The sequence below is a fragment of the Amblyomma maculatum genome, chromosome 7 (genome assembly GCF_055883805.1).
Source record: "Amblyomma maculatum isolate TAMU_Amacu chromosome 7, ASM5588380v1, whole genome shotgun sequence".
NCBI classification, from domain to species: Eukaryota; Metazoa; Arthropoda; class Arachnida; order Ixodida; family Ixodidae; genus Amblyomma; species Amblyomma maculatum.
In genome coordinates this window covers 118,074,548-118,192,435 of record NC_139350.1, presented here as the reverse complement: position 1 = coordinate 118,192,435, position 117,888 = coordinate 118,074,548, and the positions used below count along the sequence as shown (strand labels likewise).

Below are 117,888 nucleotides of genomic sequence, written 5' to 3'. Positions count from 1 at the left end.
CTGCAAGCTGCCACTTTTAGTTGTAGAAGGTGGCTTGGCGCGCTCGTGACAGCGACAAAACGACTGTGGAATATCTCAAAGAAAAATATAAAACCTTCTTCTCGGACGACGTTCCAGGATACAACATTCTTGTCTACCTGGGCTTGCTAAGCAATGGTATAAGCAGTTCTTCAAAACAAGGTCATTACCTTTTGCCCTGGCATTTCAGTGGAGGTGAAAATTGACAGATTGCAAGAATAGGGCACCCTTCAGCCAACATAATTTCTTCTCGCAAAGGATCTGAAGGCAAGTTGTTGGGACCCTTAAACAACCTTTTGTTGGCTCCCTGAAGTTATGTATTTTCTTAAACTAGCTTTTCGATTGCTTGAACTTGAATCATGTTGGTAATTTTGAGTGAGTATAGTAACGAGTATTTTGAAAGTATTAAGTGCGATGGTGTTTTAGAAGGCCGTATCTGCGAAATTCACGGCCTCATTCTTCTTTAGGGCTAAAACATGCTTTCAAATTGCGTAAAACTAAATTTACAAAGCGTAAATTTGGGTCTAAATTTAATTGCAGCATTAAGATAAAATGATAAAATAAAAATAAAACATAAAATCAAAATTACCTGAGAAATAATTATGACCTGACAATATTTGCTCCCCCCCCCAACCCAAAAAAAGTTCCAAAGTCCCTGCAACTGCCCCAGAAAGGTGGAGGTCCAGGGTTCCATCCCCGGATCAGGACGAATGTTTCTTTAACTACGAAGTTTCTGATAAAGATGTATAGCTTTCCTTTGTAGCTGTATGGCTGCACTTGGGTCAATGAGTAATTATTCCCTTATTATAAATCTACCCCACCTTGGGGGTTTCCCCTATAATATACAACCAAGTACCAACTCTGCAAAAGCAGGATCCTTTGTGGGCACAAGTGACATGAAGAATGGATGCAAAACGAAAGTAAAGTGAGGTGGACACAAACAAATAGAGAGGACAATCCTTTTCCACACCTTTCCCTACTGGAGTGTACAGCCATTAGTGGCAACCAGGAATCAGCTGTGGTACTGCCTACCTGTGCACAAGTCCCAGTGTGCAGTCCTGTCCTTCACACACCAATTAGTGTTTTTCATGTCGCCCATCTGCACTCAATCTCAGCCCTTTGTAACAGAAACAATGAGGAGGAGTTGCTTACTACAGACAGTTTCAACCCTGAACCATTTGGACCAGATTTCATTCTCAAGCTGTTCCCTTGTTGCTACTTCTGTTGTCATTAGGTATTTTGTATTTGCCCGCCTACTTGGGCTATGAATACTGCCCTGTAGTAATAATTGATAAAATAAATAAATTAGGAGTCATTTCCCAGATCGTGCTTGGGTGTAAATTTGCAACCTGAGGATGTGACCCAATGTGGAGTGAAAAGCACCAACCTGTACTTCTCCCTTCCATCCTTTAGGGGAGCCTCCCCTGCAGGCGCTGCTTTGAGGAGTGGTTCAGGAACTGGTGCTTCTTCAGGGACCACTTTGGGGACCAGCTCAGGCACTGCAGCAGGCTCTGAACAGCAGTGAACACAGCAACGTTAGTTCCAGCACAGAATTTATTTACTATCATTCAATAACTTAAAGTGCCAGCAGACATTTAGGTTCAGGATGGGGAGGAGCACTGCATACCCAAACAAAAAAGGCGATACAGATGGTATAAGCAATTAACAGGCATGTAACTAATCTCTCCGTCACTTTCATGTGCAGCCCAAGGAAGGCTGCACATGAAAGCCCATTTGATGTAAATGGCAAGTGAGTGGCTTCAAACACACGGCGAAGTGTCACCCTAATCAATTCAGAGCAGTCACCAGGAGCACTTTCTAATATTATTTGGAAATTAAAGAGCTCAAGCATAGCTTTAAATATGAGTTGACCGAAGTAGTTGCAAAGGCTGCCTCTATAGATATACATTGCATTAGAATATTACCACAAATATCATTTCAGGGTCCCTTTAGGGAAACTGAAGTTGGCCTGTAATGAAATAACATTTTAACAACACAGACACCATTCTCGCCACCAATGCTGCTTTTTGCAATCTGGAAGAGGGGAAGAAATCAAATGCAGGGGCTGCCATCACCTGATGTTTTCACAAGCAAAGAGTTGCGCATCCACACCATTGTTTGGGAGATGAGTTTGGAAGCTAGTCCCCTTCAAAACTGTGATTACGAATACTTTTCAGTGGAGCCATTGTATGTTTGAGTTGAGCGGGAGGGGGGGGGGGGTTTAGCATGAAAACACTACTTCCCGCAGTCTAACTAGCTCAACGATACGGTGTGTGGTCAAATTACCCCAATATATTTACTTATTTCTGATACCCTCAAGGCCCGTATCGGGCGTTACAGAGGGGAGTGGTATACAAAGCAAACAATTGATGAAGAAGAGAAAAAGCACTCAAAAATATATAAGGGTACAAATCGAAAAATAATAAACAGTGCAAAATGAATCAATTGGGAACACCATAATATGCAGTAAGAGCATTTTTGAACAGTTATATATCAGTTATAAATAGTAGCGCCACAGGAAGGTGGTTCTAATCATTCATTGAACGTGAGAGGGATGAACTGTGAAAAGCGTTTGTTCGATATGTTGAGGATCCAATTTTATGACGATGGTCCACACGAGGTGATATGTAGGAGGGATGCTGAAGAAAATGACAGTGAAGTGTATTATGGTAGTATATTTTATGCAGCAGACATAGCCGGAGTATCTGACCTCTCAGTAAGAGAGCAAGGAGGTGTAAGGTTTTTGTCATGTTAGTCGTGCTGACGGTACGATGGTAATTACTGAGTATGTGACGAACAGATTGACTTTGAATGGCTTCGACTGAGGTTGTAAAAAATCAAGGCCGGGATCCCATTCAGAGGCTGCATATTCAAGATTTGGACGGAGAAATGTTTTGTAAAGCTGAAGCTTAAGGGATGAAGGAATGTTTGGAAAATTACGTTTCAGATAGCCTAGTGAGAGACTAGCATTGTTAGTTATGTAGTTGATGTGCAGTTCCCATGATGGGTTAAAAGAGATAAAGATACCTAAATATTTGTAGGCTGTTACCTGATCCAGTAGGGAATTCTGTACATGATAAAATGAAACCTGAGATTTAGTATGTGACACATGCATTCCCTTACATTTTTCAGAGTTAAGATTCATTACACAGTCTTGACACCAGCAGTTATTACATTAAGGTCGAATTGAAGTATTTCTTTATCTTCAGAACTGGTTATTTAACGATAACTTACAAAGTCGTCTGCAAAAAGGCTAATGCGTGATTGAACTCTGTTTGGTAAGTCATTTATATAGATTAGAAAAAGTACAGGAGCGGGAACGGAGCCTTGTGGCACACAAGAATAAACTGGGATACGATTTGAGTAACTTTCAATAACCATTACATATTGGTAGCAATTAGTAAGAAAACTTTTCAACCATGCAATGACTATATGATCTAGGTTTAGTTTAATTTGTAATGCAGTAGACTGAGATACCTTGTCAAAAGCATTAAAGAAATCTAGAAAAATACTGTCAACATTACCACATCGGTCGAGGACACTGTGAAGGAAATGGGTGAATTATGACAGCTGCCTTTGACACGAGTAGTGCTTTACCGGCACCTCAACAAAATTACCCACAAGGACAATTACCCCCTTGCGTGTATAGACGACGCTCTTGATTGCCTCCAAGGTGCCGAGTACTTTTTGTCTCTTGATTTATACTCCGGTTACTGGCAAGTGCCAATGGCCACCTGTGACAGAGAGAAGACCGCATTTGCGACGTCGTATGGCCTCTATGAATTTAATGTGATGCCCTTCGGTCTGTGCAATGCGCCCACCAGATTCGAGAGGATGATGGATAACATCTTGCAGGAGTTCAAGTGGCATGTCTGCCTCTGCTACTTGGACAACATTGTTGTCTTTTCCACCAACTTTGCCACGCATCTAGAGCACTTGCGGCAAGTTTTGGTTTGCTTTACTGATGCTAGCCTACAAATGAATCTCAAGAAGTGTCACTTCGGTGCCCAACAGTTGACAATATTGAGGCACATTGTCTCTAAAGAAGGTGTTCGCCCTGATCCGGCCAAGCTGCACGCAGTGACGGAGTTTCCTAAATCGGTCTCACTCAAGCAACTTCGAAGCTTCATAGGTCTGTGCCCGTATTTTCGGCGCTCTGTACGAAATTTTGCTTTTACTATTGCACCCCTGACAAAGCTATTGGGGGAAACAGTGACTTAACTGCTTCATCGGCCGAGTGCGACGAAGTGTTCACCGCATTGCGTCATTTTTTGATTTCGTCATCCTCTAACTCGTCTTCGTGATATCAACTCGTAGTTCACTACACACCTTTCATTTGTTTTCTGCACAGTAAAACTCGATGAACACTCGATTGTAAAATCTAATGTGCGCGCTCAACCAATCAGTGAAGCAGTGCCCAAGCGAGAAGGAAACTTCATATCCATTAACGAACTTCGCCATCATGTGTCACTCACATCGGTGCCAAAACACTGGTTAGTGAAACGGATTAAAATATTAGGCGCTACGATTTCGCCGTTATGATTGGGCTTTGTGGCATCGGGAAGGTGTAAAAACCTAGAAGGCCGGCTGAAATTAGGCGTCTGGCGAACATCACAGCTCCCCTTTAGTGAAATGAGGCGACAGTTATTAACAACATGCTTGTCACCTTTTTTATGTATGGGAACCATCTTTTTATCTCAGTACCAAATTTTTTTTAATCTCAATTTTTTTAGCCATATTGCTGCTGACACGATAAGCATCAGCATAACCAAAGAGAGTTGCATTTGAACCAAATTCTACAGAGATCAAAGACAAAGTTTTTTTCGGTGTAAATATAAAAATATGTGCAATCAATGTAATAATACACTGTCAGCAATGCAGTGCTTAAATGGAAAGAAAACTGGATTTCAGGTTCCAAAGTTTTTCAGTGCAATGAAAAGCTTCTTGTATAAGTGGTAGTAGATTCGATAGCTGCTTTGTTAAAAACACCATATAAAAATTTTTGACCATTTTTCAATCAATGCATACAAGTGTTTTTATTTAGGCCAATGCAGAAAACCATAGGCAGTGACCATGATGACAATTGGGAGTCAACAATTGTGGTGCTCTGAAACTAATATAAATCCCACCTGCCACACAGTAATTACATTTTTAGTGTGGAGTAGCATCCATTTCAGTTTCTGCACTAAAGGCTGTTATGGCACAGGAACATATGCACTGTAGATGAAAGGTTTAGTTGGCCATGGTAAGCATTCATCCAAGAAATAAAAAACACTATGGAGCCATCTACAGTTGAATCCCGCCACAACGAATACCGCCACAACGAATAATTTTTTATTCCCCGCGAGTATCCTATAAGAATTAATGGCCTAAATTTCTCTGCACAACGAACCATTTTTGCAGAGCGTTTCCGCTTCAACGAAATATTCGCGTTCAAAATCGAAACCGAAACTAGTTTTATTGACGAGAAGTCCAAGTCAAATCCAAAGCCACATTAAGCATGAAATCACGTGATTGCAGTTCCGCCATTTTGGCTTTGTGTCGTGGTCGCGTTGTTCACTCGCTGCCTTTCTCTTCGACAACGACGAGTTTTCATCCGCAGGACACGATGGCAACGCAAGTGAAAAAACGCAAAACTCTTTCCCTTGAGCAAAAAGCTCAAATAATCGCCCAAGCAGAAAGCGGAAGGAAGAAAGCGGCAATTGCTGAAGACTTCGGAATTCCTGCAAGTTCGCTGTCAACGATTCTAGGCAATAAGGACAGCGTGAGAATGGCACTTGCTTCAGGCACATCCTCGAAGCACAAAAAGGTGACGCGGCCCCTCCATGAAGAGTTGGACAAAGCAGTGCATGCGTGGTTTGTGGAAGCACGAGCCAGCAACGTCCCCCTGTCCGGAAGCATCGTCCAGCAGAAAGCCTTGAACTATGCATGCCTACTTGGCATTGATGATTTTAAAGCCAGCATTGGCTGGCTAAACCGTTTCAAGGCCCGCCATAACATCGTTGGAAAAGTGTTGTGCGGCGAGTCAATGTCAGCAGACGTGGACGGAGCAGCTGCTTGGAAGGCGAGTAACATGGCCGGAATTTTAAGCAACTTCGCGCCTGCAGACATTTACAACGCCGACGAGACCGGGCTATTCTACGAGATGTTGCCGGCTAGGACGCTCGACTTCAAGGGGCAGCGCTGTCACGGCGGCAAACACAGCAAAAAACGCATCACAGTGCTGCTTTGCACAAACATGGATGGCTCGGACAAGCGTCCGCCGTTAGTCATAGGCAAAAGTGCCAAGCCGCGCTGTTTTAAGGGAACTCGTAGCCTACCTGTGCAGTACAAGGCGAACAACAAGTCATGGATGACCCGCGCTATTTTCACCGAGTGGATGATGGCATTCGACCGCGACATGAAGCGGCAGGGCCGTAAAGTTTGCTTGCTTTTGGACAATTGTTCAGCGCATCACTCCGACGAAGTCAAGCTCACTAACACGGAGCTGAGGTTTTTCCCTCCCAATTGCACGTCTGTCTTACAGCCTCTCGAACAGGGCGTGATTCTTAGCCTGAAGCGCGCTTACTGCGGGAGGTTAATTCAGCGGCTGCTTTTTAACACTGAAACCGGCCGAGACACGAAGGTGGACTTGTACGTGGCACTGCAGATTATGTCTGCTGCCTGGAGCACACTGGGGCGCTCAGTAATTGTGAACTGTTTCAGGCACGCGGGATTTGCCGAAGGTCGACCCGTACACTCTGCTGGCCTAACACCAGGCGTTACAGACGACGACGAAGAGGCGTCACCGGCTCCGGGGATCGCGGCCGCCTGGAAAACGCTGGGAGAAATAGGAACCGTGCCGCCTAATCTCGAGCTCGACGAATACATCGGCGCTGACGCTTGTGTTGTTGTTCACGAAGATGTGAGTGATGAGCAGATCATAAAAGCTGCCCGGAATGATAAGGACTCTTCCGATGAAGAAGACGACGACGTACAGGAAGCGCCGGCTGCGGCAACCGCCGTACAGGTGATGGACGCTTTTGATGTCATCAGGAATTTCGTTGCTGTCCGAGACGACGATGTTGCAATGGGTTTGCTGACCGAGTGCGAAAATCGCGTGACGGCGTTGCTCGCCGTGAAGCGTAAGCAAACCAAGCTTACAGATTTTTGGCATTAAATGCCTTTGCTGCTGCTTGGGCAATTCTTTCTGCGTTTCACATCAAATTTTTGCGATAACGAAGTTCCGCGAGAACGAATTTTTTTTCGTGCACCGTGAATTTCGTTATAGCGGGATTCAACTAGTGACAAACACTAATAGCACATCATAGGCGATGCCATACGAGGGGTGGTTTTTACTGATAGGTGCACTGGAGAGAGCGTCAAATAAAATAAAAAACTGAAAGTACTCCTGAAAGAATGAACAGCACTGAGCACTAGAGAACAGCAATTATAATTTACCAATATGTGGCCACGTGGGCTACTATAGTGATAATGACAGCCTTTCACTGCAAGAGATCATTTCAGTTGCGTTTTTGCGACTTTCAGAGCCTAATTAAGATAAATAAGTTTTGTTTCTTAGATACCATAGCGCTCGATCTGTACTACATAAGACAAGATATATTCATTTCCATCATAGCATTATGACATATTTTAGCCAGTGTTTTGTCCCTTTAAAGCAACACCTGAATGGTGTAATGTGATAAGGAACATGCATCACTTGCCATTCTCTATATTTTGCCAACATATTTTTCTAACAAATGCTACAGCATATTGGTAAAGAAAGACACAAGGACAACTAGACCGGTGAGGTGAACGTTCTCAGCCAACTGCGCTTCATGGCTCTCCTTCCGGATGCATGTCTCACATGCGTAAAACTTCCTTCTAGGATATAAATTTATGACTCTGGACATCGAACTTAAGGGGGGAGGCTACCTTTGAATACCAACTTTGTTGTTTCTTGAGATAATTGAATGAAATTTTCAGGGTAGACTCATGGCACAGCCATTTGAATAACTGCAAAGTTTCATGGAGCTGCGCACATTGGTACTCAAATTAGAGAAGTATATCAGAATGGTTCACATGGGTTCCTTGTTCCATGCCTGGTGAACTTGCAAAATGTGTTGGCACTATGAAATTCATTATGAAGGTTTCTGAATAAGTATCACAGGGCAAGACAGAGCCCTTTTTTTTAATTTCCCTGCGGAAAACTTTTAGCAGTGCATTGAAGTTAGTTCCACTAATTGGACTTGCATTAGCCTAATTTTGATTGTTTATTATAAATTCCAGACTCAATAATTTGAAAAAATGAGCTTGTCTTGCCCTCGGAAATTTATTCAGGCACACAATAAAAAAAACCAGGTGGGAATCCGATTAGCGGTTCCAGAAATATTGCGGGAATAAGCAACCATACCATTGTTAGGAGAATAAAATGAGGCTTGCGCTCATGCACGAGAGGTGGCGGCACCAGCGACGCACACAGTAACGGCCGCGTCGGTTAGATGGCGCGAGAAGCGGCGGGCGGGGAGAGCATGCAGAAAGGGGGCTTAACCAGAACCACCTGGCTTAACTACATCTCCTCCTTCCTCTTATCCCTGGGGACAATGCCTCCAGGGTCGGCGAAGCCCCCTTAAAAAGAGGACCAATCGTCCCGTCCAGGCAGAGCTGAGCAGCTTTCTCTCAGGAAGAAGTCGAGGCACGACCCGCCAGACTATCCGAACGAGAGCCGGCCCCGCCCAGCTAGTCGTAGTCGTACGCGTCGCCGCCGCCACCGCATGCGATGAGCGCGTAGTCGATGTCCATGACTTTGACGATTTTGACTTTGTGACTTCTCTGTCGGACGAACCGCGGGAGACTTGTCGAGGCACGACCCGCCAGGCACTGCTCCCCGGTCTGAAAGACCGAGTCAAACACAACACGGACGAACGCGAAATCTAAGTCGTAACAAGTGGTGGAGGTGCTAAATTCCCCGCTATGGACAAACAAGAAAAAATAGGGAAGTCAACCACTCGCCGAGACCGCCGAAACGCAGTTGCGGAAAAATTAGGATTCGAATACAGGACACGATTCGAAGGGGAAGAAAAGAAACGCAACCTGAACGAGCGTTTCAACGATATATTCGCTCTTTGTGAGGAGGCTATCGCGGCCGCAAGGAAATAAGCCGCTGATGCACACAGCGGAAAGAGTTTTGAGGAACCGCGTCATTCCCACCAGCGACCGAACAGCAATGAGCGAGCAACAAAACATGCCGTCAATGAGGGCGTTCGCGTCGCCTCCCGTGTTTAAAGGGACAGCCGATGAAGACCTGGAGGATTGGCTCCATATATATGAGAGGTACGGCAGATCCCTCGTGTGGACGGACGAACAAAAAGCGGACAACTTGGTGTTTGCTCTCGCGGACGTCGCCCGGGCCTGGTACGTGACAGCACTCCGGGAAAAAACGCCGGAAACATGTCTAGACTGGCAAAGGGCACTACGTGCCACCTTTGCAGGTGCGCACGTACAAGAGTGGGCGTACATTCGCCTACAGGAACGCAAGCAGCAGCTAGGGGAGACCCCACAGCAGTACGTGGCTGGGGTGCTACAGCTATGTGGACGGGCCAACGCGGCAATGACAGATGCCGAGAAGCTTCGGTACTTACTGCGGGGCTTGCGACCCGAAATGATGGAACGCGTGGCCATTTCTAACCCCAGCTCCACGCAGGAGTTCCTAGAACACCTGCAGCGCCTGACACACGTAGGGGCCATGGCACGCCACGCTCTTATGACCATGCCGACACACCCGCTGCCAGGTATCCCAACCGGGCACCCGGTAATGTCCTTCAGCCAAGACCTGACAACATCCCTTCATGCTGCAGGCACCCCACCACAGGTTCTCTACGCACCTGGCCGCCATGAAAACCCTCAAAACAAGGGCACAGATGCTGTGTTAGAGGCCATGCAAGAGACCCTGCGCGCCTTAACTGCAGCTGTGGATCGCCTCGGACAACGTGACCGCCGACCGTTCCCGCCACGTGGCTCAAGAACACAGGGAGGACAAGTAGTTTGCTTCCGGTGCAACCGAGCCGGGCACATCATGCGCCAATGCCCAGAGAACCAGGTACCTCCAGCCCCGCACCAGTCGGGAAACCGGTAGAGCCGGGTCATGCAGTCCGACCCGGTGGAAAGCATAAGGACTCGGTTTTCGCAACATTCCACCATACACAACTCATCACGGTCCCTGCCACGGTGGAAGACCTGGACGTCCAGATAATTATAGACACCGGAGCCGTTGTGAATGTAATTTCGGCAGCCCTAGCTACTCGACTGAGGAAGCCTGTTCGACCATCTGGCACTTTCGTGCGTGCAGTAAATGGAGAGATAGTGCAATCATGCGGAGAGATAGACTTGGAAGTTATGATCGGAGCGGACGTTAGGACCTAGTGTTGCCCGGACCCTGACGGTCGTTAACGACGAGATAGATTACGTCCGCATTGCCAACCCAGACACTACCTCTCTCACAGTACCAAAGGGTACAACTATCGGACGAGCTACCACCATCAGCAAGACAGCTCTAAGCATTTCTCTGCCCAGTGATCAAGAAGGTACGTGTCAAAATATTCGGCTAGGCGACGAACTACCATCTGAAGCCAGGCAGAAGTTCCAGGACTTGGTACACGAATATAGCCACATCTTTTCTACAAAACAGGGTCCCATCGGGCGCACGAACATCGCGGAACATGAGATCAACACCGACACAGCCCGCCCAATCCACCAGAATCCCCACCGATACTCTGCATACGAGCGTAAAGTTATTGATGATCAGGTCGCCGAGATGCTGGAAAAGGGAGTTATTCGGGCTTCATCGAGTGCATGGTCGTCACCGGTAGTGATGGTACGCAAGCGCGATGGATCATGGCGGTTTTGCGTTGACTTCCGCAAAGTTAACACCGTTACGAAGAAAGATGTACACCCGCTGCCTCGCATGGACGACATTATGGACAAGCTACAGGGAGCGAAATTCTTCTCCACACTCGACCTAGCATCCGGTTACTGGCAGGTTCCAATTAAGGAACAGGACAAAGAGAAGACTGCGTTTGCTACAGGAACCGGACTCTACGAGTTCAATGTGGTACCATTCGGTTTGTGCAACGCCCCCGCTACATTCCAGCGCACGATAAATAAGGTTCTGTCACACCAGCTATGGAAGATCTGCCTGGCATATCTAGACGACATTGTGGTATTCTCCAGAACATTAGAAGGACATTTGCAAGACCTGCGTGAAATTTTCCAATGCTTAGACGAAGCAGGGCTCCGGCTTCAACCAAGCAAATGCAACATAGCTTTCAACAGCATCCGGTATCTTGGCCACATCATCAACGGACATACCATTCGTCCGGACCCGGATAACATTCGCGCCATCTCTGAAACGAAAGCTCCTACAAACCGAAAACAAGTTCGAAGTTTCCTGGGCATGTGCGGTTACTACCGGAGGTTCGTCAAAAATTTTGCACGTCTTGCACGACCGCTGAACGAACTCACCAAGATGGACACAAAGTTCACATGGACTCATGAGTGTCAGGAATCTTTCGACACATTGAAGGCCCGACTAACCAACGACCCAGTCCTCCGACTATTCGATCCCGCACTACCCATCGAGCTCCATACTGACGCCTGCGGCTACGGGATCGGCGCGGTGCTGGTGCAGAAAGACCACAGGGAAGAGTTCGTTATCGGATATGCTAGTCGTCACTTAAACAAAGCAGAGGCGAACTACAGCACGACAGAACAAGAATGCTTGGCTGTTGTATATGCCACAAAGCAGTTCCGACCGCACATATTCGGGTCCCCGGTTACAGTTGTCACGGATCAAGCTAGCCTCACATGGCTAATGTCAGTAAAGAACCCAAATGGACGCCTCATCCGATGGAGCCTGATGCTGCAAGAGTTCAACCTCACGTTAAGACACCGACCAGGAACAAAGAACGCTGACGCATTGTCTAGATTGCCTTATGATCCCGCTCCTGAGGACGAAGAGGAGTTTCCGCTTTTCATGGTGTCTCAAGAGGACATTGGGAAGCTCCAGCTTCAAGACCCGTCCCTACGGCCAATCATCAAGTACCTCCGCGAGCCAGATCAACCTGTGGGGAAGAGGGTGAAGAAAATCGCAAGACCTTTTTCCCTCGTGAACGACACACTATATCGAAGGGCCAAAGGGTTTACTGAGGAAAGACTGGCACTTGCTGTGCCAAGAAGCCTACGACGAGAAATCCTAGCCGCGTGCCACGATGACGTCACGGCTGGTCACCTAGGGGTAAAACGGACACTGAAGAAAATCCGCCAGCGATATTTTTGGCCAAAAATGTTCACCGAGATTGTACACTACGTCCAATCCTGCGCTGACTGTCAAACAAGAAACACGACCAATATGAAACCAGCGGGCGAACTACAACCCCTTCGCCCGACTATGTACCCGTTTCAGCAGGTTGGAATGGATTTTGTGGGCCCGCTAACAGAATCCCGAGACGGCAACAAATACATAGTCGTTATGATAGACTATTATACGAAGTGGGTAGAAGCAGTGGCCACACCTGAGGCAACGGCAGCTTATGCAGCAAAGGGCTTCATGGACTCGGTGGTCTTAAGGCATGGCGCACCAGAACGTGTCATCACCGATCGGGGCCGCCACTTTACTGCTGAAATGATGGAAGAACTCTTCCGGCTGACGAGTACTAACCACGCCCGCACCACAGCGTACCATCCCCAAACCAACGGCCTTTGCGAGAGATTCAACCGAACAATGGCAGTTATGATCAGCAAGTACGTCTCTGCCAATCATCGAGATTGGGACCAGTTTCTACAGTACGTCATCTTTGCGTACAACTCTTCAGTACACGAAACGACTGGATACTCCCCGTTCTTCCTTCTCCACGGCAGAGAACCAACCTTGCCCATTGACGCTGCACTAGGGCTCCCGCAAGAGACCACAAGCAACTTGGGCGATATCGCGGCGCGCTGGGAAGAGGCCAGAGAACTTGTGCGGAACCGTGAGCTTAAGAGCAAGAAAAACAGCAAGGAACGTTTCGACGCAGGACGACGAACCCAGAGCTTCGCCCCAGGTGATCTAGTTCACATTCGAATGCCAACCTCAAGACGTGGGCGGACAACGAAGTTTCTTCACCCTTATAACGGGCCATTTCGAATAGTGAGACAGACCGCAGAGAATGACTGGGAGGTAGAGTCGAAACGAGGTAAACGGGACATCGTAAACGTGGAACGGCTTAAACCGTACGTTACTCGAAATTTCAATGAGGATGAAGTTTCGCAAGCAAGCAGCAGCAGCAGCACTACGCTCAATGATGAGCCCACGGCCAAACCCGTACAAAAGACAGCGCCAGTAACGAAGATGGAGGCACCGATACGGGCAAGGCCAGCGGATGGGGCTAATAAGCGCCTACAGCAGGAAGGCAATATGAGTGATAGTGACAGTGATTGTGATCGTGAAAAACACGGCCATGGACCGGCGGCGAAAGGAACAGTGACAGCAGAATCAGCGGATGGTACCAATCAACTACAGCAAAGAAACAGTGCTAGTGATTGTGATGGTGATAGTGGTGGTGCTCGTAAAAAACACAAACTCGGACCGGCGACGGAAAGAGAAGTGCAAACGCGGGTAGCAAACAGTGCACACGATAACGATTGTGACAGCTGTGAAAGTGAAAGTGGCGACGACGAATTCTTCGACGCAGAAGATTTTCCACTACCCGCCAGGACTCCACCGACAACAACCTCGACTAACGCGTGGGACTCCAGACCTCGCAGGCTGCTTGTGAAGCCTCAAAAGGACGACTTTATCTACTACTAATACAGTGCTCAAAAAATAGATGGACACAATGTGTGATATGGTGATATTGTGATGTGACTTTATCCCAGACTGAGCGTGAACACTTTTGGTGTGCATTTTTCTTTTGCATTCTTTGTGATGGAGTGTGAGCGAGGACGCTCAGCTTTTTTGATGAGATTGCGATGTTAGGAGAATAAAATGAGGCTTGCGCTCATGCACGAGAGGTGGCGGCACCAGCGACGCACACAGTAACGGCCGCGTCGGTTAGATGGCGCGAGAAGCGGCGGGCGGGGAGAGCATGCAGAAAGGGGGCTTAACCAGAACCACCTGGCTTAACTACATCTCCTCCTTCCTCTTATCCCTGGGGACAATGCCTCCAGGGTCGGCGAAGCCCCCTTAAAAAGAGGACCAATCGTCCCGTCCAGGCAGAGCTGAGCAGCTTTCTCTCAGGAAGAAGTCGAGGCACGACCCGCCAGACTATCCGAACGAGAGCCGGCCCCGCCCAGCTAGTCGTAGTCGTACGCGTCGCCGCCGCCACCGCATGCGATGAGCGCGTAGTCGATGTCCATGACTTTGACGATTTTGACTTTGTGACTTCTCTGTCGGACGAACCGCGGGAGACTTGTCGAGGCACGACCCGCCAGGCACTGCTCCCCGGTCCGAAAGACCGAGTCAAACACAACACGGACGAACGCGAAATCTAAGTCGTAACACCATGAAAAAAATTCATTCTGAGAAAATGGCCCTTGAAGTTTAAAACAGCATTTTCAAGTCTAAAGTTTGTTTTTCACTGCAGCACGTTGTGCCTCCACCTCCCCGATTCCCTCGGAAAGTGCATTTTCATGCGAACAGCGGACGACGCTGACGACGCGTTATCGCTTGCGATGACAGACGCGATACGGGAGGCCGAGATCGCCGAGGTTGATAAGGTCGGTACAGCAGGCACGCTTCAAACGCCAGCTCCTTACGTTGACGCGAAAGATACGCAGTTGGAAGTGGCAGCGCAGTCGGTCTAGCGGTCTAGTAGTGATGTAGCAGAAGCAGCACTAATAGAAGCGTCTCTGCGCCCGTTGACAACGCTTTTCGCTAACTTCGCGATTCGGACGGCATTCACAGAACGACGACGTATGCAGTGTTTTGAACTTCTTAGCGCGCGTCGTGGCCGACCGTGCAATAATCCACAAAGTGCACATAACCGTTCAAAACACGCCACCAGAATTCGCAACGAGCGATGATCACGGCGATCTCAAAATGGTGAAACGTGGAGCGATTCAGCGAGCGTACAAAGAACGCCAGCTCAGTAGAAAGCCGGAGCAGACGACGCGCCGGGGAGGGGCTACCGCGTCAGCGCGCGCAGCAGCCAATAGCAGTCGCGCGATCCCCCGCGTTCTCACGGAGCGCGCGCTTTGTCCAATCACAGCCCGAATTCGAGACGCGGGAAGCTCAACAATCCCTGTGAGGCCCCCAATCACAAGCGAGCCACGCTTCTGCTACGCCGCGGACGCCACCGGCGAAGGCAATATGGAAAAGGGCAAGCATTCACAAACAAGACAAGACCAAGATGGCGGCGCTCGGTTCAGCGGCAGAGAAATGGCGCGCGCGCGAAGTTTGGGTACTTTTGCCGTTCGCTCGCGACTCTGGGGCTGCCGCGCCCAGTTGTATATTTAATTTAAAGCAGTTCCACGATGAATTAGGCGTTTATAATTATAGGAAAGGTAGTTTATTACATATACAGCCGAGATATGTACTTTTTGAAAAGCCGACTTTTTCGCGATTTTTCGACTTTCAAAGCCCGCGTCCCCCCTTAAGCAGCCTCCCTATGGGTCCTGATTAATCATGTCTATAAAATCCCATTGTTATAGTCGCTGCTCTTCCACTGTGACTGCCACAAATGCTATCGGTGGATGTACTTTCCTCATTAACTGAGCCTGCCTACTTTTCAGATCAATGGGCCCATCTTGTGGTTCTTGTCTGCACACACATCAAAGGAGCCAGCAGTCCACAAAGGAAAACTCAATGGAGCATCATTTAGCTTTATTGCTACCTTTTAAGTGGCTCAGTTCATGAAAGAGACAGATTAGTAGCGCAATCACTCTTTTACAAATTGATCACAAGCGGAAGCAAAGGAAACATCACTAGTGAGACCCGAACATACAACCTCTGCACATCACATAAAGTGCTATATCAACTGGCCTATCCCTTCAAACCTCGATATAACAAACTCCTAATTGCAGCTGAAAATTTTGTTAAATTGAGAATTTTATTATGTTTGTGAAACACTGCTACTAGATGAGGAACTTGTAAATTACTAATTCAGGAAGTAAGCAAGAAACTCTAGCAATAATAGCCCTAGCAAAGCCACCGGATGTCCTTTTTTTTAAGTCAGGAGCATAATGAATAATAGCAAATGGACATGAACACATTATTTTTCTCCGTGTGCATGCAGCAGAGAGTGACCGCAGTGCGTAGTACTCAAAGCTGCTGTCAGATGTTGCCACTTGTATAATCACATTTAACATTTTCAAGCGGAGACTAAAGTCTCTAGATCGGCTGATCTACGGAACGCTGTACTATGTTCGCATTGCCCACGTCGGCACGGCTACCTTGTGCACGGCAATCTTTTGTTCAGGCATCACGTACGCATACCATTTTTACTGGCATAATGAACCCACTTTTTATTTTGGTCGCTGAGAAAACGAAGAAAACTTTAGTCGTCCCTCTGTTTCACATCGTTGCAGGTCACAATACATTTCTTGGCAGCACAAAAAGATGCTGCCAAGTGATAATATCATTGTGTTTATCTTTTGACATTAGCTCTAATATAGTAACAGGGGTGGGGGCGGCGGGGCGCGAACTGGGCACAGTGCCAGCAGCCTTGTCAGGAGTGCCAGATTGTCCGGTTACATAAACCTGTTTCCAGCCCGTTCGCTTTATTACCACACAGCTGGGGCAGGTGCCATCCACTGCCTCAAAATCATTGGAATGAGTGATGTCAGTAAATTCCTTTCAGTCACCTGTGCTGTGCTCAATGAAACCTCTAAAAATGCGAACGAAATGTATGAACTATGCGGACAAGTTTGTCTGGCTATGGAGCCAAGGCTATGGGGGCGGAGCTTTTGTCATGGTGTTACTACACCATGTAGTTCTGGCATATCTGGCCTCGGATACGGTTTCGGTTTCAGTTCCTTTGTTGCTTCCAACGACGTAGAAATGTCTTTCTTTAGACTACTCAAGTTCTAAGTGAACGTATATTCGCAGTTGATAAATATCACGCGCTGCGTAAGTTGCCGAAACAAGCGTATTAGGAAAGCGCGCTGAAACCAACGGGCAGACACAGCAGCAGCAGCAGACGCACGCCTTGGGAGATGCGCGGCAGATGGCGCGGCAATCCTGTTTACACGGTGTCATGTACTGATTTTCAAATGCACTACACTACAGTTGTACTAGCCTATCCTGTAGAACAGTATCAGCATTTCCGTAATACAGTAGCTCGCATTAATTCAAACTCGAAGGGACCCCAGGATTTTGTTTTAATTATAAGGAAGTTTGAATTATGAGTTCTCATATATGTGACTTTAGAAAACCGAAATATTGCGACACAGTCAATTTTTGAAAGATTATATATTCCGGTAGTGTGTCTTATAAACTACCCTTTCTGTAATTATCAATGCCCTACCTGTCGTAGAAATACCGGAAATTAATCATATAACAATCGGTGGCACCCGGGGGGCAGCGAGCCAGAGCAGAAAATTCCCAAACTTCGCACGCGCACCATTCCTTTCCCACAGAACTGAGCGCCGCCGTCTTGGTCGTGTTTTGTTTGTGAATTTTTGCGCTTTCATTTTCCCACTCTTGGCGGTGGTGACGGCGGCGCGGAGGCTTGGCTTGCTTCCGATTGGGAGCCTCGCAGCGGCTTTTGAGTTAACCACGCTCAAATTCAAGGCTGCGATTGGGCAAAGCGAGCGCGCTGTGAGAACGCAGCGGATCGGGCGACTGCTATTGGCTGCTGAGCCCGCTGACAACGTTACTAGATTACCTGCAGTTTTGCAAACTCCGCTGGGGCTCCCTGGCGAAACGCGGCCTCCTTCCATTCCTGCTTGCGAGGTGGTACTTTTTGCACTGTTAGACTGGTCGCACGAGCCTGCACTGCCTGCGCTCCGCAGTTAACACCAATTTACGCAGACGATTTTGCTTCAGGGGCAATATTTTCTAGACTGCAGAAGCATTACTTTTTGTTGTGCAGCAAAGCAGCATCGAAAACGCAAGAACTATCGCAAGAGAGCGAGATGTGGTTGAGATGCCTGAATATCTCCACGGGAGCTTTATTCATGCAGCTTTGAAGACAAATCAGGCCCACATTCCTTGATAGGGCATTGTTTTTAATGCATTTTTGCCCATAATTACTGTCAGCAGCGAGTCAGCAACAGCAGTCGTTAAACCCCACAAACCAACCAACCAACCAATTGCATATATCGCTGGAATCCTAAAGTCAAGAACGATTGGTTTAGTTGTTAGATTCTTCAATTGCTATAATATTTTTTTAACAGCAAAATACAGATTCAGTTCTAGAAAACTCGCATTTTTTCAATGTAAAAGGTCGATGGATGATGGGAATAGGAAATGTACATTTTACTGAAAACAATTAACTGAATCGATAGAAAAAAAAAATGCCATTTCATTCGCAGCAATATTTAAAGAGCTAGAATTACAACAGGCGTGCTTTTTTGTTTGCCGCAGCCACCTTTCCTTCGCTCGATAGCTGGTGGTTCACATTTCGGGGGAAAATGTGCATTAATGCTACAATAACAACAGTATCTTCAGGTGAATAACGTGTTCAGCGCAAAAAAAAAAGAATGAAAGAATGCTGTACTTTTCTAACACTTTAAACACCTCCCCCCCCCCCCCTTAATTTTTTTTTTTTTAAATTCAAAGGAGAACGAAGAGGGTGGGACAAAACGAGAGAAAAACATGCGCACAGAGAGCGCAGGCTTCCAACTGAATATATTTCGTGAAAGCACGGTACTATAAGGATAGAAGAAGGCACAAGCAGGAAATTTAGGAATGTGCCCGAGGCTTAAGGATAACAACAGGACGCACGTGTATAAGAATTCCTAAGAGTTCTGATGTATCCATCTAAGAATTCAATCTCTTTTCTTTATAGTGACGCCACCCCCCCCCCCCCCTCAAATGGCGAGGTAGAATGCCTCAGCAACTTCTCTTCCTGTTTTTGTTTTTGCCTTCAATATGAAATTTATGTTTGTTTTCAAGATAAAGTAAGCAGCCTTTGCTGTCGCAGCTCTTGCAGCAAAGATGGAGATCGCTGCCTGTGCGCATGCGTGAATCGCGCTGTGTTCAGACCTCACTCATTAAAATAGCGCCCACCATCGAGATTTTCCTTTGGACGACTGCACGACCGGGGAGTCTCGTAAATAACATCCGAGGCTTATTTGGTGACCTAGCTTGTTCTGATGGAGCGTTCTTCCTGCATGAACTGAAACCTCTTTTTGAATTAGCCAGAAGAAGACAGACGTATGTACCATCTTTGCCAAATGTAACCAGGCCGGGTGTTCCGCTTCTCAGCAGAGCAGTCGGGAATTTGTTCCAGTTAGGAAGCTGTAAATCTGAGCAAAGCAAAGGCGATCTCCTGTCCTCATTTCTTAACAAGTTGTGACCTTCCGGTAATCCGTGTTGGCTTTAGAATGCAAGCGAGAAGCAAAACATGCAGCCTGGTTACTTTTGGCAAAGAGGCGGTACCTTCCCGTTTCAGCGCCCTGCACACTTGCTCAGTTTCGAATTTTCTAAAACTATGAGTCCACTAGCCCAATTTCATGTCTTAGTCCCAGAAAATGTTAGTGCAGTCGAACCTCGTTATAACGAAGTAGAACGGAGCGCGAACATTTGTTCGTTATATCCGTTATTTGTTATAAATGCGCGCCCAAATTCCTGTAAATACGTTTGCTAATAAAATGAAACAAAACGTCCACTAATATGAACAACAAGAAGTGTGAAAATACAATATTTTTTATCTGAAAGCTAGCATAAGCATAAAATCTCGCTTTTCCTTGCCTGTTGAAGAGCAGAAATGAATACTAAGGTGTGTTGCCTCCGCACACAATTTCCACGACGGTGGTGCTAGTTTTTGTCTCCACCGCTAGATGACGTGGCACGCGAGCACGCGGCCGATTTAAACGCACTTCGGTGGCATTGTTCGACTTCGGCCATGGCCGTTCATGACCTCCGAGACTATCACGCGCGGGGGTGTGATCGCAGAGGCCATAAGCTATTGGTGGTAGTTTCTTTTTCTTTTTGCCGCCGCTGCTATATGACGCGGCACGGGAAAGCGTGGGCGATTTAAACACACTTCTCCAGCGGACGGTTTGATTGGTTGAAAAATTGCGTTTCTTGAAGTTTTTCTCGCTCCTTTACACGTTTTTTGCCGTTATAATGCAAAAAAACTGCTTCGTTATAACCGATATAGTGTCAAATTGTGAAATTTTTCTTTTGTTATACCGAGAGAACTCCCATAGAAATAAACCACAGACTGACCAAACTTTGATTTTAGTTTGTTTTATCCGATAATCTGGAAAAGGCATGCTTTAACAATAACTCCACATCAGCCTCGTAATAATTGTTAAAAGTATTCTTTTTTTCCAAGAACGGTAACTGACTGGAATCACCTTAGTGACAATGAAGTTTTGCAAAAACCACTAGCATCATTTGCTTCCCACGTTAGGTAATAGTGTTTTGTTAGGACGCTGTTTTGTTACATGTTCTCCTTCAGGCTGCCACTGTACGTTGGTACTATGCCATTGTTCTGTGTCTGATATTTTATTTCCCCACCATGGCTAAACTCCCAAAATATGGGATTGCAGTATCTTTAAAAAAGTAAAATAAAAATAAATATCAGTACCTCTCATCTGCTCCCTGGTATAACTGGCGCTCCTCCAGTCTCTCAACATTACAACCATTATTTTATAATACTCCTGCATGCTGCTCCGCGCTTGTGAGAGGTGTATTGTGCACCCCCCCCCCTCCCCCTCGCACTGGCCAGTTATAGGCTCTGCCCCTTTTTTACTGCTCCTATAAGCAACTTTCAGGCATCTGCGTCGTGCTCGATGAAACCTCTAAAACTGTAAAGGAAATACCCGAACTAAGTGTAAAACCACAATCACAAACCTCTGACATGCCTGGCCTACACCCATTTCTCATTGTGGATTTGGGTAGAGACATCATTAACTCTTGTTTTCTCCCTAGTATAACTGGCTCTCTTCCAGTTTCTCAACATTACCACCATCATTTTATCTTGCCCAGCTAGTTGCAGTGCCCTAACTCAGTTTCAAGCCTGCTTGTTAGCCTCCATATTTCTACTCCAGAAGTACTTGCAAAATACAACTTATTACATACTTCCCTTCCCAATGCAAAATTACCCCTGTTCCTTCTCACTGCTAAGACAAACAACCAGAGCTGAGCAATACAAGCAAGAAAAGGAGAAGCTGTCCCTTGGGCTTCCACCCACCTGGTTCCTTTGCAGCTGAAGCTCGCTGATAGACTGTCGGCTCCAGCAGTGTCTGGATCCGTCACCATGGCCGCAGAAGCCGCTCCAAAAAAAGTCCTGGGAAGAATCCACCAAAGTGCATGTAGCAACCCATGAAAAAGCAAGCCCCCAGCTTGCCACGGCATTTGAACTGATTTCACTGCTGGCAAAAGTACCTCTCCTCTCAATGGTGCACATTGTCTATTCTGGATGCTGAAGAGAAAACAGGAAGTGCCATGGCGCTAGTGCAAGTAGACACAGGGAGAATAAAAAAAAGACTGTCAACATGAAAGTGCACGCTTGTGTCGGTAGCCTGCTTTAATTCTACTTCCTTGCCCCCTTCCTTCAATGCCATGGCTCTTCATGGAAAACCACCTTCCTCAGCTTGTCATGATTACTGGTTCAGCTGTACAACTTGCACACCACCACTTCCCCACTGTCAAAGCTATATCTTTTTTCAATGTCTAGGAAGGAAGTTTGTGTGCTGCACTAGCCATATGCAGAACTTCCAAGCCACAACATACTTTTCCATGATCAAGCGTTCACTCCGTTGCCTACTGGGCTTAATTTCCAAGCATACCACTGATCACGAGGCGTCTCCTACTGGTGGTAACCTTCCCATGCTCCCCTTCCCTTTCAAATTTGCCTTGTCCTCAACCAATCTGCTTCCTGCCCTCATTACCAAAACATCTCACGCTAAAAATGCCAGAGCAGAAGCCTATAAATGTCCCTTTGTGCATCACTGCGCATAAGCACATACTTTTGCTTTCATTCGCACAAAATCAGTCTGCGAGCTTATTTACATGCACCCCAAATAGCAGTCCACAACAACACACTCCTTGTCCCCCTGCCTGTACTTGAAAAAGCCACCTTGGTTAGTTTAGCAGACATGAAGTAAGAAATGAAGGGCTCACTATCGTAAAGATGCAAAAGAAATGGGCCAGCCATCACTAAAACTATTTTTTGAGCGGCAGCGTTGAGTAGTTTGCACAGTTACTCATAGAGTGATTTTATTTTAATAATGTTCCACAACAGGCAAAAAAAGCATAACTACATGATATTGATCGAATCCAAACCCACAACCTCCACCCATCCTGGTACAGTGCTGTAGCGAAAGAGACCGTTCAATACAAGGTCTCCATCAAACCAACAACAGCATGGATGTCAGGACCGAACCATGCACTTGTTCAAAAACACAACCAATTGAGGCAGAGCTACAACAGTGGCTAGCCTACACTAAGTGCCTGAAAGTCAGCTGAAAGCTTCTGTAACCAGCTTTAAAGACCTAAAGACATAGTCCTTCGCACTAAATAAGCTGGCAAAAAGACCTATAGGCATATCAAAAGTGTGGACAAAATTTTGACTGCATCAACCTCAAAATTTCCATCAAATTCAACTGAAATACCAGCCAGCAATAACTGGAACCAATTGGAAACAGCTGGAACAAACCGTGAACGTAACTAGTTTCATAAGATTCCAGCTTGAAAAATTCCAAATGGAACAATACGCGTGGAGTGGCCAAAATAGGTTTTGGAGCAGAATATCTCCATACTATAGCACTTATTAAGCAGAAATATAATCAATTCGTAGCAACAATGCCAGCTTTTCGGAAACTTGAGAGCTATGCAGTCAAACCTTCATCAAAGCCATGCAATCTCACACCACCTTCCTCACAATGCATTTTAGCAGAAGTGATGACCACTAACAAACAGCCCCGTTGTGTTTTGAGGATACTTCACTGCACCATAAATGCAAGCAAAGGGAATATGTGTGGGTACTAGAAATTATGACCCCATCCCTAAATAAACAGAAAAGACTACTCTCAAATTTCAAGCAAGCCGCACCGGCACGCCCCCCCCACACACATACACGCTATGCCCTGTTGAAGTTGTTGGTAAAGTGAGGCGGGCACTATTCCCCCGGAACTGCACCAGAATTTGAAATGGTCATGGGAAAATTTTGCCGCCAGAAGGCATCCACCAGAATCTTGGGTGATAAGAGTGGAGGGGGAGGGGGGTGTTTCAAGTGCGGTTTCTGTGAACAATGCAGAATTTCGGGCCCTTGCACAAGTGGGAGCACTTGCTCAGAACTTTGCAGCATTCGAAATGTCGATGAAACATCAAGATTAGCCGATGATGAGAGCCCCTGATTGCATTGCAGCCGCGGAATGGCGCGAAGTTAAGCAAAAACTATGCCACAAAGCTGTTTTCTGGAAGTGGGTACTGCAACTGTCATCGTGCCTGCCATAACATGCACAAGTGCCTGTGCACCAGTTCCACTAAACTGATGTTTGGGAGAACTATATCGGTGAACGCTGGCTGCACAGGTCATACTTTGATGATGGAACCCCAACCCCCACCCCGCCCCGCCGGGGTGGCGCAGTAGTTAAGGTGCTCGACTACTGTGCCCAAGGACGCGGGATCGAATCCCGGCCTCGGCGGCCGCTTTTCGATGGAGGCGAAAAGCTAGGCGCCCATGTGCTGTGCGATGTCAGCGCACATTAAAGAACCCCAGGTGGTCGAAATTTCCGGAGTCCTCCACTACGGCGTCTCTCATAGCCTGAGTCGCTTTGGGACGTTAAACCCCAAAACCAAACCAAAGCCAACCCCCACCCTCCCATCGTCCTTCATTCGAAAAAACTCATCCGGGCACACCTATGTCGGGAATCACAAATGTCTTGTGCCAGACTTAATGGGGTGAATCACACTTCTACTCCAAATTAGCGAGGGTCAAATTTACTGGAAGTAGTAGGTGAATATGTCAACTTAAGACAGGTAATAACCGCAGATCCAGACCATGAAAAGGAAACAACAAGGAGAATAAGACTGGGCTGGAGCGCATTTGGCAAGCACTCCCAGATTATGACTATAGCAGCTTACCGGTATCGCTCAAGAGGGATGTATACAACAGTTGCATTTTACCTGTGCTTACGTATGAGGCTGGAACGTGGAGGCTAACAAAGAGGGTACTACTTAAGTTGAGGACAACGGAGAGGGCTATGGAAAGAAAAATGGTAGGGGTAACATTAAAAGATAGGAAACATGAAGAGTGGGTCAGACAAATAACTTAAGTCACTGACATTCTAGTGGAAATCAAGAAGAAATGAGCATGGGCACGACATGTAGCGCGAAAAAAGGGTAACCGCTGGTCGCTTAGGGCAACAAACTGGATTCCAAGGGAAGAAAAGCATAGCAGGGGGTGGCAGAAAGTTAGGTGGGCAGATGAGGTTAAAATGTTCGCAGGGGTCAGGTGGATGCAGCTAGCACAGGACTGGGTTAATTGGAGGAATATAGGAGAGGCCTTCGCCTTGCAGTGGGTATAGTCAAGCTGAAGATGATGATGATGAAATTTACAAGATTTTACAAACCTTGCGTAGGATTCAAGCAACACCCACGAAACGACTACAGCAGCACACGCGTACATGCTTAGTTCACCCCAAAGTGCTACCAAGACATGTTCCGCAGGTGCTGCATCTCTCATGATACAATGATCGCAAATTATCCACTTCCTTTTCCATTCATCGCCACTCATTGATTGCACAGTGGCCCGATGCTATATTGTGCTACACAGCACCACATGTCGCCTGCTGCTGCCGCCATGTTGGCTCTCGATGCCATCAAAGCACTGCTTTCTTGTCTAACTACCACTACTGCACATGTTGATTCCACAAAAAATGAGCCAGTTAATGAATGTGACAGTTATTTGTGAAATGCAGCACCCAGTGAATGCCATCGTGAAGCCGTAATGAACTGGCCAATAGTTCAGACACAAAAAATCACGTAGTTTCTGAATATTCCCATATTTGGAACACGCACAATAAGTAGGGTGTGCATGTAATCACTATCGCAAACCATTCCAAATGTTGTGACACTTCTGGAAGCAGTGACATACCAGGCTGAAAACGAAAAAAAGAATATTGTGACATGCTTGCTTGGCCTTGTTGGCGCAAGCTGGCCCAATTTTGGTCAACTTAATGCTTTTCGCGCAGGATGGCGCAGAAAATTCCAGTTGTACCAAAACGGCTCCATTTGCGCACCTGTTCCACTCCTGATAAACAAACTTAGAGCAAATGAGTAGGACCCCTTTAAAGTAAATTCATTGGGGCTGGTAAAAATATTTACTATACCAGGGTCTTTACTATATCACTTGTTGGTGATAACATGGTACTGAAGATGTCGTTTGGTAACCAAGTGGTTACTTACAAAACACGACTTGTTGCTTAATGAAAAAAACACTCTCAAATACCTTCCATCTCTCTTTTATCGTCTCTTGTTCCCATTTTTTCAAGAATGTTATTTTTTTTTTTACACCTTGTGGAAGTACTTGTTAAGCATGGGGGCAATGTGGCTGTGAATACAACTGAGTTTAGTTTCATGTGAAAACCAAAGCATTGCATAAACACAGCGTATCTTCTGCTGTTTCTGCCTGTAAGAAGTATATGAGAAATGCATGCGGCAGTCAGGTGCTGCAAATTCCCACATGATGCGCCTCCAGTTCTTGCCACAGCTGCTTCGTGCTGTACAGTGCTTAGTATGTTTGGTTGTTTCTTCCCTTCCCCAATTCTCACTGCACTTTTACACTCCTTTACTTTTTGAACTAATCACGCCACCTTCTTTCCATGCTTGTAGATAGCTTTATTTTTTTCCTATGCGCTGCATGCTTTCCCTCACGGCTGCAAGACCTACATAAGGTTGGCTTCTCCTGAGTGCTACTAAGTCTACTGATAAACCTGTTTAAAAGAACACTCAGTGTTTCGTTTCGTTTTTCAAACAAAAAACTGCCTCGTGATTCTAGGTAGTGCCCGTGCGGCGATGTCATTTCGTTGGAAGTCATCGCCACGGCTAGACGCACTTTACTACAATATATTTTAATCAAATATGTCTTTATTATAAAGGGGTGAAAATATACAGGCGGTTATGGAAGGTGAACTGGGACTTCAGGTTCACTTTACTATATCCGAGTTCACTATAGTGAGGTTCTACTGTATAATCATACAAAGAGAGACAACAGCCACTGACACCAAGGAAAGCATGGGGAATTTTCTTTTTTCGCGTTAAATAATGTCAAATAATGATGTAATTAAAAAGATAACTGATTAGAATGTAATCGAAAGAAAAACGATCACATGTCGCAAGATGAGATCCAAACCTAGGCCCTCTATTTTTCGTGTCCGCTGACTAAGCTATGGCCGTTCATCCTCGTAATTTCTTGGCATTAACTTTGCTTGTAACTGAACCTTGAAAGTGTTCACCAGAACCACCCTCACCCACAGCAGCAGACGCAGTATATCCTTCACCACTGCCAGTGTCATGTGGAATGTGATCCAAAAGGAGGGTGAGAGCTGTCATAAGAGATTTATGCTGCCTATCCCTTCAAGGCTACCAGATTACAGGTCACCGTTAAGCTAATCAGGAAACAAGCGTCAGGAAAATTAGGGGCTACTGATGAGATACATACAAAGGCAACATTGACTGACACCAAGGAACAATAGAACAATAACCTTTTTAAGCTATGTACACAAAATTTGTGATGAGTGTTTCTCTGGCAATGAATCATTTCTTGAGACTGGCACAAGCATTTAATGTGGAAGGCTGTTCACTTGTGTCACTTCAAAAAGATGCACTATGGTGTCCTTTTCTTCATGTTCACATCCCGTCTACAGTAAAAGATGGTTCCCCGCATTAATCCTCATCAGAACAACTACGCCTCTTCAGGGCAAAGGCCACCCCATAGCACTCCAATTGACGCAGTTCTGTGCCAGACACAGCCGCACTGTCCCCTCAATCTTCCGAATGTCGTACGCCCACTCAGCCTGACCACCCTGACCCTGAAATCCACACTGTGATTAGAGAGAAAGAGACACCTGTTTTCTGTTCCACCTTATTCTTTGTAATGATGCGTAAGACAATGCTATTTACAGGTCACCACATGCTATTTTGGCCTAGTCGTATTTTGGCAGTTGTGGCCTAGTGGTTAGGACGTCTGTCTCGGCGGCAGGAGGTGGTTGGTTTGAAACCCACCGCCGGACACCCACCGGCAAAAATGGGTACAAGCAGACCTACAGCCTTGCACCCAGCTTCCTCAGGAGGTGAGCTTGGAAGAAGCTCCGCTAACCCCGCTGCGCCCTCCAGGGCACAATCAGTTTCGAACACGTCAGCCTGCAAAGGTGGATTTGAAGGAAAGGAAAGCGTAGCAGGGAGCGGCAGAAAGTTAGGTGGGCGGATGAGGTTAAGAAGTTCGCAGGGGTCAAGTGGATGCAGTTAGCACAGCACTGGATTAATTGGAGAAATATGGGAGAGGCCTTCGCCCTGCAGTGGGTATAGTCCAGCTGATGATGATGATGATGTGCTATTTGGCTACAACAGTTAAATTTTATAAAGCTTTTTTTTTTCAACAGGTAAGCAATGGTTGTGACATTAAAGTCAGGCATGTGTCACTTGAATGATGAAAAAAACTACAAGTGCTCCTTTGTCGGCCAACCTGTCCTGAAAACAAATATCACGAGTGAAGAAGCAGTGTTTACTCATTCCTAACCTAACCTAAACTTTACTCTGACGTCACAGCTATCGCATGGCTGTTGAAACCAAAACAGTTGAGCAAAGAAAGTCAAGTATAAATTATTTGGGTGCCTGTAGGCAAAAACCACATGGTGATACAGGTAACAAAAGGTGGAAGATTATTTTTGGAGCAGCTGCGAAGCAATAAAACGATTTTTAAAGCATTCTCATTAACCGTTGAAGAATGTTTCTAGAGTCAAACTCCTTAAATAATTGCCGTTTTGTATTCTTGACATACAAAATGCCCAATTTTATTCCTTTTCATGCAACGTTCAATGCCTTTCCAACTATGCATGCATCTCTGACAAAATAAGACAAACGACAAAGCATTAAAGATGTTTAAAGCAACAACAAAAGCAGTCAAACAACTCATGTAGTTTTTGCACCCAGAGAAGTTTCCTAACAGCTCGAAGTAGTTCGCAAGCACTGCTTTAACTGGGTTTGCAGATTCAGTTTGCTCAATATTTTTCCCCTTTCCAAAAAAAAAAAAAAAATGTCCTGGCCAACACCTTTTACATCAGCAAGATATAGACTCTGTTCTTTTTTTACCACTCCTATAGAGCCACATTCAGTCATCTGTGTTCTGCTGATGAAACCTCTAAAACTGCGAAGGAAATGCCCAAACTAAGTGAAAAACCACAACATAAAACCTCGGAGATGTCCGCCGTATGCCCATTTCTCATTCTTGATTTGGGTTATTTATCTATTTGGAAATACTGCAGTCTTGGAAGACCAAGCAGGTGGAAATATACAGAAACAATGCAGGTCAGTTTAAAAAAAAAAAAACATACTTGAAACGGGCGCTTGATTTAACAGAACAAAAAATAAAAGGAATCACACAGCAGCAAATCCAGACCAGTAAATGAATGCCTTACAAGAGCACAAAATATAACATTACACAACAATAGGACATGTAAATAAGGGCAAAAACAGAAAAGTAAAAACATCACAACTGTAATGCGTTTGTTACACCACACTCAAAACTTTCCAAAGAAAAAACAGCTGCATGCAGATTGTTCCACTCTATTATTGTTCGTGAAAAAAAGGAGTATTTAAACAAATTGGTGCGCACAGTATAAGGGAGCAAATTATGGGCATATCTGTTTCTTGATGAGCGCGATAAAAATGGCTGAATATAATTTTGTGAGTTGATGTTCAGATACTTTTTGTAAATTGCAAATAAAAATTTGTTGCGCAATTTTCTGCCTAGATTCCAGTGTTGGGATGTTATTATCTGATAGAACCTTTGATATAGAATCAGTAGCTCTATATTTATTAAATATGAAGCGAACTGCACGCTTTGGACCATTTTCAGCTTTTGTTTGCCTTTTATGTAGAAGGGATTCTAAACCACTGAAGCATACTCGAGTTTCGGCAAGATTAATGCTTTGTAGGCTTGAAGTTTTAGGTGGGAAGGTACCTGTTTTAGCTTGTGTCTTAAAAAGCCGAGTTTACGTGTAGCAGATGCGCAAATGTTTGTTATATGCTTAGGCCATGAAAGAGTGTTAGTAATTGTAATTCCCAGGTATTTGTATTCATCTACTTCCTTTAAAGGGTGACTATTGATAACTTAAGAAAATACATGGGGATGCTTTTTATTTGCGACGCGGAGCAGTACTGTTTTTTGGGAGTTCAGTGTCATGCCCGATACCACACACCATTCACTGATATTCGTTAGGCTGTCGAGTAAATTTCTTTGGCCTTGTTCACATGTTATTTGTTTATAGAGAAGGCAATCATCTGTAAAGAGGCGGATGTTAATATCGGGGTGAACGTGAGTAATTATGTCGTTAAAGTAGATTAGGAAAAGGATAGGCCCTAAAACGCTTCCCTGTGGAACTCCCGATGAAACAGGTAAAGTATTGGAACAATGCCCTCTGATGTCGACAAACTGGATACGATTTGAGAGGTACGCATTGATGCAATTTATTATGAAGGAAGAAATACCATACCTGCTAACCTGAAGATTTCAAAATTCGTAAAACCTCCGCGACCGGGGGAAAGGGGGGGGGGGGGGGGGGGGCTGTTTTTTTTTTGTTTTTTTTTTACTTTCCAAGAATTTATCTTTAGTGACACCCTTGCTCACTCACCCACAAGCAAAATCCGTGTCCCGTAGAGTAATGAGCGAAAACTCCATTGTGTCACAATTTATTTTTGCAACGCTTTTGCAGTTGCTGACTTCGCCTGCTTCAAAAACTTCTCTGTGTAGGCTTGCTCAAAGCAGGTGCCACTCCGGTGTCCTTTCACCATCAGCAGAGTTTCTAGAGTTTTCTCGGAAACAGATGAGCGAAACTCCTCGAGTTTTGTTGACAGAGCTGAATATTCTCTCACATTCAGCGTTACTGTGGGGAATGGAGAGTATGCCCAGCATAGCCATTGAGATTCTGCGGAATCTGGACGATCCGTCGACATCTCGAATGCTTCCCAATTGCGACCACAGCATGTCGCACCTTGGCTCATTCAGTATGTCTGCTGGAATCTGGTAAGCTTGTATGTTGGCAAACTCCACTTCAGGTGCATCAATTGTTTCTTCTCTTGTTTCCCCACTCTGCTGGGGCAGAATAGCAGGAAACGCCACAATCACACCGAGGTCGCTGTCACTGCGAACAAAACTTGTAAGGCTCGGCTGGCTGTCCGCGGCTAACACATAACCTTGGTGCTTTTTCGAAGCGCTGTGGATCTTTATGTTGGACTTGCCACCATGTGAAATGGTAACATCACAGGCGCACGTGGTGCAAAATCCGAACTTCTCTCCTTTCTTAGACGGCACAAAGCATGAAAATTCTGCCACGTATGACTTCAAAAATACTTGGAAGTACTGTTGCAGCTTCGAGCCCGCCATTGCACTGCGAAACCGCGACTACTAAAACTTCTGAGTCGGACGCGGCCGCAGATTATGCAAAAACAGAGGCCAGCACCAAAGTTGTCCAAACACCTGAACAAAGGAACAGCCACTAGCCTGGCGGAGGCGGTATCGAGTTTTGGATATGGATTCGTGTTCCCCCGAGTAGACGATAGAAGTCACTACAATGTTTACAGCTGCTGATGATGATATCACAAATATGTGTTGCCCTCTCGTGGCCACCAAAGGTACCATAATAGTGTTAACATGGCCTCCGAGATTACCCTTCTGCGCGTGTGGTGTTATCTCGGAGGCCATGATGTTAATAGATGTCCGCACTTCTTTTTTTTTCCGAAAATAAAACATTTTCCGTAAAATTTCCCGCAAGATTCATAAAATCGTAAGACTGGTCAAAATTCGTACATTTTATGGAAAATTCGGAAGAGTTGGCAGGTATGGAATACCGAAATGTTTAAGTTTAGTCAAAAGTTTGCTATGAGGAACCCGATCAAAAGCCTTGCTAAAGTCAAGAGAAATGAGATCGACCTGGCCAGCTGAGTCAAGAACTTTAGCAACGTCATGGACTGTTGTTACTAGTTGGGTACACATAGATAATTCTTTACGAAATCCATGTTGGAATGGAGACAGCAAATGGTTACTTTCTAGAAAATTTGTAAGAAAATGAGACACGATATGCTCTAATAATTTACAGCACGTAGAGATTAAGGATATAGGACGGTAGTTTTCCATTATGAGACGATCACATTTCTTCTGAACCGCTATAACGCGAGCATTACGCCAGTCATCCGGTAAAATAGCGGTGAGTAACGAGAGGCTAAAATGGATACTAATACAGTCAAACCCGGATATATCGAACTCGAAGCGGATCGCGAAATAGTTTGATATATCGATAATTCGATATACAAAAATCGCCTTGTGACGGCACTTACGATGCCAAAAAATGATACCGTATTTGTCGCGTAATCAATCCACTCGCATAATGAACCCACCCTGCACTTTTGCACGGAGAATTTAAAAAAGAAAAAAAGAGTTAAGGCCAGCTCGCTCACATGCAAGCGATTGAGCGACCTCAGCGACGAGCGGCAGCAGCAGAGCAAAAAATTTCAAACTTGTTGGAACTGCGTCCCTCTCGCTGCTCGAGCCACAGCGGCAGCTCTAAACAAGGTTTCTGTGTTGCCGCGGCAGAAATCGCGAGCGTTTTCGCTTGCATGTCGATGGCGCGCGTCACTCCGTTTCGGTCGTCTCATCCACAGCTCATTTCTTGGCAGCGTGCCAAGATGCTGCGCAGCGATAACGTCGGGGCGCGTTCATCTTTTGATAGCTCCTGCCGTGGCGGGGAGCAAACTTGGCAGAGTGCCAGTGATGGCTTGATTGCACGTACAAGTCTGGTTCGATTTATCAAGCCGCGCTTGGGGCGGGCGTCATGATCGCAGCAGCTGACCGCGTGCTTTCGTTGATTCATACATGCAAGGATAAACGACTCACGAAAAAAAAAAAAAATTGCCGCTTTTTAACGTCCGAACAGCACAACGATAAGAAAGGATGACTCGGAAAAAAAAAAAAAAAAAGAACAGAGCTGCCGCTTTTTAACGTCCGCAGGCACCATAGCCACCTCAGCCGCCGCGCGCAGAGGGTTCGCAACACACGCTGGAGAAAGCGGCGTCGACGCCTGTCTGAAACGGGCTGAGCTGGCTTGGCACATGCGTAGCGCGTGCTGAAGGAGAGCGATAGCTTGGCAAAAGGATGGGCACACCCACGCATATGGCTTGCAAACGGAAAATGATAACTGCAGATGCGCGCGCCTTTGGGGAATGGGCGCGGCGCTGCCCAGACCAGCCGTCGCCGAACTGTCCCCTCTCATTCCTTCCGCACGTGGCTTGAAAACGGCACGCGGCAAACGGCCAAGGGTGATGCGATCGTCTTTGGGGAAGGCACACTTTCCAGTGCGTGGTGCGGAGTTCGATATACCGAACGACCGGTGAAATTAAGTCCAATATATGATATGGCTTTCCTATACTTTTACATGAGATTTTCAAGGGGATATTCCGTGAGTTCGATATAACCAAAATTCGATATAGCCGGGTTCGATATAACCGGGTTCGACTGTATATGCGACACTGGTTCAGCACAGCAACAAAGGAAGGAATTGGGAATATTATCTGGACCTTCAGCTGACTTTTCTTTCAGGTTGAGTATGAGTGACAAGACCCCTTCAAACGTAATAAAGTCTGGGTCAGAGGCAATAACATGTTAGCTGTCTCATCTCTGGGAGAGAATACAGAGTGTAAATAATTGTTCATAATATCAGCAACTTTGCTTGGTTCCGTAATGAGTTCAAAATTTTTTAATATTCGACCAATTCCCACACTTTCAGTGCCAAGGTAGCGCCAGAACCTGTCTGGATTAGTCTTCATAAAATTTGGCAGCGTCGTAGAGAAGTACTTTTTCCGAGAGGATATGAACTCAGTCGAGAGCTGAGCTTGAAGTACGCAAATTAATTCAGAGTTTCTAGATTTGCGCTTTTTTGCGCACTTCAACCTGTGCTTTAAGTGAATAATACTTCGGTTATTCCAAGGATTTTTTCGCTTGGGTTTAATTTTTCGGTCTGGGATGAATTCATTCATACAATATTTAACTGTGTACTTTTAAACAATAGCCATAATGACACTGCATCATTACATGGAAGATTGTCAGCCAGTTTCCAAAGCTCGTCAAGTATAGACTGATCATCAGCATGGGAAAAGTACCGTATACACGCGTGTAATGGCCGCACTTTTTTTTCCGAGATTGGGGTGAAAATCAGGGTGCGCCGATTACACGAGAAAAAAAGACAGCGAAAAAAATTATTTGCCGTGGTACCTGCCTTTATTATTGTCAAAAAACTCCTCGTCCTCCTCCGCTAAACTCGTCGAGATTTCAGGCTTCATGAAGCGCGAAATCCACCCATTGCTGGCTTTAAACACGGTAGCCACAATCCCCTTGCTGCGTGCAATGTCTAGCGCTTTCATGCGCAACATCTCAGTCGAAACAGCAAAACCGTTGCGCCGCGTCTCCGTCACGTACTCGAGAAGTGAGTCTTCAACTTCCGGAAATATGCTCTGCTTCTCTCGGAAAGTGCGCCTCTGAACATTTGTTTTCCTGAGGGCATCTTCTTGGGAGCACCATCGCCGTAGACATTTTTCGTCAACGCCAAACTTTCGTCCAGCCGCTCTTTTTCCTTCTTCTTTCGCGTAGTGAATCACTTTCAGCTTAAAGTGAGCGATATAACTAACATATTTTCCCATCGAGGAAAAAGAAAATCTTCAGCTCACGAGCGCAGAACAAATCAGGGCAGCGATGCATTCCGATTGCGAGATCGCACGTGATATGCTTCGGGCGATCGAGGAAATGGCTGTAAAACGGAGGAGTGAACAGACTTGGATTGGATTGGATTGAATTTGCTGGCCTCACCCTTTGTAACGGGCGGGCATCGCTGCGGCTAGGAGCGCCCCCTTTGTAACGGAGGTGGTGGCTGCTGCCCCCATGCTCGACTTTTTTTTTCCTCAAATATTTTCTTAATTCTTAATTCTTATTGGCAATTCTACTTCTAACCTTACGCTTCATTTTGGCTTTCACTTGATTTTTGGGCCCCACCTGGCGGCAGTAACCACAAAACGTTCCGTATTTCTTGCACCGCACAGTAGACGGCACTGCCCAACTTCCTGAAACTCACAGTGCGGCTTTTACTCGGGAAATTTTTCGAAAGTTTTTTTTCCCAATTTTCTTTCTAAAGTTCGGGGTGCGGTCATTACACGCATGTATACGGTATTTGACAATTACATCCTGCGGCTTTTCTTTCTGCACGGACTTGACAAGTAAACATGACAACAATACAAGCTTGTGATCACACACACCATTTCCCGTGCTTACAGTGTATTGGGAAAGATCATTGCTTAAAAATATTAGATCTAAAATTGAACCACTATTTTCATTCACACGGGTGTTATCAAGTACTACCTGCCGTAGGTCGCATGTAATCATAGTTTCAATTAGAGGGTTGTCAAGTAAGTGGGAGGAGGAATCAACATTTATTGTGCCCGAAATTGTCAAGTAAGTGAAGCTCAGGTTTATTCATCCAGTTTATAAATGAGAGATTAAAGTCACCAGCCATAATTATCTTTCGGTGTTTAAGTTTGGACATATAATCGTACAAGGATACAAGAAACTGGGGAGAGGCAAAAGGTGATCGATAAACTGCACGCACCACAATGGAATGGCCCCAACAGTCGACCTTCAAAAACAAGCTTTCGTGGTCATGAATTTGCCGAAGGAGACTTGCAGCAAATGCGCTCTTCAGAGTTATAGCCACTCCACCCCCTTGCGAGGGACAATCCGGACAAAAAATTTGATAAGAGGGTGGTAATAAGCACTCATCGCTAACATTGTCATGTAGCCAAGTCTTAGTTATGATCGTTATGTGCGGGTCGTACTTTACAAGAAGCAGTTCAAGTTCCGCAGATTTATTCACTAGGCTCCTGGAATTAAAATTTAAGACCCTCAATTCTTTAGGAAAAGAGCATTCGCACTGTCAGCCAGAAGTCTGTGGATCACGAGCATGTCTGATAACGCATTTATCTAGTGAATCGTCCCAGGCAAAAATGTTGCTGTCTATCTTCAATTTGTCATTACAAAGAAAACACGTTTCTTGGAGTCCGCTCTTTCAGAGCTAGCACTCTGCCACAGTAGCTTTCTTTTACGCAGCGTGTTTTGACTAATCATTTTGGATGAAAATGTTCGTGCCTTTCAGGTACTTTGCATTGCGCAGTACGGACTCCTTTTCTAAAAAATCCTGAAAGCAAACAATGACTGGTTTCCTGGGGTTCTGTCAAGATGGTGTATCCTGGCAACAGAGTGGCATGACTGATTCAGTTTTGTTTCAAATATGTCCTCGATGACGGCATTGCACAAGGTTTCATCGTTTTCTTCGTCTTCTTCTAGACCAAAAATAACAAGATTGAATCAGCAACTGCGGTTTTCTAGATCGGTTAATTTTCCGGTCTGTTGTTGTATTACGTGCTCTAAAGTACGAACTTTATCCTGAAGAGTAGCAATCTGCGCTGTTTGGTCGCTGATTTCCTGGAGCAGCTTATCGACTTTATCTGAACGATCTTCAAGTGCTTCGATCTTGTTTTCTGCTGATATGACACGATTACGGATGTCAGTAAGTTCGTTCAAAATAAGGGTTTGGCCGTTTTTTAGATCAGCGAGCATATCCTTGACACTGGGACCTGGGTTTGTTTCTACGTCCCCGCAGATGAGCAGCTTACGCACACAAAAACAATCAAAAGCAATCACTAGCAAAGTCTGTGGGCACGGCACAACCAACAACGTGAGGTCATCGCTACGAAAGTCGTAAGCACAACTAACCTGTGAAATAAGCAGGAAGCGTTTTTTGAGCGGCATGATTCCTGAAGCTTCGCCGTGCCCACTGACGAAGAAACATTGAGGACAGTCTTTTAAAGGCAAGCCAGGTGACGTCACAGATGTCGATAATTCGGCATGAGCTCCTAGTGGCGAGCACTGTTCCATCGATGACAGGCGAGTCGCCATTTTGATGTCCGGTTCAATGCCTTGCAGATGGTGCACTGGACAGCTGCTTGTGATGCACGGTATGACGGCATTGGCCAACAAGAATATCTGTGAAATAAGCAGGAAGCGTTTTGTGAGCGGCATGATTCCTGAAGCTTCGCCATGCCCACTCAGTCTGTGGATTACGAGGATATTAATAACACAATCACACATCACACACAAGCAAAATCCATTGAAATTTGTATACACTGTTAATGATATCCATCGCTTTGATGCGAATGCTTATAAATATCTAAGGCTATGGGTTACCAGTGACCTCAACTGGACTAAACACATTTACTGTGTAACTGCAAATGCAAACTTTAAACTGCTCTTTCTGAGACGTGCTCTAAAGCTTGAGTTCAAAAGAAAATCTCCGTTCGATGTACAATCCGCGCATATAACAATGCCCTCTCCTATTCATCTAAGCTACAGTTGAATCCCGCTATAACGAAATTCACGGTGCACGAAAAAAAATTCGTTCTCGCGGAACTTCGTTATCGCAAAAATTTGACGTGAAACGCAGAAAGAATTGCCCAAGCAGCAGCAAAGGCGTTTAATGCCAAAAATCTGTAAGCTTGGTTTGCTTACGCTTCACGGCGAGCAACGCCGTCACGTGATTTTCGCACTCGGTCAGCAAACCCATTGCAACATCGTCGTCTCGGACAGCACCGAAATTCCTGACGACATCAAAAGCGTCCATCACCTGTACGGCGGTTGCCGCAGCCGGCGCTTCCTGTACGTCGTCGTCTTCTTCATCGGAAGAGTCCTTATCATTCCGGGCAGCTTTTATGATCTGCTTATCACTCACATCTTCGTGAACAACACAAGCGTCAGCGCCGATGTATTCGTCGAGCTCGAGATTAGGCGGCACGGTTCCTATTTATCCCAGCGTTTTCCAGGCGGCCGCGATCCCCGGAGCCGGTGACGCCTCTTCGTCGTCGTCTGTAACGCCTGGTGTTAGGCCAGCAGAGTGTACGGGTCGACCTTCGGCAAATCCGGCGTGCTTGAAACAGTTCACAATTACTGAGCGCCCCAGTGTGCTCCAGGCAGCAGACATAATCTGCAGTGCCACGTACAAGTCCACCTTCGTGTCTCGGCCGGTTTCAGTGTTAAAAAGCAGCCGCTGAATTAACCTCCCGCGGTAAGCGCGCTTCAGGCTAAGAATCACGCCCTGATCGAGAGGCTGTAAGACAGACGTGCAATTGGGAGGGAAAAACCTCAGCTCCGTGTTAGTGAGCTTGACTTCGTCGGAGTGATGCGCTGAACAATTGTCCAAAAGCAAGCAAACTTTACGGCCCTGCCGCTTCATGTCGCGGTCGAATGCCATCATCCACTCGGTGAAAATAGCGCGGGTCATCCATGACTTGTTGTTCGCCTTGTACTGCACAGGTAGGCTACGAGTTCCCTTAAAACAGCGCGGCTTGGCACTTTTGCCTATGACTAACGGCGGACGCTTGTCCGAGCCATCCATGTTTGTGCAAAGCAGCACTGTGATGCGTTTTTTGCTGTGTTTGCCGCCGTGACAGCGCTGCCCCTTGAAGTCGAGCGTCCTAGCCGGCAACATCTCGTAGAATAGCCCGGTCTCGTCGGCGTTGTAAATGTCTGCAGGCGCGAAGTTGCTTAAAATTCTGGCCATGTTACTCGCCTTCCAAGCAGCTGCTCCGTCCACGTCTGCTGACATTGACTCGCCGCACAACACTTTTCCAACGATGTTATGGCGGGCCTTGAAACGGTTTAGCCAGCCAATGCTGGCTTTAAAATCATCAATGCCAAGTAGGCATGCATAGTTCAAGGCTTTCTGCTGGACGATGCTTCCGGACAGGGGGACGTTGCTGGCTCGTGCTTCCACAAACCACGCATGCACTGCTTTGTCCAACTCTTCATGGAGGGGCCGCGTCACCTTTTTGTGCTTCGAGGATGTGCCTGAAGCAAGTGCCATTCTCACGCTGTCCTTATTGCCTAGAATCGTTGACAGCGAACTTGCAGGAATTCCGAAGTCTTCAGCAATTGCCGCTTTCTTCCTTCCGCTTTCTGCTTGGGCGATTATTTGAGCTTTTTGCTCAAGGGAAAGAGTTTTGCGTTTTTTCACTTGCGTTGCCATCGTGTCCTGCGGATGAAAACTCGTCGTTGTCGAAGAGAAAGGCAGCGAGTGAACAACGCTATAGTGTTCTAGAATTGAGAAGTGTGCCGTCTGCCGCCGGCGAGCTGGTCGTTTCAGCGATGACAGGAGAGAGGGCGCTGTGTGCAGGAGGAGCGCAGTGAGCGCGGAGCAGACAGCTGGGTGAACCGCCTTCGTCACCGCTAGTTCAATCGGACTCCGAAGGCGCGTAGCAATAAATTGTGTCGCTTTAGCTCCCACACGCTTGTCTAAATGTATTAAAACGGTTATGTTCATGAACAAAACAACTAGTTCCCTATAAAATAAGCGGCCGTCGTCAGGGAACGGCAATACAAATACAGGCAATGTAAGATACAGATTGCCGACGAACTGACAAGCAACGGCAAGATATATTTCCTGAACGTATTGGGTGCTTTATTTCTCGAACACTAGCGGGAGGTTCAATGACGAATGTCTATCGTATTTCTATGATCATGTAAATTTTTAATATTGGATACACGGTTTATGCGGGCTAGACTGAAGTCTTCCATCGACGTTCGCACGTACTGAAAACGCAGTGAATGGCGTTTTAGGTTAAGCTAGCGTACGTTTTGCGCCACATGTAAATAGAGGTATGCGAAGATTGTTTTAAGACAGAAATTATGCCAGCGGTTACTGATGACTTTATTTATATGTGGGCGAATACATATGAACGGCAGTCCTACTCAAAACGAAATGAATGAATGAGAGCACATAGCAATGAACGAAACCACATAATGGACGACGTGAAAAAAAAAAAAATCGCGACTTAGTGCAAGAATATGGTACAAACGTATAAAACTGTACAGAACTATATGAGAATATTAATGAACTGTACTAGGCCGTGAATAAATTAAGCTGCTAAATTTGAAAACACACAAGAGAAAGGCAGAATGATTAAAGTCCTCAAACACGATTACTTGCACCTCCTCAGCTTTGGGTACTTTACCTGCTCTGCTTTAGAGGTCTGCTCTTCGTTTAGCCAGTTTAGCGACTTGGCATAAAAACGCAATCGCATGACGACGTAGAACTTCACTATGTTAAGTGTCATTTCTTTGTCATGAGTAGGGCAACCAAACTTGGAAACCTCTGCGCTTTGCAAAAACAAAGCAAATTCACGTATGCTATTTGCGTTAATCTTTCTTGAACTAAAAAAAAAAAAAAAGACGTGAAAGACTCTTCCAGCGTGTGCACGAGCTTTGCAAGCTCCGAGGACGGATAAAGAAGACCTCCGTGGTCGAAGTTTGAGATAAATTGATTTTCTTCTTTTTGTGCCGCGCACGATTTGCTTGAAATGAGATAAGAGGAGCAAGTACTGCATTTTGACTTGTTCATGAACTTTCTAGCGACATATCCTGCAATATAAGCTATGAGACGGCTAGAACTGTGCCTAGTGACGTATCTGTGGTCATCTGAAGGAAGGGAATTCAAATTAGCTTCGACGTCCTCGAGCCTTCCCTCGTCAACCAAACGGTCAAGCTCATCAATAGGATTTGAAAGAAGCTGGGTAAGTTTCTCACTTGTACGGCTAATTCCAAGTAAGGCATTTACAATTTCAGCATTACAATTTCCTGTCTTTGGGGGCTTCGCTAAGTTGTAAAATGCCAGGGCATTGACTGTCACTAAAAATTGAGCCGGCGTGGGATGATCGTTGCAGCCATTAAATTGCCTCACGATGCCGAAGAGGCTTTCTGGTTTGTCTTGGCTTAGTCTCGATGTGATAATGTATGTAAAACCGCATTTTGCAAATAAGTAGTCAACGAGGTCGACTGTGGACTGCAAAGGTACCCGAAGGCCTTCCGCGGTGCTGTTGCTTAGGAAACCATGCTTTGAGTGTATTTCGAGAAAGGAAGGGTTCGAATAGGGAAGGCAGCAGAATGAGCGCGCAATAAGCAAGAAGAAAGAACGAAAGGAAGGAAAAGAGCATTCAGTAAAAAAAAAAAAGGGGGGGGGGGGGGGGGGCTAAAGTCATACGAGACGGACGGAACTGTTACTGTGCTCTCTGCAAACATGTGTTTTCCTGCTTGACCAATCATCGCTCTTCGCTCAACAACGCGCCATAGTACAACAGCCAGAGAAGCAACGCGATGCAACAAAATTCACGCAGGAAACGAGCCGCAGAAGCAGACGCCTCAAGCGTTTCCTCTGCGGCGCGCGCGCTTGTGATGCGCTCCTACGGCTGACAGCGCCACCTACGCTTTTCATCTCTTCGGCGACCACGTCGCTCCCATTGCCGCGCGCCGAAGACGGCACACTTCCCAATTCTAGAACACTATAACAACGCGACCACGACACAAAGCCAAAATGGCGGAACTGCAATCACGTGATTTCATGCTTAATGTGGCTTTGGATTTGACTTGGACTTCTCGCCAATAAAACTAGTTTCGGTTTCGATTTTGAACGCGAAAATTTCGTTGAAGCGGAAACGCTCTGCAAAAATGGTTCGTTGTGCAGAGAAATTTAGGCCATTAATTCTTATAGGATACTCGCGGGGAATAAAAAATTATTCGTTGTCGCGGAAATTTCATTGTGGCGGTATTCGTTGTGGCGGGATTCAACTGTAATTCAAAACTGGTAAAACATTCAATTGCCAACTTGTGTCTAACTAATGCGTCGAAAAAATCCTGCCCACACACCATGGAAAGCAGCTCCATTCATCAGACTGACAGGTTGAAAAAAGCCAGCTATCCAGAACATTTTGTCATCTCAGTTGCTGAAGGAATCTACAAAGCAAACTGAAAACAAGCAGCAAGGAAGGAATGCCTAATGCAGCGGAGAAAATACAGCAACAAAATCTGGTTGCAATACTCTACCTGCGCAGCATATCGTATAATTTGAAACGAATAGGCAAAAAAGTAAAGGTCAAAGTAGTCTTTACAGTTCCAGAAAAGTTATCGAAGTTTTGTAGTATCACTCAAACTTGTGGTGTGCAGCGACCCGCATGCAGCATAAAGCACCAGACTTCATTTGTTCCCTGCAGCACAAGTGTAGGAAAGTTGAAACCTGGGTCGGATGGTACATTTTCTTTAAGAATAATAAACCAGCTAAAGGACGAGGACAAAGAAAGACGAGGCATACACAGTAGCTGGCATGTGTGCCTCGTCTTTCTTCGTCCTTGTCCTTTGGCTGGTTTATTATTCTTAAAGCACAAGTGCAGTGTATGAGATCCTGTTGAGCTGTGGGAAATGCTACATTGGACAAACGAGTAGATGCCTTAATGAACGGCTTCGAGAACATAAGAATTGTTGCTTTGCACTGCAGCAGGTGCACAAGTTGCATGCTCTGGCTTCACAAAACAAAGATTATTGGTAGAAACAACAATGAGATTACAAGATATTATGGAGGCAGAGCCATCAAACAGAAAAAAAGACATGTGCAGTGCACCTTCAGTAATGCTCACTGAAAGAAAACTTGATATCCTGCAAGCAGCATAGGTTTACTCAAAATGCTTAGTATGTAATTTCTTTTCTTGTATGCCGGTTTTTGGTTTTATATTGGGCGGTTTTTAAAGCTAACAACCCATGACTTAATCATGCTCATTCATGCTTTACATTTTGATAATGGAAGCCCATATACAGCTTAACCTGCGTTTTTCATTTGTCATTTTCATCGATTGTTTAGCCGTGAGGCATGTGCTTGCTCATGGTGTATGCTTAATCTGTGTTATGGGTTTTTGCGATTGCTTTTTTCTAGCTACTTGTTTTTTCGGTTTTGTCAATGCTTTGTTAGGAGAGAAAACTGGTACATGCACATATGACATTTTGACTTCAACTGAGTCGCATGATACGAAAATGTGTATAAATTCCTCCGCCCCTGTTTTCCAATAAACCTCAGTTGAAAGTCAGCACTGTGTTCGTCTGCCTCGCCCTGTCCATGTCTGTCTATACTACTAGTACATCTCAAAAAGGGGTGGTCAACAGGTTGCAATGTTCGTGACAGCATATATTTTTAATTACATATTTCACGCCCGAACCATCGCTCGAAAACAAAGGATGCCAGAACAATCATGCTTTTCCTATCTGAAACCATCATTGAAAAAAATTTTTTGGTGTTGTTTGTTCTGAAGAAAAATGGCATTATTTTGTGTCCATTTATGCATTACCTTATTTTGCTCTTGTTTTTTCACATTTTTTGCTTTTGCTTTATTTTTTTTATGTTGCTACCTTGCATATACTGCTGGGCCCACTGTCTGCTATGATGCCACTCCTCCTGGTATCAAATATGGTATGCAGTTTATTAAGCTTGTGGGGCCCCGCAGCCCCTTTTAGCATTTCAAACCACGCGCGCTTTTTTCTGTTTGTGTTGGTGTCCGTCCGGGCAGCGCGAGTACGCATGAGCGAGCTGCCCGGAGCGGGGACGGCGTGTTATCGGCGCGAGACAGAGGGTAGATAAGCGCGTCGGAAGCATGGCTCAGGGCTTTTTCGCCGGGCGGCCGGCCAGAGAAGGGCGGCGTGGCAGCGTCCCAAGCCGGCGGGATGTACACGGACGACGGAGCGGAGTCCTGCGAGGCGAAGACGGAAGCGGCGCCTACAAGAAAGCCTTAGGAGTGTTAGCGTGAGTGCTGCCACGCGAGTAGCAATGCTTTTGTACCCTCATAAACGCTTTGGCCCTATTACTCGCCCTATCCGCGCCGCAGTGTGTTTTGTGTTGTCGCGGTGAAGCCCTGACCCATGTTCCGTTTTATTTTACATAGTCCATTGTCGCGCACTTCGATGGCATGTTTCCAGCGCAGTTTTGACCAATGCTGTTTCTTTTCTATTTTATACTTTTCTGTTGATCCGGAATAAACCGGTGTTTTTAAGAAAGACTTGGTTTTTCACTCGTCGGGCGAGACCATCGCTCGCGGACCCGTATTCTAGAAGGCGGAGCCTTCATTTGGCGCCCAACGTGATTTCTGCTCGAGCTGTGGCTTGCCCCGCGAGTGTACCAATTTGATGTTCATGCAGTTTCGTGCATAGCGATGTCGGATTTACCGGGTGCAAGCGCCCAGTTAACAGAGACAGTTCGGCCTCCCACACAGGCGGGTTCCGTGCATGAGCAATCAGAAGACAGGAAAAGCGAACCGTCAGACATTTATAGCGGAATTCTTGGCCTCCTGTTCGAGCTACTTGAATCAAAGGCACATTTCAGAGAAATGGTAGGAAGCGAGGCAGTTTCGTTAACGCCCACTCCCTCGTATCGCGATAATCAGCTGCGGCTGAATTTGGCCGTGCCAATGTTTGAAGGATACGCCGACAAGAAATCTGTTTGCGATTTTCTTTATGAAATGGACGATTATCAGGTGGCAATGGCAATTTTGGACAGCGCTCTGGTCATGTGTGTGCTTCCCGTAGCTTTGGTAGGTTCCGCAGCAACCTGGAGGCATAGACAGCGGCCGTTCACAACAAAGCAGGATTTTATAGACCGTTTTCGAGAAGAGTTTTTGCCGCCTGACTATGACATTGGTATGAAAGACGAGCTTTGCACCAGGACACAAAGCGAAAACGAGGGTTTGCTAGAGTTTTTGCGCAGTTTTCAAGAGCTGCATGAGCGGGCAGATCCTGCAGTTCCGGAACCAGAGAAGGTGGCTCATGCTATACATCGGTGCCATCCAAGGTACCAACCATATCTCCGGCGTCGCCAGTTCGTGGACTTCGATGACATGGCTAGAGAAGCATCCTGCATCGAGGCATCTTTTCTGGCGGAGCTCCAGTACAAACCATCTCCCCCTGCAGAGACTTGCCTTGAGCCGTCCTGTGCGTGGCCTGGATCATAGGCAGCACGCAGCCTGGAGACGCCAGGCTGCCGTATGGGGGCTGGCGACTTGCACGGAGTCACAAGCCCTGCTGCGTCTACTCAGGTGACGAGCCGATTTCATGGGGTGACAGGTCAGACGGCGCCCCGTGTCTTCTTGCCATACGCAGGCGCTGGGACCCCTTGTGTGGCAGCAGTTGGGACACCCCACGTCGGAGCGCGCAAATCCCGGACATCACCTGCAGCGGCTGCCGGCTACCATTCACCTACGGGTGCAGCGTGGGTGTCGCCACCGGAAGCAGCGTGGATGTCACCTATGGGTGCAGCGTGGGTGTCGCCACCGGGCGCAGCATGGACGTCACCTATGGGTGCAGCGTGGGTGTCGCCACCGGACGCAGCGTGGACGTCACCTACGGGTGCAGCATGGGTGTCACCACCGGGTGCAACGTTGACGTCACCTACGGGTGCAACGTGGGATTCACCTTCGGGTGCAACGGTGTCACCATCAGGTGAGAAGTGGGTGTCGCCCCCGGGCACAACTTGTCCTACGACTCGCAGATTAAGACAACGCAGGGGAGGCTGTTTTGGTCATCACATCATCCAGCGGTCAGGCCGCACAGACGTGGCCAACCACCGGGAGAGCTGATCCAGTCTCTACCTTTCCGACCTGAACGGACCCAGGGGCCTTCGACCCAGGTGCCATCATCATCACCTGCTACTTTTCAACGGGTAATGGATATTGTGCTCGGAGACGCTAAATTTAACTACACTATGGCCTACATGGATGACGTAGTAGTGTTCTCAGAAAGCTTAGAAGAGCACCTCCTTCATCTAACGAATGTCCTTCAACGAATGCAGAATGCGGGCATCACCATTAACCCCGGCAAGGTTCAGTTGGTGACAAGCACTATCAACCTTCTTGGTTTCATTGTGGAACAGGGCACAGTTCACCCGGATGAAGAGAAGCTTCAGGCCATTCTGCAGCTCCCACCACCAACCAACATAAAGAGCCTCCAGCGTTTCTTGGGCATGGTGGGATTCTACCGCCACTTCATCCCGAACTGCGCTGACCTGGCGCGACCCCTCCATCAGCTGCTCCAGAAGGGTGCCCGCTGGTCATGGACAGAAGCCGAGCAGGAATCATTCCGTTCACTGTCCGCAGCCATCGCGGATACTGCACGCCTGCATCTTCCAGACCTTAACCGGCCATTCACAGTACAAACGGATGCAAGTGAGTACGGAATTGGTGCGGTATTGCTTCAAGAACATCAAGGAAAGCTTTGCCCATTGGCATTTGCTAGTCATACACTGACAGGACCAGAAAGGAACTATAGTGTGACAGAGAAAGAGTGTCTCGCGATTGTGTTTGCACTAAAGAAATTTGACATGTATTTGGATGGCGCAGAATTCACTATTCAGACCGACCACCAGGCCCTATCGTGGCTTTCAAGGTTGCAAAATCCAGCTGGCCGTCTAGCCCGCTGGTCACTCGCTCTCCAAAAGTATAATTACAGGGTAGAATACAGAAGAGGCACTTTCAACAAAGTGGCCGATGCCCTGTCACGAGTTCCAGTTCCTGGTGAGAAAGAGCGAACACCCACGGTCCATGCTGTGACAGCTCCTGCCGACACCTGGGGCACACTGGTGTCCCGTCAACAGCTCCTTGACGTTCAGCTCTCAGACGACCAGTGCAACCAGATACGCCAATGCTGAACAGCGCCAACCCTGCAGGGAGTCGGGCGCTTACCGGAAGCTACGACAGCTACGTGGAAGCAGAAGATAGCTTGATCCTGCGGTATATACCTGCTGCGGACACCGAGAGTGGTGAGTCCGCATTTCGTGTGGTCGTTCCTAAGGGCCTACGTAAGCATTTTCTAGAGTACTTCCACAATACACGCCTCGCAGGTCACAGCGATGGCAAGAAAACATATGAAAAATTGTGTCGCATTGCAACATGGCCCCGCATGAGAAGGGATGTCTTGACATTTGTCCAAACTTTTCATACCTGCCAGACCGCGAAGCCAAGGGGAGGGAAACCACCGGGCCTCATGCAACCTGTAGAGAGCAGATACCTATGGGAAATTGTAGCTTGCGACATAATGGGTCCCTATCCCAGATCAGTGAAAGGGAATCGCTACTTGTTAGTAATCACTGATCATTTCTCGAAATGGGTAGAATTGTATACCCTGAGTAGGCTAGACTAGAAAATAATTTGGGATAAGCTACTAGAAACATTCACTCGCTTTGGTTTCCCAGCTCAGCTTATCACTGATAATGCCACATATTTCACCGGTAGGATATTCACTGCCACTTGCAAAGTTCTTGGTGTGCAGCACAAAAAGACTACGCCCTACCATCCTCAAGCAAACATTACAGAGCGAGTGAATCGAAATCTCAAGACTATGATGGTGGCATTCATGGAGAGGCACAAGGACTGGGACGCTCGTATCCAGGAGATGGCCTTCGCCACAAGAACCACGGTAAACCGGTCAACAGGTTTTACGCCAGCGGCCATTCTCCTTGGTCGTGAGCTCAGGTTCCCTATTGAGCATGCTCTGAATGGCTCTGATTTACCGGGTCTTAGCCATTATAAATTTGCGCATGATCTTTCCAGCCACTTGGCCGAGACTCTGAAGGAGGCAAGGGAAAACTTGGACCTTGCCCGCCTGGAACACTGTAACCAGTACAGCAAGGGAAGGCGACCTTTGGAGTTCACAGTCGGCGACAAAGTCCTTCGCCGCACGTACCCACTAAGTGATGCAGCAAAAGGGTTTGCTGCTTCTCTCGCTCCACGATGGACTGGCCCTTACACGATAACAAAGCGCGCGTCTCGGCTTTCTTACTTTATTCGCCATGTGCAGGGTGGTCGGGAAGCCGGACCAGTCAACGTGGCCGATCTCCGAGCTTACCATGGCCGTCCACTAGCCACATAGAACCACTTGACCTACCAGGCACTACGGGTACCCACGCTCGGCGGATACCTCCAAGCATGCGCCCCGCCAGCAGCAGTACCAGTTCCGTCCTTATCCCGCGTTATTTTCGGTTTACACCTCGGGAGGTGTCCAGTCTTGAGAGGGGGGAAGTGTGGGGCCCCACAGCCCCTTTTAGCGTTTCAAACCGCGCGCGCTTTTTTCTGTTTGTGTTGGTGTCCGCCCGGGCAGCGCGAGTACGCATGAGCGAGCTGCCCGGAGCGGGGACGGCGTGTTATCGGCGCGAGACAGAGGGTAGATAAGCGCGTCGGAAGCATGGCTCGGGGCTTTTTCGCCGGGCGGCCGGCCAGAGAAGGGCGGCGTGGCAGCGTCCCAAGCCGGCGGGATGTACACGGACGACGGAGCGGAGTCCTGCGAGGCGAAGACGGAAGCGGCGCCTACAAGAAAGCCTTAGGAGTGTTAGCGTGAGTGCTGCCACGCGAGTAGCAATGCTTTTGTACCCTCATCAAAGCTTTGGCCCTATTACTCGCCCTATCCGCGCCGCAGTGTGTTTTGTGTTGTCGCGGTGAAGCCCTGATCCATGTTCCGTTTTATTTTGCATAGTCCATTGTCGCGCACTTCGACGGCATGTTTCCAGCGCAGTTTTGACCAATGCTGTTTCTTTTCTATTTTATACTTTTCTGTTGATCCGGAATAAACTGGTGTTTTTAAGAAAGACTTCATTTTTCGCTCGTCAGGCGAGACCATCGCTCGCGGACCCGTACTCTAGAAAGCGGAGCCTACAAGCTAAACGACAGACAACAGTCAGCACAAGGACCGACCTCTATCGTGACAGGTCATTTCAGTCAAGAGAAACTACCATACACAGTCTATTATCCAGCTAAATATATCCACCCTCAAATCACCGATTCAACCTGGCCTGTATTTACCTGCCTTCCATACACAGCAATCCATCCGTCACACTTTTCTTTTCTAATCGACCCCCAAGAGAACAGAATGTGTACTAAGCAATTTTCAACTTCTCAGCAATATAATAATAAAACACTAGCCAGATATTTTCCCTAAAGTTATTTAATAAAACCATCTCGTTTTTCAATTCTCTATCGTGTATGTTCCTACTTTTTCATACACTGCATCTGCTTCTTCTTTGTGTAAATTTTTTGTGCATTTTGAGAACCCTAAGAACCATCTTAGTTGAAAACCTTTTTTGCTGCACTGATGACATGACCTTCTATTTAGCATTGCACAGCATTCCAATGTCTTTGTGCTTCTTCACTCTGTGTGCAACCCCTGCTTAATATTGACAGCCATATTCTACAAATTCAAGTTGTACTGCAAAGGTAAGCAAATCCACGGATCCTTCCTTTGAAAAAACTAACTAAAGCAAAAGCAACCCTCAGCACCTAGGAACCACACGTACAAATCATATTCCACACAAACAACAAGCCAAATCCTGCTGTTACACAGGTAAAAGCGAATTACGCATGTCAGAGCCTCCTTTTGTCTCCTTGAGGCTCACGGCTTCGCCATTTTCTGGCACGGTTTAATAAGTTCTTTCTCCATCACTGCTTAATGATCCACTGCTTAGGGTATGAAGAGATTGATGCAAGGTCTGAACTCAACTCAGGAGGTGACGATAACGAAGAGATCATTAGCTCGATCACTGACAAAGAAAAGATGCGCCTCTGCTACACCTGTTATATTGTGTGCTGTATCTATTCTGTTCTAGTTCCTGTTTCATCCTACATAGGCCTCTGCTGGATTGTGCTGTACTTGTGTTAGTGTTCACTTGCATTTAGTCTTCATTGGCCACATGAGCTGAGGCGGATAAATAGCCGACCCTCATTCAATAAAGGGCTTCCCAGCATGGATGACTGACGTGTGAGCCTCGTCCCCCCTTCTTAAGGCGGGGGTCCCACTCCGGCAGCGCGAATGTGCCATTTTAGGCAATGTTTGCGTGAGCATTCTGCGCGTTGTTCTTTTTCGAACATCACACTGTAGGCATCATTCGAAAGCCTAATATACGCTCTGTCAAATGATGTGCGCTGCTTTAGTGCGCCAACGTTATCAACTGCATGAGAGGTGGTATTGCAGAAGACAAATTCGCTAGCGTCGTTGATATACCCTACTTCGGATTAATTTGCTGAAGAAACTGCTGCACTTAGAACAGTTTCCTTAGGCCTACACATAGAATGGGTATTTATATTAGGAAACATTGTGCGTAATTAGTTTTAATTTAATCAGAATTTGATCGACAGCCTTTTCAACATGGTAAAGTTTGGCTATTTTGGGCACGAATATCTGCGCTTTATCAACGTGCACAGCAGTAAAATTTTTATCACTTCGGGCGCACATTATAATAGTTGAGTGTACGAAGTTTCATCGAAATTTATTCGCTAGTTTGCTTTTAATTACCTTTCCAATTTGAAGATTTCCGTAATACTGCCTCACATCGCAAAGCTTGACCAGAAAAACCGCTCATTCTACAGCCTAGGAATCATGCATGGCGAAACTAGAATAGTCGTTATTTGTGAAAAATGATCGCAAATTGCGCTTTATACAATTAGCACGATTATACTGAGCCTTCAAATATAATCAATTTTTCGTACACGACATTCAATCGAGAAGGCCGTCATACTCAACGTGAGCCTTGTTTGAGTTGGCTTTTTTTTAATATTGTATTACTGTAAAATAAAGTTAAAATAAGAAGCACTAACCATGGTGATAATTAGTATTTGCACCTGCATTCGGTCATTAAAGGTTTTTTACTGCTAGCGCCATCTATGTAAAAGTAGCAAAAGTGTGAGTTCATTCAATTGCCAGGAGAGGCGCACGTGACTACACTCCTTCAAAGTATTGAAGCTAGTCAAGAAACCTAGACGTCAGCTTCTCTGCAGTGAAAACCCCTTCACCATGGCGGCCAAACCTGTTTTGGGGGCAGAAATCAGGTGCAGTGCAGGAGACGTCTATTGTGGTAATAATGGCCACGTACATTTCCTGCACCCCTCTTCTTCTTGTCGCAATTATGGGATTAAGAACCCCTCTGTTTGTGAGTGCCATTCATAAAACCTCCCCTGCCCCTACCTCCTCCAGGCTCTCAATAGTGAAGGAATTCTGCTCAACACGTTTGCGCATGACATCAGGCTGGACATAGAAGTATTCTGCGCTGCACCCAACTTCTGCCCTCAAAACAGGTTTGGCTGCCATGGTGAAGGGGTTTTGCTCTGCTGACTTCTAGGTTTCAGCAACCCACCTATACTACTTTTGTGCTGTGAAGTGTTTTGCTTGTTGCTATTTGCATTGCTGTTTGTGAGGTGAGTGTCACACTTTTCAAAAATTCATTGCCTGTCGAAACAACTTCTTTCTGCAGCAGATCCGGTTTCAAACATCCCATAGAGGAAGAATTTCGACAACTCTTTCACCTGATGCAGAGGCTACAATTCATGATATAGAGGAAAGCAGAGAGTGTCAGTGGAGTGAAAGGAATGAATGGATACCTGGAGGCACCACTCGATTGAGAACGTGGTGCGAGACACCGCTGGTTCTTAGCACAAGGAGACGCATCTACTCAAAGTGGAAACACAAACAGTTCATTAGGGAAGGACCGCGGAGTGAAAGCTCTTTTAGGTGACAAGACATGACACGCACACTACGTGCGTGCACATGTTTTGCGCGCATACACTGTGGTTTATGCGGGGGCTATTCGCTCGCACGAAGAACCTGCACATGGTCACCGCATCACCCTTTGCACCCCTGCATTGTGTGCGAACAGTGGACGCTCGCCTGCAGTGCTAAGCCGCTAACCTTCACGCCCAATCGCTGAGGGGCTTTGCGCTATTTTGTGCTTTTCTGAATATGCTTCTGGCCCTGTACTTTTTTCCTCACGCATTCGTATTTCGCCAGGCGCTTCAGGCTCGGATAGCAAGTGACACGGCTAGCAAAATCCAAACAGAATGAGCAGAATCTTCTGGTAAATTTACATGTATCGGGCTTGCTTTTCGGCTGGCGACAAAAGTGCAAACTTATCAAAATTAAGACATGCCTTGACAGATTGCAGGTTGCTTGGACGAGGTTCTTCATCCGTGCGCGCAGTTGGTCCAGTGGTATTTCTCGCAAAATTGCTACGGATATCGCCCCGTTATGCTGCATGGTGTGCTGGCAAAATGCTCGCACGTGACATCACGATACGCCAGCTGGCGTACCACGCGTATGATCCACCGTTTAGATGCTATGTGCGTCATGCGACTCTCAAATATTGGTCGAAAAAGGAATAGGACAGTAGACCAAAAGAAATAGTTTCGGCCGGCGGTATCGAGTGGTTGTCTTCTTCACATCTCCGTTGGTGCGTGCTCTGTTCCCTAGAGCTTTCAGTGGCACACGTGTGCTTAGGTGCAGCTGTCCTCTCGGAAAGCACCGTTTTGAATGTAGCTTCGCAGCCGCTACAAGAAATACAACTGCAAAAGGACGACGTCGCATACGGAGTACAGATGAAAAAAAAAAAAAAAGAAACGAAGGAATTCGACGCTGCTGAACCGAATGTCGAGCGTTAGCTGAAATGAGAATGTACACTGTTTTGGTTCAGTGCTTTTCATGCTTATAAACATTACAAATATGTGCTCATAGATAATCAAAAACCAGACGTCATCACCGATAATCATCGTAATGAAACGATAATGAAACGTAACAGCCGTTGTACGTCTGTCTAATTGTATTTGGTCACTTACGAAGCGTGTATGGACATCTTCGCAAAGGTGGGACAGTTGACCGCACTACGCTGCGTGGAAAGAGAGAAGATGCAACTGCAGACAGCGTAACATAAACAAAGTGACACCGAGAGGGCAGCTGGGCGCATTTCACTGTGACAAGAGAAAAGTGCTTGCCTACATGTAAACCGAATTACCGGATTCCTTCGGCGCACACACAGTGGCATTAGTGGGGCCAAGTAGGGCTAATGCGCGTGCGCAGCCGGCACTCTCTACTTCTCTGTGCGTCTACGCTATGCTCAAAATAGTAAGCCTCGAAGCCGTGGATTCATGTTTCAAGGCTAGGGGTCTGTTTTAATAATAATAGTAATAATATTAATAATAATAATATTAATAATAATAATATTAATAATAATAATAATAATAATAATAATAATAATAATAATAATAATAATAATAATAATAATAATAATAACAACAACAACAACAACAACAACAACAACAACATTATTATTATTATTATTATTATTATTATTATTATTATTATTATTATTATTATTATTATTATTATTATTATTATTATTATGCAATGCACAGTAAACGCTGTCGCGGACATTTAGTGCATGTGGTGGGTTGACGGAATGAAGCGCGTGTCTGTATCGGGCGGTCGTGCAGAAGAGAGTACTGTTATCCACCGCGGCGCACGCACATCGCCACTGTTTTTAGACTGCCGCAATGAAAAAAATCGAACGTATTTATTAGCACAATGACAGCCTCCCTTTACGAGCGCACATGGTCATCCCCGATTAGTCATCGCGGTGAAATTCCAAGCTTTTTGGGTGTTTCTTGCACCTCATTTCGGTTTTGTACCGAAAAAAAAAAAAGCAAATAAACGTCGCGTTTGGTTTTGACATAGGACATCGTTTTCTTCACACCTTCGAACACGTCAGTTAGTTTTAGTAAAGTAAGTGAAGGAGGCTCAGAATTTTTGCCTCCGAATGGCTGAATGTCGATTGACACCACAGAAATGAAATATGCGACGATGTGTGGAGCGGAAATCACATGACAGTCTGGTTTGGCGCGCAGTTTTGATGCCGAGGTCACCAGCGGCATTTTTCTTTTTTTACTGAAAGCATTTCCGATAACAAACATGCAAAGCAGTAAAAGAAAATAAAACCAAAGACTAACGCTAGTTGTAATCCTTACTGCTTAGCATCATGGAGCCACGTGGTCTTACTCAAAAAGATTCAGAAATATAAGCATAGCAGCACAGCTAGCAGTGAGAAAGCAATTCCAAGCAAACACGCAGAAGACACGCGGCAATATCTACCAAGGCAGCCGTTGTTGCTTCCCTCAGGAGATAGGAGCCTAAATTCTTGCACGAAGGCACATTCACGAACTGGGCTGAACCTGTTCAATCCGTTTCGAAATGATTTTTGATAACAATACCACGTCAATTCGATGTAAACAGCTGTATGTCGAGACCTTGCGGTGAAACCCACAGTTGACCGCATCGAGTTATGGCTACAGCTTCGTTCCCACATGTAGCGAACATCACCCATTTTTGCTGTGCACAGATAACAAATGGCGACCACGCCTTGCAGACTACTTTTTTTTTTTTTTTTAGTGATAGGAAGGCAAATTTCCACTCCTTTGCAATGATAAAATCGAAAATAAATGGGAGGGAATGGAAACATAATGTTCAAAAAACAAAATGACTTGAAACAGCTCCGCCGCAGAAGAAACTGCATAAATATTCGCAGCATCTGCCATTTTCTTGGTTTAGAGAAACTGCTTCAAGTGTCTATCAACTTGCATCTTGAGCGTTCACGAGCATACTTCAGCCGACTGATTGGAAAGTCATTCTAAGGAGTTCTTGTGTGGACAAAAAAAGCAGGAGGATGAGGGTTAGGTGCAACAAGTGACCCTGAACCAGCTCTGTCATTGTTCAACTCTAATCCTGCTGAAACGCTGCATGGCATAGTGAAACAACAAAACATTGGGGTGAGGTCAACGAATTGCCACCATGGTTGATCTCATGATAGAGGAAGAGAGAAGGACAGGAACTGGTCATTTTGGGCAAGGGCTAAAAATATACAGGCCGAGGGACAGGCAAACCGCTTTGTCCCATGTCTCTCGACCATCCCTGCATCTTTTTTAAGCTTTGTCAAAATGAGCAAACTCCACCAACTAGCCCAAGAAACAGCATTGCAGAGAGACAGTGTGCCTAAAGCTCATAGCCGCTTTTTGTAAGCCTACAAGAGCTAGTAAATTCAGACTAGATTGACCAAAATTGACCAAAATAATCTGGGCATGCACTGGGAAAATGTTTTGTCTAACATGAAAATGAATACATTCCGATGCCTGTGCTGCTTAGCATTCGTCAAGTTTTTTCTCTCAGTGTGGCGATTGAAGAAAGTATAAAGGCATACCACTTCCCCAAAGTACATCCAAAATTGCGTCATGTTGGGGGTAGAAGTGGCGTGGGGTGAAGGGAACTACTGGAATACATAAGCCCCGACTCCAAACACACATGCGTCATGCACTGCCGCGCTAACGTCGTCGCACGCGTCAGCCACAGCCGGTCTGCGCATGCGCGCAGCGCCTGCGTGCATCGCGAGCTGTAATGCTGTGATCTGTCCCTGCCAGATATCTGGCGCGTGCTACACGCGTCGAAAACTAGCGAGGGGTTGGGACCGCGCGGCTGTCCCCTACTCCGTTCTTCTCGTCCTGAAGTCCACTTAGCTCCCCCTGCTTCTTTTCTTCACAGAATAGTTTTCTTGGTTTTCAAATTTTCTCAGTCCGCGCGAGAGGGTGAGCGAGCCAGCACCACGAACATGCAGGTGCATTCCCCTTTTGCGACGCCTGCCGTGACGGCGGCGTTGACGTCGCGGCACATGGAAAGTGCTTTGGAGTACCCGCTTTATTTATGGCAGTTACGAGGGTTTACCTACAGAAGGAATGTGAGGATTGACAGCCGTGTTTGTCAGTTCTTCGATTTTCCGTACTGTTTCCTCGGGCTGTTTTTCTTTTTTCCATCAATGATGAAACAAACCCTTCACACATTCGTGGGGACAATGTTTGCAAACGGTGTAGGTTCGCCAGTACTTGTCTAAATGGGGAGATCCCCCCCCCCCCCCCCCTTCTTCATTGGAACCGCAGATGAATCAACAAGGGTATCTTATTGTACGATCCCCAGACATGTCAAAAGAATTCCGGGGCTGGCAAATTTCAAATTATGAAAACATTGTCAAGAAACACATGTGCTAGTTGCAAAGCGGCGCATATTTAGATAACTGCTCGTGATGTCGCAATTTTCTGGTCGTCTTATTGCTCAGAATATGTTTATTTATTTATTTTATTTACATTACCCCTCAGGGAGGCATTACATATATTTTGAATATATTTCTGAAATATGTTGCACTCACGCTCTCGAGTGCTGCTAGTATGGCAGTCCGCTTTCTCAACGCACCTTATAGCTAAAAATGTCGCAACAAGAGTGCAGACTGACTTGAAACTAGAGCTCGCGGTAGTTATTGTAGCTGGAGTACCATTACCAATGTACGCTTACTACCAGCGCTGGTGCATTCGCCTTCAGCCCACCTGCTCATGTTGCTGTATATAGCACAAGGAGCTCAATCTAAAACATCAATCTATTCGTTGTGTCGTCTTCTGACCTTGTGCTCCCGTCCACGTTCCGCACTGTCACCTCAAGATGCATAAGCAACACGCCCAAGCTGCAATTCTAAATAAAAACAAAAATGGGGGAGGGGGAGGGGCGGTTAGCTTACCGTAAACACTATATAGCCTCGTGTGTTTCAATGGAAATGCCTCCACCCCCCCCCCCACCCCCACCAGGGAAAAAAGAAAGCGGTCAGCGCGTTATGAAAAGGAAAGTACGCACACCCACATATATCAGCGCGCGCGTTTTTTTTTTCTACTTTTATTACAACAGAAAAATTACCGACGATTACGTTACTTCCTAATGCGAAATTTGAGCGTATCTCATTGGCTGTTCCAGCTTTTCGATAGATTGAGGCAAAGATTTCGAGCAAGACATGTATGTACAGTTACAGACAACTTTTTTATTTTATTTTTCACACGTATTTCTTCAAGAAACACTCCACTAACAGTTCTTGACTGTCATGAAGGAAGCTTTGTGGATCAGGAGTTCGCGTAAGGCAGCGTATGGACCTGTAGGAGCGTTGCGCAGCGAAGAGATAGCAGCGACTGACTGATGCCGCTGACGCCGCTAGCGAGTCAAGTCAACATGGCTCTGCGTTTCGGCTTAGGATGTATGTATCGCGATCACCGGAAAACACCGTCGCCACCACAAAGGAAAAAGGTAGGGGGAGGGGGGGGGGGACACGCAGCGGCGAATGGTGGCAGGAGCGTGCGCTGCCCTGGCTGCGGAGCTGGTTACGAGGGACAACGCAGACGGCGACGCGAAACGAAGGAACGGGCGCCAATGAGCTGGGCTCTAAAAAAAAAAGAAAAAAAAGAAAGCTGTTCAGCACGCCAAATGGCCACATCAGGGCAGCGCGAGGAAGTACATGTCCGGACAAATTCTAGGGGCAGTAAGTAACCGAAGGGCGTCTTGCATTATTCTTTTGTTGCACATACAACGACAGAAACGAATCCTTTGACTCCAAAGAATGCCTCAGTGGCAGCCAGTTATGCATTTTACCGTGGTTAGCGCGAGTGATTGCCGTTCTATGCTTGTTATGAAAGCAGGTGATGCTGGTAGTGAATAAATAAATAAGTAAATAAATATATAGAAAGTACACCGGATTCGCAATGCAGCAAAGACGTACATCTAACCAATGAAGAGTACAGAGGAGATTCAAAGGGGAAGGGTCGAGAAGGAGCGGTCTAACGAGCTTGCGAAACTAACCCGCTTCTACTGGCGACGTTGCCTCATAACTGTCTGCTACCCTCCCCTCTCCAGTTCATTTCCCCCCAAAATTTAGCCTGAATGCATTGCGGCAGCTGCATGGTGCTTACCTTTTTGGTAGGTATTTCATACCTATTTCGCAATGCCGACTCTCCTCTCTAAGGTAAAATGAAATTGGCCATCGCCCTTTTCTCAGCTCATTAGGTTACCAACGTCAGTTTCTATGGTTAGAAAAGCCCGAACTAAAAAAAAGAAAAAAGAAAATGATTACTGTTGATTGAAACCGACTTTATTGCAATTTTATTATGTGCAATAACGTTTGATAAAAGTAGTTCGGCACCAGAGAGCTCGCAAGAATATCCTACTATAAATGCCATAACTTCAAAAGTGATAACAGCTCAAAAGATGGGTATCAAAGGAGAGACAATACAGGTGTCGATTTCAGCCAGAGTTCATGACGAAACCACCAAAGATGTATACTTCGTCTCACAAAATGTTTTTAGTACTGTGAAAGGCCGGGGCGCCATGGACCAAGAGCACTTGGACACTTGCGCGCGAGCGAGGCAAACGCGTTTCCCTTTTTTTTTTTTTGTACTTTGTAACTAATGTACAAAGCTCACCCTGTAATTTCTTGTTATAGTTCCCCTCTGCACTTCCCCTCGCTTTCCTCTCCCCATCATTTTGCTTTCCTGCCGGCTGCAGCTTGGGCGCTTCAGATTTTAGGTAGCAGTTGAAGGGGCGAGCAGCACTCTTTTCCTTCCTTTTGTTTGAATAACCACTATCCACACCACCTATAATAGGGAATTGTGCTCCCATGTCGCCCTTGCCGATTCGAGGGGTGCGTCGGAGCACAATTACCTATTACAGTGCGCATTTGAATGGGCCAGGGAGCCCCTGCCTTTAGCAGTGGTGCAAATCTCTTGTGAGTCAAAGTATAGTATACAAGGGCCACATAAATATCTTCCATCATATCGCACCTTTCCATTTTTGGTATACACTTGAGCTATCCTGAACATATATCGACGATGTATCATCAACTCGCTCAAGCTTCCACTCTATCCAGAACAGTGAACAACAAAACGAGGTGGTACTTTTCATTTACGTGCACATTCGGTCATGGCCGAATCGAGCGGCGGCGGTCCGCGTCGCTGCTCAAGTTCAGCCGTGGTAAGGCAAGCTAGCACCCCGCAGTCCTGCTATCCGCAGTAGTCAAGCTAAGAACAGATGAACGCTTCCCCCTGCGCACGACGGGGAGAAGAATGGGGCTTTGAAAACCCACCCTCCAACAAAAGAAAGCTTCTCTACAAAGCAACGGCTGGGTCCCTTGGCCAACTGGGGGCAAGGCCGATAGGCACTTTCTCAGCCCTGAATCAGTGGCGTAGCCTGGTGGCAGAATTTGAACTAATTCCAAGATGGCCACCGTGGGACCCCCGCCTTAATGGCCACCTCAGCCAATGCAACATTGGCGTATGAGTACAAGACAGGCCTAGAGGAATAGGGGCCTCCCCAGTTGCACAAGTTATCCGATGGCCTCCATCACTGAATAAAGTAATCCCCCTGAAAGAAGGAAATTATGCTGCAATTGGTTATGAAGGAAGTTATCAGAATGATTACTTTAACCTTTACCTTACATGACTGAAACCTGAGGCATATCAGGTGCCTAAGTATATCCAACAAAACTTTTCTTTCCTGACCATCATGACAAAGACTGTCCCTGTGTTCTACTTACAACATTATTTCACACAATTGTGAAATGAGAGTTTAAGTGGTAAACAAAAAGAGTGTAAGTTATTTCAATAATGACGGTGTTTGTGGCAACTAAACTGAAGGATTGTTTGTGCACATGCATTGACTTCCTTACTGTCAATTCTGTTAAGATAGGAAATTTGAGAAAAAAGCCTGGCACAGCATAAACTTCCCCAATTAACAGACAAGGCTTAACAGAAAATTGAAGAAAAATTTTCTCTACCAAACCACTGAATATTATACATTTCAATTTCACCCAGAGGAGGCACTAAGCGATAAGTTTTGTTTTATTTTATGTTTGGGTCAGGTATCTGCAGTTAAGATTTATCAGTTAGAATTAATGCCGGATCAGAGACTCACCTGACAATTTTAAACCTTGCCATTCTAAAGGCAATGCAGTAGGTTTGGTATTCAAATGAGGGTGTATGCTAGAATTATCATCAGCAGAAGGCTGCATTTCAAAATGTAAGGTTTATTTTATATGAGTGGGAGAAAAATATATTGCACTTCTTTTTCACATTTAAAGCAGGGGAAAGAGAGGGGGGGGGGGGGGCGTTATGCATTATGGGGGTGTACACTATGTGAAGAAATACCGTACATCACACTAACGCGAGTACTGGTTATCAGAGAATTCCACAATATAAAAAAAGAGAAGAGAAAAAATAACAAGCAAACACACAAAACAAACAGTGACTAAGTCAATCTACAACCTTTGAAATCTTTCAAAACAGTCCCTGTTGAAAGGATTAGCAGTAGTTTCACCATGCAACCTGGTAATGAAGATATTTGTTTCTGCCAGCAATATGATAGCATCCCTAGGTCACTCCTGGATGCAAACGCATGCACTAATGTGCTCATGGCCGAGGCCTAATAGAGAAAGTGACGAAAGAGTGTCCCCTTGCAAATGTGAAGCAGAGGCGAGAGTGGCCAGTGGCACCAATCATAAGTGCTCTGCCAGTAGAGTGTGGAGAGACAAAAAGGGCAAAGCATTCTGGCATAAGTACAGGAAAAGGATGGCATAAAGGCAAGGGTAAATTCTGTGGATTTTTAAACATTTCACAGTGGCTACACATAATGAGCGGTTTAAAATTGGGTTGTTGCTTTTCCTTGTTTTCATTTTTTTCCCCTTCAAATTATGTCTCGTATATGTACAGTAAAAGCTCGTTAATTCGAACTTCGTGGGACTGGAAAAACGTTCAAATTATCCGATGTTCAAATTATTGAATGGCCTAGAAAAAACTGACAAGAACCATTTGTTATGATAAATTTAGCCATTTACTTGCATAACAACCCTCTCGCATAATGAATGCGTTTGTTAGAACGTCCCTCCATTTCGTGCGTCACCATCACATTCCACCACGCATTTCTTGGCAGTGTGTCAAGATGCTACGCAGCGATAACATCATGGTGTGTTTACCTTTTTATGCTAGCTCTAGTGGGGGAAAAACGTGGGGGGGGAGAAATTTGGCAGAGTGCCAGCACTCGTCCCGTTGTGATGGCCTCGTTTTCACTTTATCATGCAGTGTTTGGGGCGGGTGCCATCCACTGTCACACAATCATTCGGACGCGTAATAGTTTAAATGTCTTTTGAAGCGAATGATGCTAAAAGACAGCATCACGATGACAGCGTGCTTTCACTGATAACTGATGGATGGAAGGATGGACGACTGTCGCAAAAAAACATTTCTACGTAGTGATTTGGTTTTTTTATTTGGAAACCCATAGCACTCGTCCATCATAGCCCTTCATGAATGTTGGCTGGGACCATGTGGACAGAATTACTTATCCTTATTTCCGAATTAACGGGGATAGAAGTAACGAGTCTGAAGTTGCAAAATTCGGAGGGTGTGCGGATGAGAAGAGCAGGCAGCTGCCGCCGCATCCCCCAACCCCTACCCCCTAGTTAGAGCTCTGGCACTGCCAGCCGCCACGTCAGTAATGGCACCATTTAGGATTTAACCAGTCTTCCACGGTTTTACCTTGTTTCACCTTCTGTCCCCGTTATGGACATGCACAGCCTCTAACTATGCCTCCCCATCGCAGAGGCATTTCTTTGGCCATGTGCTGGGCACCAGGCAGCCCAGACAGGGTAGTGCATAGCTCAAATTATCAGCAGTGGAACTGACTCCCATTTAAATTAACGGGCTTTTTTGTGTACAGACCTCTATTGAGCACGGCCGGTCCATGTAGTGTAAATCAAAATATTCAGAAATTTGATTTATCAAGGTTCGAATTATTGAGCTCTCACTATGTGCACAACTCGCTACTGAGGTCTTTACATATGTAATCAGCTATGAAATATTGCCATTTAATAGTCCAGTGTCTTGCTTTTTCTGCCTCCTGTGCTGTTATTACTAGATGGAATATGGTAGAGGAAGAAATTAACCAAAAAATGGGACCCCAAAAGAGCATTACAGCATCAAGGTTGCTGGAAGGCACAGAGGCAGTGATAGGAGAGTAAGCGCAACAACGATGGAAGGCTCAGGGAGCAACACAGTGAATGGCAGGGGTAGTCAAAGAAGCCTCCCGCACTGCTCCACCCCTGGTGTCATGTGCGAGGTGGAACGGCCTGGAATCTAGCAACTCTGTGCAAACATACCTGGTTGAGTGCAGACCATCAACCTTGGCAATGGGCAAGAAGGGCTCTTCCACAATGGCCGGAGGGGTTGTCTCTCCCTCGAACTTCAGTGCCAGAAGCCTGTTTAGCTGCAGAAGTCCAAACCTTCTCCCATCTATGAGGAGAAGGGAGATGCCACTCAGCTGGTGATGGAGGAAATGCAGCAGCACTCCATACCCCCAGAAAGTTGGGCAGCATATTCAAGGAATCTCCTCCATGACTCCATGAAAGAATGGGCCAATGACATCCATGTTAGGTGGCTCTCCACATAATGTGGCAGTCAGAGCTGATGACTATGCTAATGAGTGTAAAAAGATAATAGTCATAAATTCTGAGATTAGTGAGGTCTCGAATTAGTCTAAATTTTGAAGAGGAAATGGAAAGATTAGTAAGAAAAAGTCCATCAACCAATTAGCAGTGAGAGGGAAGATAGAATTCAGGATCTTGCTGCAGAATAATATTCAGCTCTAACTGAGGATGACGACCTTAGCCTAGCAGTGATGAACAATACCTACAGAGATATCATTACTGGAAACATCAAAGTATCAAAGCCAACAGACAGGACAGAACTGGCAGAGCTATCAAAGCTAATAAACAAGTGAAAAGTGCCCAACATAAGAAGTATAACATGGGAAAATTTGAGCATACCCTTCGAACGGTGGCAGGCTTTAAGCAGTGAAGAGGCAATAATGCATAGACAAAAATCATAAGCATACGCTGATGGACAAGACGGGTAATGTCGTCACTAATATGGACAAGGACAAAGTAGTCAAAATGGCCGAGGAATTCTATGCTGACCTATACAGTAGCCAAAGTAGTCAGGACCATTATGAGATTGGCAGCAGTGAAGAGGATTCAGACATTCTGCCAGTAAAAGAGGACAAGGTTAAGAAAGCTTTAGAAGCTACGAGAAGAGTAGGGGGAAAGCAGCTGGGGAAGTTCAGGTAACTACAGATTTGTTGAAGAATGGAGGGGATATCAAGCTAAAAAAACTGGCCACCCATATACGAAATTCTTGATGACATTGAAAGTACTGGAATCATGGAAGAACGCTAACATTACCTTAATTCGCAAGAAAGGGGATGCAGAGGACTTGAAGAATGACAGATCAATTAGCTTACTATCCATTACGTACAAGGTATTTACTAAAGTAATAGTAGCTACAGTAGAACCCCTTTACAGTAAAGTCACTGGGACCAGAAAAAATCTTTACTATATCAGGGTCTTTACTATATCAGTTGTTGGCGATGATGTGGTCCTGAAGACGCTGTCTGGTAGTTGAATCAGCACTTGCTGAGCACGTCTTGTTGCTAAATGAACAAAACTGAAATACCTTCCATTTCTTCGTGCAATTTTTTTCAGCTATAAAATTTTTTTACATTTTGTTGAAGTACCTCTTAAGCATGAGGACAACATGGCTATGAATACAATCAAATTTGGTTTCATGTGAAAACTAAAGCCTTGCTGAACATGGTGTCACTTTTTGCTGTTTCTGTCTTTTAAAAGGCAATAAATGATAAATGCGCGTTCCAGTCAAGTGCGCACACGCTGCACCCCCAATTCTCACCGCCGCTGCCTCATGCTTCGTGCTGCACAGTGCTCTGAATGCTTGCCCATTTCTTCCCCTTCCATATTTCTTGCTGCACTTTTACTCTCCTTTACGTTCTGAATGGACCGCACCACCTCCTTTCCACGTTTGTAGACAGCTTTACTTTTTATTTCCTATGCGTTGTGTGCTTTCCCTCACTGCCTTGATTTCTCCGTAAAGTGGGCTTCTCCTGAATGCGGCTAAGCCTGGTGGTAAAGCCACTTAAACAGACACTCGGTGTTATTTTTGTTTAGAAATACAAAAAATTGTTTTCCTCGCGCTTCTAGGTAGCGCACAGACGGCGATGTCATATTGTGGGAGTCGTCGCCGCGCCCAGGTGCACTTTACTATAACAGATTTTTACCAAAAATATCTTTACTATAATGGGGGAAAATATACAGGCGTCTACGGAAGATGAACTGGGACTTCAGGTTAACTTTACTATATATCAGAGTTTACTATAGCGGGCTTCCTTAGGGCAATGTTAGGCCACAATCAGCCAAAGGATCAAGCAGGCTTTCAAAAAGGGTACTCTACAACAGATCATATCCCTACTGTCAATCAGGTGATAGAAGAATGCTCGAAACATGGCATTCATTGATCAGGAAAAAAAAAGCATTTTACTCAGTAGAAACCTCAGCAGTCATACAGGCACTGTGAAACCAGGGTGTAGATGAGCCGTATGTGAAAATACTGGAAGATAGTTCAGCATAAAGAATGTGGCAAAATTCCCATAAGGAACAGCATTAGGCAATGAGACACGATCTCCCCGGTACTATTCACACAGCTTGCTTAGAGGAAGTATTCACAATGGGAGCAGTTAGGGATAAGCCTTGATGGAGAATACCTCAGTAATCTGCAGTTTGCTGATGACATTGCCTCCTAAGAAACTCAGAGAATGAATGATGAAGAATGATTGATGACCTAGACAGGAAAAGCAGAAAGGTAGGCCTTACAATTAATATACAGAAGACTAAGGTAATGTTCAACACCCTCGGGAAGGAACAGTAATTCACAACAGGTAGCAAAGCGCTGAAAGTGGTAGGCAAATATGCTTATTTAGGAGAGGTAGCGACCACAAATCCAGACCATGAAAGACAAATAACTAGGATAAGATTAAGACTGGGCATGTTTGGCAAGCACTCGCAGATTATGACTAGCAGCTTACCGGTATCACTCAAGAGGAAAGTATATAAGTTGCATCTTACCTGTACTCACCTATGGGACTGAAATGTGGAGGCTAACGAAGAGGGCACCGCAGTGAGCTATGGAACTGAAAATGGTATGTGTAATGTTAAGAGACAGGAAGCATGCACAACGGCTCAGAGAAATAACTCGAGTTAATGACATTCTAGTGGAAATCAAGAAGAAATAAGCATAGGCTGGGCAAGCAGTGCAAAGAGAGGATAACCAATGGTCATTAAGGGTAACAAATTGGAAGAGAAGGAAAGTGTAGCAGGGGACAGCAGGAAGTCAGGTGGTTGGATGAAATTAGGAAGTTTGCAGGGGTCAATTGGATGCAGCTACCACAGGACCGGGGTAATTGGAGTAATTGGCCTGCGCCTGCAGTGGGCATAATCCAACTGATGATGATGATTAAAGTGCATGCACCACAGACAGGAGCCATTCACACTGTCAAATCATAGACTTAAAGGCAGAGTTCAAGGTTTCGTCAGAATTGTTTTTAATAAACATCTTCTTGGGAATAAATATTACCCTACCTGCTCTATACTTTTTCAGTTGATATTTCAGTTGTTGTGGAATAATAATCAAACATTACCATTCACCCATAGTACAAGGATGTTCAATGTCATGAGATAATTTCATTCAAAGCACCTCTAGCATCCTTTAATGAATCTACTTAAATGATCCTCATCTGCAAGTTTTTATTCCTTTTACACTGTTTGTAAGAATTCCTTCACTTCCCTATTACATTTACGTTATGATTATTTCATCTAGCAAATAAACATGTACAAATTTTATAAATCAGTTTACTAGCACATTTAAATTGCTCATACATAGCCATCCATCCAGCCTATTGGACCCAGATTTTTACCAGTGACAACTTTTCCTTTCTTCATCTTGAGGATGCCTTCACTCACAGAGCATGCTTTGTTCTCTTTACATTATACACTTTGTTACGTTGCTTATTATACGCTTGTACTGATAATGAATACGTTTGACAGCTCTGCTGGCCCCACCTTATCTGTGGAGTCTGACTTTCATGGTAGAATACTTCTTTAAACGGTTTCTCTTTCCCGAGATAATTTGCCGGTTTCCTATGGGCCTGGTGTGCTGCAGCTTTGGCCGTACATGTGGTGCTGCCTGGGAGGCGCCGCCTAAAAAGGCTGCTGTCTGGATCCGCGGCCGTGGGTAGAGCCGATGCTGTTTTCAGGTTTCTTCCTGGTTCTCCGTAAGACTAAAGAAATAAATGCTGACTGAAACAAGAGCCTCTACCTACTGTTGTCTTTGTGGTCATTTCCAACCTCATATTGCACCCACTGCTTTTCGTTTCGGCTGCACATTTCCCATTTTTTTTATCCAGGACTGCACGCTAAGTTTCTTTCAAGCATGCACGACCGATCGCTTGTTTGTATAGAGTGTTCGGCAAACACAAAACAAAAAAAAAAGAAAATCGGGGTATTTTTTTTTTTTTCTTAAATTCTGAACCCAGCTGGAGCTCTAAGAGTTGTACTATGCATGCATGCATGCTTGAAACCAGCGCTCGGCAGGTCTTTGCACACGGCCTACGTTGTAGAGAGCGCGAAGCCTTCCTGCCCAATGGGAGTTGTTTTTTTTTAGTTTGGTTTGGATTGTGGGGTTTAACGTCCCAAAGCGACTCAAGCTATGAGAGACGCCGTAGTGGAGGACTCCGGAAATTTCGACCACCTGGGGTTCTTTACCATGCACTGACATCGCACAGCACACGGGCGCCTTGCTTTTCGCCTCCATCGAAAAGCGGCCGCCGAGGCCAGGATTCGATCCCGCGTCCTTGGGAACAGTCTCTTCCGTGGGAACAGAATCTTCCAGCGCCGTAACCACTGCGCCACCCCAGCGGGGCATTTTTTTTCTTTTTTCTTTTAGTGAATTCCTAATGATAGTGTCTAGCTTTTCTTGGGTCTCGCTTCTGGGAAAACTAGCCTGACATGGAAGCCCGACACCGAGAGTGAAGCCCATTGCAGGAGTGGGTGCTTTCTGATTTGTCACACGTTCATGCCTCCCCGCAGAGAAAACGTCCTTTAAAACTAACAACTCGATTCACTACAGTATTTATGAGTGCCATAATCGTTATAAAAAATACCGCTGAGAAGCAACAAAAAATCGAGTTTTTTGGTTTCCTTGGAAATCATATGAGAGTGACATGACTCATTGTTAACAATGGCACTCAGCCTTGCAGATGCAACTGGCATCCCTGATACTGCGTGGGTTTGCCAAAACTACATACAACAAAATCAAATTACATGGATGGATGGATGGACGGAATATAGGAGCGTCCCCTTTGAAACGGGGTGGTAGCAGTAGCTATCATGCTCATTTTCTCCCTATATCTTAATTATTGATTTAAATTGGTTAACTAAACCATCATTCTATTTATTAAATTTTTGTTCCTACATTACTAACATTATGTCACTTCTCTGCTTTTAAGCCACCAATCTTCCAGTCGTTTTTTGCTAGTTTCCACCGCCGGTTTATTCACCCGGCCACTGTTATCTCTAAACCCCAGAGCTTCAGGAACAGTGATTGCGCCTGCACCAACTTCCAGATGGATACCATTACATTCGAGTATAATATGGGCAATTGTTTCACTGGAGTTTCCCCATACAGCACATGCGTCATCTCCATTGTTAAATTTCTTTTTGTAGCTGCGTGTTCTAAGGCACCCTGATCTAGCTTCAAAAAGTAGGGCACTGCCTCTTGAGTTATCAAAGAAATCTTCCTTCCTGATCTGCATTTTCCACTTTCGGTATAATTCCACACTCTGTTTCTTTTCCATCGAATTTATCCAATTTTTACCTTCTGTGTTTTTCACCTGTTGCTTAATGCTCTTTATTTCTCCGTCCTTGTTACTAGCATACTTACTAGTTAGTTTCATAGTTCTTTTCCTCCATTGTGAGTCAACGCTTTTTAGGTACAGGTATTTAAATACTTTAGCTGCCCATCTGTTACTGTCCAATTTCCTCAGGCGTTCCTCATATAATATTTTACTCTGAGCTTCCCGCACTTCGAAAGATGCCCAGCCCATATCTCCCTGTACCGCCTCATTTGTGGTTTTGCCGTGGGCACCTAGAGCTAATCGTCCAATGGCTCTCTGATTTATTTCTAATGTAGACTGTACCTCTGATTTTAGGCACAAAACCGCATTTCCGAAAGTCCGGGCACCATAATTCCTTTCCAAATACCCCTCAAAACCACATACCTGTTGTATCCCCACAATTCCTTATGCTTCATTATCCCGGCATTCCTTCACCCTTTGGCCTTAAGTGATTACTCATGCTTTCCAATGTATGCCAATCCTTCGTTTACCCATACCCCCAGAAATTTGTATTCTGCTACTCTAGGTATTTCATGGCCTTGTATTTTAAGACCCTGATCAGTTGAGCTATTGAAAATCATCAGACCCGACTTAACTGCGCTAAAACTGAAGCTTGGAGCGTCCCTTTCGTCTCCGCAATACTTAACTAGAGTTTGCAGTTCTTCCAGGCTCTCAGCTAGCAGCACAATATCATCTGCATACATCAAACCGGGGAGGTGCTGCTCTGCCGCCTTTCCACCTAATCTATATGACAGGTTAAAACCTAGGTTACTGTCTTATATCCTCCGTTCCAGGTATATCATATAAAGCATGAACAGCAGCGGTGATAGAGGACAGCCTTGTCTTAATCCTTCGCATACTTTGACATCTTCCGTACTTCTTATCCCTCCCCACGTAATTTCTACTTTGTTATCTCGGTATATTTCCTGTAGGAATTCTATTATCTCCTAACCGATACCTTCTTCTTTTAATATGTTCCACAGGAGTTCCCTGCTTATGTTTTCGTACACCCCGTTTATGTCCAGAAAGGCCAACGTAATTTCTACTTTGTTATCTCGGTATATTTCCTGTAGGAACTCTATTATCTCATAACCGATACCTTCTTCTTTTAATATGTTCCACAGGAGCTCCCTGCTTACGTTGTCGTACGCACCGTTTATGTCCAGAAAGGCCGAATACAAAGGTCTATTTTCCACTCTAGATATTTCGATGCATTGGGTAAGCACAAACAGACTATCATCTGAGCGCCTACCATTTCTAAAGCCGTTTTGAAGTTCTCCGAGTATCTTGTTACTTTCTACCCATGCTTGCACCTTTAATTTCACCGCCTGCATGGCTAACCTGTAAATAACAGATGTTATGGTTATCGGCCTGTAGGATTTTATGTGCATCCTTTCTCCTTTCCCTTTATAAATCAAATTCATTTCACTCTGCCGCCAGCTGTCCGGAATTTGCTTATTCGTTATGACTGTTTCCAGAGCTTTTAACAACGTTTCCTTACTTTTTGGACCAAGTTCATTAATCAGCTTGATCGGAATTCCATCTATTCCTGTAGATGTGTTTTTAGGAATATTTTTTTCTGCCTTTTTCCAGTTTAGATTGGTCAGTTCTAAGCTGCTTTGTATTCTGCTACCTTAAATGACTCGGCTATAACTGATGTAATGTAGTTCACTGCGTTTTGTCCCTTTAAACAATTTCCCTCGTTATCTTGAATCTGATCCTGCTTTCTTTGATTCTTCTTCACTAGCCAGCTTCCCTAGCCACCACATATGTGGTGAAGCGATGCCAAAAGGGCCAAATAAAACTCACCTCCAAGCTGACATTGTAGAAGGCCCTTTTCATTTGGACAGTGCACTTTCCGAAGATATCTAAGGGGCCCTCTGCACTGTAAAGTTCCTCGCGCACTCCATGCACGTGGTTGTATTCGTACAGTTTCTGACCGTACACCAAGCAGTTATTCTTAAAATAAGTCTCAACATTCTCGATCACCTGAAATCCACCGAACAGTACGGGCTGTGGAGCTCAGCCATGCGTGTTTTTCCGCACACTGCACTGTCACAAGCCACCACTCGTTTCGACACACCGAGTAGAAAATAAAAACTACAGCAGCACTGCCAAGCGTCGAAAGAGCATGCGTGGCTCGACGCCTTAGGGCGCATCTCCAGAAGCAACTTGTGCTCACCCCATCCTGCGGAACAGCTGTTTTTTTTCTTTAAGAGCCTTTCCATTGACCGACGGCACCCGGCTATACTCAGCTCTCTCTTCTGGGGGGTCTAGCATGCTGTCTACACATACATTGCCACCGAGGGGAAAAGTCAGTGCTGCGCATTGCACACTGGCTTAGTTTTTGTTTTGTTTATCTCCTTACTTTCAAAGTGCCATATTGCTCGGGTTCCCAATTCCTATTTCAAAGAAAAGAACACTGAGGAGCCGCCAGCAGAAGCACTCGCATGCAGACAATGCACTGCGCTCATAGCGCCGGCGGACTTCTGCCAGACGGCATGGACGGGTAGCGGCTTTCTTTGTGTTGATTTTGGTTTGTTTTTCAACACACACACATGGTACATGTGTCTTCGTACACGTGTTGCACGAGACACAAAATGACCGAAAAAGTTTTGTTCCAACACGTTTGCTGCCGAGAAGCGTAGACTTCACTCCGCCGCCTCTCTCCAACGAGCAGACATAACCATTATGAGTGAGTCAGCGGGAGGTGACACCACTTGTTCTGGAGCAGTGGTGCCTTCATACCAGCGCACTAGGCCCATACCCCTACTCTACCTCTGACTTTTACTATGCAATCTGCAATCATACTGGGAAAAGCTTATTCGTTACTAGTACACCATCATCATCCTCAGTTCCTGGGTTAAAGTAGATTGCCTCCTCAAACTAGGTAGGTCCTGAATTCAGCATCTTTCCCGTTTGCCCTTAATAATCTAACATGATCTCGGTCACGTTTCCTCCATTCCATATTCAGATCTAGGCCAATTCTAGACCTAACAATCTTACAGTCATTACACCTTGCCATTCTTTTCAGCTCTACATTCTGCATGACTCCGAGAGAGGCACACATGAGATCTACAGTAAAACCTTGTTCCTCCATATTGTTTTATGCCGTTGTGGTCCACAGCACATTACTGTGCCAAGATGGTGCGCAGCGATAACATAATGGTGTTTTTATCATTTGACATTAGCTGCTGTGGAGGGGGGGGGCAAGCTTGGCAGAGTGCCAGCACCTTTTTTTACCTCTTTTCAGTACATTTTCAATATATTCACTTCATCTCATAGCAATTACAGCATGCATCGTCTTACGACCGCCAGAAAATCATTGAAACGCCTGATAGCAGCAAATGCCCTTTTGAGCGAATGAAGCTGAAATGCTGGCATCATGATCGTGGCTGATTGCGTGCTTTCACGACTGTGCATGGAAGGATGAGGGGGAGAGGGTACACCCAGCATAATTTTGCAATTAAATGCTTTGCCTAAGCCAGATTTTTTTGCAGTGTTCGATTAATTTGGAAAAATTCAAGCATTCTTCTTGGTCACAATAATTTTGAATTAACGAGATTTTACTGTACTTTGCATGTAATACCGGTTCAGACAAACTTTGGCAGCAACTACAAACAATGCTGAACCCGTGCAACGGCCCACATGGGCCTCCTCACGACGCTGTCAGGGGTGCAACAGCTGAAATAAGATCTGTAGCAAATTTTGAGCAGCAAAATCTTAGTTTTGAAGCAGCTCACAGAAAAAAGACTGCACTGTGCAGCATGAATTCAAATTTTGGAGCTGTTAAACACTTACCTTCATAAAAAAAAATAGGAGCTGTGAATATCGGACTGTTTGCGCATGATCCAAAAGAAATCTAGCAAGTGCCATTCATCACCGGCGCTTGGCATACTTTCTTTAAGAATCCAGCATGCACCTCTTTTTGTAAATAAGCGTTTTGTACCGCAAGACCCGGTATCTCACTAGAAAAGAAAGAATGTGAGCTTTAAAACAGAGGAGGTAAATTTTTCAAACATTGGGGACCAAAAAAATATATATAGAAACAGCTAGAGAATATGTATACCAATGTTTTTTTTCATCTAGCACGGTTTGAGAATCTCGATCAGGGGACCTTGTTCGCAAGACTCTTAACCCTTTCGCTGTCGGGCATTTCTGGCCGTGACGCACCCCCAGTGTCGGCTTGGTTTCAGGGAATGAGCATATCAGGAAACGAGCATAGCGATTTATTTTTGATTATGATTGCTATACAAATAACATAGTCAACGAAATATGCACATTTCAGTACCCTGCAGGCATTGTTAACATCATCCTCATGAGCCTGATTATAAACTAGATAAATGAGGATAATATAAAAAACCGCTGGACACTTCTTGAGAGTCCAATTCCGAGCTCAGCTCATATTTATACTGAAACGAGCCATCGCTCCAGTCCGCAGTCTAACATCCCATGACTGCTATCAGCCTGTGCCCAAAAGCGAGCGCAGTACCAATTAAAAAAAAATAAATATTGATTCAAAAGCAAACACAGAAAAAAATAGAAAAATAAAAAAAAATAGTGACCAAAAGGCGAAAGGGCAAATGCCGAAAGCAGATAACAAAGCAAGTCATAAGCAAAGTAACGAGCGAGCGCGTCTTCGGTCGGTGATATATGCTATACAAGTAAACGTAAAGCTTTCCAGGGGCTAGCAATGACTGTGGTTGTGACTCTATATTTTCATTAAAGGAAGGTGGGGATAACTTAGGATATTAGGTTATATATTTCGTGCACAGAGCAGACTTTATAGCATTTCGATGTTCTAGCAGCCATAAGCGTTAATTTCGGCAATCTTGGGCTGCACTGTGGTGTTCTCGAATTCAAAATCTAAGGCTGCTGCGTGTTTCCCCACCTGTTGCTGCCCAAAAATAAAAACATTCACATGTACCATCTCAACTTATGTTATCACCAACAGAAGCCATACCTGATGCGTCTCCTACACTACCTGACGACGGGAAAGTGAGCAAGTCGACGAGACAGCATAAACACAGCCTTGCTACACGTGAATGGCCCAACAAAATACATCATCATCATCAGCCTGACTATACTCACTGCAGGGCGAAGGCCTCTCCCATATTTCTCCACTTAACCCGGTTCTGTGCTAGCTGCATCCACTTGACCCCTGCGAACTTCTTAACCTCATCCGCCCACCTAACTTTCTGCCGCCCCCTGATACGCTTTCCTTCCCTTGGAATCCAGTTTGTTACCCTAAGCGACCATCGGTTATCCTCTCTTCGCACTACATGCCCTGCCCATGTTCATTTCTTCTTCTTAATTTCCACTAGAATGTCAGTAACTTGAGTTATTTCTCTGACCCACTCTGCACGCTTCCTATCTCTTAATGTTACCCGTAACATTCTTAATGTTACCCCTACCTAACACAATACAAAAAACTTCTAAAAGCCAAATTAAAAATTAGAGATACATCCATTAAAGCATGCGGCACTTAAAACAAAACAAAGTATTGCTCCAAAATGAAAAGTACTACCACAGCCCTTTTCGCAGCGCGACGCAGTAGCAGTGGTATAGAAGTGGTGCCTCGTTACAAATGGCCCCTTTGCATTAATGGGATGCTTCACCGCACAAACTGTAATCCATGCAGTGAAGCATCCTCAAACTGGAAAGGTTCAGCGTAGCCAAAGAGTGGAGGAAGCGTGTCAATGTTAGAAAGGAAAGTACAAATAGGCATTAAAATGGCATGACATCATCTCAGAATGAAAATATACGGCCAGTTACGTGCATTGGAGTGTCTGAAATGTCGCGACTGGCCATATCACGGCTGCAGAACGTTGTCCCTGAGTATGGCAAACTTTTGCGGCTAGTCGGCGAATTTTGGTACAGCGTGGCGCAAATTTAACATATTTTGCACACACAGAAATATGCTGCTGTATCAAAATGGCGCAATTGGTGCAGCTGTTGCACCCCTGCACTGTGAAGGAAAAATATACGTAAAACTTAGGGGATGCATTGGTATACTTAAGAGCTGATGCAGCAGCATTGTCATTATTGCTCAGTAACGATCTTAATTATCTTAAGGGCCACCCAAGATAGACAGGTCAAGGCAGAGAGTTCTGACAAAATGTGATTCACTGGAGAAGGTAATGGCAAACCCCTACAGTATTTCCTGCCAAGAAAACCCTATTGCTAATAAGGTAGTTCCAAAGCAAAAGAAATGCAAGAAAGCAAACTGGTTATCTGAAGAGGCTTTGCAAACAGCTGAGGAAAGGAGGATGGCAAAAGTTATGGGGGAAAGAGAAATATACAAGGTTCTCAATGCAGATTTTTAGAAAATAGCAAGGAGAGATAAGAATGCCTTCCTGAACATACAGTGCCAAGCAGTTGAGGACAACAGCCAATAAAGGAACACAAGAGCTCTGTATAAGACAATCAAAGATATCAAAGGAAGCTTCTGTGCTAAGCTGGGCGTGATAAAGGACAAACGAGGGAGGGACCTCCCTGAAGCCTCAGATATAAAGAAGAGGTGGCAGGAATACACAGAAGAACTGTACAAGAAGGACCCGGATGTGCAAACCCAACATAAGATGGTTGTGATTACTGATCTAGAGCCGGGCATCCTGAAGAGTGAAGTTGAATGGGCCTTAGCCAGAGTGCATCATGAGGAAGGCCGGTCTGCACGAGTCTTCGGCTGGAGTGAAGATTGCTGGAAAACGTATCAACAACCTTAGGTATGCAAATGATACCACTTTAATGGCAGAAAGTGAAGTGGAACTCAAGAGACTTCTGATGCGCGTACAAGAAGAGAGTGAGAAGTTTGGGCCTAAACTGAACATTAAAAAGACAAAGATCATGGCGTCTTGCCCTATCAAGTCCTGGAGCATCAAGGGACAAGTAGTGGAAGCTGTGACAGATTTTCTCTTCTTGGGCTCCAAGATTACCCCGGAAGGAGACTGCAGCCATGAAATTAGGAGACGCCTGATTCTGGGAAAGAGAGCCATGGCTAGACTTGACCGCCTAGTAAAAAGCAGAGACATTAGACTGCCAACCAAGATCCGTACAACTCGTGCTATGGTCTTTCCAGTTGTGATGTATGGATGCGAGAGTTGGATTGTGAAGAAAGCTGACTGCCGAAGAATTGATGCTTTTGAATTGTGGTGCTGGCGGAGACTCTTGAGTTCCTTGGACTGCCAGAAGATCAAATCAGTCGATATTGTCGACCATAAACCCTGACTGCTCATTGGAGGGTCAAATTCTAAAGTTAAAGCTCAACTATTTTGGTCATCTGATGAGAAGAGAGGAGTCGCTGGAGAAAGGTTTATGTTGAGAAAGGTTGAGGGTCACCGGAGAAGGGGTAGGCAGCGAACGCGGTGGTTAGATGGCATCCTCGAGGTGCTGCAGATGAAGTTATGTGATGTTAGAAAGATGTGAGAGACCGGAAAGCGTGGCGTGATATGGTCCATAGGGTCACGAAGAGTCGGACACGACTGAACTGAACTGAACTATCTTAATTAGTTGCTAGTTAGTATTAATCTGTAGTAAGTGCTATTTTGTAGTACTAAGCAGTGACGTAATGCTTCCAGTGCAAAACTTAGCAGAAGATAGAAGGTTCTGCACAGGGGCAGTTCAAGGATGCAGGGGCCATTGCACATCTCCGGGAGACAGATGCATGCACAAGCCAACGTGCAAAAGGTACATTACCTGCAATGGTATTATGAAAGTGCCAACAGTGTGGACACATCTACATTGGCACAAAATGGACACATTCTGTTCCTCCAAACAAATGGCAAGAGTTGCTACGACCACCTTGCCTTAAGTGGTCTTCACTCGAGAGACTGACACAAACCTCCCTCCCATTTTAAATCATCTGAACGTGATGTACACCAAGTTCACACCTAGACACATAGCAAAAATTATCAATTCTTTGAAGCTCACAACATCTGCAGGCATTGATGGCTTCAACAAAGATAGTTCTGAAAAACACTACACATAACTAGCTTTATTCTAATGCACATATTTCAGCAGTCTATCATCTGGCACAGTCCCTCAAGAGTGGAAAGTGGGCGAGATCGTTCCAGTTTCTAGGAAAGGCTCAAGTAACAATTTTCACCACATTTCTCTCAAAGCATATGCTCAAAATTCATAGAACACATTATTTACTCTCATGTCGTCAACTTCCTAATATTAATCAAATTTTTCCACCCAATCAGCATAGTTTTCAGAAAGGCTTTTCATATGAAACCCAGCTTAAACTGTTTCTAAACAACATTCGTTCTAACTTAGACGTAAACATTCCCATTGATGCACCCTTCTTAGGTTTCGGAAAAGCTTTAGTTATTGAGAGCCTCCTAGTGTCTTTTACGATCAAATACAGATACCAAATACTATTTTCAAAAACATGAATATCAATGGTGCTTACAGAACACATTTCAAGTTGTTCTAAGCAGTGCCTGCAGATTTACTTCAAATCTTGACTGACACAGAAAACCTTGATAATTCGAGCTCACATAATTCAAAATCCTAAATAATTTAAAGAATTTCGGTGGTCCCGTAACTTATATAGTAAATGTAACCATAAAATTCAACGAGGGGCTTGCATCAGCCCTCTTAATTTGAAGCTTTTTGGTTCTTTGCTGGAATATTTGATCCCAATTTCCCTTCAAACCAATTGGAGCGACACACTCTAGGAGCCGCAAAGCAGTTCCGCAACGCAATGCTTGATACTTCGTAGCATACCTTCTCTGTATAAGAACAAATAAATAACAGCAAAAAATTTCTGAGCACTGCTGAATCTGCAGGGGAGGAATGCGAATACATTGACACTTCCTCGACGCTCGTTAACCCTCTTTGCATCTCTTCACCCCTCTTTGCCTCCTTTTGCCTCTTTTTTTTTTCTGCTTACCTACCTTTATTCTATTTTGCACTCTTTGTGCGGCGTCTGTTTTGAGTTACGTTCTCCGCGAGGTTACACCCCAGCATGTCCACACAGCACACAAGCGCCGCGTCATCAATAGCCGGAGGCAAGAGAGCGACTGGGGCACTGCCGGGCGTCGATGACATCCCGTGTACTAGGCTGCGCCATGACGTCACCGCCAGCGGTTTTCGTGGCAACCGCATCGCTGTGACGTCACTATATATGCATAGCCGTTTTGCGCATTTATTGCTGTTTTTGGCTCTTTTACACTCTAAATATAATTTTTATTTAATTGACATTTATTTGGCTCATTTAAGTCAGAGACACATCCATTTCCGGTTGGCGTAGCATCACATCCCTTGGATGCCGACATTAGTCGTATGGCTATTTCAACGTCTCAATGATTTTACTTTTACATTTTCGGCTCTAATTAACTAATCATCCTAATGACATTCTTTTTCTTTAGCACCCACTCACCATCCTCTTTTAATTACAACCACTCGTTTGATCGGACCAAACTCTTTCGAGAATGCCACAAGGCTACGTTTTTTGCACACGACCTTGCCGACGTAGCCTAGTACAGTCAAATCTCGATATAGTGAATCCCGTGGAACAGCAAAAAATTTTGTTATTTTGAAATATCGTTGTAATAAAATATCTGTGATTATAAGCCAGTGGTCAAACCTACGTATACAAATGACGTACCTTGGCAGTGGGCACATGTGTAGACAACCAAAACCTCAAATGAAAATGTTGCATTAACTCCACAGCTGATTTATTTGAAGAAATCGTTTTCTTCTGCCGCGTGCAGCAAACACGACCGTACACTACATTACACCACTACAGCACATACACCTTTCACTTTGCGGAACACCTCGTCGCATGCATGATTGCACCGAGCGATGAAAGTAGACTTTGTCCATGTGCAAAAATTAAGCAATAAAAACATAAGAGTTTGTTATGACCTCATCTTCAATGCTCCCTGAAGTTTGAAAATCTTGTCTCAGTCTTTCAAAATTGATTGCGGCAGTCGATGGGGCAATGCTACCTGTCTGTAGAGGCCGAATCACTTTTTCCCTGCGCCGATTTATTGTAGTAAAAGCGGCTGCGTTCATATCTTCTTGTCACTTCGCTGGCTGATACCATCACTCTCGCACAAACTTTGCAATAAGTTATTCCGTGGCATAAAAAAAAAATAATCTTCAGCACGCTCGAACGCACAAACTACCAGCCCGCGTACGACACACAAGAAAACAACGCAGGCGACTAGGCCTGCTGGCTACTGCGTAATAAGACATAGCTTCGTGGTGGCGCTAGGAGCTGGTACTAGATAGTCACTGCAAAAGTTCAGAGTACCGCATTCGTTTTCCGCGCGCCGCCGGCTTGCCTACTGGCTGATGCACGTCACGTGACCTCGCGTCGCCATATCCCTTCCAAGCGCACGTGGAATACATGTCTTGTGCTGGAGTTCCTCTTTTTTTTCGATTGTTTCTTGCAGTGTACACGTGAGATTATGTTGTGCTTTTGCGTGCAGCAACAGGCCTGAGTTAGAGAAGGTGTGTTCGCCGTGCCTGAACGAAAAAAATGATCTGCAATGGTGATCAGTGTGGCTTCACAGAACCGACCGGCAAAAATTCATGCAAGGAACATCCGCTTGTGCTAGATACGCTGGTTGATTGGTTTCAAATTATTTTCGTTTAGCCGCGAAAGAAGCGTAGGAAATACTCAATGTGAACATGGTGCGCCTGATCACAACATGTGTTAACCTTCCAACGCAGTATATGAGTTTACCTTCCAGCACAAGAATATTCAGCATCTGCTTTACTTGTGGAATTCTGCAAAAGCTACCCTCACAGTAGGGTAAATATCTAGCCAGCTGGCCGCAGGTACATCGATATTCAGTTGTGCGATATCACACATTATACTCGTGCATGCATGCGTATGGGCACGTGTTCGTGTGCGGATCGATGACCGCGCGCACCTCTTCCTTTTTTACTTTTATTGCTAATGTAAACGTACATAAAGCTTTATGTACAGATTTATTAGTTTATTTCTAGTGGCACGATAAAGAAACCAAGGTGGTAGAAATTTGCGGAGCTCTCCACAACGGTGTTTCATACTATGATTCGCTTCGGAATGTTAACCCTCATAAGCTAAGCCAACCAACCATATTTGTTGTGTGTTCGCAGCTGGCGACTTCTGGACATTGTGTGTCAACCATCAATGTACGATGTTGATGTCATTTCAATTTTTGATGGCAGTTAATGAGCGAGCTTCTAGCAAATTGGAGGCATAAGGCGTACGGCAATTAAACATCAAGCGATACCATAAAACAAGGAAAAGTACAATATTCACAACCGCGTGGTGATAGCAATGATATAGTAAGCCATGTTTTTTTTCACGCTGAAAATGGCCGAGACCAGTGCTTTAGTTATCTTTCGCCTAATGATAGCGAGCCGAAAAAAAAAAAATTAAGTTCGTGCAAAAAAATATGCTTCAACAAAGCCTGCTTGGCCTTCTTGGCGCAGCGATGGCGATAATAAATTGTATTTTAGTTTGTTTACGCTGTCTCGGAGAACCTGCTGTTTCACTTTATGTTGCTTATACAAAGCGATTTATTGTTTCAGAGCGTGATAACGATCTGCACATCGCTCCATGTTTTACCATGTCCGGCCCTGCGGCGCCGACGGACGGCCTACTCCACGACTTAACAATGTCCACGACTTAACAGGAACGTGTGTTAAGTCTTAACGACTTAACACACGTTCCTGCGACCTTCGCTGACAGGCTATTTCCCACTCGGTCATTTTATAACGTTGTAACACCACAGCACTACGCGTAAAAAACAAGTCGATTCAAAAGGCAAGGGATTTGCAATAGCAGGCGACCTGCAGTTTTCGCCGATCCAACCACGCACTTATTTTTCCCCCTCGATTGCTGACTACGGTATTAGTTAGTGACCGCACAATCAGTGTTCGCACTGTTCTGAAAAACGTGCCAGAGCCTTCCCGTTTTCCTGAGCTTAAAAACACGTTCCAAGCCTACAAATGCAGTCAATCGCCGTTCAGACTGCGGCCAGGCCCGGCGCTCTGGAAGGGAAATGGCGCCCGCGGGCACTTTTGCGGTATTCTGAAAATTTTTCAGTGACTCTAGTACTAGATGTGCTGAAGATGATAGCTACAGCCCACGGACCACACACAGAAACGGCGGTTTCTGTTTCCCGCGAAATAGCAAGCTACGGCGCTGTTAATTTTAGCTGAATTCGTAATACTGATGTTCCAAAATTATAGAAGAAATAAAATATGTTTGTTATTTTGAAATATATGCTATATTGAAATTCATAATTCTGAAATATTTTTAAATTGAAAACAGCAAATCTGCCAGAGATTATTAAAAAATTTGTTAATGTGGTGTTCGTAGTAACGTGATTTCACTGTAATGCTTTCACATTCAAAGACTTGTTGCAGACAGCCAGGTGCACACATCCCTGCATTTTGACCAACCGTCCAGTCATCATCATCATCAGCCTGGCTATACCCACTGCAGGGCGAAGGCCTCTCCCATATTTCTCCAATTAATCCGGTTCTGTGCCAGCTGCATCCACTTGACCCCTGCAAACTTCTTAACCTTATCCGTCCACCTAATTTTCTGCCACCCCCTGCTACAGTTTCCTTCCCTTGGAATCCAGTTTGTTACCCTAAGCGACCATCGGTTATCCTCTCTTCGCACTACATGTCCTGCCCATGCCCATTTCTTCTTCTCAATTTCCCCTAGAATGTCGGTAACTTGAGTTATTTCTCTGACCCACTCTGCATGCTTCTTATCTCTTAATGTTACCCCTACCAGTTTTCGTTCTATAGCTCTCCGAGTTGTCCTCAACTTAAGTAGAACCCTCTTGGTTAGCCTCCACGTTTCAGCCCCATAGGTGAGTACAGGTAAGATGCAATTGTTGTATACTTTCCTCTTGAGCGATACCAGTAAGCTGCTAGTCATAATCTGCAAGTGCTTGCCAAATGCGCTCCATCCCAATCTTATTTTTCTTGTTATTTCCTTTTCATGGTCCGGACCTGCGGTTACTACCTGTCCTAAGTAGACATATTCGCCTACTACTTCCAGTGCTTCTCTACCTAATGTAAACTGCTGTTCCTTCCCGAGGCTCCTTATACCCCAGTCAAGCGTGCAAGTTAAAGTGCACTTCCGCGGAGCGCACTTCACAGCTTGAAAGAGACTTTACGCTACGCAGTGCTAAACGGGAAAGCGAAGTGCACTCGCATAAGCACTCGTTGGTACGAAACTAGCAACTGAAAAACATGTTTTAAAAAAGAAATTGGAACCTCCAAGCGCGAAGTTCAAGGAACTGCTTTTTAAAGTAGTAAAACATTTAAGAAATGCTTAAACACCGGGCCATTATTCATAGACCCCTTATCAACGAACACGATGAGCAATAACAACCGCCCCCTAACTGAAAATGGCGTAGCCGCAGTGGCGCACTACTCATAATGTGGAAGTTGCGTACGCGGTTACATCACGTTTTTGTTATTTGATATTTTGCCCGTCGCTATTATAAAACATTTCATCAAATGAAAATATGTACAAAACACATACAATCAACTTGTATACATATCTTATTACATAATACATTTGTGACGAAGAAATTTCTGCCGGCGAGGCTACGAGCTCAGCCCTCGAAGTCTGTTTTGCGAACGCACTCCGACCTGAGTGCACACTTTGGCAAGTGCACTTACAGTGGACTCCTCTTAAACGAAACTTCAAGGGGATTCAGAAAGTGTTCCATTTATCAGAAGTTTCATTTAAGCAAAGTACACATATTTCATGATGCAAAACTTTATTCAAATTGTTCTAAGCCTTACTTTTGTGGGTGCAAAGAAAAAAATGAATCAATCTTAGTTTGCTTAAATTCTTCAATTGCTTTTTAACCAAGTGTGCATACTCGACAAGCTTGACAGAAATTCAACACACCCCTCATGTTCAAAGTAGTGTTGCAGAAGTGCAACAGCATCTTTAGCTGCACTGTCTGGCACTGCACTTAGCTCAGGGTCCTCACACTCGTCACTGGAGGAGGAGGACTGGTCGTCGGCTTGCACCTCGGCAATCATTTCTTGAAGACTTTCCTCACGACAGGTGCGCACGTGGGCCTCCACAGCCTCATAGCCCTGTCGCGAAAAAGAAGCAGAGGGCACTACCTGCCTGAATATAGTGTCAGCTTCTACAGCTTCTGTATCGGTAGCACTAGCCTCTTCATGAGGTAAAGGTTCATGAGCTTTGAAGCCTGCATGGTGGAAGCACCTCTGCACTGTTGTCGCCTGCACTTGTTCCCAGGCACGGACCAAGATATGTATCGCCGACAGCAAGTCAATGCTGTAGTCCTTGCCACTGTCGGCACAAAGCAGCATGCGGTGGAGCAGCTGGCGGCAGTAATGCACTTTGATATTCTGTATCACCCCCGATCCATAGGTTGTACCAATGCAGTTGCATTGGCAGGCAGAAACTCGAGGCTGATCGACTTCAGTCCTTCCACTTGGCTATGGGCAGGGCAATTATCAACAATGATAACAACTTTCCTGCCCTGCTTAGTAAACCTTGCATCTTCCTCTTGCAGCCAGTTCTCAAAAATTGCTATTGTCATCCACGCTTTACTATTGGCAGTGTACGTCACAGGAAGACTTCGTGTTCCTTTGAAGCAACGTGGGTGCTTTGCCTTCCCGACTACCAGCAGTTTCAGTTTTTCGTCCCCTGCCATGTTCGCGCCCACGAGCACCGTAATGCGCTCCTTACTGCGCTTCCCACCAGTGCAGGCTTCGCCTTTGTAGGCCAGTGTCTTAGATGGAAGTGCTTTATAGAAAAGGCCCATCTCATCAATGTTGAACACATCTCGTGGCTCATAGCTGCTTAAAATATCCTGCAGTGGCCCCTGTTGCCAGTCGGCGCACAAGTCTTTGTCCACGGAAGCACTTTCACCGGAGATTGTCTTAAAGACTAGGCCATGCCGCTTTTTAAAACAGCTGAGCCATCCATCGCTGGCGCTGAAGTTGTCGGCTCCTAGTTGCAGGGCTATCTCACGCGCCTTTTGCTCCAGAATGGGACCGCTTATCGGAAAATTAGCGCTCCGCGCACGCTTAAACCATAAAAAGAGAACCTTTTCTAATTCTTCATGCGGCGTTGTCCTCATCCGCATTCGGCTTGAAGCAAAAGTCCCAGTCTTCACAGCTCCTTGTATAGCGGCCTTGTTCTTCAATATCCGCGACAGCGTTGACTTCGGGATGTCGAACTTCTTCGCAACTTCTGTTTTCGACAGGCCGTTTCGCTCAAGCTCCTGAAGAACTTGTAATTTCTTCTCAAGCGAGAGCGCTTTGTGTGGTCATTTCTGAACGTTCTCCATCACGACCAAGCATCGACCTCGCGTAGGCCTAACGCAGAGCACCGGGACGACACACGACACGACGATCCAGCACGGCGGCAACAACGATGGCTACTGGATTGGCTTGCCTCAGCTGTAGTTCTGGCTGTGAAGTATTTGTTCATGGTTGTGAGATTACCGTTGCCATGTGCGAGAACATCGCTGGTCAGATTCCGAATGTTCAACTTTTGTGCCGTTTAACCGAGGGTAACAAATAAGCGGTGTTTCAATTAACCGAATAATTTTACTGTGTTGGCACAGGAATCCAACCAAATAATGCTACTTAATTCCGTTTATCCGAAATTTTCATTTAACCGAGTTTCATTTATTGGGCGTCCACTGTATGTTACGCTGTTTAGCAGCGGTAGAGTGGGCTTTTCGTAAGTGACACTCGCCGTAAGTGCACTTTATTTTGCGCGCTTGACAGGGGTATTAGTCTTCTGCATACTGATTTTCAAGCCTACCTTTTTGCTTTTCCTGTCTAGGCCATCAATCATAATTTGCAGTTCATCCCCCCGAGTTGCTTAGCAAAGCAATGTCATCAGCAAATCGCAGATTACTGAGTGTATTCTCCATCTACCCTTATCCCTAACTGCTCCCATTTAATGCCTTTTAATACACTCTCTAGGCAAGCTGTAAATAGCATTAGGGAGATCATGTCTCCTTGCCCAAAACCTTTCTTAATTGGAATTTTATCAATTTCTTTATGCAGAGGAAGCCCACCTTACCCTAGAAGTAGTGAAAAATAATTTCAGAGGCATCATTACTGATTGCAGTGCTAGAAGTTGGTGGTGGAATTGTTAGATAGGAATTGTTAGAAAAATGTAAAATAAGCTGACATCCTAAAATCGATTCGGACCTTAAGCGCGGATGCAGGCACAAGGATCCAAAAGAACAAGTGTTTTTGGAGGAGGCAATTTCCTTTGAATCATTTTGGCCTGCTCTTTTGAAAAAGTTGAAAAATTCTTGCCAACTTAAGTGATAATAGAGGCCTGAAAGGGTTATAAAAAGCTACTAGAAAACGACGTCTGCAGAAACGAACTGTCAGCACTGCCCTATGGTCGTGGATTTGCGCACCTGCAGGCAATGTTTCCAGAAGTGTGACATGCTGCTAAGTGAAGCAGTGGTGATGGTTGTATTTGGTTGAGGCTAGAATAAAATCTCAGCTGAGAATCAGCAGTGACAATGTCAACTTTTTTCTACCTGGTTTTCTCACACTTCTTTTACAACAAAATCTGCTTGCAGTAAGCATTGGCCAGAGCCCTCCCACCTGTTGAGAGCGGGGAAGGAGCCTCGTAGCTCATCCAGCTTTGGTGTCCATTGGGAGCCACCTCCTCTCCATAAGTGTCCACAGGCAGTGCGAGGTGTGATCGGTTAGCTTCGGCTGAAACCAGGGAAGAAGTGAGACAACACAGCAGTGAGAATAACTAAGAGTATCCGCATGGTGGCACTTGCCAGTAGAAAAAACTTTTTCACGTGTTTCACTCAACACAACACACCTTTCTTAGCCCTGCTCATCAGCAGGAACTTGACACCTTTGACAGCTCAAGAAAATAGCTGAACAGAGACCAAGCTTTTATTTCTTTCATCAACAAAAAAAGGAAAGCTGTGATGAAAGGTTGTAAGACCGGATGGCACTACAAGCTATGTAGTACAGTTTATGGGTTTATGATGATGCTGGACCCAGAAACGAAAATTTTAGAGATATTAGTGTGAAACTAAAACAAATTAAATTCATTTAAGGACATCAAACCATACATTAAATAATCTTAAAATATGCCATCTTTATATCGCTACTAGAAGTTCAGGCATGAAAAAAGCATAAAGAGAAGAATTCATTACTTGGCATTTTTGGGAAAGAAGTGCAAGAAGCAATCGGGAAAAAGGTGCCCTAGTGGAAGGCTTCAGAATAGTTTCAACCAGCTGGGTATCTTTAACCCTTTCACTGCTGGGTTTTTTTCTCGTCGCTGCACTCCCCGTGCCGGGTTTTTTTTTTTTTCATGTTAGTTTCGTGAAAATTTTGTGTTAGTAAAGCACTGCGATGCTCTGCAGGACATGCAAACACTTTTATTCAAAATAACCTTATAGATAATGCACAGAATACAAAAAATGACACTACATTAACAAAACAATTATTTCCTAATTAGGATGTCAAGGTGTTTAGAAAACTTTTTTGATGTGGTACTCTTCAAAACAAGGCCCCACACAGGCACCGCTATCATCAGAGTCCGAATTCATAAGCAATTCCTGAATTTCTTCGTCTGTCAAACCGCGGACGCACGCGGAACGCTGCCTCGCCATGGCTGCTCTGCCGAGGCCAAGACCAAGAGACGCATCTAAACAAATGCGCCCCATCTGTTGCTTAAAATTTACACGTTTTATGAATTTATGTGTCTTCTCCATAGATGGCGGGACATGCTTGCATCATTGTTTTTTTTACACGAGTATAATCGGGAGCGGCAGGGAGCGAGTTAAAAGTCAAAACGAGTATACTCGGGAGAAGCAGGGAGTGTGCATGTGTGGATACACGAGGAGTGGCAGTGAAAGGGTTAATGTGAACTCAAATCTCAAAGCACAAAGGCACTTGTCTCTTTTGCCTCCACCGAAGAGCAGCCAATACGGCCGGGACTGAAGCCGGGTCAGCTAACTCAGTTGTCGAAAGCCTAACTCCAGAGCCAATGTGTTGGGTAGCCCCAGGAAAAGGCAGTCATAGTTAGAAACCAGGCACATTACCTATAAGGGCTGCTGCCTTCTTGCTGTAGATGACTCAGAGTCCCGGCAGGAGCCTACACAAGAGCTGCAGCGACTTGCACTCCATCAGTCCAGCGGTAGCTGACACTGTAGCTCCTTACTGAGGGACACCCAATAGCTCCCAGCTGAGAAATGACCTCAGCAGGCCACCGTCAAGTGTTACATACACCCACTCTGGTAAGGAAAAGAAAAAACAATGTTGCAACCACACAGCAGTACAGGCCCTCTGTTTTGTGAACCAACACTGAAAGTAATTACTTTATGTTTGCGACTCAAAACTTCGCAAACTGAGTTTGCAATATACTGATGCACCTTGTTAGATTCCATGGCAATACTGACTACAGTACTGCACGTGTCGGGAAAAGCCCAGGCCGGGCCGGGCCTGAAAATTGCTGATTTGCCGGGCCGGGCTTGAGCTTGAAGTTGCGGGCTTGGGCTGGGTACAGGCTTGAAGTAGCAGGCCCAGGCTGGGCTGGGCGCCCGCTGTGTATGGCTACTTTCGGAAATGAAGAAATCACGGCGCTAAAATCATTGAAGTGGTTTATGAAGAAACCCCTAATATAGTACATTTCTTACTGCCGAATGAGAGAAAGCTCAGTTGTAGACTGAGTTTAATAAGCTGCACTCAGTGGTTTGTTGAAGTAACTTTTGGTGCGTACGCGTCTCGGCATTTAACAACACAAGCGAAAAAGTTAAGAAGAAAATGCGCAAAACCCTGAAGCGTTATCTATTATAGTGCAGATCTTATGGAGCACTGCAACACATGACACACAGCTCATTAACATGAGCACCACTTACAAGTACACAACACCACTAGCTTGGAATTTTTCAGCTATCAGTGAGCACACTCCGTCGGATCTAGCAGAAGGAACTCTTGTATCATTTCTGCTTCGTGTTACCGCCAAATACTAGACATTTGTAGCCAAGAGCCACTACAGAAGGACCTTTAATCGACTGCTCGGCAGGCAGCCATTTTCACCACAGCCCTCAAAACCCCTCCCCCCAGAAAAAAAATATATCTCTACGCTATGTGAAACTCCATTGAATAAGAGCGTATTGTATTACAAATCTTAGGGTATTCAAACACATACAGTATTTACACGATTGTCAACTCGAATGTAAGTCAAACCCACCCCACAAAATCACATGTCCCGAAAACAGTGCCAGAACACGGACAGAAAGAGACACACACATTTTTTTTCTACTTGTCCATGTTCTAGCGCTGTTTTAACATAATGTTCAGCCAACTCGTCCAACAAGCCACTTTGAAAAAAATACTGCCTGGCTGTACTACTTGTCGCCACTTCAAATCCTGTATTTCGGTGATATACGCTGAGAGCTTGGCCTCCAGCTCTGGATAGCCTACCAATTGTATGCCTCCTAAGCCTCTTCACTTGGCATTGAAAATTTTGTCTCACTGCCACCGCCATTCCCATAGAACCCATTTAGGACTTTCAAACTTGGGGCCCACAACCCAGTTCTTTCCTCGGCATAAATAATAGTCTCCTCCTTGAACGCTGCGCGGAACAAGCAGCGAATGTTTTTCGACTGAAAAGCTCATAACGAAGCATGTGGCCGACCGTAAAGTCAAAAGTGCGAACACATCAACCACACATGAACTAAACGAACGATCGGTGTTTGCTCTTCCATCAACCATTAATACTCCCTGAAAATGCCGCCAATGTCACGTGACCCGACACAACTGACGCGCAAAAAGGGGAGCGTCGCCGCAATTTGAAAATGGCTCTTCCGTAAACAATCGACACTCCCGCAGGTGCAGTTCGTGCTGCGCAGTAAAATTTAGAAAAGAAAAATTCTTACCGAGAAGCATGCACATTAACTTAATTTTGCACTTGAAGCCGTAGAGCAAATAACTTCGCCATATCCTCCCTCATATAGTTTTTATCTTGTTGGTTTTATTAAGGGTGCCATGCTTTGGTTTCGATTTTAAGTCGACCCCCCTCCCCTTTCTGATTTTCCAATTCTAAAAAAAGGGGGTCGGCTTACAATCGTGTAAATACGGTAATGATGCACAATAAACAGGCGGGATTTTTTTTCCGTCCCCATAACAATGTGGAGAGTGGCCATGAGTTCTTCCAACTGAATATTGTTGCGCAGGAATCTGTAGATTATTTCCTTTTCTTAGCATATACGATACTACTGGTAAGTTTATTACAACCTCGCTTCGGACATAGTGGTTAGCACATGTGGAAGATGCATACAGAAGGTAGTTAGACAGTTCCTCGTGCGATAGCCGCTACATCCAACTCTAGCAACCAAGAAGCCAAAACAAGAGCCTTGATAGTGCAGTCTCCTGCTCTTTCAATAAAAAAGGAATATTTCATGGAGTCTTTCGAAAATCTTTTTTCTTCCATGCGCTTAAAATTTTTGTTCTGCATTATTCACAATGTCAATTCTGTTATGTACCGTTGGATGGCAATCAAGACCAGGTCATTTACAATGGAATAAAAAAGTTTTTTTTTTTTTTTGCTTAACTGTACATTTTTAAGAAATCTGCGCAGGCTGACTGCCGGGCCTAGGATGGGCCGAGTCTATGTAGCGCAGGCCCAGTTCGGGCCTGCTTCATGTCAGCACGGGCCCAGACCGGGCTCGGGCTGGGCTCAGGCTTCAAACGATGGGCTAGGGCCGGGCACGAGCCGCAAAATCAGGCCCGTGCAATGCTCTAGTACTGACTTTAAGAATGCTTAATAAGCCAAAGTAACCATTCAAGCTGATCACACAAGTAGGCACAAGGCAAAGTGGTTTCTACGTCTTGTTTCGTGAAAAAAATTGTAGCAAGTTTTATGTTTAATCTAAACACATTTGAGTAACATTAGAGCACCTTTCTTTTTCACCATTTATCAAAGTGCAAAATCAATACCTTCAAATGGAAGGAATGTGTAGCAGATCAAGCAAGGCGCTCATCTTACAATAACCTACTGTGCTTATTCTGGTCTAGGCTAAAAGATTTTTTTTTTTAGGATTACAAGATATAAACGCTTATGCTCAATTCCAAGCTGGTCTTGTTGGTTCATAGTTGTTAAAAGGATTTTTGCAGCTCTACCCGACGACACAGAAAGAAGCGTGAGGATGTTGGTGATATGTTTTATTCTACTCCACATAACGAATCGCTCATTCAATCATTTCTGCACTGATAAAAATGGTACCATGAATTTCCAGACTGCTGCTATAATATCAGTAAATAATTTCATAATGCTTTTAGAATTTTTTCTTTGCTCTACTTCTGTTCTTTGGTGACAAATTTTGCATACAAGAGAAGGACATATGCATTGGATCAGGCGTTGCTCCAACCTTGTGCTATATGTTTCTGACAGAGATAGATTGGGTTTTATTCGAGGTTTTAAATTGAAAAAAAAAAAGTTCTTATATGCAGATGATTTATTGGTCATTTTATAAAAGCAGCCTTCTTCGACCTGCCCAGATCCTTCCACAGAACTCTGAACTCTTTTTAAACAGCACAGCAAATCCCTAAAATTTAAGCATGAAATTCCCAATGACACCTATTAACAGTTTTTAGACGCAGATGTCACTGTCATGGAAGACCAGGCACGCTTGGTGTACAGCCCCCACGCCACGAAGAACTCTCGCCATTCAATTGTATGCATTCTAAAACAGTAAAACAAGCCATAGCATTGCTTTGCCTACAGTTCAACTTCACTCGGCAAATTGCGTTGCCATTTGGCAAGAGCTAGACAGACATCACGAAACAGAAATGTGCTGAGTTTCCCACTTCTTTACTGTCTGCTACTTCTGAAAATTGGTTAAAGCATGAACAAAAGTACAGAGGAATGATTCTGCACAAAAGATAAAACATTTAGTAGTCCTATATGTGCAATGTGTTGCCCATCACCTGAAGATAGCCATGAAGTACAAGGTCCCGTCGTATCCATGCAAGCGTTGCAGCTTATGTCGAAAAAAGCAGAGTAGACCGTATGTATATGTACAAAGGGTTGGTCTAATACTGCAGGGGCTTTCAAACTGGGTTCCGTGGGCTGCTTTCCAGGGGTTTCTAAGCCCCTATACAAGACACCTCCCCCCCCCCCCCCACTTCCCCTCCCGTTCTTCACTAGTCCCACTTCTTGCGACGCTGCGGACCACGCACAGAACTTGGGTCATAGAAACACATCATCAGATCATTCCTCGGCTTCGCACCATCTGCGTCGATAAAAGCACAGACCTTCAAGTCTGTGAAGGCATTTTGATGCCATTGGCGACGTCAGCGCCAAATGTGGCCGCCGGTGACCTTGTATGCACTGAAAAGCCAATATCTGCCAAAGTAGAAAAATACACTTACACAGCGCTGTAGCTGTATAGCCAGAGCAGGAAGCAGCAGATAACGAATTAACGCCGGGCAAGCCCTCACGAGCTTCTGCGTGGAGCCCAGCAGGTCGAGCCGGCGTGAAAGGGATGGAAAGTGACTGTAGTTTTCTGCATTTTAGTTTTAAATGTAGAGGTGTGACAGGAAGTGAGAGGTGGGCCTTTAATAAAAAAGCAGATTATGAAAAGCAAGAAAAATAATGCTCATAAAAGTTTACTAAACAAAATATTGCATCTTACCTGTACTCACTTATGGCGCTGAAACGTGGAGGCTAACCAAGAGAGTTCTACTTAAGTTGAGGACAACCCAGAGGGCTATGGAACGAAAAATGGTAGGGGTAACATTAAGAGACAGGAAGCGTGCAGAGTGGGTCAGAGAAATAACTCAAGTTACCGACATTCTAGTGGAAATTAAGAAGAAATGGACATGGGCAGGACATGTAGTGCGAAGAGAGGATAACCGATGATCGCTTAGGGTAACAAACTGGATTCCAAGGGAAGGAAAGCGTAGCAGGGGGCGGCAGAAAGTTAGGTGGACGGATGAGATTAAGAAGTTCGCAGGGGTCAAGTGGGTGCAGCTAGCACAGAACCGGGTTAAGTGGAGAAATATGGGAGAGGCCTTCGCCCTGCAGTGGGTATAGTCAGACTGATGATGATGATGATGATGAAACAAAATATTACAAGGGTGCACTAAATCTGATTATGTGCAGAAATGCAAGCAGCATTGAGAGTTTCTGAATTTCACTGCTTAGTTGGCATTTCTGCTGGTGAAATTTGGATGAAGTCAAATTTTGGGGATTAAAAAACCAAAATTTGGGTATGGCCCACCCAAATTTGGAAGTCATAATTGAATTGGCCATAGCCAAATTAGGTTAGGCACCAATTTTGGCCAAATTTGTATAAGTCTAACGTTGGGTGTGCAGGCAGAAATTTTCGGGTGGCTCCCGTAAGTTTGGAGGTCACTGGCTGAATTGGCCATGCTCGAATTAGGTTAGACATCGGTTTTGGTCAAATTCTGACGAGGTCAAATTTTGCGGTGGACCCTCCCAATTTGGAGGTCATCACTGAACTGGCCGTACTCGATTTTGGTTAGACATGAAAATTTTGGCCCAGTTCTGACAAGTGATGGTTGTTGGGGTTCCTTGAGGTGAAAAAGTTCAAGAACCCCCCGCATCCCTCTCACTTTGATGGAAGGTATACTTCGGCCACACAAGCCTATGTATTATGAAATGCTTCGGGAGCATAACAAATCGTTAACTGCAAACGGCTCGAACCTTTTTTTACGTTGAAGAAAATGCGGCGATGGGAGTTGTCCAGCCCTCTTGTACGGCCCAGCCATCTTGAAGAAATGCTAAGATGTGTTTGCCCGGCAGCTTACTGAATCTTAATTGAAAAGCTGGGTCCGGTTGCGTGAGTCCGGATACACTCATGTGATATCGTTCTGGTTGGCATAACTTTACTACCGCTGCGTTACAACGGATCACTGTTCCCACAAAAGATGATTTGGAATAGAGCGTTGCTTACCTTAACGGATATGCGTAGTACAACCAGCACACGTAAGAAGTATTGCTGCATCAAGGGCCCATCTTCCAGGCTGTCGGGCACTGTAAAATCACCAAGGCCTTCTTAATTCAACCCCTTCAATGCTGACACAAAGCAACGATGGACCGAGTGCATTTTGCAAGGAGCAGCCAGTGCGCAAACACAATACCGAGAGTCGGAGCAGCGCCTGGCTGGAGCGATCCTTTGCATTAGATACGATCCGTTGAAACTTGACAGCAACACATGCACACGAAACAGAACACGTTTCATGAAGATACTGCATGAACGAAATGCACTGCAAAAGCAGCTGGCGGATATAAAAATTACCGCTTCCAACCAATGGATTCGATTGAAGCAGTCACACACAATGCACACCACCACCAGCGTTACAGCCATAAAGTTAAGCCAATGCCCCCATGCCATAGAGAAAGGGATTCTAATACCTCCTGAAGAACATGCCTGAACATGCAGCGCTCAAAGATGACCCTCAGTTTCAGTTGTAAGACTACACAACAGATGGTGTCCAATATGAACGAGCCGAAAAGCATGCTGGGTAATTCCGACTTCCGGGTCTTTCTGCGAGGAAGGCGTCTGCCGCACTGTGCTTGAAACTCGGCACCAACAAGCTTTAATTCGACTCTTCACAAAGTTTATAAGCGCGAATAAAGTCGTAGAAAAGGTCATAGCGATCTGCACACATGTTATGACCCTATTTAATATTTCCTATTTGAAAAAAAAAACGGGTGAAAAATAATTGCAAGTGCAATCATTACAGCGTGCATCATCTCTTTGCGCTGAAGTTTAACATGCATCGTTTATTCAGCCAAAGTTCGTTTTTCATTGATATTATCATGCAGTCTCTAAATATAATTCTAAAATATAGTACAGTAAGCATTCTTTAGAGGTATTTCGCACTAACAGAAGCCAGATAATTAGATTACCGGCAGTCACTGTTTAGTGTGTAGGAGCGGACTGTCGTGCAAGTTGTAGCTGCGACTGCTAAGATCTGAAAGCATGCAAATACCAGGAGGACATTGTGCACTTTTTTTGCAGCCTTTATAAAGCTTTATTGGTATATGCCGCAATGTCCGAGAGAGTCAGAGCAGCTAGGGTTTCTTGTCTTACGGTGTACTGCAGCTGCCTGTAAGCACGGCCAGAACAACGCGTTATATAGTTGCTCAACTAAAATTGTGACATGCGATTCTTACAGTGTGTTGTGCTATTCCTTCAGAAAATCTAGATTTACTTACCAGTGCTTTGAAACATTAGAAGTGTGCACAACCTTCGCTATTTTAAGCTACATATGCTCTTCACAGCTCAACTGATTTTGTTTACATATGTGCCATTTCTTTTTTTTTCTGGAAACTGTAGGAGGTAGAATGCCAAAGAACTGTATCATGGTTAACATCATACTGTCGATCAATGAAAACATTAGGAGGATCACAAAATAAAAAAATCTCTCTCAAGCATTTGGTTTTTACTTGATTTGTATTATGAAAATGCAACTGCATGATGTACGAGTTGCATTTTTAGCACTGCTGTTGCATGTATCATACCCCAGCATGTATGAAACCTCTACTAATGCTTGTTGAGGGCCTGGGTAGGCTAGTAACGTAGCTATTCCGGCAGTCAGAGAGACATATCCAATTGCCGAGGCTGCAGTGCATGCAAGAAAACCCCACTCATAAGCAAAATTAACCAAGCACAGTGTGTGGGACATTTTACGCCATTCACATACAACTGTGGAAGCTCTCCATATTCGAAATTCCCATGCTTAATTCCTCAATACTGATTGCTGCATTATGTCGGTCAAAAATGGGAAGTACCAAAACAAAAGCTTTGTTTTGAAACCTCCAGAAACTTCAGGATGGGAAACAATTATTTGTTCCAATCAAAGCTGGGCAGAGCCTGTAACTATTTTGCTGTTGAGTACTTTGTGCTTGGGGTCTGGTTAGACAGGAAATCTAGATTTTGTATACTTTCAGATGTTTCCAGTAGACACATAGGCTGTTAATGCATACATACTGAAATATGGGAATGTACAACTTTTGCACTATATGCAATGTGTTCAAGGTAAAGGGGTCAAGCACGAAAAGCCAGGCATAAAGTCAACTTGTCTTGTGGTTCTTCACAATGAAGACATCAGTTGAAAGCAAGGTATCAACACTTAGCACAGCTTTGCTACGGGAACCAAGAGAAGCAGTCAGGCACAAGAAAATAGCCAAAGGTAAAAGTGACTAGTCTTATATAGCCATGAAAGAGCAAACATTCTTGGAAATGGGAAACCGTTCTCATAATGTAATTACACCTCATATTACTTTCTTCAGCAGGACTTTTGCAGCACATTTTTTACAGCATGTGATTAATGACCTCCAAGCAAGGCTAGGAGAGAAGAATAGTAAACTGTGACAAAATGCCTAGTACAGGCTGTAGAAATGAGCTTCAATAGACCAGTGGGTGAGTAATAGCAAGCTGTAAGAAAATGCACTGACAGGGCACAAAAATCAACTGCCTCGACAAGATTCATACTTCTTACCCTTACACATAAAAGCTGCTATAGCTAGGCCAGCCTCTGCCTACCTTGCAGAATTTTGCACTTCATGAGATAGCCAATGGCCATCAGCACCTTGTTTTTCATCTGAAGGCCACGCAGAGAAAGAAAATAACGCATAAACCTCATGTATGCAGCACCTTGCATTGCATCATTGCATCACAAGTAGCTTATGTAGATGCATTCATTTAATTTTCGAATGAACACGTTTTAGCATCACCTAGGCCATTATAAAACTGCTTTGTTGAACAGCGAAATTTGGTTTTACACCATTTATCTCAGCTGTCAGCTTTTCCACGTGGCATATATACAATGAAAGATGAAAAATAGCTGTTCTGAAGTGAATATTTCATGACTCTGACCCAGAGTATAGAAAAATGCTGCTAATTTGTATCCTTGCAACAGCCTTTCCCTATCCCTCTTTCTACACAAGACAAAAATAAACACCACAGCCCCATGTATAGTAGGTCTGCACAAGCAAGCTTTCAAAATGCTTGTATTTCTCCGCAATTTTTGCGTGCTCACGCTGATTGCTTCGCTGGTGAAAGTATATTTCGTTATCTGGGGTTAAATCAGAACATAACTGCTTGCACAACAATGTATACACAACAAAGGTATAAAACTACTAACGGTGACACGCTGGCCTAGCCAAGCAACGAGACCGACGGCTGATTGGTAAGCAGTGGCCGTAGTATCTAGAAACTTGCATTTAGCAGAAATGGCCGGGGAGAAAATTGTTCAGTACTTACAATGTTATATCACGCTGTACTGACGGAGGCCAAAGAACACAATTTGCGAACCTTTTGAAGACGTGGAACGACCGCTCGCTGCTGGCGAAAACAGCTGTAGCACATATCCAAAGTCGCTCGAGCGAGAACTTGGTGCTCCTGAATGAGAGCAAACAACCTACTTCACAAAATGTCCTAGCTTTCACAACGCTATCCAACACTTTCCATTGACAAAACACTCGTGTTCCGCGTGCAACATACCGTCGATGGTCAGTCAGCGGATCGCAACGGCCAACTGTTTTCGCCGTTCACAACTCGACGGCACTCGGAACATCTTGTATCGCGTTCTAGTTGAGTTGCCGTAGTTGGAAGCCGAGCACAACACCAAATTCCCAGCAAATTGACCGCCAATATGAAGAGAATAAAGGTCGAAACCGCCCGCCTGCAAGCAATGTCAGATGCTCAAAGTTTGTTTTTAATGACGGAAAACGTGTTTAGGCCATCAGTTTCGGTTTCGGAACATGTCGTTGGCGCCTTTTGCCTGCGGCCGGATGAGAATAGTAGGGGCAGTTTACGAAGGGGACACGTTATAGAAGTCTAATATTGTAGGAAGTCCTTTAAAAGGTTAGAAATTCCTAAAAATAGGTACTAAACTGCGTGCGTGGTGCATGGATGTGCTGTAATCTTGTCAAATACTAAAAATCGGTTAATACGGAGAAGCAGTTAAAAGAAAAATAATCCATGGCATAATACAAAATTCGAAAAATATATATGCTATAATCCGGGATTACCTGAGCTCTCAAGTTCAGCTAGGTGACCCGCAACAAATGAAGGGCTGCACGGCGCGCAATCGATGTCTGGGACGCCGCGACAGGTGGGCTGACTGCATTGAGAGCATACGGTCGGCCCGCAGGGTGCACATCATGTTCTTATAAGTTCGTGAAACTGCCCAGACGGCCACTGACGTCCGACGGACAACCGAACTCGGCCTCAACTCGGCGGCCGATTTCGGACGTCCGCCGGAATTCCGGCGTACGTACGAAAGCGGATGGTCGAATCCGTTCGCCCAGCGGACAGCCGCCGTACGTCCGCCACTGGATTTGCTTTTATACAGCTATGATATAGTTTGCAGTCGTCGTGCTCATCTGAACTGCGTATAAATCAGTAATGCCGTCGAGTCCATTATATGATGCCAGAGCGAATCGATGCGATAGAAAGCGGTTCCATTAAACAGCTTTTTTTTTTATTTTCCGCATGTTTCATCGTTGAATTCTTCCATCAAAAATTTTTGATGAAAAGTTAAATGACCATTAAACATTTTTCTATCATGATGCTTCAGTGAAATTTTAATCAGTGGCTGAATAGACGCAGCAAGCAGCAAGCTCAAAAAGAACGAAACCGAACCTATCCTCAAAAAAATCTGAAATGAGCCAATCCAATCCACCTGACAAGTTGAAGTTTAGTCATGGAAGATGGCTTCACGTTTCCGTGTTCTGCATTTTCTGCGCAGTTACAAATACCTACGGCTGTAATGCACTGCTAGCATTGTTTTTGCTGTGGCTTGGTGCGGCTGGCACACTTTGTTCACCCGCCGATTCCAAAGTAAGTATTTCACCGAACTTTTGTTTCTTTAGTGGAACTTTTCGATGCACCGATGGTGCTGAGCTTTTGGATAAGGAAACAGCTCTGTACAGCAGCCGAACGGTCGAGTGTTTTAGGCGAGACTGACAGGATGGCTCCGCGCCGACTAACTAAATTGCAGCCTCAAGTCTGAGGGCCATCTTTCTCGGCATTACTGGACGCTGCGCCAGTAAGCCGCGCAACTTCTCTGTCTCTGATAAAGGAGTGCCTGCCCGAGCTTTAAAGGAGTTAATTTGTTAACCATGCGCAACGTGCTGAGTTGTAAAAACTATACGAGAAAACTTTTGCACTCCGCGAGCCTATCGTGCGACATGCCTACACTTGTGAAAACGTCGCGCGTTTTTTTTTTTTTTTTTTTATGGACAGCCGCTCATCTTTCTCTCGAGCTTTACGGCAACTACAGTTTCTCTCTCTTAGGTTTAGTAGGTTTAGTAAGAAGGTTTAGTACTCTTCTTCAGCTTTGACAAACCAGGACAGCACCTTGCGCATGTTGGTTATGCATGTGGGACCGAACCGCGCAGAACAACCGGACAAGGAAATGAGAGAAAAAAAAAAAGTCAGCACTTGTCTTTTTCTTGACCCGTTGTTCTGCGCGGTTCTGGCAGGAATTTGACATACCGCCGCCGCGACACAGTTGGGCTGTGAGCTCTGGTGCCTGCAACGCCTTCTTTTATGCAAAACAGGCATACTGGGAGGCCATGCAAGCCGCGGGCTCAAAAGAAAAAAAAAAAAAAAAACAAAAAAAAAACCAAACGAGTTGAGTAAAAGTGAGATGAAAACAAAATTGTTGTTGCTTTGTCCTTACAGATATTCAAAGGCTCCTCACAACTTCATTGCATTATTGACAGCAAGATAATGCCAAAGCTACACTAGAGCCATGCAGCACCTTATAGTACATGATACTGAGCTTATGTCTCGCACTGAAAGCTCTTACCATGTTCTTAGATTATCATATTAAAGTAGCTTTAAACCCATGCTTGTTAATACAGTGATAGCCATAAATTGAATCTAGGGCATCATGCTCACATACAAGGCTTCTGATAACCGCTGGTCACATGATGTGGGCTATAGCAGAAACCTGTACCTGGTCATCTTACAAGCATTTGTGCAATTGATGCTTTTAATGTGTTGTAAAAGTTTTTGTGTTCTGTTTCTGTATGGGAATGCTTTCCTTATTGAAGGCTAACATTTGGCTTGCTACAGCAAAACCTCTACCTAGTCATCCTAAAAACAGCACCACAGTTGGTGCTTTTAGTGTGTTGTAAAAGTATTTGTGTTCTGCTTCTGTATGGCAATGTTTTTCTCGTTGAAGACTAGCATGAGGCTTCCAAAAATTTTTCAGATGCCATTTGCTGTAGCCGATTTCGTAAGCCAACAGGAAGCAGCACTTTGAACATGGAAAACTGTCATCCACGGGGGAAAAACAGCAACATCCCTTTGCATTCTCATTTCTTTGGTATGGCTAAAAGTGAGTATAGTATCATTATCTATATTATTAATATTGAATCATGATTGTCAGTGTTGAAGTTGTTTGAGCGTGATGATTTTAAACACACAGGACATCCCTTTGACATTAAGGTTTTAGCTTGTTTACATGTAGGATGTAGAACTGGTTTCAACAAACTTTATGCAGCAAATTCTTTTTACATTGCCCACCATGTTACTTTTTGTCATTGTCCGTTCGGTGACTGGAGGAGGGAGAAGTAAATAACCAGTATTTTACGTTTACACAGTCGTCCACTCTTAGCTTGAATGGGAATGTGTGGCATGCAGTTTGCAAAATAGCAATGCATCCGTCGCAGCCATGCATCAAGGCTAAGTGGCTTGTGCGTAGAGGGACTAGCCGCTCCAGCTTCACGTCATCTGCCTCTTTGCTCCGGTGTGCAGACGTGCATTGAGGCAAAGTGGTTTATGTGTAGAGAAACCAGGAGCTTCTTTGTCACATCTGGCTGTTTGTTACGGTGTGCAGATGCACATCGAGGCAAAATGGCTGATGTGTAGAGGGACCAGGAGCTGCTGCTTAACGTTCTTCACCTCTTTACTACAGTGCACAGCCGTGCATTGATGCTAAGTGGCTTGTGCATGGAGGGCCCAGGAGCTGCAGCTTCACGTCTGCCTCTTCGCTCAGGTATGCAGGTGCGTATTGAGGCAAAATGGCTTATGCATAGAGGGACCAGGAGCTGCTGTGTGGCGTAGTCTATATATTTGCTATGGTGCATATTGAAGTACAGTGGGGGGGCTCATGTGTAAAGGTACCATGAGCTGCTGCGTCATGTCGTCTGCCTCTTTACTATCGTGCGCAGGCATGCATCAAGGCAAAGTAGCTTATGCATAGAAGGACCAGGAACTGTTGCTTCACATCTGCTATGATGCGCAGCTGCGTATTGTGGGTGGTGGTGGAAAACATTGCCATCAGATACAAATACAGGAGGTTACTCACTAGCTGACCCTGAGGGGGCCTGTCCTGACAAAAACAAGGGGTCCCTAGTTTGGGACCCCAGTGGTGGTAGAGGGACTAGAGGCTGGTACTTCACGCTGTCTGCCTCTTTGCTACGGTGTGCAGCTGCGATGGATGCAGTGGCATCTCAAAAAGTGCATGCCACGCACTCGCATGTTCAGCCTGAGTGGACGGCTGTGTACCTGCTATAGCTTTGTTATTCATAGAATAAACCTAGGCCAAGTTGGATAAATTATAGCTCACCTCATATGTGGTCAGCAAAAAAAAGCCACTCCAGAAAATCTGATGCATTTACTGTCATAGGATTCTTATTCATATACATGCTACTGACAAGTCAGATTCTTCACCCTCAGAAATGCCAGAAAAATAACCAAGGGTGCATCTGCAATAGTCTAGCTTGCTCTTTCTCTGCAGACTTGAGTCAGATGTGTGTTCCATTGCTGTGGGTGGGACAGGTGTGAATCTTTGATTTTTAAGCTTGCAACAAGTATGTTATTGTAGTTTAAAGGCAAAACGGTACTAATAATCGCAGCCCCCCGTGGCCTTTATCCCCTTTTAATAGTGTTGCTAGACACTGAATTATTAGTTTACTCTGCACTGTTTCTGTCTAGTTAATGTGCGGAGATGTACATATATTTATATGACTTGGAGTTGTCGACTTTGCACTTAGAAACATTGTAGCGTTATCTGATGTGTTGCTTTCATTTCTTTAATGATTTCTGTAAGGTATCGGTGGGTATGCTAGGCACCATTATTAGTCTGCTCTTTTTGAGTCACCTGTTCAATGCCCAGCTGCGGCCGTCTCCCACTTGCCCTCGGACAGGAGGCGGAGAGACGCGCACAGAGAGGCAGCTACAGTGCTTAACGGAAACGTAGGCAGAGAGGGAAAGAAGTCCCCTCTTCCGAGGACTTTGCTGTCGCACTCGAAGACGCGGGGACAGGCAGTTTGTTCTCGTTGCTGTGTCATGTAGGGGGCTCATTTTTATTTAAGGAGCTTTAGTTGGACTGTGAAAAAGGCTGACCGCCGAAGAATTGACGCGTTTGAATTGTGGTGCTGGCGAAGACTCTTAACAGTTCCTTGGACTGCCAGAAGATCAAATCAGTCGATATTGTCGACCATAAACCCTGACTGCTCATTGGAGGGTCAAATTCTAAAGTTAAAGCTCAGCTACTTTGGTCATCTGATGAGAAGAGAGGAGTCACTGGAGAAAGATTTGATGTTGGGAAAGGTTGAGGGTCGCCGGAGAAGGGGTAGGCAGCGAATGCGATGGTTAGATGGCATTCTCGAGGCATTGCAGATGAAGCTATGTGATGTTAAGAAGATAGTGAGAGACCGGAAAGCGTGGCGTGACATGGTCCACAGGGTCACGAAGAGTCGGACACGACTGAACGCCTGAACTGAACTGACGAACAGTATACAACTAAGGGGTCCTTAGTACTAAGCGTACTAAGGGGTCCTTAGTACGCTGACTGGACCCATCACCCGGAGGCAGCACAGCTTTGAAACGAGCACCTCTTTTGGAAGAACTGCTTATCGTTCAAAGAAAAAACACTGTCAGGTTGAAGGGTGTAAGGCCCGCTTCCTTATTGGGGAGCCCATAAAAGTGACAATTATTCAGTGCAGGCGCGCTGAGTGGGGTCTCGTTGAGGATTCCAACCCTGGATGTCAACAATGGTGGGAGATGGCGGCGTTGAAAAAGGGCAAGTGTGTAACAATGACGGTACGATGCGGAGCAGGAGGATGTGGGTGGGCTCTTCTGATTTGGTCCGCAATGGTGCTGACTCGGACGCCAATAATTGCAATAATTGCCCTGTAAAAGGAGCCGCCAAGGATGCAAGCTTTGGGCAATGGTTGCGCACGTGGGACGCTGTTTTGATGGGTTCTAATTTTTTTTTTTTTTTCCTAGGGGAGAGAGTTTGGCATGTGACCTAGTGAGCCAATCATTTCGAGGTCCATTCTCTAAATTCTGTTTGTTGTGAAACGAATTTGTTGTCCCTTTTGCATTGCTTGTATTAGGGAGAGGGTGAAGAACTTATGAAAGTGGAAAGACATGCCAAAATGTTTGTTAGCCAGTCGTGTGAGTTCGTTGTCATTGGGGATGAGAAATGTGGGCGGAGTCCCGAAGTTAATGAAACGGCCCCGCGGCCTGGAGAACTCGTTCTGAGCTAAATTTTGATCTCTTTCCTCTTCGGCATAGATCATGGTCATTGTTTCACCTGTTGTAAATACGTACATTCATGTATAAAATTTTCAGTTCATCTTCCTCTCCGTTGTCAAGTTGTTGTGGCCAGATGCAGTAAATTCACTATTTTCATTTCTATATAACGTGCCTTTCTGAAGATGGTGAGCTCTTTTGTCCAATCCTGTAAGAAAGCAGCAAAGCGCTCCCAAATCTTTCACAAAACTGTGTGATATCTTTAATACTTACTGCGGCTTGGTGTCACTCACAACATGTAGTTGAGGTAGATTTCTTCCCCCCCCCCCCCCCTCTTTTTGTTCGTTCAAATGAGGACCAGCGGACACTAACTCTTGCTTTTGTAATGCCCTAGGCCCCGCCTTAAGGCAGTACTCCAATGTCAATACCATTTTTATAGCTATGGCTGTCCAACAGCACTAATGTCTTTTATACACTTCTTTTACTAATCTCTTACCCAAGTGGTGGCTTATACTGCGGGGGTGAAAGTCTCTGGACAGTATGTGTAGATTTTGGACTAGAATCGCGATGTAAACGAATTGTGACCTTATTTCTCTTGCACACATGAAAGAACTAACGTTCAACTTTCACATCGACAAGTATGATCCGAGTTTCCTGGTCGATGTGAAAGTTATGTGCTTTGATTGCAGTTTGTGTAGTCCACACACTTGTCCCCGATATTACATAGGGGCAGATTAGGCGCCTTTACAGGGGCAGTTTCTTTGGCGCCCACTACCTTCCCCATAAATAAGCTACAGTGTTTCTTGTGAACAGCTGGCTCCATTTATAAATACCATTATTTTTTTTGTGATTTGTTGTGCGTAGTTGAGAAATCCATGACATACATGCACAGCTGGTTGCCAGAATTGTGCAGCCATATTTCAGTAACTAACATCCATGCTGCATGCTGCCGGTAATACATCAGGAGCTTGTGGTTGTCAGCTTTTTGTGTTTTGTGTGACTATAAGCCTTGCTATTTTAATGTCACATATAGCGCTGTGGGTAAACAAATAACTTTACTTTTAACTTTACTTTTAACTCTTGTAGAAGCATGAACACTACGCAATCACTGCCGCGGGCTATGCATCCACATTGGGCTTTAGCCACATGTCAAATGTCTATCTTTATTCTGCTGCAGCAGCTTGCATGTTATCAGATAAGTTACTTCGTCGCAGCTGCTCTAAGGAGACGCTTTCTAGACGCTTGTAGCCTAGATGTTGATGTCGATATACCCCCGACACGCCCAGGGAATGTCTTCGGTAGAGGGCACATGGAAACCAGCGAAATGTGCAGTTTACAGAACAAAAAGGTAACAATTTTAAATGATGTTATTATTGATCACTTCTTTTCAGAGCAGGAACAATGACTTTAGAAATCTGCCTGTTAAACCGCTCAAAATGCAGGTTTCTGCCGCCAATGCGTACCTGTGTAATACTGCAAAGCTCTGGCTGTGCTTTATATTCGTATACAGCATCCTTTATGCTTAGTTTCTCTGCATGTGCACTCCATGTCTTGGGCATTGCTGAGGGCGCATAGCAGCAAGCACAACATGCCATGTTTGGTCAGAGTGGCATGTTCAAAAAGACGACATAAAAACATTAAAATACTGAATGCCAGGTTCTGGTCAAACTACGTTTGTATCTTTTGTTATTCTGCATGGGTTTTGCTGCAGTTATATGACCTTTCTATATAGTATGTGACAGTTCTGAATGGAGATGCATGCGTACAGTGCCACCTGGAAAAAGCAATTGAGAGAAACTGGCAGTTGCCCTTGGAGATGTGTAATCAAAGTTCAGCACAGATAACTTGAATTTCATTTTCCCTTCTATTGCAGGAGGAGCCCAGCCTGCTCTTTCCATCTTAGGCCTGAAAGACCAGCAACAGCTGATCAAGCAAATGCACAGGATAGTAACTGCTCCTGGAATACCGGCCTGCGGAGGCCGCCCACAGAGAACTCAATCATCTCCTCGCTAATTCCGAAATATTAAGTTTCAATAAATACCTTTTCCTCCACCACCTCCCCAAGGGAAGAGCTGTCACGGCCAAGGATAATTAAAAAAAATTATTCAAGCAGATTCTTAATACTCCAGTTGGCCTGCATTTTACCATGCCATTCCTTAACATCGATATTTTTTTAGTGTAGGCTATTTATGCATGCAGTTTTTGCAATAAAGCAAAAAAAATGCTGTTTTTACAACCACGCATGCTGGTATGCCTATGCACTTAGCATGTTTTCAGGAATGGTGCATTTGTGTAAAGCTCAGCTAGCATATGTGCCTCTTTGATGGAAGTTTTAATTGCACACTACTGTTCAATGCTTTGTGTGTGAAAGTAAAGCAGACAACAGGAAACTTGAACCTGTTGCATATTCTATTGTCTGCTTTACTCTCACGACAAAGGCATTGAGCACTAGTATGTGACTGAAATTTCCATGGCACATACTTGCTGAGCTTTACACGAATGTTATTGGCAAGTTTTTACACCAATAGCGGGCCCTGCAAGCATGTTCCGGGAAACGTCCGAATGTCCGCCTCCGGCTGCCCGTCGGACGTCCGTGGGACGCGATCCGGATCCACGAACGATAGTCCGACGGACGTCCGCTGTACGTATATCGAACATAACCGGACTTCCGTCGGATGTCCGAAGGTCCGAAAAAGGACGTCCGTCGGTCGACCGTCGGACGTCTATGGCCGTCTGGGTGGTGTACGTGTATTACAATTACCTACGCGGAGGAGCGTTGTGAGAGGTATTTCTATCGAGTGAAGAAGATCTTGGAGAGCTAGCCTGTGGCGTACGCTACAGGCCCTTTTTCTGGGGAGATTTCGCCGGACGGTACCTCCTGAATAAATAGAACGTTTACATATCTAAAATAAAGCTATTTGCATGTTCTCTATTATTTTCGCGATAAACACAGCTCACGAGGGCCCTGCGAGATGCGTACGTACACGGCCGCGTTAGGACAGTTTTTCCGCTGATAAGTAACAAACAAGATGAGCAACTTGTGAAGATGTTCCTGACCTAATTGTGCTCGGAGTGGGCCACATTTTGAGGTATAGGTCGCAGCTCTCTCTTTGTATACTTTTTTTTTTATATATACGCGTAGGTGCGCTTCAGCTTTAAAATTGAAAGTGCGTAATTCCTTCTCACACATTTTTGGCCAAGGAAAGCTGCTGACGATCTCAATTTTGTCTGCCGCACTAGAGTAATAAGGCAGACATGGTTTCATGGACGGGAACATTTTACATGGTCGGCTGAATTGATTCAAGCCACCCACGCAATTAAAGGTCTACCGATGGCCCCCCAGTCAAAAAAAAATCAATGGGTCCAATTGGGAAGACCAGTCAGCTAATTGGTTCTGCCAATCCCAAATGGTTTGTCCAATGGGTACTGTCCAACCTAACTGGTTTCTTCACTCCCAATTGGGAAGCCCAGTTGGTTTCTTCACTCTGGGACACCCATTGGTTTCATGACTCCCAATTGGGAATGAAGAAACCAATTGGGCGTCCCAATTGGGACTGAAGAAACCAACGGGGGGATTGAATAAACCCAATGGGTTACTTCAATCCCAATTGGGATTCCCTCGCTCCCAAATGGGACGACCATTTGAAACGAATTGGGCTTCCAACTGGGCTTCCCATTGGTTCTAATTGGTCCTAAGCAAACATTCCCAATTGGGAAAGTCAAGTCAGTGATATCCTTGACTGAGATGTGCACAGATATACATACCTGTATAAAGAGACAAGAGTGAAAAATTTAAGTTCTTATAAAAAGTATATGCCGCTTTATCTTATTAATTGATTATATCATGTTTACTGTAACTGCAGGCATAATTAAATAAGTTAACTCTGAATAACAAAAATGTGTCACTGGTCCCAGCAGCACTGTTCAAAGAATGGAGTATACAAGTCTGCAACCTGTGGATGTATACATTGAATCTGTGTTAGTTCCATGTGTAATGCTTGCTTGTCTCCCATGATTTCTGTAAAAAATTGTAATTTCATTGCACTTGTCTAAAAATCGGCTCCCCTATAACTTCTAGGCAGAAAACATTGAAATTGCATCTCCATTCTTTTTTTTTCTCCGGCTATGTGAGTTCAAACCATTTGGGCTCAATGGGTATACCATTTGAGTTCAATTGGGAAACCATTTGGTCTTCATGGGTGACCAATTATTCCCAATTGGGAGCACCAATTCATATGAAATGGTCAGGCCCAATGGGTGGCGAAAACACAATAGGTTTTTGACCAATTCATTTCAATTGGGAAATTCCCAATTGGACCCATTGAATTTTTTTGACTGGGCCAGGTTGAGAAATTCGAATCATCTTCACGTTTTCTCCTCTTTATGCTATTTATGCTGCTGTATTAAATATATTTTGGTGGTGCCGTCCTTCGGTATGACGGGTACTGATTAAAAATGATTGGCATGAAATCATTTTACACATCGGCCTCACGAAAGTCATTTCGCTAGAAATGAAAGCTACAAGCTACAGAAAAACGATGACTGCCAGTTTCTTCTTCGGATTATCTTCAGCCACATTTTCCAGAGGTCTAAGCTGGAAGGAACTTTAAATGAAGCGCCACGGGCTTCTTCCCACACCAAGGTCTGTACTCTCACCGCACATATTCGAAGCGGAACTCAAAAGCCGCGCTTTTTATTCCCTGGGTATTCGCTCCAGCAAGTGCACTCATCGGTCCGCCAATATTTAAATGATTACGCTAAACATACCAGACAAACAATAAGAAAAACAGCGCACCACAAGGCTTACTTTTCGCTGCAACGACAGTTACAAGAATATTCTGCGCCACCAGCGTGTCGTCTGCTAGAGGATTAGGGTGCTGCTGATGATGATGATAGTGTTAGCTAATCCCTTTGTATTGGTTGGACACCAGATTGGTGTCCCAGCTAAACAAAAACACACACACACATACAATTGTCGAAAGAGACAGCAACTAAGAAGTTCGCACGCAGCACTTCACCCGTCCATAGCCTCCTTTATACTATCTGTGCCTGTCAACGCGCCGCGCGAACAGTAGAGCGGCGCCGTCGGGTAGAGTTGCGCGGCGTTGCCGCTCCCCTCGCTGAGGGCGCCACTGACGTAGGGGCCGAGGCGCATGGGTCGCACGGGTACGAACGTCGGCGCGGGGCGGGAGCGCTGTTATTAGCTAGCGTGATAACTGTTCCTAAGCATGAATCGTGCATATTCAGCATATTTACTTGTAAGGCCAACATCCACTAGGCATCCCAAGTGATCATGATACTTGTTAGGCGATAACACCAACGCTATATGACATTTTATGTCAGGCAGTTCCAAGAAATTGCGCATGGCTCGAAAAACTGCATGACTCCTCCACTAGCGCCAATGGTAATAGAAAAATTACAATGCTAGTCTACGCTGCAAAAAAAAAACAAAATTTAAGAAGAAAGGCACCAGAATTTATTTGCGCATTTCACAACAGCAATTGTGCTACAAGAGTACCATGTAGAAGTGGTGTGATGAATAGTTGCCACAAGTAGGGAAAAATGTTCACGGTGACTGCTGTCACTGCTAGCACTTCAGAAGCCAGCTTTATTTACAGATGATTGGAACAACTGCATCGCAGTATGCCATTGAAATCTGTAAGGAGAACAATTTTCGTATCAGCTGTTACTTTCAGTGATTTAGCGCGTCGTAGAAACGTTTTTTTTTTTTTAACTTGAAAATAAAAAAATACAAATATACGCGTTGCAGCTTTCTGTTTCAGTCCCTCCAAAATAATCGTCACAATAGGCAAAGCTTGAGTTTTTATTTTTTCACAGAATTGCGCAGTTAGCGAAACAAAAAATACTGCGCTGGAGCACATGTAACATATACGTACCACACAGACGAGCTAACCAGGGAGGAAGTGAGCATCGCTGTCCAGAAAATACATGTGCACATTTAATATTATTATTACATTACTGACGCGTAATAAACACACTTCTGGTGCTGTCATTATTTTTCACAGGCCTTAATGCGGTTGAGTAGGAGTTTTTCGGTTTCCGATGCTAGAGAGGGACAGCGATTTAGTTGACAAGGAAAGCTAATATAGGCCTTGCACAATTCGGTTTAACTCACTTTAAAGTAGTCATCTTCACATTAGGTAAATCTCGTGCTTCTATTTTATCACAGAATTTCATAATTAGCGTATACCGCAAAAAAAAAAAAAACCCTTCGCAGGAGCACATCTAACACACTACGCTGACGAGCTAGGCAGGGAAGCAATTAGCATTGCAGTCCAGAAAGCACAGGTGCACATCTAACATTATTTACTATTGCAGTATTAGTTACAAAGTGCTCATTCAGAACCCTGATTAACAACAAACCTCAAGCAATTAGACCATTAATTCTTCCTTTTGAACAGATATGCCAAGAATTAGACATACTTGATTCACTTCCAAATATTGCCCGAAAACCTAGTCCACTGCCCCCCTGGTATCATTTCCCCGCTGTACACTTTACATTGACACAGTTCCGTAAGAAACAAACACCACATGAACACATAGTTCAGGAGTTCTTGGCACTGAATGACAAATACAGAGATTACACAGCGTTCTATACAGATAGGTCTAAAACAGTATCTCACGTTGGAAGTGCTGTGGTGCAAGAAAAATGGGAAAATATAGTACAATTACCGGATTTCTCATCAATTTTTACAGCTGAATGTCACGCTATTTCTTTGGCGGTAGAAAAAATATTAAGGACAGGTTTTGAAAATAGCATCATTTATACCGATTCTCTCAGCGTTATCACAGCATTAAATCATAGAAATGCTACAGAACCTTTAAAGGGCCACTGTCCAGGGAAGGACCTTTTAGGCGAAGGAGCCCAGTGTTTCGATCAGGTACCGGAGATAGTCAGTGGAAAATGCTACATTGACACGCGCGCCGCAAAGCAACGAAAATACAAATCAAAACTCTCTCATACTCTCCTTCGGGAAGCCAGCTTCCCCGTTTCCTGCGCTGGCCCGTCGAGCCACAGTAATGACGTACTTTACGCGAACGACGTCCATTGGTCTGTCTTGCTGCCCGACTGAATCAAGAGGCGCGCGCTCCCTCGACCGTTTTTTTGTTTTTTTTTTTTCGCGCAGCTGGTGTGCCACGCCCCACCTCCCGCCAAACGCGGAGGAGGAAGGGGAATTTGTCTTGCGGAGGCTGGACGACATCGGACAGGAGAGTGAAAAACCTTTGCGAGGGAACGGAAGGAGAGAAGCATGAAAGAATCGGGTGATTGCGGTGGCTGTAACTGCGTTATTGGTTGTACTTGCGGTTGTACTGCGGATTGTACTTGTTTTTTGTTAATTTTTACTTGGATAATCACACAAATTAGTACTGCAATCTGTTTAGGGGATAGATAATTAAACACAAAGTAGAGGAAAAACAACGTGCCCATGGTGGGAACCGAACCCACGACCTCCGAATATCGCGTCCGGTGCTCTTCCAACTGAGCTTCCACCATCGGCACGTTGTTTTTTCTTCTACTTTGTGTTTAATTACCTTTCGCCTAAACAGGTTGTTTTTTCTTCTACTTTGTGTTTAATTATCTTTCCCCTAAACAGATTACATTACTAATTTCTGTGATTATCCAAGTAAAAATTAAAAAAAAAAAGACAAAGTACAATACCCAATGCTTTTCTTGGCCTCGCCGACTGTTGGCTTCTTTCCTTCATGTATTATAACGAGCACCCTCACTTCCCCTTAATTTATCTGCTTGTAGTTTACGGGGGTCTCGGTTCTGGCATCCTTGAAGCCATAGGTAACGTAAGAGGGTTCTAGCACAGCTTTCGCCCTCGCTCTTGATCACGTTCCACGTTACGCTGGCAGTAACACTGGACGTTCCACGTCCGCCGCTATGGTTGAGGGTGGCGCTGGTGAGCACTCTCAAGGTTCGTATACAGACAAAATTAATACCCAAGAAAGTAGCAGGGGGGACAGCGGCCGATGTAGCTCAGTTGGAAGAGCACCGGACGCGATATTCGGAGGCCGTGGGTTCGGTTCCCACTATCGGCACGTCTTTTTCTTCTACTTTGTGTTTAATTATCTTCCCCCTATACTGACTACATTACGAATTTCTGTGATTATCCAAGTACAGATTAAAAAAAGACAAAGTACAATCCGCAATGCTTTCCTTGGCCTCGCCGACTGTTGGCTTCTTTCCTTCACCCGGGTTAGTGTTCCTGTATATGCTCCCTAGGGAGCATATACAAGAACACTAACCCGGGTCATCTGACAGCGCCGCCACACGGTGGACGCGCGCTCTCCGGCGGACAGAAAAAAACCCTAACCCTGCAGGCATTTTCTTCCCGAGGCATTGTTTAAACCAAAGGCCCAAAGGCAGTGGCAGCCTCCTTTGTGCCTGGCAACTCCGCGTTCCGCGGCCGTCGTCGCTGCTCCTCCTCCGTTGAGAAATTACGCAACAAAAATATCGTGATCACTTGTTATGCTTAGAGAATGTCGGCCTTACAAGTAAAAATACTGAATATGTACGATTTATGCTTAATAGCAGTTATCCCCATAGCGAATGACAGCTAGCGCTCCTGCCCTCGCGCCGACGTTTGTACCCGTGCGGCTCGACAACTACGTGAGTAGCGCCCTCAGCTTGCCCTCAGCGGCGGGAGCGGCAGCGCCGCGCAACTTCGCCCGATGGCGCCGCTGTATTGTTCGCACGGCGCGTTGAAAGGCACAGTAGGGGCTTAGCCAGGGGGAGGGCTTATAGGGCTTCAGCCCCCCCTCCCCAAGAAATTTTTTCGTACTGATAGGTGCAAACTATGTCAGGATAAGGCGGATCTGGTACATAAATGAACGCGTCCAGGAATAAAAAAAATATAAATGAACAGACAAAAACGGAAGAATTTTGGGAGACTGTACTGTTGAGCTCACACCCTGAGACTCAGCTAGGTGTAATCTGACTGGCCGGACACGCCGCCCGGGTCCAAGGGCTCCAGGCCGTCGTGTAGGCATATAGGTTGACGCTTATCCAGTATCAGTTGGAGATAAAGTTTTACCACCACCACTGCCATACGCCGCAGACCAGAACAACCACCACAGCCTGAAATCAATCTGGACTTTGTCTAAAAGTAGAGCTTGGGAGAGTCGAGTCGGTCAATCATGATAAGTAAAAGTGTACTATATACGCACAAAAAGACGAGGACCAGAAGTGAACACCCCAAGCGCAGACTCGCGACTGATTTTTATTTGAAAAAAACATAACTTATACAGCTCCAACCTGTCCACTCACACACTAAGCGCAGCCTAAAAACCGCCGAACGTCGTGCCGTCGTCGGTAGCCCGAGCTTGTTTACGCCTCGGGACACTGCGCCGGCGATCCGGCGCAGGTGACACGTGACCCTTCAATAGATACATTAATTAATGACGGTGGCTGCCTTCATTCTAATACAATCTGACTGATGGGTCCCTTACGCAAACTTCACCTTTCTTCATATACAGAACGCCTCGGCCAACTCACGTTCCACCTGGTTACGGCTCCTCTTTAACACTTTAGTATACGCCAACAAATGCAGGCATGGCTTATTGCGTGTAGCGTCTGGGCACGCGCCACAGTGGAGGAGCGAATTTGACCCATCTGATTTCATCAAAAGCCGCGGTGTTCTTTTGGGCGATCATTGAGATAACGGCCTGCCTGTCCGATATAAACCCTGCCAAGGGTGAGGGGGACCTCATAGACAACACCAATCACGCACCTGACGAACCGAGTGGCATAACGCTTGACGCAGTCCGCCTTACTCTTCCTTTCGGACATAATCCGAGGGCACAATGAGACCAACTTGCACGGGGCTGAACAACCGGCACAACTTAGCGCGCTTTATCTCCAGTATGTCTTTTTTACACTCAAAAAAAGATTTCGGCGGAATAAAAAAAAAAACGAAATGTGCATTAGTTTTCTGAAATCGTTCATCGGACCATACAAAGGAGACAAGCCATCAGATTCAATTAAATTCACTTTATTTCCGTCAAAGCGGCAGATAAGCTGACAATTCAAGCACTCAGAGATGACATGCATGGAGAAAACAAAAATCGATCTAGCAGGGAGCGTGACGCCACATGCGCAGTCTCCGCAGGCGAAATTCGATCTTCTGACGCCCTCTGTCTTCTGCCTCCCGGGCCTGTTGTTCACACTGAATCTCGGTGTTTTTAGCCGCTATGTATGCTCCGGCGGAAAGTGTCGAAGTGGTCTGCTGAGAGTCCTCGCTTTAGTTTGTCAGAGTGCAATATTGCTACATTAGTATCAAAGTTATAAGCCCACTGGAGAGAGTGCAGACAACCATTTCATCTGTGGGTCCGTCAGGAAGACTACGTATTCGAACTAGTGTTATTTGTATGATTGGAAAACTGGCTGTGATGAATTTTCAGTTCTGCATTTGTTAAATAAATGATTTTCGTCTGACACAATGCATGCTCAGGTTCATACTTAACCAGCCAAAAGATGAGACACAGCAAAGAGGAGGACAGGACAAGGCTGGACTATCAACTGAATGTTTATTGATCAGAAGAAAACAACGAAGACTCCTTCCGAAAAGCTCGCGCACAACGAAGGCCAACGAAGGAGTCTTCGTTGTTTTCTTCTGATCAATAAACATTCAATTGATAGTCCAGCCTTGTCCTGTCCTCCTCTTTGCTGTGTCTCGTCTTTTGGCTGGTTAAGTATGAACCCATACCAACGTGCCCAGTCGTCAACCTTGTTGAACATGCTCAGGATACTCGATGGAACAAAAGTCCCGGATGGTAATATTCTTAAGTACAATCTTTGCATTCCAGCATTAAGAATGTATGGCGCAGTTGAGAGGTGACAGGTTGCTGATAGGTATCTCGACACGGAGGAGGCTGAGCAGCAACGTCAGCCCCCCTCGAAAAAACTTTCTGGCTATGCCACTGAGGCACAGTGCCTATTTCAATGCACAGAATATAGTGAACTAGAATACAGAAGTATAGAGAAAGTGACGCCACGGACGCAAATGACGTTATTGTATAAAAATGTTGTTGGTTAATATGCGTTTGTACACAATAATAGCAAAAAAAGAACAAAGATGCAAGTAGAACAATATTCATAGTATTAGCTTCTTGTTGAACAGAAACGCGACTTGTACACAGAGCACCGTGGTAGCTCACTTTAACCATGGCGCAGAGCGTGCTAAAGAGCGTGCGCGCCCGTTGCGCCGCCGCTCGGACGACGCACAAATGCGCGGCGGCGGACCATTAACCACCATAGACTTGCAGAATTGCGTGCAAGCCCGCAAGCGCTGGCGGCGCAGTGCACGAACGAGCGTCGCGCGTTTCTGCCGCTCGCCCTCTTTCTTCGAATGTTTTCACGCCGCACAGACCAATTAAGACGATATCGATCGTTGTGTTGGTGGTTTCGAAGACGTTACTGTTATTAAATTGTTTGGTCTCGCGCGACAAACTTCTCCAAAGTACAAAACGTTCCACATACATTTCTCACCACTCCATTAGAAATTAAGGCCCGGGATCGCGGGATGCTAAGAATTATCTATCCATGTGACCCATCGAGGGCAGTGGTAGCCTATTATAATCATTATAATCCCTTTTCGTCCAAGTGCTGGCTTCCGACAAAACTCGTCATTTCTGACAAGGGGAGTAAAACAGCTTCATGCGGGCTTAAATATCAGTGTTTAGTTCGGGAATAAATACATTTTGATAGTCGCATGATAAGATGGCCTCCATTTCTTTCGGAATAGTTTTATATCCGGCATCTGTTTTGGAAGCAACTCTAATATTTTACTTCGCATAAGATTTAGTCACTGCCAGAGGTGGGCATTTGACCTCAAAAAGTGCAACCTCACCTCAACCTCAATAAAAATTTCCTGACCTCACTCAACCTCAACCTCACGCTTCGAGGTTGAGGTTTGACCAGGTGACCTCACCTCAATTTTTCTGATGCCATCACCGACCTCACTCAACCTCACCTCAAACTCAAACTGTGAGTTTGAGGTCGGTCGCTCGACCTCAAAAAAAAAAAAAAAAAAAGAAAAAAAAGAAAAGGTTTTTCACTTGAGAACACTAACTATAAAACGTCATGGCACAAGTCCTGTGCGGTGACACGCCAGTATGACGACATAAATTTCAAACAACATCGAATATGATGAGGCTTACTTGTAAAGTAAAAAAATTGAAATGAACATTTGCCAGCCGGGCTACTAATTCATAGCAGGCTGACCTAATAACGGCAGTATAATTGGTCAGTTTCAACTCTTCAAATTTTATTTTTATTTGTTTTGATATGGTGACTTTTGACCTAATTCCCGCTGTAATGCTTGTGTGTCCTTGACGCTGCTGGATTCGAACCCAAGAAGGTCTGCAGTGAAACGTCGCACGTACCTGTGACCGTCAAATAGTGTTTCCTCATGACAAGCAAGTGATAATTTCTTGGTGAAGACATTGTCCTGCGATTTGAAATCGAATCGGATGACAAAATCACAAGCAATCTAATGTTTCTTCACTGTTACGTCTCTATTACAAAAAGAAGGTATATCGACCACTTACGTATATATGGAAGTTGTAGTACCATAACATTCTTTTATCAAATGCACTTCTGACGTGGGACTTATCACAAGAGGTGGACAGAACAAAATGTTGCCATATGCAGAGACGCTTAGTTACGAAAAGGTAAAGCGTGCTTGACTTTTGACATTGCGCTACTTTCGATAATCCTGACAAATGGGGTTGTGCTGTATAGAACAAACGCCGTGACAAATTATTGGAAAGATTAACCTCCCTTCTACTTATAATAACTAACGGTGATTTTGCAGCCCCAAAACGTTCCTTTATCATTGATGTAAGTTAAAGAAATAATACGTTGGATTAGGGATAACGCGCACATTACCTTGAGATGCCGAGAGAAGCTCAAAAGCTGGTTTCCTTGTCCACACAGTTTCTTGTCGCAGTGAATGCATTCCAAGTTTACAGTGCTTTTCGTTTCTTTTGCCTGGCTATTGTAACGAAAATGGCCTTCGATGTCTTTTTCAATTCGACAACTGCGCGCGCGCACATGATCGTCGGTATATTTAGATTTTTTCGCTATATCTGCCATAGCCACACCTGCCATAACCCCAACCATGTCATGCACCCTCGACGCCGAACGCAACAATGCGATAGACCTCGAAGAAGAAGGCCAGACCTCAGCTGAAAAGGGCGGAAACTTCAGTCATAAATTACAGCAAGTCGCCGACCACGGCATGGCTGCGTGTCTTCGCTTGAAAAAGACGGCCACGGTAAATGGCGAAGAACACAGCATGTTGTTTAGATTCTGCCTTTTTTTTTTACGATTTCGGGCGGCTCACCTACGCCGTTTGGGGGCGACTTCCAAGCAGACGTTCCAGAAACGATTGGTGTCGATGAGAACGTGGGGCTGAGACACCAACTTCTAGTCGCGATGAGAGAACCACGCCCACTTGGAGAATGAAGCGCGAACACTTAACCCATGCTACGGGAGTTTTGTTTTTCTTCGACTGCACAATATCCGTCAAGAGAGGAAGACTAGCGGGTGGTGAGCAGGGTGACAACGCGTCTACACGGAGGAAGAGCAGAGTTTGAACACTGACTAGCGTGTCCCTCCTGCGAAACGATGAGATGGCTGCATGGTCCAAAGCGACAGAAGTCCGCGCAGCCGCCGCGGTGTTCCGAGAAGCGAGGAGGGCCTGTCTTTATATTTCGTAAGACCAACAGGAATACGCCAGTCGGAGGTATAGCGCAGAACCAAAAGCTAAAGAAGAAAAAAAGGAAAAGGAAAAGAAAAGAATGTTGAGAGAGGAAAAATCTGAGAATTGTCTCTTCTGATTTTTTTGTATTTTTTTTTTCTTAGGCGAAAGGGGGGGGAGGGGGACGATTGATCGTACCGCAGAAAAGCGGCCGGTTGTGAGTAAACGCGGGTGCACAAACGCGAGAGGGGGCACTGGTAAGTGACCACACAAAACGAAAATAGGAAGTGAGGAAAAATAGGGGGAGGGGGGGGGGGTGCAAGTGTACTGAAAAACTAAAGAGAAGAGGAGACACAGATCTTCACTCGCGTATTCACACGCTCGAGCACCGCGCACACAACTCGCTCTCTCGCCCACACTGCCACTGTCCTTGTAACTCTCGGCCCCGTTGACAGGAACGCACTTAAAAATACCTAAAACTCACAAACTCCCAGAGGCGCGCGTATGTGCAGTGGCTTACTTTCCAAGAAATTCCGAGGGGTTCCTGCGTCCGCGCTTTGTCCGCTAGATGAGATCGGACACCAGCTGCGGAACCGAAAGAGCAGAAGCCAGCTTACGAACAAAAGGCGCGCCCGCCACTAGCTGCAAACTGTAAAGCGGAAGGGAGGCTCTCGATAAACAAACATGTAAATGAAAAAGGCGCAAGCTCATGTAGGGTATGAGAAAGGAATGACTGCAAGCAGTCGTCAGTCACATGTCTGTTCTTCAATTATTCTTCGAGAAGGGCATATTAAATTTATCTTTTTATGTAAGGGTTAATTTAATGTCTAGTGACTAATAATAATAATAATAATAATAATAATAATAATAATAATAATAATAATAATAATAATAATAATAATAATAATAATAATAATAATAATAATAATAATAATAATAATAATAATAAAAGAGTGGATTGCACTGATACAACTACGATCTACCGTCCTATTGCTTTCTTTCGTTTTAACTCGTACTATATACAATAGCAAAAGCAGATTTTATTTACTAAAATACAGTCTTCGTGGGGTGACTTCTTGTCAAGCCATTTATCTCTCGTCTCTTCTGCATCCTTGTTCTTTCCATATGCCTCTCTGAAACCTCCTCTCTCGTGCCATCCTTACCAAGCCATTCCTTGGTTGCTGGATCTTGCGCTTCCCTCTTTTCTACTATTCTAGATTTTTTTTTTTTCCGAGAAGCCGACACACCCACGTAGGTCTGGAAATCCTTCGAGTTTGTGCAGACTTTCTTTACCTCCCAAACTCGCTCGGAATGGTGGCGGGATCTTGTTTCACCTTCTTTCGAGTCTGCAGCCGTCGTCCGACCCCACTCGTTTGCCGCGCTGCACTTTACGCCCCCCCCCCCCCCCCTCCCTTTTTTTTCGTGTCGAACGCAAACGCACAGACGCAAACTGTTAGTTACGTGCGCGTTGGTAGCCAAACGAGTGTACACGACAGGCATTATGAAAGGTGTTTTGCCGGCTATTTTATCGCTGTGGGAAACAATAATTTCGACCTCACAAGCCGACCTCACTAAGTTACGACCTCACTCAACCTCAAACTCACGCATGAGGTTGAGGTCTCATTTGCTGACCTCACTCAAAAATATTACAGGTATTGCCGACCTCACCTGAACCTCACCTCACTCCATGAGGTTGAGGTCATTTTGAGGTTGAGGTTGACCTCATGAGGTCGAAACCTCATGAGGTTGCCCACCTCTGGTCACTGCTAAATAATTAGTGATAAAGAAATTTTCAGCCTGTAAAATTGCTTCCCAGAACATGACAGTGCCCATGCACAGTTTATAACGATGTCTTCGCAGCGAGTAATTCGTAGCTTGCACTTTAACATTACTGAAAATTAATCGCTGGTTATTGTAAATTCTGTCAAGTGTGTAAAAGTTCACTCACATGGTGAAATTTATTCGCATTGCAAAGCAAAATCATTACACTACTAATTTACCGTTATATATTAACATCACACATATCAGAATTTCTCTTATAGTTTCCTCGGTTTCAGGAAATCATTTCAGGTTTCAGTGGCGCATGCATTAATGCACCATCACATTCTATGACAGTGGCCGCAAGAAGCATCTCGGCAAATTCAATCCACTCAGCGCTGTACACGTGAACAACCAGCTTTCCAGTGCGGAGAGGTTTCCTTTATAGTGTCGGCGTGATCTCATTTTTGGGGAATATACTTGTGCGTGGTTGTCTTGGCCAGAGTTGATGTGCACTCAGTCTAAAGCAACTCGCCATGAAGTGCACTGCCAATGCTACATTTAACCTGCTTAATCCTCGAGTCAAGTACGATATAATGAACCAGGCTTTCTCGATTCAATCAAAATTACTGCAGGTCATAGCACGAACCTTGTATCTGCGTGGGCTTGACACTAAATTCGCCGGTCTCACACGCATGAGACACGCACAAACTGTTTAAAAGTTGATAAGAAAAACAAAGCTGTCATTAGGCAGGCCCAAGCATTAGGCGCGTGAGCGCGGTGTAAGAAACGTGCAAAGTAAATCTAGAAGACTGGTGGTTGCGTGCTTTGTTTTCCTAAAATCCGCTCTTCTTCTGCTGCATTGGCGAAATCCTTGGATTTCTCTCTGCAATATTGCAGAAATACTGTACAAGACACGTTTTCATCGCCAACAAACCCGCCGTAAACTCGGAAGCAGACCTACGCAGCGTGCGTTTCTGCGAGCGCCGCCGGCTGCCAATCCACACTACCGGAGTGACGGTGGCGTCACCGCTAGGTCGATCTCGCCGCGAATATTCTGTGAACGAGTAGCGTCAACCGCAAACTGAACTTTTCGTCGAATGTTAGCGCTTTTAACCTATAGACCAACATCGTGTATAAATAAAGGGAGCACTCGCGACGCCGCCCCTAGCAAAAAAGACCAATAGGGAGCGTTATTGGTTCTATAAGAATCGGTGTTGGTTCTGTAGGTATTCTATGCGTTGTATCTGCATTTCTATGGGACTTATGCAGAAACTCATAAATCTTATAGACTGGTACATATTTGTCCTATAAGCAATAGTATTGGTTTCATAGGTTTATCTGTGGGTTGTATAAGAAAAGTATCAGACCAGTGCAGAAGCCCATACATCTTATAGGCTGATACATGCTTGTCTTATAGACCACTACATATTGGTTCATGTGTCTGATACATCAGTATTCCTTTGTTTATGGGTCTTACATGCAGGATCAGTCAGTTGGAGATTTTAGGTCTTTTTCATTGTTTCCTTTTTCATCTAGGAACATCCCCAAAACTCACGCATTCATCCCGTTTATTGAGTGTTGCCGTAACGTACAATATTAGCCGTAATAACAATTGAGAGCGCCGCGACACAAAATATTCTCACTTAATTCTGCGCGAGGTCTCAACAAACTACGTACGGTTGGAGCCGCAAGACGCGCGACGCTGTTGCTATCTGGATCACTGAATGGCGGAAATTGATTGAGAGGCGCGCGTCCAAGCAACTGCAACCGCCGCCGAAGCGAGAGGAGTCGACATCGAGCACGCGACGAGTACGGCTCGAGCTGCCGCCGCGGTAGCGCGATGCCGGCGGTGCTTCGCAGCGGAGAGGTAGGTTCCTTTCTCTCACTCCTGCCCCTCCTACTCCCTCACAAGCGTTCGCGTGCTGGCCTCTCTCATCCTCCTTTCCACCTCTCCTCTGGGCGCGCATGCGCAGCTCCGTAGAGGCATTGGCGCTGCCGCGATCGCTGTTTGGGCTGCCGGCAGTTCGGTCGGTACCCTGTGTTTATGAGTTTTCGCCGTTTTTCGGGGTGCTTTTCGAGGATATCAACGTTCCAGCGCACGTTCAGCTTTTGATCAGGTGCGTGTGCATCACTTGCAACTTC

At 45.1% G+C, this 117,888-nt stretch overlaps 1 protein-coding gene and 1 long non-coding RNA gene across 4 annotated transcripts; one reads left to right on the top strand and one right to left on the bottom strand.

Moving 5' to 3' along the window:
• Positions 1 to 1,421: 1,421 nt before the first annotated feature.
• LOC146184536 (uncharacterized) lies at positions 1,422 to 85,009 on the bottom strand. Its single transcript, XM_084608806.1, has 6 exons — positions 84,824 to 85,009; positions 83,361 to 83,474; positions 61,126 to 61,258; positions 36,180 to 36,449; positions 21,336 to 21,431; positions 1,422 to 1,529 (listed from the first exon to the last, which is right to left on the bottom strand). Exons 4-6 carry the CDS (start codon positions 36,360 to 36,362, stop codon positions 1,428 to 1,430), a joined length of 381 nt encoding a protein of 126 aa, XP_084464932.1. The 5' UTR covers positions 36,363 to 36,449; positions 61,126 to 61,258; positions 83,361 to 83,474; positions 84,824 to 85,009; the 3' UTR covers positions 1,422 to 1,427.
• Positions 85,010 to 95,410: 10,401 nt separating this feature from the next.
• On the top strand, positions 95,411 to 102,548 carry LOC146184535 (uncharacterized). 3 transcript variants are annotated; one of them, XR_014708886.1, is made up of 4 exons: positions 95,411 to 95,602; positions 96,984 to 97,109; positions 97,611 to 97,777; positions 102,129 to 102,548. It is a non-coding gene; the product is annotated as an uncharacterized LOC146184535 (long non-coding RNA). The 3 variants fall into 3 exon arrangements; XR_014708885.1 differs by having other exon boundaries at positions 95,432 to 95,602; positions 97,689 to 97,777; positions 102,129 to 102,510; XR_014708884.1 differs by lacking the exon at positions 97,611 to 97,777 and having other exon boundaries at positions 95,443 to 95,602; positions 102,129 to 102,461.
• Positions 102,549 to 117,888: the final 15,340 nt, after the last annotated feature.

What these genes read in the sequence shown, in the direction of transcription:
- LOC146184536 (XM_084608806.1), bottom strand. Translation starts at nt 36,362, where the DNA reads ATGGCGACTCGCCTGTCATCGATGGAACAGTGCTCGCCACTAGGAGCT. An exon ending in GCTTCCTGCTTATTTCACAG is followed by an intron (nt 21,432 to 36,179) that starts GTTAGTTGTGCT and finishes GATTCTTCCCAG; the next exon opens with GACTTTTTTTGGAGCGGCTT. An exon ending in TTCAGCTGCAAAGGAACCAG is followed by an intron (nt 1,530 to 21,335) that starts GTGGGTGGAAGC and finishes ACTGCTGTTCAG; the next exon opens with AGCCTGCTGCAGTGCCTGAG.